Raw genomic sequence first — 144,179 nt, 5'->3', positions numbered from 1 at the left:
TAATTGATTTTGATGAAACTTTGGCTTAGTCTTCGTTGTACAAGGCTGATCACATGGATTTGACTATTGTGATTCAAAGTCATAGCGCCACCAACTGGAAGCAGAAAATGTGTCACTTTCAGCATACATTGAGATCACCCTCTTATTTTTACCTGATTTGCTTCAAAATTCATCAGAATAATGTTAAAACTTGGCACATGTAATCCTTTGAAAATGGGCAGGGAGGAAGGGGTCTATAGCGGCACCTTGTAGTGCAGTAAATGTGGAGTGAATTTGACATAGTCCTTTGATGTTTAACCGTTTTAAGTGCCTATTGCCCGCTGTGCACAGTTGCCCTGAAGCCACCGGGGTGGCGGTGCCACCGGGCTTGGGCCCGCCATCGCTGCTCGCAGCTATATTTATTATTATTTTTTTTATTTTTTTTTTTTTCCGTCTTCCGGGGCTTTTTGGGGGCCTTAACATGCTCAAAAACTCTTGAAAATTGGCACACACATTGGAATCCGCGGCCATTAGGACGCCGGAGAGGCTGGTACCCGGGCGTGGCAGGGGGGCTCGACAGCGCCCCCTTGAAAAAAGTCTGAAAATTTGGTCCATATATTAAACATGCTTGCACGTATTAGTATGAAACTCGGTACACATATAGACCTCATCGGGCCGAACAACTTTCGCGCTCTAAGTTAATCGCCACGCCAACAGGAAGTCAGCTATTAAGGGTTGTTTGAAAAACGCATGCTCTGGAATTTGATATACTCCTCCTAGACGATTAATCCGATCGCCACCAAACTCGGTCAGCATGAAGTCAAGACACTGATGATTAAAAATTGCCAGGGGATTTTTGATATCTCGAACGGTTTGGCCGTGGCGAGGCAACGAATTTATGGCGAGAAAAAGGAAACAGGAAATGTGTTATAACGTCTTAATACATATATTGATCTTTATGAAACTTCACGAGTGTGTTCGTTATAGGAGTCTGATCACATGGATGTGACTATTGTGAGTCAAAGTTATAGCGCCACCAACTGGCAGCAGGAAGTGTATCACTTTTTGAAATGTTTTGAGATCACCCTCTTATTTTTACCTGATTTGCTTCAAACTTCATCAGTGTAATGTCAATACACAGCAGATGTAGACCTATGACAGGATTTTTGATATTTGAAATATTGTTGCCATGGCACCAGGTCAAACTGTAATAATATTCTTGAGTGTTTTTGAGGATCTTAACATGCTTCAAATTGCATGAAACTCGACACACACATCAATATTGTCAACCAGTAGACATGGACAAAGCCATAGAAATGGGCGTGGTGGAGGGGCTCAGTAGCGCCACCTTTTGACAAAAGTGGGGGGGTTAGTTTTTCCTACAGTCACCAAACTCGGTACACATATTATTCTCATCAAGCCGGACAATTTTCTAATTTACATTCATTAGCTCCGACCAACAGGAAGTCAGCTATTTTGGTTTGAATGTTAATTTTTTGAAAAAACAGGCTATGAATTTTATACTACTACTCCTACAGGGTTTATCCAATTTACACCAAGCTTTTTTTAACTTGTTGCGAACACATTGAAGTTGTTTAATTGCAAACGGATTTTGGATATCTCAAACGGTTTGGCCGTGGCGAGGCAACGAATTTATGCCGAGAAAAGGGAAACAGGAAATGTGTTATAACTTCTGCATACATTGATTGATGTTTATGAAACTTCAGGAGTGTGTTGGTTGTAGTAGTCTGATCACATGGATGTAACTATTGTGAGTCAAAGTTATAGCGCCACCAAATGGCAGCAAGAAGTGTATCACTTTTAAAATGCTTTGAGATCACCCTCTTATTTTTACCTGATTTGCTTCAAACTTCATCAGTGTAATGTCAATACACAGCAGATGTAGACCTATGACAGGATTTTTGATATTTGAAATATTGTTGCTATGGCAACAGGTCAAACTGTAATAATATTCTTGAGTGTTTTTGAGGCTCTTAACATGCTTCAAATTGCATGAAACTCGACACACACATCAATATTGTCAACCAGTAGACATGGACAAAGCCATAGAAATGGGCGTGGTGGAGGGGCTCAGTAGCGCCACCTTTTGACAAAAGTGGGGGGGTTAGTTTTTCCTACAGTCACCAAACTCGGTACACATATTATTCTCATCAAGCCGGACAATTTTCTAATTTACATTCATTAGCTCCGACCAACAGGAAGTCAGCTATTTTGGTTTGAATGTTAATTTTTTGAAAAAACAGGCTATGAATTTTATACTACTACTCCTACAGGGTTTATCCAATTTACACCAAGCTTTTTTTAACTTGTTGCTAACACATTGAAGTTGTTTAATTGCAAACGGATTTTGGATATCTCAAACGGTTTGGCCGTGGCGAGGCAACGAATTTATGGCAAGAAAAGGGAAACAAAGTGTTATAACTTCTGCATACATTAATTGATTTTGATGAAACTTTGGCTTAGTCTTCGTTGTACAAGGCTGATCACATGGATTTGACTATTGTGATTCAAAGTCATAGCGCCACCAACTGGAAGCAGAAAATGTGTCACTTTCAGCATACATTGAGATCACCCTCTTATTTTTACCTGATTTGCTTCAAAATTCATCAGAATAATGTTAAAACTTGGCACATGTAATCCTTTGAAAATGGGCAGGGAGGAGGGGCTCTATAACGGCACCTTGTAGTGCAGTAAATGTGGAGTGAATTTGACATAGTCCTTTGATGTTTAACCGTTTTAAGTGCCTATTGCCCGCTGTGCACAGTTGCCCTGAAGCCACCGGGGTGGCGGTGCCACCGGGCTTGGGCCCGCCATCGCTGCTCGCAGCTATATTTGTTATTTATATTATTATATATTAACAAACATATTTACCCCATCGCCAGCTCTGCTAATGGTCAGCTACAGGAATGTCTGAAGTTCTTTTCCAAATGTAGCCTAGCCAATAAGTCTAGTTATTTCTTTATTCTTTTACTGTAACTACATGAATTATACATCATTTGATGCACCGATCGAAATTACTGAAAATTTGCGGCCGAAACAGCAATTTAGCTAACTTCAGCAATTGTCTAACTTAGAATTTAGACCAAAAATATCCTATCAATTAATTAAGTAATAAAGACATGTAATAAAGTAATAAAGAAATTATTATAAAATAAAAACAGAAAGACGTCTATTGCTTCAGCCTTATTCAAAGGCAGAGGAAACATGGATTCGTTACGCACTTCAATCCATTCCACAACCGTCGTTCTTGGTTTTATTCCTATTTATTAAATATAGGCAATTGGTGGATGAAACACTGATTAACATTAAGATACAATTTCTACAAAACGAAATTCACTTTAAAGAAAGACTTACTATAAAACAAAACTTAATGAACTGGTCAAATTCATGTCTGACCCGCTGCATATCTCCCAACATTGCGCATCCGTCATGCTATTCACTTTTCATAATCAACATAGGTGACATTTATAAAAAAATAAATAAAAATAAAAAAAAAAATTAGGCTATAGCCCAATATTTAAATATAAATATGAAACTAAATTGGCTACATTTTTATCCCTCTGGTCGGCGAATGCGCCGGCGTGTTCTGATGGATTTTCTCCTCATGACAGCTGAAACAACTTAACAGGCCTTCCGTCATTTTTGGCGATAGCCTACAGATTAGTGCAAGACTACAAATGGTCTACGTTTTTAAAATTTCATTTTATATTTACGCTCACAATAACAACAACACCTTGTAGGCTACTTTTGTAAAATAGAATAAATAAAAAACAGGGTGCGCTTTTCAGCTCTGCGAGAATCTTTCTGAAACGTCTCAAAAATTAATTTAAACTCTGCGAATAACTGTACCTAAAAGAAAGAAACATCTCAATTTGATAAGAAATTTGTAGGTCTGTGTTAAATAAGAGGCGATCTATCCACTGGAATGTGTTGTTTCTGAAATCATGGCCAGTGCTCGTTGCAGCTCAAAAACTTGTTAAAGCACCAAGAAGGCATTATAGACATAACATTATGACTTTATGTAAAGCTGCTTGGAAACTATGGGTATTGTGTGCACTAATAAATTTGACTTGACACTTGATCGTACTTCAAGATGGGATAAAAGTGACAAGGACATGAACCGGCTTAACACAGCCAGTTATGTCTCAAGTGAAAGGAAACAGTTGGGTGTAAACTGGATGTGTATCAGTATAATGAATCTGTGCATTTGGTCTTAAAGTGACAGCAACCTAATAAACCTGCTTCTCTGTGTCATTAATGTGAATCAAACAAAAGAGAAAATAACTTACTGCTCTTGAATGAATACATTTTTTAGCTTCAATAAGAATAAATTTATATTTAAAGGATTAGTTTACTTCAGAATTAAAATTTCCTGATAATTTACTCACCCCCATGTCATCTAAGATGTTTGTCTTGCTTTCTTCAGTCGAAAAGAAATTAAAGTTTTTCTCCATATAGTGGACTTCAGTGGGGTTCAACGGGTTGAAGTTCCAAATTACAGTTTCAGTAGCTTCAAAGGGCTCTACACGATAACAGACGAGGAATAAGGGTCTTATGTAGAGAAACTATCGTCATTTTCTAAAAAAAATTCAATAATAATAATAATTTATATTCTTTTTAACCACAAATGCTCGTCTTGCACTGCTCTGCAATGCACCACGCATTATGTAAACACATTGGAAAGGTCACGCGTGATGTAGGCGGAAGTACCGATCCAGTGTTTACAAAGTGAATGTGCAAAGACTAAGCCAAACGAAAAAAGGTAAAACTGATGTTGGGGATTTTAAAGTTGTAGGAGAAAATGAGATGGAGTTTTTCACCCTACCACGGTACTTCTGCCTATGTCACACGTGACCTTTCCAACGTGATTACTTAATGCGTGGCGCAGAGCAGTGCAAGACGAGCATTTGTGGTAAAAAACTTTTATTCTGTTTAGAAAATGACTGACCGTTTCGCTAGATAAGACTCTTATTCCTCGTCTGGTATCGTTTAAAGCCCTTTGAAGCTGCACTGAAACTGACATTTGGACCTTCAACCGTTAAACCTCAGTGAAGTCCACTATATGGAGAAAAATTCTGGAATGTTTTCATCAAAAACCTTAATTTCTTTTCGACTGAAGAAAGAAAGACATGAACATCTTGGATGACATGGGGGTGAGTAAATTATCAGGAAATTTTAATTCTGAAGTCAACTAATCCTTTAATTCATACAGTAAAGACTATGCAATATATAATTTTTACATTTGATTTTTAAATTCCAGTACTCTAACTACATGTTAAATAAACCTATTGTACCTGAAAATCTTAATTTGTTTAATTCATATTTTTGTTATATTGTATTTGTTTGTAATTTGCTTCTTTTTTTCTTATTTTTAATAACAGAAATGAAATAAAATAACAAAAATAACTTTATCGTGATATATATTGTTATTGTGAAATAAGAATTTAGTCATATCACCCACCCCTATTCCATATTATGAGTAGTACGCTAGTATGTCTGTCTTTGATTGTCTATGTGATCTTTCTGTCACTTTTCTTTTCCAGGCCAGAGACGTTGCCTGAAGTGTCATGAGAACTGTTTGAGATGCTTGAGAGATGCAGACAGATGCACTGCCTGTAAGGATGGCTTCAGGTAATAGAAAAAAAAAATCAGAGCTATTCTTGTTTACAATGTTCACTAAAAAAAAAATCTTAATCAACATTTGCACAAAACAACCTGATTAGAAAGAAATGTACAGTCCAGTACTGAACTGCTGCTCTCAGATTGTGGTCTTTTAAAATGCGTCCCAAGAACATTTGATTACTGCTGCATTTGGTGCTGGATTGTTGCTTAATTGCAATGTAAATAAAAGCAAATATTTGGGTTACACTTTATTTTACATTAGTTACATTGTAATTACTCAAATAAGTACTGAGTACTATTAATTAACTACATGTAATTTACATTTGAAAGTCTCTTGTAACCTATAAACTTTCACTCGCAGAGGTGTGACCCCTCTTTGCACTCATTGCAAAATATATTGAGTTATGAATTCTCATGGCATACTGGTGCAGATGAAATAGCGTAAGAAGTGAGGCTTTGGTGTTTTACGTCAGTTTAGGACATCTAGGGTGCATTTGGTCATCTTTATGTATGCTGTCTTTGCTGTGGTTTAGGCGAGCCATACTGAGACAGACTGGGCTTTAGTTCTTGAAAGGCAGTCTGGTCTTGTGAAGGGTAAAACGCTGCATGCGTTACGCCATGACCTCTCTGCAGCATTTAATCTGTCAGGGTTATATATCGTGATGTGCTGTGTTTTGAAGTGCGGATAGAGACCAAATGCCTGGAGTCTTTTAGATTCACATTCTCTGCGTCACACTTGCTCGAATGATTATTGAAACGGTTCTCTTCCCCTGTCATTTTCAACCACTGACCCACAGTTCCCTTGCAAAACAGTTCTTTGAGCCAAGTCAAAATCAACCCACTGTGAAGAAGATTGTAGAGTTGTTTTCTCTGACACACATTAAGTCTTGTCTTGAATTCAGACTCACTGGTTACTCTGATTTGTTTGAAAATATAATTTACTTCAACACTAGTTTAAGTCTGTGCCACATTTAGAGCACTTTAAAATTTAAAGGGGCCACATCTACACGTTTGTCACAATTACTTTTTATCGGGAGATACAGCAGTTGACAATTGAATTGACTATTTTTGTTTGTTTCAGTGTGAACTTGGAAATAATGTAATATTCTTTAAGGGTTAGTAAAATAATGCACATGTTGTAAGTAAAAATACTGTTCTTAATATATATATATATATATATATATATATATATATATATATATATAAAATGGAAATTCCACTGATGTTGTAATAATAATAATAATTATTACGGTTAAGGTAAGCAGTATTTTTGTGCAAGTTGGTTACAATGTCAACTTGGAAATAATTTATTATATACATAAATATACTATTCTAAATATTAAAATACTTAATTATTTATTTCTGTAATATACAGTCATGTGAAAAAGAAAGTACACCCCTTATGAATTCTATGGTTTTACATATCGAGACATAATAAAACATCATCGGGTCTTTAGCAGGTCTTACAAACTCTTATGAACAACAACACATGACATATTACACTGTGTCATGGTTTATTTAACAGAAAACAAAGTCAGGTGCTGATAATCAAATGTCAGCAAGTGTGATCACCTCTATAAAAGCAGAAGTTTTGTCAGTTTGCTGGTCTGGAGCCTTCAGGTGTGTGTTAACACAGTGCCAAGGAGGAACGACTTCAGCAATTATCTTAGAGAAGCAGTTGTTGCTGCCATTAATCTAGGAAGGGTTACAAGGTAATTTTCAAACAATTTGAAGTCCATCATACTACAGTAAGGAAGACTATTTACAAGTGGAAAACATTTAAGACAGTTGCCAATCTTCCCAGGAGTGGACGTCCCAGCAAATTCACCCCAAAGACTGTCTGTGCAATGCTCAGAGAAACTGCAAAACACCCAAGAGCTACATCTCAGACTCTACAGGCCTCAGTTAGCATGTTAAATGTTGAAGTTCATGGTAGTATGATTTGAAAAAGACTGAATAAGTATGACATGTTTGGAAGGAGAAAGCCTCTTCTCTCTAAAAAGAACATGGCAACATGGCTTAGGTTTGCAAAATTGCATCTGAACAAACCATAAGACTTCTGGAATAAAGTTCTTTGGACAGACAAGACCAAAGTGGAGATGTTTGTCTATAATGCAGAGCGCCACGTTTGGGGAAAACTAAAGACAGGATATCAGAATAAACACCTCATACCAACTGTCCATCATGCTTGTGGAGCGGTGATGATTTTTGGCATTGTTTTGTAGCAACAGTCATTGAGTCGACCATGAACTCCTCTGTACACCAAACTATTCTAGAGTCAAATGTGAGGCGATCTGTCCGACAGCTAAAGCTTGGCCAATTTTGGTAATGCAACAGGACAATGATCACAAGAACACCAGCAAATCTACACCAGAATGGCTGAAAAAGAAAATAATCAAGTGTTTCAATGGCCCAGTCAAAGTCCAGACCTCAACCCAGTTGAAATGCTGTGGCAGGACCTTAAGAGAGCTGTGCATAAACAAATGCCCACAAACCTCAATGAACTGGAGCAACGTTGTAAAGAACAGTGGGCCAAGATTCACTCACAATGATGTGAGAGACTGATAAAGTCATACAGAAAACGATTACTTCAGCTTATTACTAAAGTTGATTCTACAAGCAACTGAATTATAGAGTGTACTTAGTTTTTCACACATGGCTGTAATATGTGTAATATGTGAGGTTGTAATTACCTAATTTTAAGACCTGCTAAAGACCAGATGATTTTTTGATTATGTCCCGATAAGTGAAACCATAGAATTCAAAGAGGGTGTACTTTCTTTTTCACATGACTGTTATAACAATAGTAATAATAATAAATATAGCTGCAAGCAGTAATTACGGGGCCAAGCACAAAAACGGCACAAGAAGCCAGCCAACACGGCTGGGAGCATCAGACCAACTGCAACAGTGAGCCATTAAAGACCTATTAAGATCATTTTAGGCAAAAGAGCTGAAAAATGATAAAAATGAGGATTTACTGGTTCATCACTTTCGCCCAATAGGTGGCACTGTGTCCAAATTGTTGTGGTGTGGTCAGAGTGAGGTGACAATGACACTTGCAAAGTTTGGTGTCAATATGTCAAAGCATTGCAGAGATACAGCTTCAAAAGTTGTTTTTGCATCATGCCTCAAATTCGTTGCTCCGGTATACGAAAACGGTTTGACGTATCGACTTGAAATCCATAACTGTTTGTTGGCATGGTCTGAAGATGATATGGTTACATTTTGGTGAAAATTGGAGCAACTGTCTAGGAGGAGTTCGAAAAAGTAGGTTTTTAAAGAAAAACAATATGGCGGACAGGAAGTTCAGCCGACTATGGCAAATTTGATATCTATGTTCTCAGCATGACCCAAGGAACCAGTAGGTGGCGCTTCGCCGAAACACTGCATGTTGCCTCAGGTCATGCTTGTGATGACATGTACCAAGTTTGGTCTGAATACGATAAAGCGTTGCCTTAAGTCTATTTTTGCAAGCAATGCGTACAATTCATTCACATGTTTTTCGAAAACGGTTTGAGGAATCGACTTGAATTCCATAAATTTTTGTCGGCATGGTCTGACGATGACCTGGTTCAATTTTCTTGAAAATCTGAGTAACGGCCTAGGAGGAGTTCGAAAAAGTAGGTTTTTCAGAAAATTCAAAACAATGGATACATTTTCATGACGTAAAATTACGTCATAGGGTGCAATCGATTCGTCTTGACCCAAGGAATCAGGGAATTTTGAAAAAGGAATTTTGTTACTTACCCTTACGGTTCAAAAGTTGTTAACATAAACATAAGTGCAACTTTGGACAGCTGGTGGCGCTAGAGGGATTGAGTTAGAGACTCCAAATTTGCTATGGACATAGCTTAGACTGTCCTCTAACTGAGTGCCAAATTTCACAACTTTTTACCATACGGTTCTATGGGCTTCCATAGACTTCCAGAGCGGAAGAAGAAGAAGAATAATTAAAAAAAAAAAAAAAGAACTCCATCAGATACAGTAGGTGCCTCTGCACCTTCGGTGCTTGGCCCCTAATAATTATTATGTAATTGTATAAAATTACAATCATACATTTTGTTTTGCTCTTGGTATGAATAGTCTTCATTTGCATAAAAAGTTTTGATATGTAAATGTTGCCGTCACATGTTAATGTTCTGATCATTTTGATATAACTGTTGTTTATGCTTTCCATGATGAAAGACTTATGATTTTTGCTTTCCATGATAAAACTGTGGAAACATTGCAGTGAATTGTGATATGAGTTTAATTTTTCTCTCTTCTTCTTATATTTTCCTGATTAAAGTCTGGCAGGAATGACCTGCGTTCCACAGTGTGCCAATGGAACTTATTTTAACTTGGAAGAAATGAAGTGCAGCCCTTGCCACATCTCCTGCTCCACATGCACAGGTCAATTCTTTTCTTTTCTTTTCTTTTCTTTTCTTTTCTTTTCTTTTCTTTTCTTTTCTTTTCTTTTCTATTTTATTTGCTGTACTTACTGTAAATATCACAGCCACAAGTAATTTGTCAGCCATTATATTCAGAACAAATGCAATTTTATACAACAAACGATAAACAAAAATTCCTAGTAGCATCATAAATGTCAATACAGATGAATTGATCGTGGCCCATTTTTTTTACGTCAGCATTTATCAACTCTGGTCTTCAAGGTCCACCGTCCTACCCTGAACAAAAATACACCTGAACAAACAAACTAATGTCTTCGAAAATTCTAAAAAATCAACACTTACAGACAGGTAAACTGCCACAAACCTTGAGGCATCAGTATACTGTATCATCATGTGTCTCATTCAGAATCAGCGCAGTTCACTCAGAGGACATTGCAGATGCAAAGCTGACTCAAATATTGCTCTCTGAATATGAAATGAACTCAATGCAAAAGTAGAGGAATGAGATCAGATGTCTTCCCTAACTTGTTTACCACAGGAGCAGAATCAATTCGCAGTGAGAGACGCAAGAGTAAAGAGTTTGTCTTGTTTTCAGGACAGCAGGAGTGAAAGAGCCCCTGCCAGTCCTCTTTCACTATTGCTGCTGAGCCTTAGAACTTAATTAACTTAGTTCATTATACCAACTCACCAGAGACGACTGATAAGCCGTGAGTTGTTTGCTTTCCAAGTTCGCTGAAATGTGGAGAGCTAATGTTATAGACACAGCGTGGCGGAGGGAAGTAAATTGACAGATTAGCCCGAGTGTGTGTCATGGACTCCATTCCAAACCCTATAGTGAGCTATAGGGCATTTTAAGCCATTAAAGGGATAGTTCACCCAAAAATGAAAATTTGATGTTTATCTGCTTACCCCCAGTGCATCCAAGATGTAGGTGTCTTTGTTTCTTCAGTAGAACAAAAATGATGATTTTTAACTCCAACCGTTGTGGTCTGTCAGTCGTATAATGCATGTCAATGGGAACTCCATCTATAAGAGTAAAAAAAAACATGACAGACAAATCCAAAATAAACCCTGCGGCTCGTGAAGACACATTGATGTCCTAAGACACGAAACGATCAGTTTGTGTGAGAAATCGAACAGTATTTATATCATTTTTTACCTCTAATAAAGGTGTGAATGCACTCTGATGCCAGAAGTGATCTCTCGTGCTTATACTTCAATGAGTGTGAGAGATCACTTCCGGCTGGTGTACATCTTGAGACAAAACAACGGCGCTGACATATTTAGAGATATATTTTAAGCTGCTGTCAGTTAAAACAGCTCAAACATGCATTTTAGTCTTGGACTAGGCTTAAGCCTTGTCTGTGAAATAGGGGGAAAGTAGGAAATATTATTATCTAAAAGCAGCATGACATGCATCATTCGTGGAGATGACAATCCACTGCAACATACTCCATCTAAATTAGTAGACTAAGAAGGAGTCTTGTTTATTTCATTCAATGCTGATTGTTTTTTTGTTTTTTTTGCTTCAGAACATTTCAGATTAAGATTTTTTTAATGTTTTTGAAAGAAGTCTCTTCTGCTCATCAAGACTGCATTTATTTGATCAAAAATAAAAACAGTAATATTGTGAAATATTATTACAATTTAAAATCACTGTTTTCTATTTGAATATACACTACCAGTCAAAAGTTTGGCAACATTAATATTTTTAATGTTTTTGAACGAAGTCTCTTCTGCTCATCAAGGCTGCATTTATTTCATAATAAATACAAAAATAATATTTCACAATAATATTGTGAAATATTATTGCAATTTAAAATTATGGTTTTCTATTTTAATATACTTTAAACTATAATTTATTCCTGTGATCATAGCTGAATTTTCAGCATCATTACTCCAGTCTTCAATGTCACATGATCCTTCAGAAATCATTGTAATATGCTGATTTATTATCAATGTTGGAAACAGTTGTGATGCTTAATATTATTTTATAACCTGTGATACTTTTTCAGGATTCTTTGATGAATAAAATGTTTAAAAATATCAGCATGTTTTTAAAATAGAAATCTTTTATAACAATATACACTACTTTTCAAAAGTTTGGGGTCAGGATTTTTTTTTTTCTTTCTTTTTTTTGAAAGAAATTAATACTTTTATTCAGCACAGTTGTGTTAAATTGATAAAAAGTGATAGTAAAGATTTATATTGTTAGAACAGATTTATATTTTGAATAAATGCTGTTCTTTTTAACCTTTTATTCATCAATGAATCCTGAAAAACGTATCACAGGTTCCAAAAAAAAAATATATATTAAGCAACACAACTGTTTTCAACATTGATAATAAGTATAGAGTATCAAATCATCATATTAGAATGATTTCTGAAGGATCATGTGACACTGAAGACTGGAGTAATGATGCTGAAAATTCAGCTTTGATCACAGAAATAAATTATATGTTAAAGTATATTAAAATAGAAAACCATAATTTTAAATTGTAATAATATTTCACAATATTATTGTTTTTTCTGTATTTATTATGAAATAAATGCAGCCTTAATGAGCATAAGAGACTTTGTTCAAAAACATTAAAACTAGTAATGTTTCCAAACTTTTGACCGGTAATATATTTTACAATGTATTTATTCCTGTGATTTAAAGCTGAATTTTCAGCATCATTACTCCAGTCTTCAGTGTCACATGATCCTTCAGAAGTCATAATAACATGCTGATTTGCTGCTCAAGAAACATTTTTATAAAATGATTATTATAATTGTTGAAAACAGTTGTGCTGCTTCATATTTTTGTAGAAACCATTTTTTCCCAGAATTTTTTGATAAGTTTAATGCATCCTTCGTGAATTAAAATTAATTTCTTTCAAATCTTACTGACCCCAAACTTTTAAAATGATAGCATATGTTTTTGCTATGTTTATGCTTTTGATGATTATGTGCAAGCACCTTTGAAAGAGATCACATGGTTGACCTATAGAAGAGAGTCTTTCGTAATCTTGCTTTAACCTTAGAGATGAGCTGATCAGCTGGAAGCAGGCAAGAAAATCACTTTTGTGGTCTTCAGCTGAACCTGATACATTGTATACGGCCACTGATTAATGATAACACTGCATTGTTAACGTCAGCCTCTGTCACCAGCCGTCAAAACACGCCTCAAGCGAAGACCCCAATGAAACGCACATATAAATAACGGAAAACCGATTCCAGACCACCAGCGTTGAGCTGATAGTGTGGTTGTGTTTGCAGGGCCGGGACTGGAGGAGTGCATTCAGTGTGCGCCTGACTTCTTACAGCAGGAGTGGCGGTGCGTTCGGACATGCGCTCCCGGGTACTACAGGAGCGAGGCTGCGGGATTCTCACAGAGGATGTGCCGCAAGTGAGTCATGCAAACGTCTCAGATGATGACTAAACATTTGAGTACAGTTATGCATAAAGTTATAAAGTTATGCATTCAGACAGAAACCAAAGCTGTCTTTCTACTGCACACAACAATCGGACACAACTGCCGGAATTCACCCTTTAGTGGCAGACGTAATAAACTTTCAAGCTCATTCTTGCTGTCTCTGCATTTCTAGCCTAGTATTTCCATGCAGTTTTTCCACATTTTAGAGTGACATTTGTTAACACAGTGGTTGACTTAAACTTACAACGAACAAAAGTAATGCCTTTATCTTCCAAAAATTCACCATGGTGGAATGAATGAATGCAAACAATAAACAGTGATGCATATAGGACAAATGACCACCAATAATTTTATGGAGACAGTATTAAAAAAATACTAGAATATACATATTAAATTAATAATTTATTACTTATTTGTCTATCAATAACCATGCATTTTTAAAAGTATTGAGTGTTTTTGATAAATTTAAGGTATTAACTTTTGCTTTTTTAAATATTCATCTATCTTTAGTGTGTAATGTTGCTGTTTGAGCATGAAAAAGGTCTGCAAAGTGACAAAGTCCCTCCAGTAGGAGTTATTCTCTATATCAGTGTCACTGTTTTTGAACTCCCTGAAACACCTCCATTGTAATCTTGAGTTTTCTTCCGGGAATGAACACACTACAATATTCCTCATTTAAATAATTCCTGCACACGGCATACATTAAATAAAGAGGCAAGGCTAGGGTTTGGATCGAAAATCAATTCCAGTTCTGGAATCGGATACTTATGGTCAGGAATTGGATACTTTTTATAAAATTAAAAATTCGATTCCTCTTATTGATTCCTTTTTGTGCATTTTAACATGACTTTAAACCATTCAAGCGCAAGAAGACTCTCACGTTGTTTTTTGTGCTGAGCACACATCCAAAGCGACATGCACACAGAAAGTCGCCTCTCATACATTTTGAATAGTGTGCGATACTGAACTGAGTATGCGATACTGAACTCTGTCTTTTTGCACTTGAACAGACAAATACACACAAAAATATCCTCATAAACACAGTTGGTTATGTCTTAAGTCAATGTAAACAGTTGACAAAGAAAACTCATAACAGTATTGTTACATATTCACTGTTATCTTCCTTTAGTTTGACCTAGTTTTCCTCATTCTGTTTAATTAGTCATTTCTTTCACCTGTGTCCAGATCATTATCTTGTTAAAGGGATAGTTCACCCAAAAATGAAAATTTGATGTTTATCTGCTTACCCCCAGGGCATCCAAGATGTAGGAGACTCTGTTTCTTCAGTAGAACACAAATGATGATTTTTAACTCCAACCGTTGCCATCTGTGAGTCGCATAATGTGGGCCAATGGGAACTTCTTTTATAAGAGTAAATAAAACTTGCTTAGACAAATCCAAATTAAACCCTGCGGCTCGTGATGACACATTGATGTCCTAAAACACGAAATGATCGGTTTGTGCGAGAAACCGAAAAATATTTATATCATTTTTACCTCTAAAACATCACTATATCCAACTGCGTTCAGCATTCACTTAGTAAGGTTTGATCGCGCTCTGACAACGGAAGTGATGTCTCGCGCTTATACTTCAATGAGTGCGAGACATCACTTCTGTTAAGTATATTGTATCCGTGCAGCTCTTAAAGTGACAGCAGCAGGAATATTAGGCTCTATAATAACGTTAATCAAACATGTATACGATTACGTCATAGAAGATGCAACTTTTTGAATGGAAGAAAAAAGGAAGAAATTCACTTTCGCTAAGATACTGGCTCTTTATAATTTATGCCACGTAGCGATTTTCACTTGCACATGTTACAGATCCCTTGTTTCCCTGGACTCCTTTTCCCAGAATCCTCCTGTTCTCCTCACCTGCACTCACTTCCCTCGTCAGCTCCTCATCGTCACTCATCACCTGCACCTGGACTCTATTGTCAGCACTCCCTATATAATGCACTCACTCCCTGCACTCCTGGTCCGTTCTCTGTTTTGTTAAGGTGTCTGCCTGTTGTTCATTGCCATTGTTTGAAGTAAAGTCTCTATTATCGTGGAAATCCGTATCTGCCTCATCTCTCTACCAGCCACCCGTAACAGAAGAACGGACCCAAACCGACCGGATTTTCCACGAAAAAAAAAAATGGAGACTTTCCCCAGCTCCCTGGATCCAGCTCCTCCATCGCCTCTCACCCTAACAGCCAGCGAACGCATTATCGGGCTCCTGCAGGTAGGACGTTCGCTGGAGAGGTATGTGGAGGAGTTCGTTGAGCTTGCTTACTTGTCTAACTGGCCCGACGCTCAGTTGATCTCCCTGTTTTTGGATGGATTGGATGACGACACTATCCGTTTTGATGAACCTGTTTTTTGTTTCTCCTTAAGCGAAACTATCAATTTAATTTTGTGGTTGAATGGCTCCAAATTCTTAGTGAAAGAGGTTCAGGATCAGTGTTGTCGTCCGGTCCATCCAGAAACACGGTTGGCCGGGCCAGTTAGTCAACCTCCGGCTCCCTCCGCATACCGCTCCAGCGAACTCCCTGCCTGCCCCAGGCTGGACCCATATTCCGCTACTGGGCCCAGTAAGCGGAGGAGGAGGAAGAAAGCGGCTCCAGTATCTCCAGAGCCCGCTCCAGTATCTCCAGAGCCCGCTCCAGTATCTCCAGAGCCCGCTCCAGTATCTCCAGAGCCCGCTCCAGTGTCTCCAGAGCCCGCTCCAGTGTCTCCAGAGCCCGCTCCAGTATCTCCAGAGCCCGCTCCAGTATCTCCAGAGCCAGCTCCAGTATCTCCAGAGCCAGCTCCAGTATCTCCAGAGCCAGCTCCAGTATCTCCAGAGCCAGCTCCAGTCCCCACAGAGCCAGCTCCAGTGCCTGTGGGGATTTTAATTGTATTTGAGGGGATGAAATGGCCCTCAACCCCAGTCTCCGCCGCCGAGCAAAGTTCTCCAGTCTCCGCCGCCGAGCAAAGTTCTCCAGTCTCCGCCGCCGAGCAAAGTTCTCCAGTCTCCGCCGCCGAGCAAAGTTCTCCAGTCTCCGCCGCCGAGCAAAGTTCTCCAGTCTCCGCCGCCGAGCCAAGTTCTCCAGTCTCCGCCGAGCCAAGTTCTCCAGTCTCCTCCGAGCCAAGTTCTCCAGTCTCCTCCGAGCCAAGTTCTCCAGTCTCCTCCGAGCCAAGTTCTCCAGTCTCCGCCGCCGAGCAAAGTTCTCCAGTCTCCGCCGCCGAGCAAAGTTCTCCAGTCTCCGCCGCCGAGCAAAGTTCTCCAGTCTCCGCCGCCGAGCAAAGTTCTCCAGTCTCCGCCGCCGAGCAAAGTTCTCCAGTCTCCGCCGCCGAGCAAAGTTCTCCAGTCTCCGCCGCCGAGCAAGTTCTCCAGTCTCCGACGCCGAGCAAGGGGTTCTCCAGTCTCCGACGCCGAGCAAAAATTCTCCGGTCTCCGACGCCTACGAGCCCTCAGCTCCAGCCGCCGCCGCCGAGCCCTCAGCTCCAGCCGCCGCCGCCGAGCCAGCCGCTCCAGCCGCCGCCGCCGAGCCAGCCGCTCCAGCCGCCGCCGCCGAGCCAGCCGCTCCAGCCGCCGCCGCCGAGCCAGCCGCTCCTAGTATGGTCTCTGTGATTGAACTCTCCAGCCCAAAGACTGTTTTCCCTCCCTGCCTCCCTCTCCCGCCTCCTCCAAGTCATGTCTATACTGCACCTCCACCTCAAGCCCCCTCGCCCAGATCTCCACCTCGGACCTCTGGGCGATTACCTTCACCCCGGCTCCAACCTCCCTCTGCTCCACCGTTGCCCATCAGTCCTCCAGCTTCACCAGTCTCCATCCTGCCTCCACTCACACCTTGGTCATTCATCAGCCTGCCCTCCCCTCTGGACTTCACTCCTCCGTCTCCGCTCCGTCACTCCGTCCCTCGGATTCAGTTGGCCTCCTCACTCCCCCCCGGTGTTCGTTTTGTTGGCTGTCCTTCTGCTTTCACTGCGGCCTTCTGGAGCCCCGGCTGCGCTTCGGTCGGCGGAGCCTTCGGTTCCGCCATCACCCGCCAGTCCTTCAGCGACGCCTGGGCTCAACGCCTCGAAGGCTTCGGCTCCTGACCCGCCATGGCTGCCCGCTGCACCTGACCCGCCATGGCTGCCCGCTGCACCTGACCCGCCATGTATGCCCGCTGCATGTCTGCCCGCTGCACCTGACCCGCCATGGCTGCCCGCTGCACCTGACCCGCCATGGCTGCCTTCGGCTCCTGACCCGCCATGGCTGCCTTCAACCCCTGACCCGCCATGGCTGCCCACGGCTCCTGACCCGCCATGGCTGCCTTCAACCCCTGACCCCCCCATGGCTGCCCACGGCTCCTGACCCGCCATGGTTTTTGGACCTGCCCTGGAGACCTCCACTCCAGTTTACTCCTTCCCCTGCTCCGGTTTGAGGTCTCCAGGGCGCCCGCCCCCCTCCCGGTTGTTACATCTACGGCGCGAGGACGCGCCTACCGGGAGGGGGAGGTACTGTTACAGATCCCTTGTTTCCCTGGACTCCTTTTCCCAGAATCCTCCTGTTCTCCTCACCTGCACTCACTTCCCTCGTCAGCTCCTCATCGTCACTCATCACCTGCACCTGGACTCTATTGTCAGCACTCCCTATATAATGCACTCACTCCCTGCACTCCTGGTCCGTTCTCTGTTTTGTTAAGGTGTCTGCCTGTTGTTCATTGCCATTGTTTGAAGTAAAGTCTCTATTATCGTGGAAATCCGTATCTGCCTCATCTCTCTACCAGCCACCCGTAACAGCACATATAAGAAGATTATTACCAAGGCAGCTGACGTTAATGGAGGAATTTTCAGCTTTACTCTTTAACTACAATTCCTGTTCATCAATGAAGTGAGAATCAGACCCGTTATAAATCCAAATACACTTGAATTAATTACATAAATTGATAAGTGTACTATCAAAATAGGAATAAAGATGTTTGCCGTCGTAATGATGACAGTAGCGCACACAAAAGTAGCAACTGTTCCATGCTCTGGCTCAGTTAGTGCTCACACTGCATGCAAACCATGCTCGAGCCCAACCAAACAGTGCTCTGACCCACCTCTTCCAAGCGGGCCAGGGCCGGCTAAACGAACGGGCACGAAACGGAGCGATCACATTTATCAAACGAACCGGGCTTTGGGGATAGAATACACCCTTAGAATAAATGTGAGTGATATCTTAAGTTTTTTTTTTACCTTATTGGAATCGAAATTGAAAATCAATAAGAATTGGAATTGATAAGCAGAATCGGAATCGGAACCGGAATCATTAAAATTCAAACGATACCCAACCCTACAGTCCCTGACAAAAGTCTTGTCGCTTATCTATTTTGTAGAAACACCTGCTATTAACCTGACTTTTAATTAATCAATTGGTGTTAGAAATAGCTCATATGAAAAGCTAAAACCCTCCCAAATGATGCACTGAAATAAATTAGTTTCACTGAAAAAAGATTTATCATTTAATCAAGAGAGAAAGGTAAAATTTTGGCAAGACAAAAGTTTTGTCGCTTATAAAGAAATTTAACAAATTTACTGCAAATGCAAAAATATGTCAGCAAATTAAGTAGTGGTGCTGTGAGATCCAAATTTAATATCTTGTATGACTTCCATGAGCTTGAAGGACTGCATCCATGCGGTTTGGCAAGGATTCATACAATTTATTGATGAAGTCATCAGGAATAGCAAAGAAAGCAGTTTTGCATGCCTCCCAGTTCATCAATATTCTTTGGTTTCGTCTTCCATGCTTCCTCTTTCATCCCACCCCACATATGCTCAATGATGTTCATGTCTGGTGACTGGGCTGGCCAATCCTGGAGCATCTTGATCTTCTTCGCCTTGAGGAACTTTGATGTGGAGATGGAAGTATGCGATGGAGCACCATCCTGCTGCAGAATTTGGCCTCTTTTATGGTTGGGAATATAAGAGGTAGCTAAGATTTCTTGGTATTTTAGACTACTGATGTTGCCTTCCACCCTGCAGATCTCTCGCACACCCGCATACTGGATGTAACCCCAGACCATGATTTTTCCGCCACCAAACTTCAGTTTTCTGGGTGAATCTCGGATCCATGCGGGCTCCAGTAGGTCTCCTGCAATATTTTCGGTGACTGTGGTGTAATTCAACAGAAGATTCATCTGAAAAATCCACTTTTTCCAGCGTCCATCCTTTTAGCAGGCTGTGGGCCTTGGCAAATGCCACACGGTTTTTCATTTGTCTTTTGTTTAGTGCTGGCTTCTGGGCACTGATTCGACCATGGAGGTCATTTTGAGACCGAATCCGACAAACTGTTCTGGTTCACTCTAAAAACTGCTGGGTTAAATATGGACAAAACCAGGGATTGGGTTGTTTTCACTTAGCCATTTTTTTCAACCAATTTTGGATTTATTTTTTTAGCCAGCAATATAGTAATATAGTAAAAGGCGTGTTTTGCTCACCCTCAAATAGGGGCAAATTTGTGGGGTATTTTAAGCTGAAACTTGACCAGACCAGAGACTTATATTACATCATGTGAAAGAGGGCATAATAGGTGCCTTTTAACCCAACCTGCTGGGTTTGTCCATATTTGACCCAGCTTGGGTTTTTTTAACCCAGCATTTTTTAGATTGTTGACACCGGGACTTCAGGTGACCAGGTCTCGTGGAGCTCTGTTGCAGTGGAAAATGGGCTGGCCTTGGATTTTCGAGCCAACAAACGGTCCTCTCGAGCAGTTGTCTTGTGGGGTCTGCCTGACCCGGGCTTGTCAAAAACGTCTCCAGTCTCTTCAAATCTTTTTTTTTATCCTCTGTACTTGACGCTGAGACACATTGAAGGTGTCTGCCACATCAGCAGTGGATCTGGTCTTCAGCCTCTTGATAATCAAAACTTTAGTCTCAGGGTGAATCTTAGGCATGTTTGCAGAAGTCTAGTTGCAGTTGATGTGAAGGTCTAGTGTACTGGGGTTCTTTGTATACACACCTGAGACCTAATTGATCCATTATTAGTCACAGGTGATGCTCATATGACAAGGCGACAACACTTATGTCTTTGCAAAAATTGACTCGCTATATGAAAAATTGGCTTTACCAAGTTGTGAATATTAGAATACTTTTTGACAGTTTCGTTTTGCACTGAAACATTATTACAAAAGCTGTTGGGATTAAAATGAGCCATTTCTTGTAAAAAAAAATCTTGATTAGAAATATATTTCAGCTGTCAATTTGTACACAAGTGACAAGACTTTTAGACGAGGCCTGGTTTAAATTGCATAGGTAGTGTGTTGACACTCGCGGTTATTGTAATATCTCAAACACTCTGGTGCTTGCTTTTTTTATCTCCATATCAATGATCAATAAGCAATCAGTTTTGCAGATAAAATCAGACAGAAGCAGCAGAGGAAGGTTCAGCACAGATCTTTCATGTATGGGTGAGATTTACAACTCCATCACTGCGTTTTAGATTCCTGTAATGTAGCATAAGGGCGGCAGGAGAGGATAGTCGCCTCTGCACCCCACAATTTATAAATCAACAGTCTTTTGCTTTATGAATGCTGTCTAAAGCAAATAGAGGCTTTTATGAAGGTCATGGATGGTGATTGGAGTAGAGATGGGTTCTTCTCTGAGTACGGTTGATGTTCACTGGAGGCAAATAGATCAGACAGCCATAAAACAGAGGTAAATTGTGGCCCTGAGGTAACCAATATACAGTGGAAGACATCTAGTTTGAGCTCATATACCAGCAAATGACAAAGTACATATAGTAAATACTATATAAGTGCCCAGAGGTCACATATGGAGTGCCAAGGACAGTTTTACAGCTGTTCTTCAACACTACAGCTGTTATGAATGGCCTTAGAGCTGTTGTCATTTTTTATATCAATCAGAGCTTGTATATTTTATAATGATAAATTATCCTGCTTCAAATCATAATGGGCCTGGGCCTTTATAAAATGTTTATTGTGTTTAACTGGTTTTGAGAGTGGCCCACCTGCTTTACTTGAAGATTCTTCATTGGAAAGAGGGGAAGAACTTGTTTTGTATGTACATGCTTGATATTCGTTTTGTGTGAAAACTTTCTCTGTAAACATTCACTACATTTCTAAAGTTTGAGGTCATTTTAATATTTGTTTAATAATGTTTTATTAATCAAAGATGGATTAAATTTATCAAAAGTGACAGCAAAGACATTTTCTAAGGTTACATAAGATTTCAAATAAATGCATCAATTAATCAAAAAATCCTGAAAAATATGTATTATGGTTTCCACAAAAACATAATCCGGCACAACTGTTTTCAACTTTGAGAATAATCATAGATGTTTTTTTAACAGCAAAACATCATATCAGAATGATTTCTGAAGGATCATGTGACACTGAAGACTGGAGTAATGATGTTGAAAATTCAGCTTTGATCACAGGAATAAATTGCATTTTAAAATATATATAAAACAGCTATTTTAAATTGTAACAGTATTTCTAAATATTACTTTTACTGTATCAAATAAATACAGCCTTGTTGAGCATAAGAGACTTGTTTAAAAAAAAAAAAAAATTAAAGTACCTGTGAAATTTCACTCTTTTTGATACCAAATTAAAGGATCAGTTAACCCAAAAATGAAAATTCAGACATCATTTATTCACTCACTCTCATGTTGTTTCAAACATCTATGAAAGAAATTCGTATCTGTTTGGAATAACATGATGGTGAGTAAAATGATTTTTATTTAAAGGGGAATAGTATTACGCATCTTTTCACAAGATGTAATAAAAGTCTCTGGTGTCCCCAGAATGTGTCTGTGAAGTTTCAGCTCAAAATACCCCACAGATCATTTATTATTGCTTGTCAAATTTGCCCCTATTTGGGTGTGAGCGAAAACACGCAATTTTGTGTGTGTCCCTTTAATGCAAATGAGCTGCTGCTCTTGGCTAGAGCTGCAACAAATGAATTTTTTTATTAATCTATCGATTATTGCACTGATTAATCAGTAAGCTTTGTTTGATAATTCCACTTTAGCAATTAGTTATAATACTGAGTTATACTGTACTTTAACTAGTAAATAAAACAAGGAAATCACTTCAGCTTTTGAAAGTGTATTTTTAATGATTTAACTGAATAGACCAATATCCTTCAGGTAACAGTCCAACTGTTACAATGACTGGTACTGTGTTTTTAAGTCTGGGAATTGTAATAACGTTTTAATAACAGTAAAAATATTAATGTATTTATGTAAAAATGTAATGTAATTATTTGTTTGTTTGTTTTTTTTTGAAAAAATGCCCCTCTCTAGATTTTTTTTATACACACACACACACACACACACACACACACACACACACACACACACACACACATATATATATATATATATATATATATATATATATATATATATATATATATATATATATATATATATATATATATATATATATATATAAACTAACTATCGAGTTTATGGTCATTGAATGGCTTTCCTGAGGTAAATGTTACATTTTGTGTGATATATTTGTTTGCAAGTTTTGTTGACTTCTTTCTGCGGTTAAAACTCCGATTAGGTGATTAGATTAGAGATGGATTCATTTCAGTAAGTTCAGTAAGTACTTTTTGATGTTCATTCATGTCTATTTCACGCTGTAATAGAGAGGAATAGGTTCACATGCCGCTTGAACAGAGGTGTTACAGCGATCTGCCGTTTCACGTTAAACAGCGTCACAACCGCAAGTATTGTTTGAATCCCGTAGTAAAATTGACAGAATTTAAAAGATGAGACTTTGTTTTATATCATAAGTAACCTGATCTGTCTTATCTGTCAGTGCGTTGTCTGTTTCCTCTTTGCTCTGCGATGCATCTTTCACTGTGTGGGACGTGTGGCGTGAGAACAGTGAGTTTGAATGAGAGTTGATGACAGTATTCTGTAGTTATGCTAAACGTTATGTTTATGTTTATGCTATGTTAATCTTCCACATTTCATGGGTTCGACTTCGTTTGCACTATGTACTCCAAACTAAGCACTGACTTCTTTTATTAGATTGGATCCGGGAGGGCTGCATTACAGTAATGCGCTACAGCGCCCCACTGGTTACACCGCGTTATTGCAGGCAAGAGAGTATTCGACAACAAAAATTTTTGTCGACAATTTTTTATTGTAGCCTTTGTCGATAATGTCGCCTAATCGTTCCAGCCCTACTCTCGGCCCACTTTCCAGAAGAGGGCAGAGCTTTAACAGCTCGCGCTTCGGTTGCTCATCAATAACAAAGCTGGAGAATCTCATGCAGCCAAAATGAGGATTGTCAGTAACGGTGTTCAGCCTTACATTGTTCAAACCGGAGTCAGACACTGATGGAGAGACTCAGGAAGAAGTATGAATGAAACTGGACGTTTCTGAATGGTTAGTGGATAAATTTATGTCGTTACTGTGGAGTTGATTCAACTCATCCACTAGCATGTGCCGTCATGTTAATCTTTTGTGCAAAACCCATATGAATGCCCACTATACATATCATATCTGTTTGCCAAACCGAGCCATTCACACCAGGCTAACGTTTATGATTGCTGTCAAATGCTGTAAATGCTTTAATATTTTTTCCAAAATATCGGACAGAAACGCTCCTTTTTTAGCAATCGAGCTTGCCAGGGTCAACTTGCAGTCTATCCAAGCTAACGAGACTCTAAATAGTTAGATAGATCTGGTACACTGTTTTTACTTGCGAAAACAAAATGGCGGCGCAATGGGTGGAATCATACAGATTAAGGGGCGGCAATATTATAATAAGATCCCCTTATACATCACAAGGCGAGCGAAATCTGCTTGCAGAGAAAGGCTTGCCAAAACAAAGTTATTGGGTTGGTAGATGCATCGTGGACCTGATTATAGCACTTAAACATGGAAAAAGTCAGATTTTCATGATATGTCCCCTTTAATGTGCATATAAATTTAAGCCAATAATGCCATAGAGATGAAGACAGAGATGTTTGTCAGATATCTAGCAGCATCATCAGTCTGACTCTCTGTTGCAGTGTGGCCCGGTGTGTGAATGAGACGGGCATCAATTCTCATTCACAGTAAACGTTCTGAGCTGTCAGAAGCACATCAGGGTATGTGATCTCTTTCAACTCGGAAAGTAATGACCTGGACTAGTAGATGTAGAGCACTGAAGTGTTTGAATTAACAAGCTCTAAACTATGTTCAGCCCCATAAACGTGAGCTCAATGTTCCTCCTCAAAGATCCAATATCACAGTTTGATTCATGTCAACTAAAGTAACCAATACTAAAAAGTACTAAAACGGCACTTTATAATTCAAGGCATTCGCTCTTTTTACGGCTGTCACTCACTGGCATTGATGCATCAGAGCTGGTCGGCCGCACACCTTCATACATATTCATGTGATGATGCTTCTGTTCTGGTCGCCTGGCTTCCCTCGTGTTTTCAGGAAATCTGTCATTTTTATTGATCTTTTTAGACATGAAAAGAGGAGACTCATGTGAAGTTTTTCTGTCCATCTTCAGGTGTGAGGAGAACTGTTTGAGTTGCCAGGGTCCTGGAACGAGCTGCACGCAATGCAAGGATGGATACAGCCTCGTCAGTCGGACGTGCATCATGAACGCCACCTGTAACAATGGTACGCTCCTTTGAATCGCCATCGATGTTAATGTTTTTGTACTCTAGTTGTCTCCACATGTGGACACAGACCCCGTCAGTAGATTAAGAGGGCTGCTGGAACGATTCACAGCTGATTCACGTCTCATTTCATCTCTCATTCTCAGCAGTGGGAGTCTTAATTGCAGTGTAGGAAACACTTTGTGTGTACGGAGGGGAATTTTATGAAATTTAATTATGTATTTATTTATTTTAATCTAATTAATTATCTATGTAATTAAATTATATGTAGATATATGTATCTGATAATCTAACATGAACTTAGAAAACCTATTTAGTTAATTTATCTTTCTCTGTTGTATGAACAACCAGTCAATAATTACACTGATTGGCTCTAATGAGCATTAGGTACACATACAGCAATGACTCATGAGTCAGGCTAATTATTAGTCATTTAATAATTTAAAAAATAATATTAATATTACACTCTAAAATATGCTGGGTTAAAAACAACCCAAGTTGGGTTGAAAATGAATAAACCCAGTGGTTGGGTTAAATGTTTGCCCAACCTGCTGGGTAGTTTTAATTAACTCAACTATTGATTAAAAAATACTGTATTGCTTGCTTAAAATGAGCCCAAAATAGGTTGGAAATTAACATTTATTAATGTTTAATAAATTAACATTTAACTAATTTAACTAATTAAACAATAAACATTTATCAAATTGCTTATTAAAGGTGCCCTAGAATTAAAATTTGAATTTACCTCGGCATAGTTGAATAACAAGAGTTCAGTACATGGAAATGACATACAGTGAGTTTCAAACTTCATTGTTTCCTCCTTCTTATGTAAATCTCATTTGTTTAAAAGACCTCCAAAGAACAGGCGAATCTCAACATAACACCGACTGTTACGTAACAGTCGGGATCATTAATATGTATGACCCCAATATTTGCATATGCCAGCTCATGTTCAAGCATTAGACAAGGGCAGGACGTCTGGATGTGCACAGCTGAATCATCAGACTAGGTAAGCAAGCAAGAACAATAGCGAAAAATGGCAGATGGAGCGATAATAACTGACATGATCCATGATATCATGATATTTTTAGTGATATTTGTAAATTGTCTTTCTAAATGTTTCATTAGCATGTTGCTATATTTAGTGTTAAATGTGGTTAAAGTTACCATCGTTTCTTACTATATTCACGGAGACAAGAGCAGTCGTTATTTTCATTTTTTAAACACTTGCAGTCTGTATAATTCATAAACACAACTTCATTCTTTATAAATCTCTCCAACAGTGTGTAATGTTAGCTTTAGCCACAGAGCACCATCAAACTCATTCAGAATCAAATGTAAACATCCAAATAAATTCCATACTTACACGATTAGACATGCTGCGTGACGAACACTTTGTAAAGATCCATTCTGAGGGTTATATTAGCTGTGTGAACTTTGTTTATGCTGTTTAAGGCAGTCGCGAGCTCCGGGGGCGGGGAGCACGAGAATTTAAAGGGGCCGCAGCCTGAATCGGTGCATATTTAATGATGCTCCAAAATAGGCAGTTAAAAAAATGAATGAAAAAAAAACTATGGTGTATTTTGAGCTGAAACTTCACAGACACATTCAGGGGACACCTTAGACTTATATTACATCTTTTTAAAAGACGTTCTACGGCACCTTTAATAAATATTCACCTTTTGATTATTATTGTTTTCTCTAGTAATTATCTGTCTGATTTCTAATTTTAAACCTATTTAGGGTTCATTTTAAGCCAGACATATAGTAATTATTAAACAATAGCTGGGTTAAATAAAACTGCCCAGCACGTTGGGCAAACATTTAACCCAACCACTGAGTTTGTCCATTTTCGACCCAACTTGGCTTGTTTTTAACCCAACATTTTTAGTGTAACATTTTAAACATATAACACCCCCAATTACACTGACTTAGCAATAAGTACACATACAGTGATGAGTCATGAGATTAAAACTGATTAAAGGGTTAGTTGATCCAAATATGAACACTATCCCATAATTTACTCACCCTCAAGCCATCCTAGGTGTATATGACTTTCTTCTTTCAGTCAAACACAGTCAGAGTTATATTAAAAAATATTCTTGCTCTTCCAAGCTTTATTATGGGAGTGAATGGTACCTTAGATTTTGAAGCCCAATAAAGCACATCCATCCATCATAAAAGTTAATAAAAGCCTTCTGAAGCGAAGCGATGGGTTTTTGTAAGAAAAATATCCATATTTATAAATTTTTAAACTAGAATCACTGGCTTCCATATGTGAGTCGATTCGGACAAGTGAACCTTGACCTAACGCATGATGTATTGATGAACGCGGAAATGCATAGGATAGAACAAAACAAAACAAAGGTCATGAATTAGAAGTCTAAAACGAGAATTTTTCAAGAGAAATGTCAGAGCTTGAGTTTGTTGCCCAGCCCTATTAGTTTGAACCACGAGAGGCGTTTACTCTCACCTAAGCTTACACTACTCCTACATCCTGCATCGGACGCCAGAACTCGACTCTCTCGTGAACGCGCAGAACAATTTTATATTTTTCTTAAAAAAAAACATCACTTCACTTCAGAAGGCCTTTATTAACACCCTGAAGCCGTATGGATTACTTTTATGATGGATGAATGTGCAATTTTGGGCTTTAAAATCTCAATTCACTACTATAAAGTTTGAATATTTTTTAATATAACTCCGATTGTGTTTGGCTGAAAGAAGAAAGTCATATACACCTAGAATGGCTTGAGGGTGAGTAAATTATGGGATCATTTCCTTTGTTGGGTGAACTATCCCTTTAATAAGTCATTGTGATTGATTCACTAAATAAAACCGGTTCATAAGACTCATTTGTTTTTTGAATCAGGCTACACTGTTTACTGCACTGTGTGACAATGCAACAGAAAATATTTATTTTATTTCGCAGCTCCCAGTCTTTCTCTTATCGCATTCAATCAATTCCCTACCCAACCTGGTGTTGTTGAGGAGGGTGACAGCAGCAAACGCAGTTAATCGTGCTCTATCGAGCTCTTGTGATTGATTTAGAGTGAAAGAGTGAGTTATCTGTGGAGTTTAGTGTACGTGTGTGTGCTGTTGCAAACATTAACGTAAGAGAGTGTGTTTGTGCATAAGTATTTGCCCTTCATTCTTCTGTATTTTTGCAGAGGAGAGCGTCAAAGGCAGCGCTCTTCAACTACGTAATCTGTGAAAACATTCTACAAATTGTCATCATTTACTTCCCTCATATTCCATAGTGCTTGACATTTAAAATTCACTTTTTGTTGCAAAAGAGTCACTGGGACATTGTCAAACATCTCATTTTGTGTTTGATTAAGTGAATAAAATCTTGATAATCTAATTATTAAAATAAATGTAGATTATCTATTTAATTATATTTTATCTTTCTCCATCATATGACCAACTAGTCTATAATTAAAAGTATTAGCATATACATACAGTGATGACTCATGAGTTTAAAACTGATTCATGAGTTATTGTGACTGATTCATTGAATAGAATAGTGAATCAGGCTACTAAATATTAATTCGCTATGTAATTCAATTTAAATATTTATTATTTAAATTAAAACCTTCAACTGAAACCTTAAGCCTTCATATATTTTCACTGGCTTTCACTTTTTTTCACTAGGTTTTTTTTTTTTTTTTTTTGAGGAGCTGTTATAGTCACATGAAGTTATTGAGAAGAATGATGTCATGTCAGATTGACCTGAGTTTTTACGGGGCTTTCAGACTTCAAATCTTCTCAAACACAGTTTGTTGCACAACTATAAAAGCTGCCGGTTAGAGAGCGAAGAAAAGAGGGACACAATGAGGAGAAAGATTTCAGAAGAGAGTGACGTACGGAGAAAACATAAAAGGGAAGTGAGTCGTGCGTGATTGAAAGGCTGGATAAAACGGGGATTTGTTGTAAACGGCGGTTGTGTGAGTGGAGGCAGAGCTTTGGCAGGGCAGCAACAATGCTTTCACCAGGAGCCTCTCATTCCTCTGGAACTTTCTTTCTGTACAAACTTACATAACATGACCATCAGCTCACTCAGAGAGGAGAGAGATGACAGCAGACGGTCTGCTGGTGTCAGACAATGGTGATCGAGTGTGCGGCATATGGGCTGCATCGTATTTGAGGAAAATAAGAGACACACTTTGAGGAAAATAGAAGAAAGTCTACATTTCTTTATACCACAGTTGACATTTGAGATTGAAGTTAGTGACACGGTTAAAAGTGGACCGGGCTGAGCACCAAAACACACTAGTAGCCAATCAGCAGTAGAGGGCGTATACTTTCATTAGGGGGGAGGTGCCTGTGTTGCATAGCGTGTTTGTGAATTTGGGGGCGGAGCTATCAAGATAGGGGTGTGATCCGTTTGGGTAGGGCATGTTTGTTTTGGTGATTTCAAATATCAACAGCATTTCTCAGAAATCGTTTACTGCACCTCTAAATGCTGCTGTAGTTTTTTTTTTTATATGCATTTTCATTTTGTGTCTGAAGTGTAAGTAGTCAAAATTAACTTATTGAAGCTACATAAAATAAATCTAAAAATCTCAATTTTCTAAACATTTGAAGACTTGACTTCTACACAAACATAGTTGTCCTTATGAGTTTACATACCATTAGAAATAAAGATGTTTAGCATTTTTCAAACAAATAATATTATAATGTCATTGCTTTTATTAAGTATTTGTCTGAAGAAGCTGCGCAACAAATATTTATATATTTAATTTACACTACCTTGAAAATATACTCACCAAGACTGCATTTATTTGATCAAAAATACAGTAATATTATGAAATATTATTACAATTTAAAATATCTGCTTTCTATTTGAATATATTGTAAATTGTAATTTATTCTTGTAATTAAAGCTGAATTTTCAACATGTGACATGTACTCCAGTCTTCAGTGTCACATGATCCTTCAGAAATCACTCTAAATTTTTCAGGATTCTTTGAATAGAATGCATTTTTTACTTTTAATGTGTATTTATTTAAAAAACAAACAAACTAACAAAACATACTGTCAGGCATTTCATATCCATATTCATGAATTTAGTTTTCATTAATTCATTTTGGTTTAATTAATGCTTTATTTTGATTACATTTTATGCAATAACCTTGTCTGGCTATCACCAGACCAAGCTCAATTTAATATTGAACATTGGTCTGGGGAGTTTATGTATTTCCTACTGCACAAGAGGCGTGATCAACGAGCATTATTCACTCAATTGGATAGTCCTTCAACCAATCAGATCAATGATCTGGGTGACGTACTTTTGCAGAACGATGCGAAAACTCCAGACAGGCTTAGTTTGTATTGGTTTGTAGCATTGATCAGCGGTTTGCAGAAGCAGTAATGGCATCGAGCGATTTTTGCAGGCTGTGCAAAAAAACATGAAAGTGAGTGGTATTTACACCCAGTCCAGCGATTTGTTTGCTAAACTAAAGAAGTCATTTAGCATTGTTAAGAGGTTAAAAGGAATTGGATTGATGGTCGTGCGAGAGACATCATTGTGTTATACCCGTCAATAGCCATAGAAAGAGCTCTGTACCTGCCAATAGCGAACAAGGTGGATAAGCCAGTCTGTGATTGGTTCCCGCAAAAGTGTAACAGATGCAGCAGAAATGAATGTACGGGTTTCCAGGCTGAGTTGCTGGGCGGAATCAAATCGCCGGCAGATCAGGTTATCTAGCAATAACCAGCATATAAACATACTTTATCATTGGAAAAAAAGTAGAAATAACCTGTTGAACATAAAAGTATTATGCAATCATTAAAGACTTGTGCTGTCAAATCGATTAATCACAATTAGTTGTATCTAACATAAAAGTTTGTTTATATAACATATATGTGTGTGTGTGTGTATGTATGTATGTATATATATATATATATATATATATATATATATATATATATATATATATATAATATTATAATATTATATATGAGTGTATATATATATATATATATATATATATATATATATATATATATATATATATATATACACACACGCACATATATATGTATAAATATGTGTGTATACACACACATATATTACGTAAACACAAACTTTTATGTTAGACGCAATTGATCGAAATTGATTTGACAGCCCTAAAGACATTTCTCATTATATATAACCTTTTTTGACATAAGGGGCTTTCACACTGGAGTAACCTTTTCATAATTTTTCCATGTTCACACCGCAGGAACTAGGAACGATTTTAGTTCTAGGAACTCCTTTTGGAGGAACTAAATTAGCACCTACTTCAGAGTAGGGTCTAAACCAGCTCTACAGGAACTAAGTATACGTAAACATAAGTATACGTTGATTGGTCAAACGCATGTCAAACACAGGCACCTGGCATTTTAAAAAAGCCATGTAAACATTTACTTCTTGAACATGGAAAACAGCGATAACAGCATTTACCTGTTGTCTGCAGGGTTGTGTTCTTTTCTGACAATGCAATACTGAAAGTTGCCATAGGAGATTTCATCTTAGCCCCACTTTTTTGCTCTTTCAGTCGCGTAAGTTATGCATTTACATTCCTTCTCCATTATCACGAAACCACAAACACAGCTCTGATCACGGGTTTTAAGCGTTTGTAAACGCCGCACTTAAAGGAACACTGCTGCCATTCCATGGCTGCAGCAGTGCAATGATATTACGCAGCGTCTCTCACAAACGTCTCCATGGTTGCAAGGCACGTTCCCTGTGCAAGCAGGGGCTCACAGGCGCTGCGTAATATCATTGCACTGCTGCAGCCATGGAACGGCAGCAAAGTTCCTTGATTATTATGCCGGAATGAGAGTATAGTTTCTAGCCATATCAGCCTAGAAAATCACAACTTTTCATTTTCTGTCGGTCTTAGTACACGATTTAACTACAGACGTGTCAAGTTTTAAATAGGAAAAATATCAAAACTCTTTGGTCATTTTTAAGCGCGATGCTAACGGTCTAATCAGATTCAATGAACTATGCTAAGCTATGCTAAAAGTGGTACCGCCAGAACCGGAGATCGGCTGAATGGATTCGAAAACGGTAAAACTCAACTGTTTAACTCTAGGGGAGCTGGAAAATGAGCCTATTTTCAAAAAAAGTGGAGTGTTCCTTTAAAGACGCCACTGTCGGCTGCTTCAGAGTTCCTAATGCAACCGGGAACATGGACCGGGGGAGAAATTAGTTCTCTGGGAACTATCCTAGTGGCTAAAAATAGTTCCTAGAACTCTTCGGTGTGAAAGCCCCTTTAAAGGTTCTTTAATATTGAATCAAGAACAATAGGGTTCTAAATAGAACCCCACTGAAACTTTTTTTAAACACCTTGTCTACACTGGATGGGAGCAAACTCTAAACGGACATCAATGAGTGAAGTCTTCACGATCCAGAGGTCTAAACTTTCTCTTTCCCTTTCCCAGCGGATGAAGTGTTCTGCGAGATGGTCAAGTCCAACCGATTATGTGAGAAGAAGCTCTTCCGTCAGTTCTGCTGCCGGACGTGTTTGATGACTGCTGGATGACAGCAAGAAAAGAGGCCATTGGACTGACCTCCTCTCTCTTTGGTTGTATTATCTAATGTACATTTTAACCTAGCTATACTGTGATTATTAATGACAGAAGTAATACTCCTCATTTCAAGAAGCCCCGTTAGGGTGCTGTTTGATTTAATCGAGATATATTTTTAAGATTGTCTGTTTTTTAAACATGCAGTACGTGTATAAATTGCTTCTTTTTTATTCAAAGACATTGCTCTGAATCATGTAATAACTGTATATGAGAGAAGCCATCTGGAGCCGGCGTTCTCAGAACTGATCATGTGATTTCCAGGGAGAATGATTGCGTTGGTGTATGTCAGATAACGTTTCGAGTGATACTGCAATGTAAAGAGAGACATTAAAGGGATAGTTCACCCACAAATGAAAATTTTGTCATTTACTCACCCTCAAGTTGTTCCAAATCTGTATAAACTTCTTTGTTCTGCTGTACACAAAGGAAGATATTTGGAAGAATGTTTGTAACCAAGCAGATCTCGCTCCCCATTGACAATGGCACTATGGTAGTCAGTGAGGGAGATCTGCTTGGTTACAAACATTCTTCCAAATATATGTGTTTGAAACAACTTGAATTTTCATTTTTGGGTGAACTAACCCTTACAAGGATCATCAAGCATAATGACACTGTACATTTTAAACTATGTATCTAATGATATTTGAAATATTTGAAGGTGATATACGTCCATCAGTGCTCTGAAATATAAACCATTCCCTGATGAAAATGTGTGGCCGAGTTTCTCTTTTCCCACAGTGAGATTCGTGTACTGGTGGTCAGTGTTTAAACTCTAATGATCATTTGTTTGTTTAGGTTTTCCGGTGTTTTTCCATGTTCTGATATCAGACCTTGTAAATATTTAGATTGGACGCAACTCTTCATGAACTGTCCGAGTCTGACCTGCAGTGACGTTTTGACTGCAGCGTCCTGAAGGGCAATTGATGAGCAAACACACAGTGATCACTGAAATGAAGGTTCACAGCTGCTCTTAATAATGTCAGCACACAGACACTGATGCATGTTCCTCATGTTCGTGATGTTACTGAACTCTACAAGCTTCACTGAGTCTCTTTAATGATTCTGGAGTCAGTTTGTGTGAAAACACCACAGGACTGATAACCAGTAACATGGTGAACTACATGCTGCTTTATTAATAAGCCCTGAACTATGTGCAATTTGCTCATTATTGTTCCTCATTGCATTATTACATAATTTAAAGGTGAAATGCGTGCTTTCAGTTGAATTTTGGTAACACTTTACAATAGGGTTACATTAATTCACTACATGAATTAACACTTCAAAAGTTTTAGTAATCTTAATTACAACATTTACTAATACATTACTAAAATCAAAAGTTGTATCTGTTCATATTATTTAATGGACCTGAGCTAACATGAACTAACAACTAACCTTAAAGTCCCCCTGTGGTGAAAATCAATTTTTTAATGTTGTTTATATGTCTGTGTGTTGTTTTTAATGTGCTTTAAGACAAACCGTGTGCAAATTCAACACCATTGCTGAGTATTTTGTCTTTAAAACTGCAGTGTTTCAAAAACGATTTGAAATCGCTGGTGTTTCTGACATCACAAACTACCTTGTAACCAATCACGTCACAGCTTTAGCATATCATTAACTATGACTGCTCTGAAGCAGCTGTTTGATAACATAGTCAAGCAAAAGGCTAATCTTATTAATTACTGTTGTGTCCGACGTTGTAAAGAGCGATACCACTGTGCAGCGTTTACCACAGTAAGTTGACCGAGTGGATCTCTGAGCTGGAGTGAGCGAGTGGAGGCAGGGCTAATTTGCATATTCATAGATCCACGTGTACTAAATGAAGCAAGGGTGTAGAGTAACATTCAATCTATTTTAGGGCATGAAGAAAGAATTTTTTTCACAAGGAAAAATCTCTAAATATATTTAATTTTGATGATCAAAGATGAGTTTTAAGGGATAAAATTATTGACTACAGGGGGACTTTAACAAATATGGTAACACTTTACAGTAAGGTTTCAATTGTTAATAGTTAACTACATTAGTTAACATGAAGTAATGATAAACAATACTTTTACATCATTTATTAATCTTAGGTAATGTAAATTTTTTACAGTTATACATTATTAAAAATCTAAAGTTGTATCTGTTAACATTAGTTAATGCACTGTGAAATAACATGAATAAACAAGGAACAAACGTATTTTTATTAACTAACATCAACAAAGGTTTATAGATGCTGTAAAAATATATTGTAATATATCATAGTTCATGTTAACTAATGCAATGTTAAAGGTGCAATATGTAAGAATTTTGCAGTAAAATATCCAAAAACCACTAGGCCAGTGCTATATATTTTGTTCTCTTGAGTACTTACAACATCCCAAATGTTTCCAACTATTTGTAAATCGTTAGAAAATTGCTATTTTGACCAAGGCTCCGGGACGTGTGAGGAGTCGCCTGTCAATTGCGTCATACCCACGTTACCCTCGGTTTCTGGTTTTATTTTGTAGAAACCATGGAAACACCAAAGACGCTTTAATATATTACATGTTTTAATAGACAAGGGAACAAGTGTTTGGTTACGTTTATAGACAGAAAACTGTTGTTATATAGCTCAACACGTTTAGTCTTATTGTTTAAATCTTATTTTCTTGATTTTTTTGCGAGTACCATAGGCCTACTTTACCACGCCTCAGAGAAAAAAACTATTTTGTAAAGTAGCTAACATAGCATAATCAGATGCAGCTTTATTTTTATTAACAGTAATACATAATTTTCTCCATAATACAATATGTTTTAAAATGAACTGCATGCCATTTATCAACACAAGCCATCCAGCATTTAATATATTGTAAAATCGATCTATCTTACTGCAGTGTGTAACAGAGTCTCACAGCAGCCGCCGAGCGAACGTACAGAGTAACGTTATAACATCATTTTCAACACACTCAAATGTATCTAATATGATAAACAGAGCTGCGTTACCTCATACTCATGACCGGAAAAACGGAAGTGGCGCCGACGACTGCGTCATAATAAAAGTCCCGCTGTTCGCGGCGTGTGTTACGCAATCGCTCCAGCTCCTCGTTCAGCTCCACAACACTCGCTCCTGCTCTGCTTCATACTACAGTAACGTTAATAATCACATCCATGAACATGATTTCTTCCTGAGTCCTATCCTGATTTTTTTCCACTGTCATGAAGCTACGCCTTTGTTTTGAATAGGCCTCTAGCAACCTCTAGCGGACAGAAATTATGTTTTAATGTATGATTATCAACTTTGTCTCAGTTGTTTCCTAAAATTCTTCAGGAGAAATAAAAATCGACACAAATGAGTAAATTTTGTAGAGCTATAAAAACGATTTGGTAACATTTTATTTCGATAGTCCACTTTAGACCATTAGACCTAACTATAAGTAACTTTGCAACTACATGTTTCATTAGAGTATTAGTAGACAGTGCTTAATATCTGCTAACGCTTTATTTTGATGCTCCCAACAGATATCCTACTGACTATAAGTAACTGTCTATAACCTGAACCCTAACCTAACAGTCTACTAATACTCTAATGAGAGTTAGTTGACATAGAGTTGCAAAGTTATAATAAAATGTCTAAAACGGACCATCGAAATAAAGTGTAACCAAGGATTTTATTTTGAAACACTCAAATGTAGTCATAACTAATACTTCAATGTACTTCAGTGTTCAGTATCTATTGAATGTGTTTTGGAGTCTCTCAGACTTGGAAACTGGAATTTTGATGATATTTTTCTATAGATTCATCAGAAATGTTTATTGATCAGATGGTGTTTATGAATTCTCAGTAATTTTTCATGCATATCCTATGTGTCAACTTTATCTCAGGTGTTTCTCCTAAAATTCATCAAGACAAATTAGTTATATAATGAGCTATAGAGTTCTAAAATAAATATGTAGAGCTGCTCAGATCCTTTAGTAATGGAAGAATTTGATGAGAAATATTCTTACTGAGGTTTCTTAATTGGTATTTTGGCAAATTGAAGCACCATTTGAGACACTGAGATTGCTGAATCTCTATAGGAAACTTGTGAGATTTTCACTGAGAAACATCATTGTAACTAAACTGATTAAATGCAAATTGTGTAATTTGCTCAATCTTATGTTGCTCCAAACCTGTAAAGCAAAAAACAAGATATTTTGAAAAATGTGTTTTTTGTACATACAATGCAAGTCAATGGGGTCCAATGTTGATCACACACCAAAGTTATAAATATCTTCCTTTGTGTTCCATAGATAGAAACTTTCTCGGTTACTTTCTGTGACATTCATATCAGGGTTTATATATATATATATATATATATATATATATATATATATATATATATATATATATATATATATATATATATATATATATATATATATATTAAAACTAAAGATTTCAACGTCATAGTCACAGAACTGCATTTACCACATCTTCATTGGTTATTTTTTTTGCTACTGTACCTTTTTTGGTGTAAATTTTATTGGTTTTACTCTCTTCTGAGACTTTCCAGTCTTAAACTATGAAAATATATGATTCAAGTATGAATTACTTGTTTTAAAATTAAAATAAATGTATGCCTACAACTTAAATAATAACTAATCTACACAAAGAGTGAAATAAACTTTGAAACATCAAATATTTACTTCTGAGAAAAATGATTTTATCATCATTCAATTCCAATTAAAGTGTAATTTTGTCAAAAGTATGAAAATATTATTTAATTGTATTTAACAAGCCAAAAGTTTGTTTTGAATTTACAAAAATGTTCCAAAAGTTGTTAAAGGTTGGAATGGAACCAGAATCCAATAAACAACCTTTATTTTTAAGAGTGCTCTGAACCTGAAGATAGAAACACTCAGCATTTGCCCCTACATTTATTCATTTAGCCGAGGCTTTTATCCAATTTGTCCAATCCATCCAACCAATTTGTCATAAGAGCCAACACTATTTGTATGACACACTGCCACATTTAGTGTGCAAACTTGAGCACAGCCTGTCCAAGAAAAGAAATGCCTTGAGGTTAAAAAGCTTTACTTTAAAAGGTAAACAGAAAAGTTACAATGCTGTATTAAAGGTAAAGTTCAACCAAAAATGAAAATAATATAATTTATTACTCAACCTCATGCCGTTCCACACCCGTAAGACCTTCATTCATCTTCAGAACACAAATTATGATATTTTTGATGAAATCAGATGGCTCCGTGAGGCCTGCATAGCCAGCAATGACATTTCCTCTCTCAAGATCCATTAATGTACTAAAAACATATTTAAATCAGTTCATGTGAGTATAAAGCGACGAGAATATTTTTGGTGTGCCAAATAAAACAAAATAACGACTTCTATAGTGATGGCCGATTTCAAAACACTGCTTCATGAAGCTTCTCGGCAGAATATCATAACGCAGAGTATTTAGAAATTAAACGTGTTAAGATAACTGTTTCAGCAAGAGGAATGAACTAAATGTTCATTACGCCATCTGTGGTTTACTTGTATACCCTGACCATTTATTTTATACAACTTTAAAGGTCCCGTTCTTCGTGATCCCATGTTTCAGACTTTAGTTAGTGTGTAATGTTGTTGTTAGAGTATAAATAAAATCTGTAAAATTTTAAAGCTCAAAGTTCAATGCAAATATTTTATTTAACAGAAGTCGCCTACATCGAACGGCCAGTTTGGACTACATCCCTCTACTTCCTTCTTTAATGACGTCACTAAAACAGTTTTTTGACTAACCTCCGCCCACAGGAATACACAAAAAAGGGGGCGTGGTCTTATTGCGCTCCCACGGAGAAGAGCAAGAGTTGCGTTTGTAGAGTGTGTTTGTCGCCGAAACGGTGTTATTTTCATCCCGCAGACCAATCACCTTTGTTTGGCATTCCCAGGGACGCTGTACTTAGAGATCAATGGTTACAATTTATGTTTAACTCGGTTCCCGAAAATTATAATTGTGGTATCCTTACTGCAATAGTTAATGTTGGACTGCAGTGCACATACTGGCCACAAGAGGGGACTATGTTTATGTATATGGCTGTTTTCCGTATGAGGTACTCTTCTGAGTGAGTGCTAACGTTGTACATTTTCTGTCGCTGCTTGTGGAGATTAAAGAGTTCAGTCTCTCGGGAATTATTGTCTTTTGTGTTCATTCGGCACAACACCACAATAATCCACATGTAAAACTATGTGCAGCACACGTTATGGTAAGAGGCGTGACCTTTCCGGGCAAGGAGCGCTAAGCTGCTGTCGAATCACAACACAGGAACCGCTGGCACAATCAGAACTCGTAACGTATTTCTGAAGGAGGGACTTCATAGAACAAGGAAGTCATCAGCCCGTTTTTATGACAGTGGAAACAGCGGTATACAGATAAGTAAATTATGTGAAAAATACTGTTTTTTTACACGCGAAACATGAACACATGTTATATTGCACACTATAAACACAATCAAAGCTTCAAAAGCCACGAAAAACGGGACCTTTAACATGTTTCAGTGACTAACAAAAGAAAATGGCTTCGACTGGAAGGACTGTGCTGCACTCTGGTGGCCTTCGGTTGAAAGTGACTCTACAGTGTTTTCTTTTTTATATATATATATTATTGCATAAATTAAACATTTTAATACTTAATAATCATAATCAGCGATTGTAGTCTTGAGAGAAATACGATTATGATTATTTAAAATGGCTACTTTTTCTCTTTTTGTAACTTGTTTTGTATGTACGCAATAGCACATCGCTCCTCCAGCCCGCATGGTGGCGCTGTGGCTTTCTCCCAAACGCGGAGCTTGTTTCGAGAAGAACAGAACAGTCGCTTCCGTTTGGCGGCAGCGTGTGTAAATGTAATACGTACTTAAAAACTTTTAAACAAACACGTTTCTTAGTGATCAGACTCATTGTTCCTCTCAGCTGCTGACATGGTGAAGCTGACGGCGGAGTTAATCGAGCAGGCGGCGCAGTACACGAACCCTGTGCGGGACAGAGAGCTCGACCTGCGCGGTGAGTGAAGGAAGCATCTTCATTCCCATGTGAATCCTTGATTTATGCGCGTTAATCTCAAATTAACCCCGGTCCGTGTGTTTGTAGGCTATAAGATCCCTGTGCTGGAGAATCTGGGCGCCACACTCGATCAGTTTGATACCATTGATCTGTCCGATAATGAGGTCAGAAAACTGGACGGGTTCCCACTGCTGAAGAGACTCAAAACACTCCTGATAAACAACAACAGGATCTGGTGAGAATCAGATGAATATGTATTACGCACGGTTTGTCTTCATCTCTTTTGTTATCTTACAACGCTTGGTGTTTTTGTCTCTGTTATTGCAGTCGTATTGGAGAGAACATGGAGCAGGCTTTACCAAACCTGAAGGAGCTCATTCTCACAAGCAACAACATTCAAGAGCTGGTGAGTTCAACCATAGATGTGCCTTTATGCACTTTAATTCATCAGTGGCCATTGAATAGTGGAGTAATGGGTGTTTCTGGTGCTCAACAGGGGGATTTGGATCCTCTTGCGACTGTGAAATCATTGACCCTGCTCAGGTACTTGCTGAATAAACTGCTTTTATTAATGTTTTTACTTCAGATCATTTGAAGTGGTTTTTCTCTTCTGTAGTCTCCTCAGGAATCCAGTTACCAACAAGAAACATTACAGGTTATATGTCATCAATAAAATCCCACAGATCCGTGTTCTGGACTTCCAGAAGGTGAAACTGAAGGTATGATTAAACCATAATGCTTTGTCTTTTATTTGATCTACACTAACATTCAAAATAAGAAATTAATATTTTTAATCAGCAAGGATGCATTGAATTGATTAAAAGTGACAGTAAAGGCGTTTATAACATTACAAAAGATTTGTTTCAAAGAAATGCTGTTCTTTTGAACTTCCTGTTCATCAAAGAAACCTGAAAAACAATATCAGTTTCCACAAAAATATTAAGCATTACAACTGTTTTCAACATTGATAACAATCATAAATGTTTCTTGAGCATCAAATCAACACATTAGAATTATTTCTGAAGGATCATGTGACTGAAGATTGGAGTAATGATCAGCATTGCCAATTTAGTGATTTTGTCACTAGATTTAGCAACTCCCTCGACCCTTTTTTTCAAAAGCCTAGAGACAAATCTAGCAACTTATCTTGATTATTATCTCACTCACTGATCTATATTTATATAAATCAGTAAAATTGTCATTTAGTGTTTTAGCTACTTTCAATTGAAAGGAGTTGGCAATTTTAAAGCAGTTTACATTTTAAATTGTTCATGTAGAAAACAGTTATTTTAATTTGTAAAAATATTTCATTACTGTTTTTACTGTATTTTTGATTAAAAATGCAGCCTTGGTGAGCAGAAGAGACTTGTTTCCGAAACATTTAAAAATCTTTTCAAAACTTTTGAACGATAGTGTAGGTTTTTTTTTTGTGTGTGTGTGCAGTTCATGTTTGTTTGGTTTGTCAATGTCATGTTTAGTACCGGCAGATTTTTTTCTAGTGCTTATTATTTATAGAATAAATCATTTTGGATCAGTATTTAGGGTTGGGAATTGAAAAATTCATTGCAATTCTGGAATCACATATTTAAGGTTAGGAATCGGATACTTTTTATAAAATTAATTTCAACTCCGCTTATTTCTGTGTGCATTTTAATATGGCTTTAAACTATTTAAGCCTCTCATAGTGCACGAATACTGAAAGTTCTTTCACAGCTTCTTGCACTTGAATAGATAAATACACACAAAACATTGTCAAAATAGCCTCGCATAAGTCAGCCTTGTTTATTAGTTTAGGCTGATTTTTGTTCATGTTATTCAGCTGCAACAAAGTGTTTTGCAAAAAGACAGAATAAATATGCATAATTATTTAATTGTTTGCCTTAATTTTTTTTTTACCATATTTGAATCAAAACGGGTTATTAATAAGGCTGGTATTGAGACAATTTTCACGATTCGATTTGATTACTATTCACATGCTTTCGATTACGATTTCAATTCGATGTCGATTATTTTGGATGTAGTATTTCAGTTACAGTACATGGCAAATTTTCTAGAGGAAGAAAAATCTCAACTAATGCTGTAAACTACACATGCAAGTCAGTTGGTATTACTATAATATTATTGAAGGTTAAACTTATTTATATACAAACACTTAAATTACTGTGTTTTTATTATAAATAGAGTTTTGAATTACATAATCATATTTCTACTCCAATTTGCTTTTTTTTTAATATAAACATTTAAATGGCGGTTGTCATAACGGATTTATAATAATAAACAATAAATAAATATTGAAGAACATTAAAAATTATAATGAATATGTAACGGTGCATAGCTATATTTATCAGAATATTGCTTTCTAGAGTTCACTTTTCTAGCTGACTGAGTTGGTCACTGAATATGTTTTTCTGAGGTAAATGTGACGTTACATGACATTGTTTACAAGCTGTTTTATTGACGTATATCTGAGGTTGAAACACTGAGTGATTACACGAGACATGATACAGATTTCGATAAGTTGTACTGTATATTTTAACATACCTTCAGTTGTTTAGCCGTGTTTATTACACGCTGTACCTGGTATTAAAGCAGAGGAGAGGATGTTCACATGCGCTCGTACTGCCGCTTCTCTTTAACTGAGGCGCTACAGCGATCTGTCACGCCACATTAAACGGCGCGGGATTTATTATTTAAATCTCATAATAAGATGGACGTCATTTGAAATCTGAGACTGCTTCATATCAAAAGTAACAAAGCAAAAAGATTATTGCGATTATATATTGGATGGGAGGCGCTACATGTTCTGTTCATTCATCAACTGAAAACTGACTAATCGATTCTTGGGATTTAAGAATCGATATCGGTTTGTAAAAATAAGAATCGATTTAAAATCGAGAAATCCAGCCCTAGTAATTATTAAGAATCGGAATTGCTAAAATTCAAACAAGACCCAACCCTATGATTATTAGTGAGGGATATATTAATATTGTTAAATTATTATCTGTGATGCAAATACACCTTTAGTTTTACTTCTGAAATACAATTATAGATCTGTGTTTACTAATAATGGTTTTGTACAAATTGTTCAGAATATGTCATTGCTTTATGTTTTCTTGAAATGAACAAATTGATAAAATTCATACGGCTTCCTTTGGACAGATTATTTCTGGAAGATTTTTCACACAACATTTTGTTTTGTTTATTTATCATTGTCGTATCACTCTGGGCCCTGTTCTTCATACATCGCTTACTACATCCGACATTATTTTGTGATAATTCTCTTCTGCCTATTTTGTTTCTTTTAAATGTGTATACAGAATAAACTGGCTTGATTGAGTTGTCTGAGATCATTCAGTAATGCACGTATGAAGAACAGGGCTGTGGTCCATGTCATGGTCTGTTGTGAACGTTTGCTTGAACTTTCTGCTGTATCGCCGCAGGAACGTCAGGAGGCTGAAAAAATGTTCAAAGGCAAACGAGGTGCTCAGCTTGCAAAGGATATTGCCAAGCGAACCAAAACGTAAGATGAAACTCCTTGATCAAGCTCAGCTCTCCCGAATTACTGGACTGTGGAAGTTATGAACTCGGCATCTCGGAGAATGAAAATTCACCCTGATTGGCTGTACAAAGCTAAATTTCCATGTTAAACTTCAGCAGTGTTTCTCAGGGGAGCTGGCTCAAGGCTTTTCTGTCTTGTATCAGTTTATTCATATTGATAAGATACTCAAGATACTACACTCTTGATTGTGGGAACAGCGGTTGAGAGGCTGCAGAGGCAATCTTCAACATGTTCGCATAGTCTGATTCCCAAATTTACTCTGTTGCTCTCAGGTTTACTCCAGGAGCTGGACTTCAGACTGAGAAGAAAATGGGACCGTCTGCTGCAGATGTTGAAGCCATAAAGGTATGGAAGAACCAATTGTTGTGTGGGATGTGGCACTGCCTGCACACACAGCTTTCAGACACGACTTTCTTTTCTTCTTTATAGTCCGTGCAGTTTCTATGGTGTTATTTTAATGACAAATATGTCGAGATATGCATCCATGTAATGCGGTAGCACAAATATCTTTGATCAAAGGCGGATTTACTTCACTTCTTCATGCGCACACACAACAAAGCACTGCAAGTGTGATATATCACAGCTTGTTCATTATCAAAATTATACCGTCAAACATATGTCGTCATTTCTTTTTGAAACATTCTCGGTGTAATTCATAACTACACGTTTATAATGATCAATGCATTAAGGTGATTGTCTTATTACAAACTGTACATTTTATGTAAAGATAACATGGTAACACTACAATAAGGTTATCTTTGTAGAGACTAACAAGTCATTTTCAAATGTATTTTAATCGTTATTGAGCATTTATAACTGCATAAACAAGAGTGGTGAGTTCAATGCAGTACCTGCCAAATAGTGTTTACAGCCTGTACATGGAAAAATTGTGTTTTTTTTTTACACTACCATTAAGAAATTTGAATCAAAGTATGTTATGGACTTTTCATGAAGACTCTAAAGCAGTGGTCGGCAGGAGGCGCAGCCATGTTGTTTTGATAGCGGCTGGTTCTGAAATAGATCTTTGTCTCGTAGTGCCGTCTAATATTATCACTGTGTCTACACCAGACGTAACTTTTTTTCTGAATTGGCTAAAAGCTGTCTACACTGAATGCGACAAAACGACCGTTGCAAAGCACTTGGACTGTCTAAAAACAGATTGGGGAATCCGTTTACTGTCGGGAATGTGTTGTTGCATCCAGTGTAGTCAATATCACTGATTATAACGGGTCCTCCTATTATCTTTTGATGCATTGCATCGCTCGCGTCTGGTGTAGACACGGTGTTATATTCTTTGAAAACAGTGACACTTTACAAAACTAGGTTAGAATGCATAGTTGTCTTTCCATTCTTCTTTGTATGCCCTATTTTCGCTGACAACTTTCCTCTTTAGACTCTTTGATAGTACCATTTTCTCTCACTAGCTAGCTTAAATGTTAACATCACTCTGCACATGACGTAATAGAATAATTTCAGCATGCAAACAATTTAAAGGTGCCCTAGAATCAAAAATTGTTATATTAGCTGTGTGAACTTTGTTTATGCACTGTATAACTGCACTTATAGTCGAGAGCTCGGGAGCGCAGGGAGCGAGAGATTTAAAGGGGCCGGGCAGCCTGAATCGGCGCATAGTTAATGATGCCCCAAAATAGGCAGTTAAAAAAATGTATTAAAAAACATCTATGGGGTATTTTGAGCTGAAACTTCAGACACATTCAGGGGACACCTTTAGACTTATATTAAATCTTTTGAAAAGACGTTCTACGGCACCTTTAAATAAATGCAGATTAGTATGTGAGGATGCCAAGGAATAATTCTAAGTGTAAAAGTAGGCTACATCAAATAATTATTACAATAAGTTAAGCTCCATTGTGCAACAAGCAAATTAAAATGATACACATTTATTACTCACAATATGGAAAGAGGAAATAAAACATAGTTCATTAAGAGCATGACTTAAACATGCCATTAATGGCCTTATTCAAGTCCTCTTTTATTTTTTTAGTTATTTTTATCCATTCTGCATCTCCCACATATGTGTGTTTTAGCAAGGCGGTCTATGTTGCAAGTTGGTGAATGAAGATACTGGCCAGGTCACTACTCTACTTTATTAATTTATCCAGTGTAAAACCCAGACACCGCCACACAAATGTGGCTTTTTGTTAATGACTGTCCTACTACAGGATTTAACAGAGTAACAGCTCAATACCAGTTACAAAACACTGTAACAGTCTGTCACAGGCAATTCTAGTTGCATTTTTCAGTTAATTTCTTAAATTATCCTTTGACTATGTTCTGGTCCACCATCTAGTGGTGAGAATTTTTTTTGGCCCGATGCCAAACTTAATTACCAACCCCTACCCTAAAGAATCATAGTAACTTTGGAAAATTGGCATCCGATGTCTCCTTTAAAAGAAAATCTCCCTTTGCTTTTAACTTCAATCAGCATAACTTTGCAGATGTTATTTGTGCTCTAACAGCAACATTACACACTAACCAAAGTTAAAAAAGTGAAATCCTCATCTTCTCTCCTGGCTTTAATATTGGCAGAAGCATATATATGTGTGTTTATTGCCACTTTTCATTGGTTTGATGCATGTTTGCTGAATAAAAAAATGAATAAATACTCCTCAAATGTCAGTTTAATGTATTATCCATATAGGTGTGATGTCCTGATATAATGCATCTCTTTGTAAATGTTGTTTGCATGTAGAATGCGATTGCTAATGCCACGTCACTGGCTGAAGTTGAGCGGTTGAAGGGGCTTCTCCAGTCAGGACAGATCCCAGGACGAGAGCTGAGATCAGGTATTATTTTGTTATACACATTTATATGTAAACGTTACTCTGTAATCACAAATGATTGTGAAAACACTTTATTTCATATGTGAACGAGTGGGAGCCCTGTGTGTAGCTCATTTTTGGTGAAGTTTGTAATCAAACAACATTTAAATGAGTAACGGGACATACTCTCTGCTTTTAAGAGCTAAAAATGATCAAGCTTCTGTTTTCCCTTTTCAGGAGCAGCTAACATGGTAGAGGAGGAGGAGGAGGAGGAGATCCAGGAAGAGATGCAGGAGTCAGTCCCCATGTTTGAGGACATGCAGAGCATGAGAGACGAGGGAGAAAACGGAGATGATGTCATGCAGGAGGATATGCATGTTAACGGATCATAGTTGTGTTCGATCAGAATCATGAATGCTTTTGACGCTGTGTTTGACAGCACTTTTCTTTTGTAAATTTAAGTGCATTAAAAATTTGTTTTTTTTTAATGAACAGTGATGTGAAAGTTTTTCTTTATGTATATCTGAACGTGGTCAAGAATTTCCTGTTTATTTACTGTTCTAATATTTTCTGAATCATTCTCAAAGACTAGAAATTAAAAATATGAATCTGTACTGATTATTTACAGTTTGTTCAGTGTTAAACTTTTCTAACTCATGGCACATTTCTTGCCCATTATTGGCCACACATTTTGTAAACGCTTAGAAAAAATCATCAATATAATTTAGAACAGGGTTTCTTGATCTTTTAGTCTCCAGAAATGATAATCCTCGTGAGGGACCACTTCCTAAAATTTAAAAGGCATCTCTATAGTTTCTTGTATAAATACCCAATTTATATTGTAAAAATGTCTAAAATATTACTTGGGGAAAAAGAAATAGTACTATACACTACAGTTAAATGGGTAACAATTTACAATAAGGTTCATTTGTTAGCATTAGTTGATGTACTAACAACCATGAGCAATATATTTGATACAGTATTCGTTAATAAAAATATAACTTCATTGTTTATTCATGTTAGTTCACAGTGCATTTAACTAATGTTAACAAAACTCTTAATGGAAATATAAAAATGTACTAATACATTATTAAAATCAACTAAAATTAATAAATGCTGTAGACGTATTCTTAGTTTAACTAATGTAGATAACATAATAAATGAAACATTGTGAAGTGTTTCTTATGTACTTGTGTATCTTATGTATTATGTACTTGTTTTACTCTATCAATAAAGGTGATATTTCAATATTTACATTTCAGATAAGTCAAATAACCAATGCAATAATCGAAAAATAGAGTTTTTAGTTTGCCTTTGACTTGGTTTGTCTCAGTTGGGTTCCCGTAAAGGCCACGCCATCTTAAAGCTGATTGGCTGTCTTGTGGCTGCGGAAGTGAGTCAGTGTGTAGCAGGGAAGCTTGAGTGGAACTAAATGGACGGAGTAAACATGCGCTAATTATTATAATTATTTTCATAACATTATAAATCATCTTAAAAGCGTTTTAATATGGAGGCAGAAGGTGGTGCGCGTGTCCGAAATGAAGATGTTCCTCCCCAGAACCAGGATCTGAGTTTTCTGCTGCCATCTGGTATGTAAACATGAGCCTGAGCTTCAGTTCAGTGGCGTTTACTGACCTGTCATTATTCATCATAAGTGTAATATAGTGTAATCCGTTTGATTGATATCTAACTGTGACTGTGGGTTGTAAAAGGACTCTGAAGGAAACATTGATTTGACATTTTGATGCGGATCTTCTCAGAAAATGCCCAGAACACGCAGAACGTAGTCAATAATAGTTAGACTTTAATGGCCTGTTTTAATAAGCCATTAAGTTAACAAACTTAACAGATAAATAAAAGAACATTCCATCGTTTTGTGAAATGTTTTGCTTTGGAAAATGTAATTCTTTAAGTAATATAATATTTTATCTGATGCGATGATGCGGACATTTTAGTTATTTCTTTATTTACATGTCAGTACAAATTTAAATAAAGCCATGTTAAAATAAACTAATAAACCACATTTTATACTTTATATATTTATACTGTAAAATTTATTGTGTTATTATATTAAAACATATAATGCCATTTCATGCATTATGACTTATTTACACTGTTGAAGAGTTGGATTCTCACGCTAAACATGGCCAGAGTTTCAAAACACGAGTTGGACGTGTGACGGAGTATTTCTGTGCCAAACACACTACTTCGGATTCGGAGAGTTTTTTTCGAGTGTGTCCTGTATGACGTCAAAAGAGAGCGGAATTCCTTGTATGGGCACGTCTCCCTGATAATCGTGCGCACACACATCACCCAAAGCAAGATCAAGATCACGCCCATCAACACGCTTCGTTCGGGATACAGAAGCCGAGAGATTTTTCAACAATGGCTGTGTCCCAATTCAGGCGCTGCACCCTTTGAAGGCCGCATACCTCATCGAGGCAGTCTCATTTAAGAAAAATAAGCGTTAGATTGCAACGTAAGAAAGAAATGACAGTATTTTACACCTCACAATGAATTTCAGTCAATTTTATTACGGTTACTTTTCTTAAATATGACATCCTTGATGAAGTATTCAGCCTTCAAATGCGATTTCTGAAGGATGTAGCCTCCGAAATGAGACACAGCTCCTGTCACCAAAGGATCGTATTTTTAGTTGTGAGGGAAAGATTTCCTTATTCAGAACCCAGCGTTAAGGGAACAGAGGATGAAGTTTGTTTTTCCGGGACAGCAACGGTGTTGTGCACGTGTGTTTGTTTGTTCCTGGGAGTTGGTGACAAATACTTTGTAAACTAGAGTTGTCAAAAGTACTGACTTTGGTACCTATCGGTACTGAAATTTTAAAAATGTGATGCTTTGAGTGCTGTTTAGCAGATTCGTAAACACCTCTGATTGGCCATTGTGTTGATGCACTCATTGGATATGTCTGTGATTGGCTTCAATGATCAATGCATGGCAGTGATTGAAAGCACACGGAAGTGTTTGAATTTGAAAGCGTTTTTAAAAGCAGGAGCACTTCAAAGCAGGCGTCTATCAGTGGACTGGTATGCGATAATGGCCAATCAGAAGGGTTTATGAATCCACTCAACAGCACTCAAAGCATCACATTTTTAAAATTTAAATACCGACTAGGTACCGAAGTCGGTACTTTTGACAACTCTATTGTAAACAAGTCCCAAATCGGCGCTGGATTGGCAGATCGCAGGTGGTGAGTAAAGCAGGTGCATATAATGTAAACAACAGAAACGTTTTGTTCCCTTTTTATTTATAATGATGTCGCAGCTAGCAGATGATCTCTACACAAAAGCTGTGTGAGCTCGTGACTCTTTAGCTCCGCCCTTGGTACTGACGGCAGACACGCCTCCAGGAGCTCAAATGTTTCTGAAAAGACTCGGTTTAGCGTATCTATCTTTTATAAATATGATAAAACTAAAGACTTTTCGGAGATATGAAGGATGCATTGTTACTCTATATGTACTCAAGATTAACATGAGATTGGCAGAAACTTTGTGTGGTACCCCCCCCCCCCCCCCTTAACAGAAATGAAAAATAAGTAGATGATGATATTATTAATAATAAGTATATAAATAATATAAATAATTTATTATATTTCTATAAAAACAGATAAGTCAACTAATGAATTTGAACATTTGTAATTTTGCACATCCCTAAAAATAAGATGTATATTATTTATATATAAAGCTTCATGACATATGTTTGTCAATAATTACAGTTGTATAGATAATATTAACAACCATCAAATTCTGTTGATAGTTTTGAAAAGGTTTTTAATCAAGTGAGTGGTTTTAAGATTTTTAGAGGAAATAAATTTGAAATATCTTTTTTAGTCTTCTTTTGATTTAATTATACTTTATTCTCGCCATGAATATAGCCTTTGAAGCTGGTATGGCGTTAAAAAAGAAAGAAAGAAAGAAAGAGAAAGAAAGAAAGAAAGAAAGAAAGAAAGAGAAAGAAAGAAAGAAAGAAAGAAAGAAAGAAAGAAAGAAAGAAAGAAAGAAAGAGAAAGAAAGAACAACCATCAAATGATTAATTATATAGCAGACTATTTAAAGGGATAGTTTACCTAAAAATGAAAATTCTGTCATCATTTACTCACCCTCAAACATGTATGAGTTTCTTTCTTCTGTTGAACACAAAAGAATATATTTTGAGGAATGTTGGTAACCATTGACTTCCATAGTATTTTTTCCCCCTACTATGGAAGTCAGTAGCTTCAGTCAACTGTCTGTTTATCCATATTCTTCAAAATATATTTTGTGTTCAACAGCAGAAAGAAACTCATACAGGTTTGGAACAACTTGAGGGTGACAACATTTTAAATTTTAGGTGAACTATCCCTTTATCATACTTTTGAAAAGTGCTTATAGACTTTGCAGTGTCTGGAATGTAAAACATTATCTTTTTTTCAACAGTTGCTACGCTCCTGTCTGACTATGGCTGGTATCTGGTATTCGTGTGTGTGGGAGGATTTCTGCTCATCCAGCATCTCCGCAAGAACAGATCCACAAACAATCAGAGCTCTTCTGTGACAGCGGAGAGCCAAGGTCAGAACCCACACTGTCTGCTGTTTGAAATACCTCAAAAGTATTAGAGATATTAACAGGTTGTGTGTCGCATCTGCAGACCCCGTATCTGTGGTGCAGCGTCAGGAGGCTCTGGAGGCGTCACGCCGCAGAATGCAAGAGGAGCAGGATGCCAGAGCTGCAGAATTCAGAGAGAAGCAGCAGAGGGTGAGTCTCGTGCGGTGATGTGATCAGACAGGTCGGATGTTTGATTTGCACTATTCATGCTGGTTTATTTGTTCTCTTTAGCTGGAGGAGGAAAAGAGAAGACAGAAAATCGAGATGTGGGAAAGTATGAAGGAAGGAAAGAGTTACAAAGGAAATGCAAAAGTTGCACAAGTAAGACTTCTGAGATGAATCTCTCTAGGCCTCAGGTGTCAGGTGGTGCATTTACATATTGTTTCTTGTTTCCAGCAGAACACTGAAGAAGCCGCTTCCACCAGCTCACTCAGACCAAAGACAGACAAAAAGCCCCTTCGTAACAGTGGTATGCAGCATGTGCACAATTTTACATTTTCTCTTATGATTAAAAAGAAGAGTCTCTTTTTAAACATTTTGGGTCTTTATTTTTTTAACTGTTCAAAATACAAACTATGCAAAATTGAAGAAAATACAGTAAAAAAAAAAAAAAAAAAAACATATATATATATATATTTTTTTTTACATGTTGTACCTTGTAAAATACTATTATTATTTTATTATTATTATCTATTATAAGTATACTTTATTTCCTCAAAAATTGACCATTCAACTAATCTTGCTAATCTTGAACATTTGTATTTTAAATATATATATATATATATATATATATATATATATATATATATATATATATATATATATATATATATATATATATATAATTATATAATATACACACACACACAGTACAGTCCAAAAGTTTGGAACCACTGAGATTTTTAATGTTTTTAAAAGAAGTTTCGTCTGCTCACCAAGGCTACATTTATTTAATTAAAAATACAGTAAAAACAGTAATATTGTGAAATATTATTACAATTTAAAATAACTGTTTTCTATTTGAATATATTTCACAAAGTAATTTATTCATGTGATGGCAAAGCTGAATTTTCAGCATCGTTACTCCAGTCTTCAGTGTCACATGATCCTTCAGAAATCATTCTTATATGCCGATCTGCTAGTCAAGAAACATTTAATGTGTACAATTGTACAAAATATTTGTGTACAATATTTTTTTTGCAGGATTATTTGATGAATAGAAAATTCAAAAGAAAAGTGTTTATCTGAAATCTAATCTTTTGTAACATTATAAATGTCTTTACTGCCACTTTTGATTGATTTAATGCATCCTTGCTGAATAAAAGTATTCATTTCTTTAATTTCTTTTCAAAACAATAAAAATAAAAATTCTTACTGACCCCAAACTTTTGAACGGTAGTGTATAATGCTACAAAAGCTTTGTGTTTCAGATAAATGCTGTTCTTTTGAACTTTCTATTCATCAAGGAATTCTGAAAAAAAAAAGTACACAACTGTTTTCAACATTGAGAATAATCATAAATGTTTATTGAGCAGCAAATCAGCATATTAGAATGATTTCTGAAGGAACATGTGACACTGAAGACTGGAGTAATGATCCTGAAAATTCAGCTTTGATCACAGGAATAAATTACTTTGTGAAATATATTCAAATAGTACACAGTTATTTTAAATTGTAATAATATTTCACAATATTACTGTTTTTTTACTGTATTTTTAATTAAATAAATGTAGGCTTGGTGAGCAGACGAAACTTCTTTTAAAAACATTAAGAATCTTAGTGGTTCCAAACTTTTGGACTGTACTATAATATATATATATATATATATATATACATATACATATACATACAAATGTTCAAGATTAGCTGATTGGCTTCATTACATTTTTGACTTTTAGAGTGTTTCGAAACATAATGTTATTCATTTGAGTTGGCTTTTCACACCTAAAATGGTTAACCCTCGGTCATTCTAAACCCCTGGTAAATGAAATCCTGGGTTATCTTTATTCACATTTCACACTGCTCATACTATTCCCAGGATTGACAGTTAATCATCCTGGGTATTCATAGCTACTGTTTCACACTTCACATTCCTCAAGTCCTTATCTGCAGCGTTTCACACTGTACAAGTTTGGCACCGCAAAAGCGATGCTAACCCTGGGTTGCTAACCTGGGTAAAAAGCGGTGCTAACCCCAAATGCTCATTTACCTGGGGTTAAAAGGTTAGGACAAGGATAATCCGGGGTTAAGCGCAGTGTGAAAAGCCCTTGATACTAACAACATTTAATCGGATTATTTAACATACTTTCAGAAAGTGCATACAGAATGTTCTTTTTTTTCTTTTTTTGAGTCCACTAACCCAAAAAATTAACCCATTTTCAGAATAGCCCAAGATTTCACAGGGGAAAATGATCCAGGTTGTTAATCAATATTGCAGCGATATTCAGAGATTAAAGGGAGAGTTCGCCCTAAAATGAAAATTATGTTATCATTTACTCACCCTGGTGATGATAGACATTATTGTTTAAAAATATTTTGGGACTTTATTTTCTTCTTATTTATGTTGTTGTTTACATGATTTTGTGTCTGTTTTTACTACAGGATACAATCCTCTGACTGGAGATGGAGGAGGAACGTGCTCCTTTAGACCTGGCAGAAGAGGACCGTCCGCTGGTGGATGAGGTTAAAGGTCGTCAGAGTAACCTCTGACCCTTTGACACTCCCCCATAGGAACACATGAATATTAACTGAACAAGGCTGTCAGCACTCATCATAGGACAATAGCAAATATGGTTATTAAGGATCTTCATGAACACTTTCATTTTTGGCTTATACATTATCTAAATTTTCACTCACCCTCATGTCGTTCCAGCCCTGTATGCTGTTACATTTTTAATCAGTCAGTTCTATCTTATGAACTCAAATGATTTTGAATCTAGTGCACTGGTTGAATGGGCTTTTGTAGATCTTCTAAGGCTTATTTGTTCCCTTTCGAGCTGCATGAGTGTCCTTTTGTGTTTCACAGTAACATCATTTGCAGTCAGAATGACAGAGTGAGTCGATAAAGACAGGCTCTTCTTTTTTAACATTTTTTAAAGCAAATACTTTTTGTTTAATTGCACATTATGATTAAGAAACTATTGCCTATTTGTATGATTGACAGCTTCTAATGACGCCTCCTCGTCAAAGGTATTGATACTCCTGGGGCAGGCTGATGATGTTCAGTAATGAAACGTGTTCCTGTTTTTAGCTTTTGCACTTATAAAGGCTGTGCTAAATGAACACCTAGAGAGACTAAATAAAAATGCAAAGTGCTACATTTATATCATTTGAAGTGTTTGTATTCTGTTGTTAAAGTAGTGCTGTTTCATGACAGATCCATCAGTGCAGTTGTTAGTGATGTAAAATAGCAGCCTACGTGGTGTGAGGTCTTTGGTGTTTTCAAAAGCATTTGTTTAGAAATGATGTAGTTATTTTGAGTTTTTCAGAATTAAAATGCATAATTACTCAGTGTTTGTCCATGTCTTATTTATGAGAACAACAAATTTCACTGCTTTATCCTGTTTCAGGACATTCAAAGTAACAATTTACACTTTTTAACAGGATGGAAAGTTATTTTTAGGTCACAGGAAAGTCAAACACTCAGAGAATAATATATTTGACTAGAGAAAGGGAAAACATAATCTACTTAATAAATTGGAATCTTTCAAAACAAATTGTGAATTTCTAGTATTTAATGTTAGAGGTTAGTTTGTATATAGGGACCTGGCAAAAATAACATCATGTAATTAGATTATTCAAATTCACCCTTATGTTCAGTTAATTATGATTCTGTGATAAAAAAAAAAAAAACTAAATAATTTTGTCTTAGTCATATATGTTACGACAGGAAAATACACAGCAGAAGAATCTCGCGAGGTCACACTTTATCCACTAGGTGGCGAGATTAGCACGTGATTTGGTCATAGTTATAAACGAAGCGAATCCTGTTATAAAATTAGAGAATTAAGCTTAATTTTCATGGGAAACCATAATCAGAAATTTGACTATTAAATAAGAAATATAAATATATAATTAATATATTGAAAAAAAATAAATAAATAAATAAATAAAAAAAAAAATATATATATATATATATATATATATATATATATATATATATATATATATATATATATATATATAATTAGCACGTGATTTGGTCATAGTTATAAACGAAAGGAATCCTATTGTAAAATTAGAGAAATAACCTTAATTCTCATAATATGAAATTTGACCATTAAATAAGAAATATCAATACATAATTAATATATTTAAAAAAATATAAAATAAAGTGAACTTGACATAACGTTGTTTAAACATGCACTATCCAAAGAGTATTATGATATTAAAAATATTTTAAGCCTTACAAATTCCTCACGAAGTGAATCCTAGATTTGTCAATTTAAAAAAATAAATTTGTCACATTATTTTTTGAATAAAGACTGCACACCAAAATCATTACAATAGCTTTTCTTTCGTTCAGTTTTGTATGGAAAATATATTTTGTTCTCTTCAGAAGATATGTTTTTATTTTGAGACTTAAATCTATTTAAAGTACTTATATGATTTAAGGCGAAAACTGGCATTTAATAAATACATTATGAAATAAAATTCTATAGTAAAGCGTGTGCATCCATTACAATAAACAAAGTTTAATGATTAACCTCTCAAAGGAACAACTGAATTCACGCGACAAAGGACGCAACGCTTTTCCCATGCATGAAACGTCATCAGCTAGCTGTCCTCAGCCAATCAGGAACGAGCTACGGCGCCTGCAGCGTGTCAAAAACCCTTGACGGTTAAGCCGCGTCGTCGCAGACGCGTTTCAAGCACTCGCGCTCACTCACAATGGCGAGATAGTCTCGAGAACGAGGATGCAGCCGCACTTCTTTAGACAGCAGACCGTTAATTTCCCTTGACTTATCTCCGATTTAGGCTCCAAACGACGGAAATACCTTCACGAACCCGATCATGGCTCGTGTGGAGCGGATAGCTGGTGATTAGATGGCAGTGGCTGGTGATATATGGGGACTGGAGCGCTGCAACGTACACAGCGGCAGTGAACGGTGATCAGCGGCGATCATGCTCGGACCCAAACCCAGTGTTCTGGACGGGACTGCAGCAGCGGGTGGCGTTTAAAACGAACCGAAGGCACAAAGAAATAAAAGCCCTGACTGATCCGGAGCTTTGAGTATAAGCTGAAATGGCAGGCAGAAGTCGCAGATCGTGGTTCAGTGTGTTGCTGGGTCTGGTAGTTGGGTTCACACTGGCGTCCAGGCTCATCCTGCCCCGGGCCACTGAGCTGAAGAAAGCGGGTCACAAGCGGCGGGCGAGCGGTGGCACGGGTGGCTGCGGAGGTGGAGGAGGGATGATGATGATGAAGAAGGAGTACGGAGGGGTGCTGATGCCCGGCACCGAGAAGCCCGCGGTGCCCCAGTCCAACAGTTTCCTGTTCGTGGGCGTCATGACCGCGCAGAAGTACCTGAACAACCGCGCCGTGGCAGCATATAGGTAATTCATCGCGTCCACTTACGAAGAATCACCATGGTGACCGTAGTTTCGCCCAAACACAGCATAGTTACGAGCGTGAAGAAACGGTACTGCACATTTATTGTAGTAGTAACGATGGTATTTTGGCTGGTTACCAGAGTAAATCATGGTAAGGATAGAAAGAGGTCAGGTTATATGCTGGAGCAATTTTATTGTAGCTAAGTTACTAGTTAGTTTTTGGACGGCTGTTATTGGTAATTTAACGCGTTCACGTAACGTAACGTTACGTTAAATCACCTTGGTAACTGAGGTGTAACTTAAAGTCGTAAAAATGTATTTCTTCAAAAATACATTTGTCATATTTGGCAAATACCAGTTACAGGTAATTCAATGCTTTCACGTAAGTGTCATAATTAGCTAAATATTAACAATAATTCTGTTGTATTTTGTTGGAGAGAGGCCAGGGTTAACAGGGTTTAACATATTCCTGTAGAAAGAAACACCATGATGGTACCCATAATTTCTGCCGAATTGTCATAATTATGTATTTTTACTTCAATATAGTAATAATAATACTGTATCTTGTAAAAGCATTCAGATTTTTCTCATTGTATTTGATGACACTTCTGACAAATACAATTTTTACCACAGTTATACTGTAGTAAAGTAATTCTGTGGTATTTTGGTGGTGACCGAGGCCAAGGTTATGCTTTATTTCATCAACATTATAATAAAACACATTCCTGTACAAAGAATCACCATAATGGTACCCATAATTTCTGCCGAAATGTCATAATTATGTATTTTTACTTTAATATAGTAATAATAATACTGTATCTTGTAAAAGCATTCAGATTCTTTCCATTGTGTTTAATGACACTTCTGCCAAATACCATTTTTGCCACAGTTATACTGTAGTAAAGTAACTGTCATTACCATTAGTAAGGATGGGATGTGAGAGAACTGTGTTATGATGACTCATTTTATTTCAGCTGTTTAATTTCCTCTTTTGAGGTTTCACAGGTGATTAAATGCAGTCTTAAATGAAGAATCATTGTGGTCAGTATCTTCCTCTCATTTTTAAATTGCACTTTTGGCTAATACCCCGTTATTATTTTAGGAATAGTATTTGTATGGTGCTTTGGCGGAGACTATAGTGATTGCCGTGGTAATTTGTGTAAGGATGGAGAGGACAGAGTTGTGTTGAAGCAAACATTTATGTCATATTATTAGCAGTATTATAATTGCCTTGGTGGAAAAGCCAGAGCATCACAGAAGTATTTACAATGGCTGAAGCTCTTGTTGCTGTATTTCCTACGATTAAGTGCTTCTAGTTCTGCACAGGAGCGATTTGAAGATGCAAAGCATCTAGAGAATGTGTTCTCCAAGGATTGCTAAATCTTATTATTTCCTCTCTTATTGATTTGATTGCATTATTTGATTTGCATGAGTAAGCAAAATTACAAAATGCTTATTTCATGCAAGAAAATGAGGAAGGTAGTCTGTCAAAGCAGAGCTTGGTGTCGTCTTTGTAAATGTCAGAATGACACCATGTCTTCACTGCTGAAGTGTGCAAAAGGTTAACACGGGTATCTTTGGTTTCCCCTTTAGTTGCAGAGAACAGGAAGCAGGGTTTTGGTAAAATTAGATGTTGGCAAGAAGAGGGGATATTATCTGAACAAAAACAGTGCAGCCTTTCCACGCGCTGACATGCGGGACACAAATGTATTTTAGAGACTCATGCTTGAGTGTCTGGACAGGAATGTTGCAGTGTTAAATTATGTGTATCTCTGAAGCTCTGCTGAACTGATTTAGTTGCTGTAAGTGTCCTCCTACACGACAGGGTCATGGCAGAATGGAGCTTCTGGCATGCTGAGTACTCCATTTAGTTTAACTATAAACATGTGGAAAGAAAACCGATAATCAGCTTGGGACTTTTGTTTTAAAACCATCTGAATCATCCTAATGCTACTTCTTGCTCAATTTGTTCATCATCCTGATAATAACTTGAGGGAGTCTTTTTACTCAAGTCTTCAGTTCCTCATGGCAGTATATTCTGAACAGTGCTGCATACCCAAGGTTTTTGTCTCAATGCTGATACAGTACATAATCATAATATATATATTTTTTTTTCTCGTATTTCCCAACCTATGAAAGATACTAGGTATTTTCCTACCTTATATTACCCAAGTGAAGTGTTGAAGTCTCCATTCAGCCGATCTCCGGGTCTGGCTGTACCACTTTTAGCATAGCTTAGCATAGTTCATTGAATCGGATAAGACCAATAGCATCTCGCTCAAAATAAATGACCAAAGAGTTTCGATATTTGCGCCTGCTGCACTCATGGTACGGCAGCAAAGTTCTGTGATTATTATGCCGGAATGAGAGTATAGCTCCTAGCCATATCGGCCTAGAAAATCGCAACTTTTCATTTTCTATTGGTCTTAGTACACAATTTAACTACAGAAGAGTCAAGTTTTAAATAGGAAAAATATCGAAAGTCTTTGATCATTTTTTTTGAGCGAGATGCTATTGGTTTCATCAGATTCAATGAACTATGCTAAAAGTGGTACCGGAGATCGGCTGAATGGATTCGAAAACGGTAAAACTCAACTGTTTAACTTTAGGGGGGGTGGAAAATGAGCCTATTTTCAAAAAAAGTGGAGTGTTCCTTTTTAAAGGAGTAGTTCACTTTCAAATGAAAATCGTCCCAAGCTTTACTCACCCTCAAGCCATCCTAAATATATATGACTTTCTGATGAACACAATCAGAGATATATGAATAAATATCCTTATGCATCAGAGCTTTATAATGGCAGTGAACAGGGTTCACGAGTATGAGCTGAAGAAAGTGCTTCCATCCATCATAAACATACTCCACACGGCTCCGGAGGGTTAATAAAGGCCTTCTGAAGAGAAGCGATGCATTTGTGCAAAAAAAAAAATCCATATTTAACAAGTTATGAAGTAAAATATCTAGCTTCCGCCAGACCACCTTCCGTATTCAAGTTACGAAGAAAGTGTAAAACTCTCACAGTTCAAAAAGCTTATGCTTCGTCCTGCGCCTTCCTTATTTAACTTACGGAAAAAACGCAACACTGGCGCAACACCAGTTTACACTTTCTTCGTAACTTGAATACGAAAGGCGGACCATTGATATAATAATAATAAACGGTTGTTTTATTTTTCAGTACATTAATATTATTGCTACATTCTTATTGCTATGGTTTGTTTTAATTGTAAGTTTAAAATAATACAATTTTTAATAATTATTATTATTATTTTCGTTGTTGTTGTTTATCCATATTGAATAGGGAAATTTGGTTTGAAATTTTGAAAAAAAAAATGTCCTAATCACAATCCTGATAATTTAACGATGATGTGAGAATTTGTAAACAAAATAGCTGAAATAAACACAATATTTACTCAAAATTCACTTGAGTATTAAAAAACAATATTGTCAGCAGATTTTGCTTTTGATAGGAGAGATAACTTTTTATTATTATTACTACTATTCATTTGTTATTTTTAATAATAGATCCTTGAAATGCCTTTCGTTTGATATTATAGAAAAATAGACATAACTGTTTTGTTAGGGTACTACATAAAACATTTTGGGGTAAATTTGCAGCACAAATAACTATATTGTGATTTAATGTTAACATGATGTAGGGTTTTGGTCATACTGCTCACCCCAGGCCAATTTAGTGGTTGATCGGTCGCTAATTATGAACTGTTAGTGAAGTTTTTTTGTTTGTGTTATGATGCTCACACACATATTTCTCCTTTTTTGTGTTATGTAGGACCTGGGCCAAGACTATTCCTGGCAAAGTGGAATTTTTCTCCAGCGAGGGTTCTGACACGACAATCCCAATTCCCATTGTGGCTCTGCAGAACGTGGACGACTCATACCCTCCACAGAAGAAGTCCTTCATGATGCTCAAGTACATGCATGACCACTACCTGGACCAGTTCGAGTGGTTCATGCGAGCCGACGACGACGTCTACATCAAAAGCGAGAAGCTGGAGAGCTTTCTGAGGAGTCTCAACAGCAGCGAGGCCATCTTTCTTGGCCAGACGGGCATGGGCGCCCGTGACGAACTGGGCAAGCTGGCCTTGGAACCAGGGGAGAACTTCTGCATGGGCGGCCCTGGCGTCATCATGAGCCGTGAGGTGCTGCGCAGGATGGTGCCCCACATCCGCCAGTGCCTGCAGGAGATGTACACCACCCATGAGGACGTGGAGGTGGGCCGCTGCGTGCGCCGATTCGCCGGGGTACAGTGCGTCTGGTCCTATGAGGTAAGATGAGTTGAAGTTTGTGGGGCATAACGTGCAACACACCTGCATTTTTTTTTTTTTATTATTATTATTATTTATTTGTGTGTGTAGTTTGTATAATTACAGGGCCAAACCACAGTGATCACATGACCAAGATAAAGCAGAGTACCCTTTGCATAATTATTAGTGTCCTATATTTCCTGCAGCTCAAGGTTTATAATGCATATTGTTCGAAAATGCCTCTTCATTGAACTCTCAGAGCTGCAATTTTCATGCTACTGAAAATTATAGGTTAGAGTGAAGCAGAAAAGAGCTGCATTCTTTTTTCCTAGGTGGCTTTGATCCTTCAAAGGATTTCGGCGATACCTGACCAGGTATTACTGATAGAGCTGGACAATAGTGGAATGTGTTCAAACGGGAACATGGCCTATCTCTGCCAACCAGGGATGGCTGTTTTAGATCAGCTGTTTTATCAGAGCCGTGATGGGGTGACTCATAGGAAATGAATTGGAGATTGGACACTGACTTTTTGAAAGGGTGACCTCTGACCTTGGAGAGATGAGTCATCATCTCTCCAATGGATGAAGGTCACCATCTTATACTATTATGGCATCATCTTCCCCTTTTCTTTTTGTGAGCAGACTGAGTAGCTGAAAACTACTTTAAAAAAGACTGGCCATTTGCAGAGAACATGTTGGTCATATTTCACAAAAAAATCTAAAAATGTTCTTTTTTGCATCAAGAAAATTAATCCTCTTTTAGGACCATTCAATTTTTTGCATTGTTTTCATGTCATTTAAGTAGATTTTATCCATTTGTCATTACTGTAAAGTTTCTAGATGTTTTCATTTTGAGAGAATTTCTAATAATTCTCCATGATTCTTAATACTTTTAATCCATTTTTTTTTTTTTTTATTTCATTCCATTACAGGTAAACGCTTTACAATAAGATCCCATTAGTTAATATTAGTTACTGCATAAACTAACAATGAGCAATACAGTATTTATTGATCTAAGTATTTATTGTACAGTATTTATTGATCTTTTAAAAATCAAACAGATTAATGCTTACAATTAAAGTCACAAGTTATTCAGTCAAGAGCAGTGAGCGATTTTTCTCTTTGTTTTTTGTTCTTTGATTAACATGACAGACAGGTTTATTAGGCTGCTGTCACTTTAAGAGTTTATGCACGGATCCGATATACTGTTACACAACATCATGCGTTTTCTCTCAGCTATTTACGTTCCAAAACTGACTGTATTTATCTGAATACGTGGCAAGTTGATTATTTTGACATAATTATGTATGTATTTGACCATTTAAGTGCAATAAGCCAAGTCAATTTGGTGCTTGAGAGCTGTTTGAGAAGCAGCTTTATTTGCGCACCACTTATATAGATTACTTTTGGTGTGAGAGCGAAACCTGTGGAAATGACTACAATTATGCATAATACAAGCACTATTCATGTGTTACAGTAATTTGTGGAGGAAAATGTGCTTAATTTCCATAAATATTTTGGAATTTTTAAATATCGTGGTCCTAAAATAGTGTTTTTCAGACAGAAAATACTATTTGATTTTGGGGTGAAGTGTGACCTAGGCATGTTCCTCCATCTACAGCTTCAGGTGTTTGCTATGGGAAAAGAAACTAGAAGTTTTGTGTGGATCTTTCTGTGCTGTTAATGTTTATCTGGATTTCCTTCTTTTTTTTTTTTTCTTTTTTTTTCCTGTTTTCTGCTAGTTTTGAGTAAAGCACTTTGCATTTTTCTCCAACATCTCAAATAAGTCTTTGCGTATCGTTTAGTCTACCAAGACCATCCGTCAAGGCGAGATTACTTTTTTTCCATCTGCTCCAGATGAAGAAGCCACATGCACAATTCGTCACCGTAAATGTGACATCGCTTTTCACAAATTTGCAAAATGGAAAAATTAAAGGGTTGGAAAGTTATCAGAGGTGCTCCATGAATCTTTTTCGGCTTGTGGAATGGGGCGGAATTGGAACCTCCAAGTCTTAACGAGCCTCCCCTGTGACTGGGGCCACTGGGATTTTAATGCGCATTTGATGTGTGCTTTAATTACAGCCGTGCAGGATTAGTTAGAGACGGCACAGCTGGGCAACCTGCTATTAATGTCGGAGCATTCTGCCTCTGGTTCTTTATGGAAACGGCCGAGACCTACTGCACTGCAAGTCTCGACGGGCCCTGCGAGAGCTTCAGCCTCGTAAAGTGACCTCAAAGACCTCACAGCTCAAAATGGCAGCCTGTTACTCCCTTAAATACTGATATTAAGCGTCTTTGTCTGTTTGGAGCTCTTCAGATGTGTATCTGTCTGTGCTGCTGCTCAGCTTCTGTTTGTTTATGGCCAGAGCGCAAACAGTCTCATCTGACCTCTGCTTTGGGCTCGCGAATACTTGAGATGATTCTGTGCGCAATTTAAGCGGGTATAATGAAATGTCACATTTTCTCTGTCTGTTTTTCTCAGAATTGCCCAATTTGTCTTAATTTGCTAAGTCAAGCATCACTCTGACCTGTAAAGGCCTGTTCACACCAATAACTATGACAATAACCATAATTTTTCCAACTGATGAATAATAAGAACATTGACAGCCAATCAGAATCTAGCCAAGTGCTCGAGCATTAAAGCGGCCAATGATAAAACTTCAGCGCGTTTATAATAAACATTGCTGTGAAAACTAATATAGTTATTATCATTATAGTTAACGTTAACGAGGGACCCGAGCCAAATCTAGAGGTCAGATCATCATAGAGACGTGTGGGTGGACTTTTCTGACTTGGTCCAGTAAGCAACCACCCACCCACCTCAGGGCACTCTTTTATCTAATCTTTTTACACTTAACCAGTGATATCAAACCTTGGCACTGCTCAGCTGGACACTCGTGTTATATTAAACCTGTCGATCTGGGAACCTTCTCGCAGCTGCTGTCGTATCTCTCACTTGCTGACCTTGTCCTGTCCTGGTTGCTGCCTTCCGCATATTAGTGTCTAAACATTAGTAATGGTGCTCCGATCAGGATTTTTGGGGCCGATTGCCAATCACTGGCAGCAGTATTATCTGATACTGATCACCGAAATAAATAATAGGCCAATATTCTTAACAACAATGTATTAAAAAATGAAGAGATGAGAAAGTATTATGAATTGACAACTCTTTATTTATTGGCAAGCAGCGTGTGCAACATATTCCATTCCTTCTCACAGCTTAGACAAATATAGGCCTAGCATTCCTGTAAAATAAAAATAATAAAAATAAAAAAACAGAAACAGAAAGTTAATTGCATGTGAAACAACACTGCATGGTCTTCACTGTATAAATTAAATATAGATTAATCGTACTAAATCTGCTAAAGAGAAATGAGTGATTTTTCTCTGTCCTTTTGTTGTTTGATTCACATTAATGACACAGACAGCAGCAGGTAAATTAGGCTGCTGTCACTTTAAGACCGAATGCACGGATCCAATATACTATTACTAGGGTTGGGTACCTAACTCTGTACCGGGCACCGGCCGAATTACGTTGGTACTACAGAGTACTGATTATCATTAATCAATCGGTGCCAAATTCCGTTACCTGAGAACGCATCTGGGCGCGAGAGTAAGGTATGTTAGAGAGAGAGAGAGAGACCATGCAAAGTCACCCCAGCAACTTGTTCAAACACAACACAAAGGGCAATGGCTAAACGTTCTGAAGTGTGGTTACATGTCATAAAACTAGATGCAGACAGAGACAACTCTATTTGCAATATGTCAGTAAATACTTGAAACGCGCTTGTATATGATCTATGATCCACGTTGTTAATGAGAATTGTTATTCTCATATTAGTTCTGCGTTCTCAAACTGTTCTCACGCACACTCCATATGTTGTTACATACTAAATATTGTCACAGTCATATTTTCCACGTGATGTTAGTCAAACTCCAGCTCTGACAGCATTGTGGAGAAAAAGAAACGACACTTTTGTGCTACTGTGCTGAGGAATCACTCACGGCACATGTGTCTGAACGCAACACTGAAAAGCAGAGGTGAAGAACAGCGTGAGAAATGGTCTTTCGTGACGTTTGAATTCTCAGCTGTAATGTGATCTCGTCCATACTACAGCGCTCGCATATGTTTATTTTGTGTAGTGTGTAAAATTTCTAAATTAAAAAAAAAAAAATTGAAATTGAGAGGTTTGGAGATATATATATATATATTTTTTTTTTTTTTTTCACTGAAATAAATGTTTTTGTTATTACACAGAGTAAAATACCGAAAAAAGGTACCATTGGGTACTGGCACCAAATTTCAGGTACCGATATAAGTACCCAACCCCTAACTGTTACACAATCGACTTATTTCCCAACTGCCAGGCATTTTGTCATATTTCTGTGTGTTTTAATCTTTTCAGGCACAAACTCAAAGCTCAAAGTTCAGTTTGCTTCTCCGTTTTCCACAGAATACTTGGGGAACAGTATCTCAATGCAGTTTTAATCTGTTTTATCGAGCATGTCCTGCAGTTTAGCAACAGTAGACTTTATTTTATGACCATCTCTAATCTAGCTGGTTTGGATGATAAACTTGGGCTTGCAAATTTATTGTCCTTTTCAGACGTCTGGTAGAACTGCCGGATTGGTGAATGTAATAAAGCAATTTTAGCTGTGCATAGAAAAATTGTCTCGCGAATTTTGTGTCTTCGATTGGCCTTCATAGGGACCACTGATCAAACTACATAAAGCTATTATTGGCCGATAACGATTGGCGCCCGATCAATCAACCCTTAACCATAATGTGTTTGCCAGTCTCTCTGATGTGTCCGTTTGATGGTAAATATCTCAGACAGTAGAAATGCTTTAGCCGAAAGTGACAGATATATAAAATAACTTATGTGATATACTCCCTTTTCAAAGGTTTGGGATAAGTAAGATTTTTAGTGTTTTAGCAAATAAATAATAATGACTAGTATTTTTTTTTTTTCCTTTGTAAAGAATGAAACTCTGTAATATAGAGCTTCTATATATTGCAATCATTTTAATATGCTGATTTGGTGCTTAAGAAACATTTATCAATTATCAATGTTGAAAACAGTTATGCTGCTTTATATTTTTGTGAAAAGCCATCATACAGTGTCTTTCAGGATTCTTTGATCAATAATATTGTCAATTTATGCATCCTTGCTGAATTAAAGTATTATTTTCTTCATAATAGTGATCCCAAAAACGGTTATTGATAGTTTCTGATAGTGTCCATGCTTTCATGATAAATATGGAAGTTTGCTTTTTCGTTGTGCTTTTTAGTAAAACTGAGAAAGTTGCTGTGTAACGTACTCTTGGGGAAAGTCCTTAAAATCCCTTATTTTGAGCCTGTTATTAAATGTAGACACAATGAATGCAGAAGTTCTGCTAGAAGACAGTAGTGAACAAAGCGCAGTTTGGCTAATCTTTACACCAATTATGTTGTCACAGATGTTATATCTGAACGACGTGTGGGACTTCTACACACAAATTACAACTGAAAGAAGAGTTGTCTTAGTTATTCCAACAAATGTGCCAATTAAGAGCGTTGTAAAGTAGCAGTTTGTTCCATTGAAAATAGAGAAAAGCCCTCAAGCAAGAACAATGCAAGATGTAAATCGCATGTCATGTTGTACAGCGTTTTGTCTCCTGTCACGTGACTTTGAGTGATCATTCACATTCTGACTGATATTGACAGGCCATTCTTCAGCCATTATTTAGTTGTCAGCCCATCCGTTTGCTCGGAAAACAGCCGTAAATGACGAGACAAAGAATGGAAGCTGTAAGCCAATACTGGGTTCCACATTTTTTCCATCTGCGCCTTGATTTATGACTTTTGTGTCACTAAACTGTCAGTGCATTTATTTGGTCTGTTCATTGTCTTGGTAGAATAGACTTTCTCAATGTTAAATAAAATAAGGAATAATATTAGTAACTCATTTAATACTATGTCCTAACCTGGAAATTTTTTTTTTTTTTTTTAAGAAAAATGTGTTCTTTCATCCTAACCATTCAGCATTTTAGCTATCTAGTTAGGACACTGTTATTGCTACTTAAGGCTGGGCGATATGGCTGAAAACTGTATCACGATATCAGTGTTTCATATCGGTCGATATCGATAATTATTGACACTTTTTTTATGACCCATTTAAAATAAGGACCAGGAGAAAAATATATTACATTTAAACATTTTTATTTTAAGCTTAACCTTCCTCTGATCATAATCCCCTCAGTTATTAAGACAGAAATGTGGAAAACTCAAATAATTAAAATGTAAACATAAGTCTAAAGTCACAATGAACACTTAACAATTATCTCTTAACATTTAAGGTGCAAAATGAAAGAAAATGTAAGAAATGCTCAATAAAGTGTAATTAAATAGTGCAAAGTGTTAAATATAAACATAGAGAAACCTGAGAATTTAGTGCAAGTTTAGTGCTAGGAAGTTCACTAGCTGTTCACCTTATTACAGAAAGATCTTAACTACAGAATCCTATCTTATCTGTTTGAACCATGGTCATTTCTTAAGTGCATAATCGTATCTTAACTATGGATAGGAAACGCGTATTACAGAAGCATCCTAACTCGACAAAAACGGCTCTCACCGGCCCTGCTCGTCACATTAACGTTACCTTTTCAATGGAACTTTAAATCTCTATCGCTTTGTTGTTTCTGCATTTTGATTTTAGGTTTACCTTAGAAGCAGTTTGCGCGTCTTTATTTGCTTGGTAACAGACCCGACAGTTGATTACCAAACTCGATTGAGCAGTTTTAAGATTTCCTAACTATAGATAAGATAAGATATTGTAAGATAGGATAGGAATCCTAGAAATTATCTGTAATACGCCCCATAAAGGAATCCAGCTGACCAGCATGAGACAACGATATGGCGCAACCCAGAGCCATATAGAGAGTTAATGCAACCAAACTTGCTTCGCAACCTCTGTTTTCTTCCGACGAAGAATAAAAAATATCGAACGTTTTTTCAAACACATTTTTATTGATATCGATCACGCGTCTATCGCGATACATATCGTTTTATCGCCCAGCCCTATTGCTACTAAAGTAAAAACTTTTATTCGACAAAGATGCATTAATCATATCAGCAATGCATTAATCAAAACTGACAGTAAAGACATTTAAAATGTTACAAAAGATTTCTTTTTGAACTTTTTTTTTTGTTTATCAAAGAATCCTGAAAAAAATGTATTGTGGTTTCCACAAACAATATGAAGCAGAAATAAAAACCTTTTTCAACATTGATAATAATAAGATATGTTTTGAACAGCAATTCAGCATATTAGAATGATTTCTGAAGGATCATGTGACACTGAAGACTGGAGTAATGATGCTGAAAATTCAGCTTTGATCACAAGAATAAATTGTATTTTTAAAAATATACAAATAGAAAACCGTTATTTTAAATTGCAATATTTTTTTTTTTTTACTTTTTGATCAAATAGAGCTTTGGTTAGCATAAATGACTTCTTTCAAAAACATAAAAAAAAAAAATCTTACAGACCCCAAACTTTTTAACTATAGTGTACACTTGTCTTTCTTTTCCACAGTATAACCGGATGCTTTTTCTTTCTTTCTTTTTTTTTTTTTGATCAAATAAATTATAAATTTGGTGCATTTTGATTTCACATTATCATTTAGAATCGTGAGAGAACTGCGCGAGTGATAATGAGCGTCAGCTGCACGTTTCATCGGTCTTGCGCCGTTCTCTCACGGCTCTCGCCGGCCCTGCTCGTCACATTAACGTTACCTTTTCAACGGAACTTTGAGTCTCTGTCGCATTGGAATTAAAAGTGCGTCGTTGTTTCTGCATTTTGATTTTAGGTTTACCTCAGAAGCAGTTTGCCCGTCTTTAGTTGCTTGGTAACAGACCCGACAGTTGATTACCAAACTCGATTGAGCAGTTTAAGATTTCCTAACTATAGATAAGATATTGTAAGATAGGATAGGAATCCTAGAAATTATCTGTAATACGCCCCATAAAGGAATCCAGCTGACCAGCATGAGACAACGATATGGCGCAACCCAGAGCCATATAGAGAGTTAATGCAACCAAACTTGCTTCGCAACCTTTGTTTTCTTCCGACGAAGAATAAAAAATATCAAGTTTTTTCGAACACATTTTTATTGATATCGATCACGCGTCTATCGCGATACATATCGTTATCGTTTTATCGCCCAGCCCTATTGCTACTAAAGTAAAAACTTTTATTCAACAAAGATGCATTAATCATATCAGCAGTGCACTGATCAAAACTGACAGTAAAGACATTTAAAATGTTACAAAAGATTTCTATTTGAACTTTTTTTTTTTTTTTTTTTTGCTCATCAAAGAATGCTGAAAAAAATTATCATGGTTTCCACAAACAATATGAAGCAGCACAACTTTTTTCAACATTGATAATAATAAGAAATGTTTCTTGAACAGCAATTCAGCATTTTAGAATGATTTCTGAAGGATCATGTGACACTGAAGACTGGAGTAATGATGCTGAAAATTCAGCTTTGATCACAGGAATAAATTGTATTTTTAAAAATACACAAATAGAAAACAGTTATTTTAAATTGCAATATTTTTTTTTTTTTACTTTTTGATCAAATAAATAGAGCTTTGGTTAGCATAAGTGACTTCTTTCAAAAACATAAAAAAAAAATCTTACAGACCCCAAACTTTTGAACTATAGTGTACACTTGTCTGTCTTTTCCACAGTATAACCGGAGGCTTTTTCTTTCTTTCTTTGTTTTTGGATCAAAAAAATTTGGCGCATTTTGATTTCACGTTATCAAAAGAATCTTTTCTGTTTCTCACTGAGCTCCATGATGACATGCCACTTACAGAGTCTGAAACTGACATGACTTGCCTGGCCACCATTTAGAGATCCATCCCCATATTGGCATCGTGCCGTGACTTATCTGCTTCCTCTTCCAGTGTAATGATGATTGCATCTGTGAGTTTTCAAACCCAGAGGCTCTTGCGTATGGTTCAGCTCCCTGTGCAAGCTCAGCAGACCAGAAGTGAAACTTGTCAAAGCACGTATTTCCATGCATTACGTCTGTTGTGTCCGCGTCATTGTGACCGCAGATCTGTGTCATAAAGGTTAGCATATTAGTGTATGAACACTATTAAAAGTGATATTGAATAACCAATATGATTTTACTCATCATTTTTATCAATTTTTGGAGGAATGAATTGTTCTAGGAACACGTATTTAGGAAGTAGGTTTTGATTTCATGTTGACATGTTGTTTGAAATGATGGCTCCTATGATTGGGGCAGGGGGACTATTTTTTTAAAAAGCCGTTTCACAGCAGATACCCAATATTAAGCATATTTTATACATGGCTGAAAAAATAATATATACTTTAGTTTTCTCAGCCTCGCAGCCACTTCATGATCCAGGCCTTAATTCTCTCACCTTCTTCTATGTGTCACATAGTGTGTCAATAAGTCTTTAGTTTCTTTTTCTGCTCAGACATCCACAGGAAGTCAGCCTCCCACACGCATATTCTGTTCTTCGAGCTCTAACAAACAAACGCCTGTAGTCGCGTCTATTTCTTGCCACACGGCGAAGCCCGGAATTATACTGCCAGTGCAGTCCTGTATTTTGTGGCCATTTTCATGGAATCTTTTTTGGAGATCTATGCAAGATTGGTCATTATTGCACTCAGTTATAGTGTTTTGAGGATTGGCGGCAGTGCGCAGATATGTGAAGCTTTTCTCAAAAGCACAAATAGTTTGTGCCGGCTCGAAACTTCACCCGCAATGTTTGTCCACCATAATAATAAAACAATTCTTGGGTTCTTGTGCATTTTTATGCATCATTGTGGCATTATAACAATGGATGGAATTTTGTTTTCCATTTGAATTTGCATTATATCGTATCTGTTCCAAAATCTATGTAGATGGGATTACAAGACATCATAGGCAGCGTGAGCTCCCAACACATTCAATTCAATTCTAAGGCAGCATTATATCTTTCATATATAAGGCTATCCCAAAATTCGCTGTAAATACACACACAAAAAGTCTTACTAACTTACTAAACAAATTAATATTTATTTAGCAAGGATGCATTAAAGGGTTAATTTACCCCAAAATTCTGTCATTAATTACTCACCCTCATGTCGTTCCACACCTGTAAGAATTCCGTTTATTTTTTAATGAAATCCAAGAGGTTTATGACTCATCCTTAGGCAGCAATATAATCAACACTTTCAATGTCCAGAAAGGTACTAAAGACATCGTTAAAACCGTTTATGTAACTGCATTGGTTCAACTTTAATTTTATGAAGGGATGAGAATACTTTTTGTGCACGAAAAAACAAAAATCAAGACTTTATTCAACAATATCTTCTCATCAAGTTCTTTTGAACTTTCTATTCATCAAAGAATCCTAAAAAATGGAACAGTTTCCACAAAAATATTAAGCAGCGCAATGGTTTTCAATATTGAAATGTTTCTTGAGCAGCTAATCAGCATATTCGAATGATTTCTGAAGGATCATGTGACACTGAAGACTGGAGTAACGATGCAGAAAATTCAGCTTTGCCATCACAAGAATAAATTACACTTTAAAATATATTCAAACAGAAAACGTCTATTTTAAATTGCAATAATATTTCACAATTTTACAATATTTTTAATCAAATAAATTCTACCTTGGTGTGCAGAAGAGATTTCTTTCAAAAAAAACATCATACATCTTACCGACCTCAAACTTTTTAACTATACTTGTCTTTTGTCCTAAAAAAAAAAAAAAAAATTTAAATGATCTGTTTTACCCAATATTTATGTGTGCTGTAGAGGCCATATCAATGTATTGAAAAGTTGTTCCAAATTGACCACTTACGATGTTTCATTTCAGTTAGGGTTCTACCTAGACAGCAGTAGACAGCTGGGCAGCTCACTAGAGTTTGAAACGGTATCATTTGTACATGGTTGGGCTGAAGCCCAGTTGACCTTGACAGCACCCAGAATAAGTAGTCAATCATATTAAACATTCTCAATGATTTGATCCTCTGAGCTTAATTTGATTGGGCCTCTTAGCTTGTTAAAGTTACAATATTGGCTATTCATAGCTTTGCTCACCTGTTTCCACAGGGTTTATTAGTTTAGACGATGGACTAACCAGCCATAGTTTATTCTTTGGCTCTGTCAGAGCATTGAATAGGTTCACTGATGGTCTTTTTTCCCCCCCAAGTCGTGACCTTTATTATTTACCCTTCAATTAGGTTTTACCAGTTCTGATGGTATCTTTCCCCAGACGTGTGTTTTCACTGTCTCCAGCATTCTTTGCACATTTTTAATTTGTCTGTCTAACGAGGTCCAACTAAATGTGACGTGTAGATCTTCACGTTCAGAATGAAAAGATTGAGGTGTCTCTGTCTCTTTGGTTCACAACTCATTTCAGTTCTTCGCAGCAGACTGCCGTGTATGTGGCAAACCTCATGTATTTTCAGACATCCTGTGGCCGCTGGACTCATGTATGTGTTATTCTGTTGCTCCTCGGCGCTCCCGAGCAGGATGCTAAAATTATAGCTGCAATGAGCAAATAAATGTTTACTAGCTTCATTTAAAAATAAATACAAACAGAGGTTAAAGGGGGTTGCTTGAGCATGAAAGCCAGCAAGCTTGAAATGCTCCTTCTGTGGAGTAACAGCCATAAATATCTCTCCAGCTGTTTGTGTACTGATACGATTGCACAAGTAATTGGCAATTGTGTAGTGTGCTTTATCAGTCATATTGTTTTCTTTTCAATCATAAACCCATTGTTTTCCAAGTTTGTGTTGTCCTTTGAGTGGACAGACTCGCATTGTATTTCAATACTTGCACTTATAGTTTTGAAAACTTCAGTAGTTACTAGCTAGTATTTTTTTTCTTTTCAGTTTAGTTGTTTTTTTAGGGGTGTAACGATTCACTCGTTTTCTCGATGCATCGATTACAAATCCTGACGATGCATATGCATCGATCTTGAAACATCGTGAATCATTTATTTCGGTCTATAATCGATGTAAAATGCAAATAATCAGATTAATCGCGATTCTATAGTGATTCAGTGCTTTAAAATACATTGATAAAGCTATCAAGTCATTGTGCGGTCACTACTGTTGAAATAAAACGCTTTTATTTTGTGGAAAAGTCGGAAATGGTTCATCGACATTACCTGAGAAGTTTCAAGGCACGCATTTATTGCATGGACGGAGCAAACAAATAATGTAAGTGTCTAAATGCAGCATACGCACAGTTCAATGAATGATAAATGAAATTATAAACTTAATGTCGTTAAACTGAATGCACAAAGGAAACTGCCGAAATAACGACACTATCCTCCACTATAGTTAATATGAACTAGGCCTAACAATACTTTAAAGCCCTTTTAAAGTTTTGGCTTATGTACATTTCCACAAATGCCAATTTTTATAGGCTGTTAAAATAAAGTTATGTAGCATCATTGAGAACTAACATTAACAATGGACAAAAGGTTTTTTTTTTTTTTTTGCCCTTACTCTCTGACCCCCCGAAGGCCGCTGTGTAATTCACACCCTGCCTAAGACACGTTGAGGGAAGCATGTCAGCATGTTCCCTCTAAGCTGCGCGACCGCGCAGAAGAAATAATTGCCGTGCAGAGAACAGACATGAAAATGATTGTAGTAGTTTAAATGAGAAATAATTGCAGTGCTCTGGACAACCGCTATAGAGTTATTGTCGCTATAGAGTTGGAACCGGTGAATGCGGTTTACAGTTTTCGTAGAAAGAGAACGATTGAGCGCGTGTGAGCTGGCTGGCCCTGAGCCAAATCAGTCGCGGGAAGAATACTGTCATGTTTGCGGATTAAATGCATCAATACAAGAGGCAACGTGAAACGAAAATAATTGTGAAATAAAACGTCATGTTTTAATGAAAAGTGGTGGAAATAACGGATGATGGGCACAGAATGCTAACAAAACTCCTGAGACATTTACAATCACACACCCACCACAGGTGTAGCTTGCAAACTCAAAATACATCAGTGATATAACGTTACCTCAGTTTAAATAGATTTTGTGTGTGGTGGTATGGGTTTCAGGGATGTTTAGATAACTATAAACGAGTTAACGTTCGCTTTTCTTAAAAATATTTAGCTATCAGTTTAAATGCTTTTGTTTTCACTATATAATATATTAAAACAAATGGAAGCATTTAAACTGTTATAATACTGTATATCAGTTTAAATACTTAAATATGATATTATATTGTATTATATTATAAAGTAAGCCTAATAAAAAAAATATCTCACAAGGGGATTGTTTAGGGCTCCTTGCCATGAAAAATCTTAACGTCCTGGTATATAAAATCTGGGAGTTTCATAAGCAATAAACATATAATTTTGATGGTTTAACACTGTCTGTTGCTAATAATTGACTGTACAAAAACACATTATGGTTGTCCCAAACCATCATTGTAACTGCTCATTATATTATTTTAAAGAATTGAACTGCCCTGCAGGAGGACAGAAATTATTTTTTAATAGAATTTCTTGGTAGAGACTGGTACAGTTAATACAGCAATGTGAAAAAAAAATCTCAAGTAACCTGAAATGTGCTTAATTTAGTGACTGAACTGCTTGTTTTCAAACGTATTATTTAATATATCCTTAAGTTACATCAAGGGTCAAATAAAATAGAAACGGCACATTAATGTTACAGTTGCATGATAAAACCATTTTTTTGTGTGTTACCGTTCATTGTACAGGTCTGATATAAAGTATGTTTTTGCTCAGGTGGCCAAAATGTGAGCTCAACAGAGAAAAGTTTTGCTCAGCGAGAAAAAAAAATTAGAGGGAACACTGCATATCAGTCAGTATCCCTATAAATGCATATTAAAAGGCAGAATCGAATTGAATTAATTGAATCGCATCAAATTTTAATGTGAATCATCTCAAATCGAACCGTTCTGAATTTGCAAAAATCGTTCTTGAATTGAATTGAACACCTATGAATCGTGAATCGAATTAAATCGTTATAGATTCACAGCCCTAGTTTTTTTTTATTTTAGGACCCAATAAAGTTTGATTGAGCAACATTTAATGGATTAACTTCCTAATTGGTTATTTCTGACAACCTGTTAAAAACCAGTGGTCAAAAGATTTAGTCAGATGATTAAATGCAATGGAAATTTGACAACTTGGTTCATTTTCTCTGTAATTCTGTTTAGTTTTTGTTCATATTGCAGCATGCAATTGTAGTTTTAGTTTAGTTTTCTTTTGTTAATTAAATGTTTTCATTTGGTTTAGATTTTATAAATTAAATCCTTGATATTTGTGCAAATTCCTCAAGGGGTCTTTTTTTTTTTTTTTTTTTTTTTACATAACTTGCTCTGCTTCTGAAATGACTTATTGGTTAATGTCAACCTACAGGCAGTGAAGTATTATTCCAATTAAAAAAGAAACAAAAAACATTTTTCTATTTAAATATATATAGTGTAATTTATTCCTGTGATGCAAAGCTGAATTTTCAGCATCATTACTCCAGTCTTCATTGTCACATGATCCTTCAGAAATCAATCCAGTATGCTGATTTAAAATATTTCTAATTATTATCAATTTTGAAATCTGTTGTGCGGCTTCATATTTTTGTGGAAACCATGATACAATTTTTTTCAGAATTCTTTGACGAATACAAAGTAAAAAAGAACAAGAAGAAGAGAAAAATCTTTTGCTACAATTAATATTCATTTACACAATATTTATTTGAAGATTGAAAATTTCGCCTTTACCTTTTAAGATGTTTACATTTGTAGTAATTTCATTATACATGCCATAACCCTGTTTGTTGTAGTGAAGCAGGATTTGGATTTGAAGCGTGTACGGCCCTCTGTGTGGACTGAGGGGAGTTTTTGTGGTTTGGCATCATTTTCATGCCAACAGCCAAACATGCCAAAGTACAGCTAATGCAAATGAAAACCAACAGCATCTGTTTCCTACAGGTCTGACACGTGGCCCCTCCCTCTGAGAGATGCTGTCACACCCGCGCTATCTTTATAAGTCTGTCTCTGTCTCTCTCTCACTCTTTTGCCCTCTGTGTTTTCATCAAGAAACCCTCGAACAAGAACGTCTTTGTGGCACTGCTATTTTTACCTCTCCAATGTACTTTGCTTTCAACTGCTGCTCTTATTCAATTAGTTAAATCTGTGTGTTTTTTGTTCTTCAGTTGTTTTAAGGGTAAGATAAGGGAAATGCATGTAGACAGTCATCAGGTGATGCACTAAAAAAAAAAAAATTGAAAGGGCAGTGTGTGAAAAGGCAGTTTTTACACACAAGTTTGACGCATTGCACTGAAGAGGAAGTGTGATGTGACTCATATTTTGCTTTGATTGGATGCCTGGAGGAATGACTTCTGTGCCTCGTTTCTTTGCCACTGTTGTTGCGTTTAATATTTAGTAATATCTTTTCCTCTTTCTTTTTTTAGTTTTAATATTGAGTACTAGAGTTGACACAATTCTAAGTTCAGTAGTTGCTACCAATATCAGTAAAATGTATTAACCTTCCAAACCTGTAAGACTTTCATTCATCTTCGAAACACAAATGAAGATGTTAAATGAAATCAGATTTTTTTTAAAGTCGACATTTATGTGATTTTAAGTCGGGTTGACGTCGACTAGTCGATTATGACATCATTAATGAACAAATAAGGAGCCGTTGACACAGAACGCATTTTTCCGTCCCAATGCGCTACTTTTCCATTGTTTTTCGATGTAAATATGCACTAAACGTACGTGTATATGACCACTGTGCTCGCGTCTTGTATCTTTTGTAGCGTCTCGCGCATGACACGGTGTTCTAAAAACGCGGCGCTCAAATTCAAATCAGTTCAACAACTTTTAAAAATAAGCCTATTGCTCCTACATTATTTTATCAGTTCTTTTGTCTTTGAGTTGTTATATTTCTCACAGATTTCTGCTCATTCTAAATCAGATAAAGTAGCACAGTAAAGATTACTTACATTTATATGAATGCATTAGTGAGAGGGCGATTGCGTGTGAATTAATTCTACCTGGCAGCGTCTCTCTACTAATAGTGAAGCTGTGTGTTTTAGTTAAGAAATATATGCTAGAACTTTCCAGTTTATAAGCTGTTTTATTGATAAATCACAGAACAGTGTTGTCTGTTGCGCACAATCTATCCGCACATGATCTGTATGCTACTGTCTGTATGTGTGTGCGTATAATATAGCAGTGCAGTTTAGAATGGCGACTAAAGTACAATAACCTGTTTTAAAGCATTCATCCAATCAATATTGAGCGTGCAGATGGTATAATCAAACAAATCTTGTGGAGCGCTCTTGGAGTATGCATTTATTTGTCATTAACTGTTGAATACGGTGCATAAATGTGGACTTCAAAGATTTCTTATCCTGATGCTCCGTCTATAGGCCATGATCAGCGACTAGTCGACATCATGCTTAAAGCGTCATGGCAGAGCATTAAAGTCAACTAGTCGATTAGTCGGTGCAACCACTAGGACACACCAAGCCAACTTCACAGGACTAGTGGCAATGAAAACCTGTGGCGTTGTTGCCTTGTGTTGTCTGCCTCTATACCTAAAAACATGCACTCGTACACACAGCACAGACTACAGCCGACTGTAAACTAGCACCTGTGTTCTGCGTCTGTGTGTAGGAATTAACTGTCTATATCAACCGGTATCAATAGTCTATATTCATCATTCAAAAGGAGAAACCGAAACAAGAATATGAGATATATGCAGGTATACAAAACATAAACAAAGCAGCGCTTGCTTACCATTTTGAATATCAGTTATGTTGATAACATTCTTCATTTTAAGCGACTCATGATATGAAAATATTTGCATTTTGGAATGCTCAGGTAGGATAACATAACATTAGACCAGCCTTCTGTCTTTGCCGTCTTGACTGACTCTCTTTCATTACTTTCGCTTTAATTCTCGTGCACTGACTCTTTCGCTGAACTGAACATCCAATCAGAGTTCCCACTCTCACCGATGGCCCCGATGCCAATTCAACTCATTTCAGCAATGCTGAATAGGGCAAAAAACCACCAACACGAGAGCTGACATGTGGAACACACTAACCCGGCACTCGCTGACAGCCCGTCATTGGCCAACATAGGCTTGGTGTGTCCCGGTGTCATGAAAAATCGGGTCCGTCCTCGAAATCTGGTCTCCACAAACTGTCAGTTAATGATTATCCTAATAATATTAGCTAGTGGGCCATACTAGATCTTAAGACACTGTCTTAACGTAATGGCTATGTTTATGCTACTGTCCCCAGGTAAAAATGCATTTTAGGGCATTTACACAACGTTGCATGTTGAGTTATTAACTGATTAAAAATATATACCTTCAATGCACTTAAGTCACTTTGGATAAAAGCATCTGCCAAATGCATAAAAGTAAAAGTGATTGACTTGGCACTGATTGCAAGCTATGGCTGAGTGTGAAGGTTGTTAACTTGGATGACTTATACAGTAGCAAAAAAGAGTCAGCTTAATTGTAAGGATCAAAGAGGCTGAAAGTGGTCATGATATTGTGGCCCCTTTAAATACTCAAACTTCATGTCTCTTCTCCGTTTCTTTCCCACAGCGAGCTCAGTGTGTGCCTCTTCAGGAATGCTGAGGGAATGACTGGCTCGCTACAAGCTAACGGCTGATCGCCTCGTGCTTCAAAATCCTTAAACATTACACCCTCAGTTATACACTCAGATGTTTGTCGTTGAAGTTTGTCTACCTTGCAGGACACTGGCCTGTTATTGGCAACTTATGCAAAGTACGGGTCCTCAAACGGGTCCTCTGTAGACGTGGATATGGGTTGCATTAGTATAAAACAGAAGCTCCGTTCTTTTTCCGCCCTATAGTACATGATTATATAGTGATGGTTGATGTAGCTCCTGACATTTGGAAGTTCTTATGTAATAAAGCCGTTTTGAGTTTGTAAGAGAATTGGGTGACATATGTTGTGAAATAATATTGTACGTTTTAAACTGTTAGTAGTTGGCACATCCCTAAAGACCCTGTTTGAGAGGAAGTTGTCTGACACGACCGCAGTGAAGATCTTATTTAAACGTTGTAGTGTTTGCTGCTTTTGGCTTGTTCCTGTACAGATTTTTAATTTTTTTTTATCTTGTACTGCAGGGCTTTGGAAAACCTAAAATCTAAATATCTAATATATATATTTAAAATATTTGTGTGTAATATTTACTTGCTTATTCAAACATTTATTACAAATATCTATTAAAAATATTTTATTTATTAAAATGTAATTTTGATATTTATTAAATATTTATTGTTGGTTATTAAAATGGTTATTAATATTATTTATTAAACATTTAATTAACCTATATTTAATTGTTACATTTATTTTAATTCATTAAAATATTTATATATATTAAAATATTTATATTTAAAAATATATATACATGTATCTTTAAGCTGATGTTTCAGTGCAGTAAGCCTCATATCTAATTCTTTAATTACTTATCTTACTAAGCTTTTAACTGGAGTCTTTAAAGATCTGTGAAGTTTGTGTATAAAATCCTTGTCTTGCTCTTAGTGAGAGGAATTACAGTGTCGTTAGATATCAATAGCTGGAGATAACGCTTCATTGGCAGTCTCTTTGTGTTCCCTGGCTTCAGTGGGTGGTTTGTTGGCCATGTTCACAGCCGTTTGTTGCCGTTTGACACTTTCTTTTAGAGGAAGTCCATTAGCGTGCCATTTGAACCCCTCATTTCCACCAGCAGGCTTATTAAGAGCTTTGCTGCTCTCTCCAAAGGCAATCCAGGAGCTACCTTTTCCTGTTTGGGCTAGTTTTTTTCCCCTTTGGCACGATCTTTGTTTCTATTTTTTTTTTTTTTTCTTCTCTCTCTACCTCTCGTCCTAGTTTGTCCAGTCAGAGACAGACTAAACTCTACCTCAAAATGCACAATCTGTGATGCAGATTTGCTGAACTTTTATTTTGTGCCTTTTTGTTTTGTTCTCTCCCGCCTGAAGTGTGTTTGGCCAGCGACGTGAGTTACTACCAAAGCAATTAAATGAGACTCAGCATTCACTTGAAGAATTTCCTACTACTTAAAACTCACAATAGAGATTCTGGAGGGCCATTAATATTTGATTGCACTGAAAGCTGCTGTTTTTCTTTTCAAAACGGATCATTAAATAGGATAAAGGAGCCATTGATCAACATGTCGACAGTATTTTTGTGAAATTAAAAAGGATTCTGACTCAGTTTTTGGTTGGAAATTACCATTTCATCATAAAGCGGCAAGCACAACCACTTCTTTTCCCCATCAGTCTAAGGACAAATCATTTAGTTCTCTTAGGGTTTGCACAATGACTTGTTTTTACTAGTCGACTACTTGGTGGGTCGATGTTTACCTTATGTAAATGACTCACACTGTGCCTCATCGGCGGCCTTTGCAGTGTTTTGGCAGGTCGAATGCTGCGCTGAAGGAGATTGTGAGTGGAGAAAACGTCCTTGCAGCTGAGATGACGCTAGTTCGGAACGAAAGCACACACATCTCCAGATTCATGCTGCTTGCATTGTCCTAAATTGTGCAAGAAGATTCATGTCACACACAATTATGGTTTCTTTCAGCTTAGGGGTGATGTTTTGATTGGTTTCAGAGCAGTTTGCAAGATGTTTGGCAAAATGAACATCTTGTGTCCAAAACACCAGTGCATTTCACTTAGAATATAAGATAATATATGGCCGCATTACTTGGGTGTGCATTATTTTCTAATAATTCAATTCCTTGCATATAATAACAAATTATCTCAAAAAGGCTAATAATTGTTAGCATTTAAATGTCCTGGATATTGCAGTATATAGGCTTAGTTTTGGGCTTCTTACACAGCTTCAAGCTCTTTACGTTGTTTTTCATTTTTTGTTCCTATAGTGTCATTGATGTATTTCAAGCTCTCATCATATGTTTATATTCCCATCCTTTCTGTGCTATAAGTGAGCTTGTTTTATGGTGATGGTGGTAGTGTTTTTTTGAATGGGCTTCCTTGAGCAGTGAATTGTAAGTCCGGCATTTTCATCACGTCTGATCCGTTGAGGACCAGACAGGATCTGTCATTCCTGTCAGACGGAGGAATGTGAACAAAATAAGGAAGACTGAGGCAGTTTAGTGAAAATAAAGAGAAGCAAACAAGTGCTGGAAATCTAAGAGAAAAATTAGCATCAAAGAATAGTATCAAGGAGTTCAGAAACCGACAAAAAGCAAAGGATCTTAAGGAGAGGGAAAAGAAAAGGGCACATTGAAGGAGATGCTGATGTCAGCACATGCTGCTCTTTCAGTGTTTAGTGAGACCAAACAGCCCGAGAACTGTGTGCTCCCAGACACACCCTCTTCCTCTTTTAGAAGTCGTCTTTCTCCACCAAAATGCCAGCAGTTCTTTAATCTCGCCTTTCTGCCCGTGGCGGCGCGAGCAAATGGGAATTGTTAGAATGCACCATTTGTTTCCGGTTTGTTGGATTCAGCTGGTGAAAGCAGAAGCATTTCACCCAAAAATTAAATTATGTACTCATTTCCTCACACTCGTGTCATTCCAAACCCATGACTTCCTACCATGAAACACATGGAGAATTTTTGGAGATGGTATTATTAGGTGCTTTTTCTGTGCAATGAATGGGGACTGAAGCTTTTAAGCTTCACAAAGCATGCAAAAGAATAGCAACTGAAAGTTGCACAGAATTACTAAAATGAACATTTATTGGTCAATTTAGATAATTGCTAAAAAATGCCTAATAAAAATGCCTGTAACTAATAGCCTTTATGGTTTAAACAACATGCTCCATAGGAAATGGAAATGTTGTGTGCATGCCGTGTCTTGAGACAGTTGATCAGGATATTACCATTTGTCCAGCTGTGAAGTAGGTCTTTGCATTGACTTTCACATTCAACCTTCTCAACTTCTGAGTGTTGGTAGCTATTAAGTTTGTGGCAATGGCTCTTTGTGGCCCATGTGTGTTTAAAGGATGCATGGGTGTCATCTTGCCTGGAACTGTTTAAGCTGGAGAGGGGATTAGGGAAAGCTTGGATTAGTTGTAAAGGGCAGAAAGGAAGCTCACTGATGGTTTAGATTCGTGCTGTATCTCTGACGAACCTGATCTGTAAGGTAGTAATTCTCTCATGGCTCCCTATGGTAGAAGACACACTGCCCTATGAAATCATTACATTTTCCCCAAATTCTGTGTTTTCTGTTTTCATTTTTCTGAATTCCATTTGCATAGTATTTTAATTGTTTTTAGAATCAGAAAGCATGACTAATCAATTTAATTCATAAAACTTAAAAAATTGGCATATAAACTGCTGCACACCCAAATAGGGGCAAATTGGAAAAACATGCTATAATAATAATAATAATTAGTGATCTGTGGGGTATTTTGAGCTGAAACTTCACAGACACATTCTGAGGATACATTACTTCTTGTAAAAAGGGGCATAATAGTTTCCCTTTTAAATTGCAGGTTTTTTGGACTTTAATATTCAGACACTAGTCAATATCACGATTTGTTGTTTTATTCATCCAAAATTTGCCAAATTCTATGACGATCTGCGTTATAAAATAAATTCCATTATTATGATTTGAATTCTGTGATTCCGTCCCTGTGCAAGGGAGCAAAGCCTCAGGAAACAGGAGCCCAACTCGGATTACCGCTAAATCTAATGTGCCTCTTGGCTCACAGCACCATTACAGAACTATAATACAGCTATACTAATCGCCCTCTGAGCCGCCCACTTTACTGGTTCGCTCTCCCGTCGAGGTCACTGCCATTCCAGGGTGAAAGCTGACTTTGTTTTTCAGTCTTTTTTTCCCCCCTCATGCACAACAAACAGTTGGAACAAAGAGGCCTGAGAGAGTTCCACTGCCTGCTTCATTCTCATCGCAGCTGGAGGTGGCCTGCAAAAATCTGCACATTGCAGTTAAAATTAATTCAGACCAGGTGAAAACATCCATTTGTTAGGGATTAAAACTTCATGTGCCTTGGAGCCCGGTCTCTACCAGCGCTGGCTGGCTGACTGAGCAAACAGCTTAAAGTATTACTTGTATTTTTCTAGCATGGAGATAAATATGTTCAGCGTTTACTTTGGGTTCTCCGCTTAATTTTTCGCAAAACCTCACGTCTCAGATGTGCCGCACTGTCAGACGGCCATGCATGATTTCAGAACCGTCTCATCGAGGACATACCGTCCCATATCTCTGAAAGATTCACTGGCAAAGGCTCTGATTCTTAAGTTCCCTCATTACCTAATTTTGGTTGTCTCCCTTTATCTATAGTCTTCTTGGTAAAAGTATGTTTTGCAGATGCAGAAATAAGCCAGAGTTAGGCCTGACTGGTTGGCGAAGACGGCGTGTCCTGGCACCTCTGTGGGCATATTCCTGACACATCCCAGCCATGGCCTCATTTCTCCTGTCCGCTATTGCGTACGCCCTTTTTCCGTGTCTAGCTGGCAATTTTGGGCTTATTATACATAGGAAAGTGAAAGCTGAGGAAGAAATTCCCTCCAGCCTTCAAGAAATGCCCTGCTTCCCCATATATAACATTTTCATGTGATTTAATTAGCTTTGTGTTATTCTGAAGAGAACTTTTATTTATTTTTTTACACAACTGTGATTTCAGCATCAAGATAACACTGAGGCTGGCGGCCATTTCTGACGGGTAGACCATGTTAAGTAGGGCCATTTGAGTTTTGGCTCAGTTCCCCTTGGTGCACCAGCTGCTTGAGCATCTATAGTAGTGACCTTGACTTACCTGCGACATAGCGCAAATATTGTGCTGATTCAATTACTGATGTTGGCACTGCTGTGGTTGTTTTGTGATGGAATGTTTTTGAGCATGTTATTGATAACATATCCATTTACTGAATGTATTGCTAGTTAGCAGGTCCAACCTGATTCTGCATCCACAAAAAGCTCCAAAGATTCCCACTGAATTTGGAATGCCATTCACCCCCATCCCTTGTTTAAGTATAACATGCTTCAATATTAGGACATTTTATAATGTATGTAATTGATTAGTCATCCAACTTATCAGTTGATTGTGTAGGGATGCATATTTTCCAATATGATTTATTTATTTATTTATTTTATTGGTATCTGTCGATGCTGCATTTTTAAAGGTGCCATAGAATTGAAAATTGAATAATTGAAAAAATTAATAAAAAAAAAATCTATGGGGTATTTAGAGCTGAAACTTCACAGACACATTCAGGGGACACCTTGGACTTATATACCATCTTGTGAAAAAACATTCTAGGGTACCTTTAACTGTGCATTCTCGTTTTCCCAATTTTTACATTTTTACAGTTAGTCTTTAAAATAAAATCACTTTCACGCATGTGAAAGTGATCTCACTTTCAGGCTCGCGCTGTCTGTGTGTGTTGACTCGGCGTTTGAGTTCGCCTCCGTGTTGCTTCCATGCCGCTGACTGGATGGGGTGGAGTTACATGACTACACACTCAGTAGTATGTTTGATTATTTTGTATAGTTTGCATAATTCATATAGTTCTCTGTTTAGTTAGGTTTTTGCCAAATGCCAGCATTCATAATGCCGCCTGTTATGGCGACTGACTGCCAATGACTCACTCACTGAGAACATCAATAGCGAGAGCTCTGAAATGCAAATGCGGTCCATTCTCCAGCGCTTCCCTGCGGGAGCTTTATGCGGCTGCATCCACCTGCTTCGTGAGCGAATATGCAGAGATGGTTCTGTTTAAATCGGTTGATGACGGCTCGAGTGTGATGGAAGGGGCTGCTGCTCTGTCAATCTGTACATCTGTGGGAAGATACCGAGGCAACATCTGGTGCCTGGTGGCAGCAGACGACCATACTGATGAGGGGATGTGTCGTCAGTCGTGGTGTGTGTGCGTGTGTGTGTGCCATCTGTGTTACCCTTCATCTGTGGAACGTCAGTTCTTGGACTCAAACTAACGCTCGGAGGGGATTGAATTAGAGAGTGGTGACATCCTGCGTGGTTTCTTTCAGCCTCGAGGTTCTGTTTGTAGGTGTGAGACCACAATGCTCCATCTCCAACTAGGCAGGAAGCCTGCGGAGAGTCGGGATGTTGGGGAAAGTGAGCTTGCGCTGCGCCAGCGCAGCCCTGAGAGCCTTTGTTCTTCTAAATCTCATTTCTTTCTCTCTTCCCACCGCTCCACTTGTGTGTGTTACTGTTGGACAAACAAGAAAGAGATCAATTCTTGTGGAAAGACGCCGGATGCTCATTAGAATAAAACCAAGGAAGCTCTGTATGCTGCCTGCTTTGATGTATTTTTATCTGTACATTTTTTTTTCCCCAGTCATGTTATTCACATCAATTCAATTGAAGATTCATTTCAGAAAGATATTTTGTCATTTTGACAGATAAAAAAAAATATCTTTTCTATTGCTTTTTGCTCCTCCAGGAATATTCCCACAGTGTAGGATACTATTAGGGATTTAAAGGGAAGTGAAACGGGAGGAATTATAGACCAAGAGCAAGACATAAGTGCATATTTAAACTGAGAAATGAGATTTTGGGTGTAGTCTGGTGGGATATTGTTCATAAATCCACTGTCTTTTGGGGCAGAAAGAAAGAAAAGGCCCAAGAACTCGCAACTCTGTGCTTTTTTTCACCCGTTTCATTGTCTGCCAATTAAACATCCTAAGCCCAGTCTCTTTAAAAAGTAATAACTCACCTCTTCTCACTCATTCTGTAGCACAGACAGTGCAGGACGAGTTACATGCTTTAGTTTAATAGTTTAGCCCAAAGTATACTTTTGTTTTGATGCAAATACTTAATGTATGTGCACCACTGAATGCATAGCCTTTCAAAATATACTTAATTTGATAGTGTGTAAACGCAGGTGGCCTACACATGTGTACTTATATTTCATCTATTAGAACGTGTTTGTTAATTAGGGCTGTACGATTAATCGTAATTAAACCGAACGCGATTTGGCAAAGGCAGCAGGGTTTTTTTGTTGTTGTTTTTTTTTTTTTTTTCAGTGAAGTACGGCTAAATGCTGCTCCATCTGAAAGTCAGAGGGCGCTCTCACGCAGAATCTCCAAATATGCCCTACAGAAGTAAGATAACGCACGTCGTTCCAGGAAATCCCTATGGGCATCAAACTATCGCTGTAGCTGAATAAAGAGAAGATAGATCATGACTAATAAACATACAACTACGACAATATATCGTTTATATGAGTTCTTCAAGCCTTTTCAGATATTGTCATGAAAATAAAGTATATTTATAATGCAATGCTAATCAACATAGCCTTTATCACTGTACTATGAAATAAAATAATGTGTGCCTTATTCTGTGTAAGAAGCCACATCATCTCACTGAAGGATGTTTTCAAACACTCAACTGATGTTTTGAAGTGAGTTCAGAGTAAAAACATGTTATTAAATGTTGTCTTTTGTTGGACAAGAGGTTCATAAATGCTTCGCATGTTTGGAAAGATGTTTGGCGCATGTTGCTTTTTCAAATGCACGTTATAACCGACTCAAACTCGCAGTGATTTTAGATGGAGCAGCATTTACTACTGATCACAGAGCCGTGCTTCACTGACAAGCCGCGCATAAATCGCAGCCTTTGCAATTTCATAATTGCACTAAACCAGATCTGTTTAAGCTCGAGTTCGGGTTAATTTCGATTAATTGTGCAGCCTTATTGTTAATTGAAATAAAGCTGAAATAAAATAAAATATAAATATTAGATGAAACTTATTTCAGTTAGTTTTCAAGGTAGCATTTCTAATGTTCAGTTTTAAGTTGAAGCACTGAAATAAAAATTAAACTATATCTTAATATAAAAAACATAAGTGAATAAAAATCTAAATAAATAAATATATAATGAAAAAATATAAAACCTAATTTAATCACTAGCCTGTAGTATGAGAGATGGTAGTAGTGATGCTTGCCTTTGTGAATGCTAACAAGTTCGGTTTTGTGGTTTTTCACACCTTTAGAGATAGCTGTGTACTAAAGCTTTTGTTTTGTATGTTTCTGTCAGTTCTTAGCTGTCGTAATGGTTTGCTGAATGCACTGCTCAAGGTGAACAACAACGCTTTGATTTTGTTTTGAATGTTTGCAGACTCTCTTACAGAAACGCCTTGTGCATTAGGAGATTTAGTCAACCAACAGGTACGGTAAGATTGAGACTGGCTCCTCAAAATCCTGAAATGAACATGTTTTTTTTCCCACTTTGTGGAACTGGGTTGAGACTCCAGCATTTTCTTTCAATAATAAACAGTTTTAGCTTCCGCCACCAGCCAGCATTTGTACCATCACTCACATCATCCCAAGAGGCTTTACAGCAACTATAAAGGCAGGCCTGTCTGCAACCTCTGTGGGAGAGTGTAATTCATTTATGTAAAGGAAGAACATGAAACACAGCGTGATTGTTGGTGAATCCTTCTTCTTAGGCCTTTGTGTTCTTTGAAATGCTGTAATCCTTGGAATATCTTCCTTTCAGGAACATTTATTGAAGTAAGCAAAGGTAGGATGTCTGATAGTTTTGGGAAAATGTAACCAGGTTTTATAGACCACAGGTTTTAGAGACGTCACAGTCACGTGCACAGTGGTGGCAGAAAAATAGCGGTAAAAAGTGGATGAAAATGGGCAAAATCCACAGAATAAGAGAGCAAATGTTTTGTGTCTTTGGATGTCAGAATCGGAATGCAAAACATATAATTTTTATAGAATACCGTCGTTGAAAATGCCTTTGGAAGCTCAACGCAGACATTTATGTTGCAAGTCACAGACTGGACTGGTGAAACCTGCAATGATTAGTCTACTACACTCTAAAAAAAATGCTGGGTTAAAAACTACCCAAGTTGGGTTGAAAATGGACAAACCCAGCAGTTGGGTTAAATGTTTGCCCAACCTGCTGGGTAGTTTTATTTAACTCAACTATTGTTTAAAAATTACTTTATTGCTTGCTTAAAATGAATCAAAAATATTTGGGAAATTAACATTTATTTATATGTCTAATAAATGAACATTTATTCATAAGTTTAATAAATAATAATTAAACAAACATTTATTGAATGGCTTATTAATAAATGTTCACCTTTTGATTGTTATTGCTGCCTCTAGTAATTATGAGTCCAAATTTTAATTTCCAACCTATTTTGGGTTCATTTTAAGCCAGCCATATAGTCATTTTTCAACAATAGTTGAGTTAAATAAAACTGCCTAGCAGGTTGGTCAAACATTTAACCCAACCGCTGGGTTTGTCCATATTCAACTCAACTTGGGTTGTTTTTAACCCAACATTTTTATACATTTCATTGTATTAAAGCATGAATGTAAACAGTGAGTCTACATAATATTCATATGCAGTTCATAGGGGACATACATACAAAGTCATACAGTTACAGCATGAAATTTTAAAACCTACAATATTTTACATAGACATAGAACATATAACATTTTTATCTCACAGTTCTGACTTTTTCTTGCATTTGCATTTGTTTATATCTCCCAGTTCAGACTTTATAACTTGCAATTGTGAGTTTGTCACAATTCTGAGGAAAAAAGACAGAATAAAGAGTATATCTAACAATTCTGTTTTTCCTTCGAAGAATTCTGAGATATAAACTTTGATTTGGGAGAAAAAAGGGCGCTGTTTGCAAACACAAAATAGGTCTATTATCTGTCACTAATATATTCTAAGGAAACTATTTGGCTTTGAAGTTTGTTTGTTTTTTAAAAGCAATTATGTTCCACAGAAACTTATTTAGGAGTCCCACAAAGATAGTTTAGGGGAGTGTAGAGTGGATTCGGAAGACTGGACCAGTAAATGGATCCCCACAGAGCCGTCTGAAGATGCTGAGATTCAAACAGAAGTTTAGCAGATGGTTCAGGTAGTTTATTCCAGTTCAGCCATAAAAATGATATGTGGTTTGGTTCTAGAGCGTGTTCTAGGGTTTTATCCGACAGATAGGCAGCTGAATGTGGGAGATGGACTCAAGGTCAGAAATGAGACTTGTCTTTATGGTGGTTGAAGGACAGCCTGTGAGAATGATGTGGTGTCTCTGGTGGTGATTGCAACTGGACTCCCTTGAAATGTGTGGCATGTGAGAAATATTTGTTCCCCAATGATGTGTTTCAGTGGAATCTTGATGAACAGGAATTGGAGCATTCATGTGCTGCATTCCTTTATAAATTGATATTTGTCTACTCTCCTTCATGCCATTCCAAACCCATGATATGCTGTTATTTGAAATGTTATAATTTTCAAGCAGCTATTCTCCATACAGCAACATGCAAGCTGTGAGACATATTCAAAGCTATCTGAAGTCATATGATAGTTTTGCTTGAAGGAGAAATTGAAATTTAAGAGTCTTTGCCTGTAATACATAACTCTCGATCACACTGACATGTCGCAGCAGTTTGAATGGACTGCAGGAGAAGAAATGATTTTCCATGTATAATGACTTCATTTAATTCTGTTCCTCACACTAATCTATTATATTACTTCAGAAGACACAAAATATGGTGCAAAAGTCATTAAGTTCTTCTATGATGCTTTTATATTCTTTTTTTTTTGGTTCTTGTAGCAGTGGTATTTTAGTATCATTGATATAATATTATAGTTTCTGTTATAGTGAATTAGATTTTATTAGTTTTGACTTTCTGTTTTCAATTTTAGTTCAAGTTTTAGTATTTTTCATTATTTTTTATTAGTTTTTGTTTTTTAAATACATCAAGTTTTTTTAAGTTTGTTATTTTAGTACTTTAAACGAAAATAAAAAAGTCTTGCTTTGGAAACTTACTGAAATGAAATAGGTTTAAGGTTTTGACTTGTACTCACTGTGAACTGCTGTTGTATGGAAAAAAGCTGTGTAAATATTCTTAAAATATTCTACATTTAACTCCCACAGAAGAAATAGAAGCATTGGCATGAGGGTGTAAATAATGACAGCTTAATCCTTTTAAGAATCACGTTCACAAAATAACAACTTTCTTTTTTCTACCCAAGAGCCGTGAGACATTTTTAGCACGTTGACCACTTCAAAATCTTTGCGTAGGGTTAAATTACGGTTCGTTTGCAGTGCATTCTAATTACGCTAATGGAGAATTGAATGTAATTCCTTTTTGATGGATTTCTAGTCTGTAATGAGTCTCATGTGGTTAAGGTTGCGTCCTTGTGTTTCTCTCCCAATAAAACATCCTCCGGAAATTCCCCAGTATTTCGCCCCCTGCGCTCGTCAGCTCATCCCCTCACGGCCGCCTGTTTACAGGTTTGGCGAACAAGACGAGGTCGAGTCGGCGGGTCAGACCGCCCTCAGATGAAGTTCGTCTGCAGGGCTCTCCTTTGACGTCAGACGGGCTCGCTGCTTAATCGCACAGCCTTGTACAGATGAGTCCGTCTGCCTGTATTTCATCTCCGCCTGTCACTGCCATGTGAATATCAGCAGTGTAATTGCCCCTTCGGCAGAACAAACACAAGCCTGCGACAGCATTGTTCCACCTTTCTGCCGAAAACCCACGTCCTGCAGCAGTGTACATCTATCCTGTTTTGGCACTGGGACAGATGGCCACTTCAGTTTCTTACTGCAAAATATGCTTCTCATTGCCAGTCTTTTTGTTGATGTGGAACGTCCCACAATGCCAGTTTACTCCCTTTTTTTTTTTTTTCTTTTTTTTTTTTTATTGTAGATGAAATGGTCATTTAGCACTGAATTTAAATGAACAATTTTAATTAAATTAATATTTAATGCAATTACATTCTAATGCAAATTTCTGCATTAGAATTCCATTTGAATTGTAGTAGCAAAAAAAAGATGCAACTTTGCAATTTGAATAAGGAACAATAATCACAATTTAATAGTGGTTTATTGTCCTTTCGGAAATTCTTTCTGTATCTGTGGTAACCCCTCAGTCATCAACAACAACAACAATTGACAAATTCAAACAAACATTAACAGATTACAACACATTACAAATACGACCAATATCAAAAAACAACAAAATCACTACCATAGATGTAAAATGACAACTGAGATATCACAAGAATTTATTTAACAGAGCTATAATGGAGGATATAAAAGATCTTTGTGAACAGGCAGTCTGTAATAACGGTACCCTATACCTTTGACTAGATGGTAACAACTCATATTCACCATAAAGAGGATGTGATACATCCCGGAGAATTACATGGCTTTTTCTCACACTTCGAGAATCACATAGTGTTGTCATACTGTGTTGCTGTTTACCTGCAGTCTTACTAGCCTCATTATCTTATTTACTACAGAGAGTGAGAAATACCAAGCAAGCAATAAAGCTGAAAGTCCAAATACTCTCCACAAATGAGTGATAGAAAAAAAAAAAAACATGTTTCCACACCAAACTGCAAAAGTTTATGCATGAAATACAATCGTTGGAGCCCTTTCCTGTAAATGGCTCCTGTATTTATGTCTCATGTCAGTTTTACATCAGTGACTGTCCCTGGATATTTATATTTATTTACTGCTTCAGTGCGCTCACCATTGACAGTTGTTGGTTTGTATCTTTTCTTGTTCTGAAATCAAAAAACGTATTAGTTTTCCTGGTGTTTAAATGAAGGAAACTAGATTGACACCAGTCAACAAACTCATCCACACTTCTATGATACTCCACTTCATCTTCAGTGATCAAACCAACAATTCACCCTTCTCTGGGAGTTTGATTGACAGGCAATCTGACCAATCATAATGCGGATTAATCTGCCGTTTTGTCCGATAAAACGGACCAGACAGGAGAGTTAGTCGATTAACATTGGTGGACTTGAACTTGAAAAATGGTGTATTGATGTCTTTCCACAGTTAAAACAACATACCTTCTGATTCTGATGTTCATTCATGTTTATTTTGTGCAATAACTAGGAGGAGATGATCGGTTTACATGTCGCTCGAACTAAGGCGCTACAGTGATCTGTCACAACACATTCAAGAGGCACAAAACAGTATTAATTGTTTGGATTTCTTTTAAAAAATGACAATTTGAAAGCCAAGACTTTGTTTCATACAAAAAAGTAACCTCCTAAGTTTTGTCTGTCAGCACGTTTTTGGTGTCCTCTTTGCTCTGTGATGTATTTTTCACTGCGTGAGAACTTGAAGTGTGGCATGAGAGCACCTTGTCAGACGTAGCAACAATGACTAAGGGGGGTGGAGGATGGGGCATATTTAACATTGAAAACATCAGATGAGGAACCTCTACTTTCATTTGTATAGAGAGTGAATAAAACTGGGGAGATGGTACTTCCCTGTGGGGCACCTGTGTTGGTAACAATAGGGCAAGACAAAGCAGAGTTTGCATTAACACGCTGTAATCTATCAGTCAAGAAGGACTCAACCCAACCCAAATTTACTGAGATTCAAGATAATTGGAATGTTGTCTTGACAAAGTCTTGTTTGAAAGCTTTGAAAAGATTTTTAACAATACCTGGAAGTTTGAAGATTTATAGATATAGGATAGATATAGAATATAGAAACAAGGGTGTAGGTAGATATAGAATAAAGAGGTGTAACAAAACAATACATCAATATGGATTGATGCATTGATAAATTGACTAACATTAAAAAGCAATCCTTTATTTTGACACACTCCACATCCTCACACAATGTGCGTCTATGCATTACCGCAACCGTGTGCATTTTCGCTTACTCACCTGTCAGGGCTCAACAATAAGGACTGCCTGATGGCCCAAGGCCAGCGTGAAAGACACTCGGGACAATTAACAGAACTGTCAGTATCCTGATCGGGCCATTGCTGAAACGTCACAAAACACGTGCAACTGTAAAACTTTAAAATTCCTCTTTGTCATTCTAATTCAAATTTCAATTCACATTCCAGTTGGTGAATTGACTATTCTTCAATTCTGATTCAGATTTTTGCACAGCCCTGAAATGCACACTACAGCTTAACTGCCGACATCTTAATCTTTTTAGGGTCAGAGACAAAGAATGTCAGCTTGTCTGTAGGCCTGCACGATAAATCGTTATAAAATCGCGATCTCGATTCACCCTGTTCACGATTTAATTTTTAAATGACTTCGATTTTTAAAAAAAAATAAAAAATCAGCCTTTATTTTGAAAGGACCGCTCTCACAGGGCTTCACCCTCAGCCAACGACAAAGCGCCTGTTCACACCAAACGCGAATAGAGCGTCTGGCGCGAATGATTTCAATGTTAAGTCAATGTAAAGACGCGTTTACGCGCGTCTGGAGGTCTCACGGCGCGGAAGACGCGAATTCGCCTCATTCGCGCGTCAGCCAGAGATTTATGACACAAGTTCATACTTCAGACAGGAATAAAAAGGAGCTCGCTTGGAAGAGTGTCGGTGAGGAGATTGGGCTACCTGGTAAGTTGTAAATACACATTTCACTTTTGAGTCACGTACAAGTTTATCGACCCGCAGCCTTCCCGCGACGCTGACCCCTACGCCGCTGTTCTGCTCTCCAGAGCAAATACAAAGCGGTGGCTCTCTCGATGAACGCACGATCAACATCAGCCATCTTGCAAACAGACAACCGCCTAGCAGTTGCCCCTCACACAAGAAGCGGATTTCGCCTCGGACGCGTGTCAATTTCGCTTCAAACGCTTGTTTTTTACGCGCGTCTATTTCGCTCTAGACGCGCGAATGCATTCAAAATGTTCAAGCGGCAAACTAGACGCGGTAGACGCGAATTTGACTCTCTATTCGCGTTTGGTGTGAACGCTAGTCTCGTGTTTCACTCGTCGAGCGAGCGCGGTAGTTCTATTCATTGAAGCCTCTATGTTTACAGCTGTAGGCTTGTGGTGATGTGCAATGTTCTATAGGTGCCAAAACAAATATTTTTGGTACGTTACTTCCAATTTGTTTTGTTTTGTCATGGTTCATGTGTGCTATAAACATTACATTTCATGAGAAAAAAAATCGTTGTAGAGAATCGTGATATCAATTCTAAGCTAAAAAATCGTGATTAATATTTTTCCCAGAATCGTGCAGGCCTACTTGTCTGGTAGGAGAACGTCAGCATGTCACCAGTGAATGACCTCTGTGCTGTGTTAAAGTCAAATCCTTACGTCACCAGTCATTTTAGCTCATGACCTCGTTCTTGTAGAAGGAACGACCCAGTGACCCCCTGGACCGCCATCTGTTGTCATTGCCTTGCGTTTTCACCCGTTCTCAAACATGGTCATTTGTACACACCTTGCACGAGGTCCTTTGCCACCATACAACCAATTGTTGGGACTTTTAATTCAGTGAGACTAGTTTAAATGTTGCTCAGCTGGGACATTCATCGGTGGCGATCACAGTCGAGCAGCTAAACCCTCTATCCTATTAAACTGGATTACGCTGTAAGAGTCTTACAGCATGAGGGCCTGTTGACCAGGTGTCTCTGCCATACAGATTGCCGAATCCACGATGCTGAACCAGCCTAAACAATCTCATTAGCCTCAGAGCGGTGCAGTGCACAGCTCTCCAAAGGTCTCTATGCTTTTATCGACCAGTGGTTTCAGCTGTCCATTGAACACCCGTGCAAGTGTGAACGATCGAGACTGTGTTTTCAGACATACACTCAAGCGTGTAAAAGCAAACATGGCCTTGTCTGTTCTTTAGGATTCAATTCAGTTACTGTGCAGATTAATCACAATCTGTTCATGTACATTTTTTTAGGTTATAGTTTTTGTCTTTTGGCTCAAATATATATATAATTTTTATTAAAAATATTTTATTTAAACAAAATATTTTTCCATTTGTTTTATATTTTTGTTCGCAGTTTGTGTATTAGAATAATTTTTCACTTTCTTCGTAATTTTGTTAACATTACATTCAGATTTGTAGCACCAGATCACAACATCCATCCCTGAAAAGCCCACTCCTCTAAATATTGAGCAAGGTGATTCTTAAGATGTGACTGTGTTCGGATGTGGTAGGTCTGCTGTCATTGTGGGTGGTTTGCTCGGATGGCTGAAATGAAAGGCCTTACTGCTCTTTGTGTACCTTCCCAGGGTTTGCTTTGTTTTCCTAACTTTTGACCCCACAGTTCCATCTGTAACTTCACACTCCTGACTTGAAAGACAATGCCCGCCTGAGTTTCCTCAATAGGTCTGCGCGCACAACTCAAACACAAAAAGGCCTGACTGTAGTCGGCTTGTATCAAAAAGATGGATGAAGAAAAACTGCAGCCCTAAGGAATACAGAAACCATCTAATCAATCAGTCGTCGATCTAACGTTCGGGTCCAAAAAACAAACCTAAAGCCTGTAATTCCTTGTCATTAATCAACTCGTGTTTACATGGGCCTTCAATGTCTCTAGATATTTTGCATCAGTAAACTAAAGTTATGAGAGCTTAACATTGTAGTTGTAGATGTAAATAAATGCATTCTAGAAATTTCAGGAGTAATTATCATTCTATGACTCTCACTTAAGTTAAACCCCTTGAACAGAGATGGCCTTTATTCTGTTTGCCTTTCCTTAATTTTACCCTAAAGAATAATCACTTGTGCAGCTGTTTTATTGTTTGTGGGTCATTTTATTGACTTACCTTCTAAATATTATGATTACATTTCACTAGAATGACTTGGAATTATTGCTTCCCGAGCTAAGGTACAGTGATTTTGTTAGTTGCACAGACCATAGCCGTCCCTGCTGTGAAGCTGCTTCCCAGAGTCCCTGTTTATCCTCAAGTTCCTGTTTTAGATTAGCAGAGCTGACGCGGGATAGCCTTGTCTGGGTAGAGAGAAGAGTGTGTTTTTGGCAGGGAGATACTGACGGCATGATAGCACAGCATGGTGTCACTTACTCTCGCCACAGACCTTCTTAATTGCAATTGGTGCTAATGGGCCTGATGATGGAGCGATCATTTATCTGCATGAACCAACTGCATGCTTGTTATTTATTGATCTAAAACAAATGTCTTTGAAATTCGGTTGGAGAACATTTAATTTTTAAAACATATGCCATACATTAGCCATTTTTAAGGGCAGTGTTCAGCTACAACATTTTTTTTTTTTTTTTTTTTCACAAAAATGCACTTTGCCCTCATCATATATACATTAAAATTAAATTAAATTAAATTAAATTAAATTAAATTAAATTAAATTAAATTAAATTAAATTAAATTAAATTAAATTAAATTAAATTAAATTAAATTAAATTAAATTAAAAAGAAAATCTAAAATAATACACACAGTATGTCCCATACATTAACTAGACTGTGGCGGCCCGTAAATCTCAGTATTACGGAAATTAGGCCTGTCATGGTAAATAACCGTCTGATAATTGCGCTCTTTTATACGGCAAAAGTGAGAGTCATAGAGCAAAAGAAATAGACTAGCACCAATTAAGTTTTCGTGCACTATATTCAAAGTCATCTGAAGCCATTCCATAGCTTCATTTGAGGGACAGAAGACACATCGTTAAATTTAAGTTCACTCAAACTCGTCTTCCCTCCGCTGCAGCTGTCAATCGTTATCTGTTCAGCACTCAAACAGCGTGTCGCATTCGGTAACAGCACGGTAAAACTCTCCAATATGATACATTCCTTTTATAATACTTGATATGTAGATAAAGGGCTGTGGATTTGCATAAAATGACTTTATCTTGCTGGAGTTTATTACTGTTTCTGAACTATGTCATCATACTGGCTACAGTGCGTCTGTTAGATCGCACAACACAAGGACTATGAATTGGCGTCACATGCAGAATAACTGGAATTTAAAACTGAGAAGAAACTTATAATTAATATACTGTTAGAGAATCCCTGTGCATATCTACATCTATGTGCCGTGAACTTTTCAATGCGCAGCGGAGCGTAACTGCGCGCTGTGACTCCATATTGCTTTAAGCACATCCTTCTGCACCCGGGACAGCCATAAGTGGTTTGTGCTGCGGTTTTATTCTAGAAATAAATTAATTCAACAAAAGTAACCTCTTTTGCTACATATTTTTAATGGTTTAAATGTATACTCTACATGTTTGACTACTTAAGAACTATCATTTAGCCTACTATATGTTGTGTACGTGACTTATGTGCCCTACCATCACCAATATATAAATTACTATTAGAGCACAAAATTGTTTACAAGAGAACAAATTTCTTCATTGATCTATTCACTTAATTTTGCTCTCAGAATGCACCTGATTTATGCATTTAAATTAAAAAATGTACAAAATTTTCCTCAGGGGGGCATGCCCCCGGACCCCCCTAGAGGAACCGATGTTCACCCACCAGAGTCTCACACAATCCTGTGGGAAACAGAGATATATATTGTAGGGGAATTTTACAGTTAAAGACCCAAAAGACCAGATATGATGAATAAAGACCCGGAGTAAGAGTTTTAAAAAAAATAATAAATTGAAGAACATTTTACTGAAGAATAGTTTGCAGTTTCATCAGCAGAAGCCAGCTTCAAGTCTCCCAAGGAGTTCGTAGGCCGCTCTGCATACATTCACATTTCCACTACAATTATACTCTAACAGAGTCCACTAACTTCGTTATTACTTCAGGTTGAATGATTCTGATTGGCTGAGAGAAGAAAAATCACATGGACAGATAGTCAGAAGCATATCTCCATTCGTCACGATGCTGACGAGGGGACTCTGGATTTAGGTACTGGATGTCCTTTTGGGGTCATGACATTGTCTGCTGGTCTCAGTCAGAGTTCCAGATGACCACCAGTACAAAGGACCTGCACAGAACACTTAGCGCACATACACACGTTTCACAGCTTCTTCAAGGCTGAAGTTGATCTGAGCTCTGCTCTGAGCAGGAAACTTTCCCCAAAACATACTGATAACATGTTCTTATCACTCAGTGAGAGGTACAGTCAATATTCAAAATTATTTTCTAGTGTTTGAAAAGGAAAAGAAATGCTTTAACATACGTTGAAGAAGCCATTCAAATAATTTAACAGAAAGATACATTTTGATTTAATAACTTAAAAGATATATATTGAAGCGGCAGTGGATTCCAGAATCCATTCCTTTAAAATATATAATAAATATTAATAAATATATATATATATATATATGAATAAATACACGCACAACAGAAGCATAGTGGCTTCCCCAGTGGCTGCAGTTTTCTATTTTAATTTTTGTGTTTTGTGCCAAATTCCCTGGAAGAGATGATTTTTATTTTTTATTTTTTTTCTCTTGAACACATGGGATGGAAACATTTTATTTATTTATTCATTAATTTATTTCACCATATTTTGCAATATTCACTGAAACATTGCAAATTGAAATATGCTATTTACTTTACTCACAGAATGAAAATGACCCAGTGTCTCTTTTATAACGCAAATGATTAAAGGCAGCCTGAGTGACTGACTGCTTTGGATTCTCGACTGTGTGCTTTATTGCTAACCAAACTGTAGGACACATGAAAGCTGGTGGTTCTGCTTGTGACTGACCGCTGCTTATTGATAGAACGAGAGACAGACAACATAATAAACATCCCTAGTCCCTTCAATGACACTGGGAAGTTTCATCATACTTCCTCACTGTCACTCTTGACAAAAGACTCTTTGCTGTAGAATGTGACTCCAGACTAAAAAACAGTCTTTGTCTGCCGAGCCTTTCTAACATGTCACATGCTGCTGGCTACAGCAGAAGTCATCCTTGAATGCAATAAATGCCATTATTATCCATCCAGACTGCAAAATGCTCACGCTCATAGTTCAGCGAGGTTAATAAATTGGTGTCTAGCCACTTCAGACGCACTGAAATATTAACATCATCAAAGTGGCTGTGTATTTAAATAATTAAAGGATTTTGAGCTGGTGGAAGCGGTGTGTCATGATGTCTGGCCTGCCAGCATGGCACCTGCCGAATGCTGGATGTGCCTCTAGGAATAACAGCGCAGCTCGAGGCCAGTAAGGAAAGCCTCATCTGTCCTCACCAGTCCCTCTCTCACTTTTTCCAGACTTTTTTTCATCCGCCTCTTTGGAAAGTGCCGTCTCACCAAATCCCACTGGATGTAATGAAGCAGCGCTCGACACTCGAAACGGTCTAAGAATTTAGGACATCCCATAGTATAATTTCCCTATACTATACATGTGTGAGGGCTGCCGAGTCTGGGAAGGAGGTTGCACAGCTACAAATGATGGAAAGATGGTGTGGATAATTCAAGTTTTCCTTAAAGTGGTAGTTCATACAAAAATGAAATTGTACTCGCCCTAAAACCTTGAAAAAGTTGGACTTCTTTGACTTTCATTGCATGGGGGAAAAAAGAGCACTAAGAAATTTCTCAGAATACCTTTTTACAGGTTTACAACAAGATGAAGGTGAGGAGATAATGAGTTTTGAGTGAACAGTTTAAGTCCGAAGATTTGATTCATAATCAAATAAGCAAACACTGACAAGAATAACACAAAATAGGTATCATTTTAAAGCTTAGAAACAGCTCAGCTTTTTAATATCTATTCTGATCAACCTGGATCAACTAAACTGGAGTGTACCATCCGCGGGTGCCACCTAGCTATAAAAAAATTAATAATCATATTTTTCAAAACTACTGCCTTGATCAACACAAAATAGGTGTCAATTGAAAGCTTAGAGTCTGAACTTTACAATGAAACTCCTAAGTAGTGCTGAGTTATTTGCTGATAAATAGGGGGAAACATTTTTCATAATTTTGAAATACTTTTTTGTACTATGTATGTACTGCAATGTGTCAAAAACATCATACAGCTCAGATAGTCATGTGTCATATGTCATTTGAAAGGTCTCATGGAGTAGAGTACAAGCATAATTGTTTTGGGCTTTGACTAAACTTTCATGTGGCATTTTCACTTATAACTTCATGAAACATGCATAGATCGTAGAAAACGCCACATCATTACTTACAGTGGATGCTCCCGATTGAATGAGTCCAAAATCCGCATAATCCATTGCGTCGATCACAAGATTTTTCTCATGGAGAAACTATTTTAAAAATGCCCATTAGGATGGTGTCAGGGGTTAAACAAAACCCCTGGTTGCATTCGCACCGCCAGTAGGAACTCTGAAGTTACGTAACCCACGCTTGTTGTTGTGACTTTTATTTTGATGGCGCTGAGAACACCAGAGCATAAGCACACAGCGCTACTATTCTCCATTTGTTTATGATCTGAATACAGTACGAATACAGTACATTATTAGAACTGTTATACAAAGAAAGTAGACAGTATATGAAAAAAGTATTTGTGTTTGCGTGTGGTTGATGCCCAATTTTGCTAGCTGAGCAGAAGTACATAATCATGTTTTGCTAAGTCCAAAGATGCGTTGGATTTTCTCATTAACATAATGGTTGAGAGGTCCATCTGTCACTTTTTTCAGTGTTTGTAGAGTTCGTTTGTGGAGTAAACATATAGGCTATAATCTGTGTGTGCTTTTTTTCTAAAAAAAAAAAATGGCGGGTGCTAGTGTTTTGCTTGTGTTGAGCCAATCAGCATGCACTTACGTCACTGGTAGTTCCTGTTGTGCTTGGTTAGACCCTACTCTGAAGTAGGAGCTAATTTATTTCCCCCAAAAGGAGTTCCTAACTAAAATCGTTCCTAGTTCCGGTGCGAACACACCAAAATCCGGGCACTTGCGCCAATAGTTCTAGGAACTATGAAGAGGTTCCTCCGGTGCGAATGCCCCTATTGTTATCATCCTTGACTTTTAGACTAATGAACTACGTGATGAAACGTTACTACTTTAAACATTAGTGTCTTTTATCAAATCGCTGTTGTTGATTTTTATAAAAGCAGTGATTTTTATTTTTATTCCGCTTCATGGCACCTAAAAACATTAGACATGCACTAAATATGATTAAACCTGGACCTAAAATTTCAGTGTAAGCACTGTTTGGTGATGATAAATTGCTGGTAAAACATGTGCATCATATATGATGAGACGCACATGGAGAAATCCAAATGGACAATTTTCAAAAACAACATTTCATGTAAAACAGTACAGGGCTATTTTGTGATGTACATGACTGTACTTAAGTTGTTCTGAAGGTTATTTGAATCTAATTTTGGGTGGTTTTGTTATTTTAACTCTTATATTTAGGCAATTTTAAGATGTGACTCTCCAGGAAGCCTGTTTTTAAGTCTGTATCACAGGCGCTCCTGATTGCATCCTTTCAGTTTCCCTGTATCCTACCAAAGAGCAATGACTCGTTACAGGCTAAATTCAGCCCTCTCCTATATGAGAGAAAGTTTCCAATGAGGCTTTTTCAGAGTTCTTTATCAAAGCATTTTGAATAAAAAGGGAAAAACATAAATACATCGTAGTGCACATCTGCTTGTACATCAAAAGCAGCAACTTTTTCATGTTCCCTGTAATCTTGTTCACCAACAGAATGTTTACTGTGGTATTTTGATAGTCTAACATTTTGCGATTTTAGAAACTTTGTGATTTGTTCGTCTTTTACTGCCAGCTTTAAGTTTAACTGATAATGACTCAAATATTATCTCTTCAGCCTGCACTGCTTTCTTTCTAGAAGTGTAATTCAATTTTGCTGCTGTGTCTTTCCTGCTATGCAATTTTAATAAGAAACATTCCAAATCCTTTTATTAATTTATTCCTTTTTTATATAATTTTCTCTAATGGAAATGAAACGGTCATGTTTTCTTAGGGATTTTGCCAAGGAAGTATTTAATAGAAAGTACTACACAAGCATACTGAGTTTGTAAAAGTTACTGAGTTCAAAAGGTGCTGAAGAACAGGAAGGAGCTTTCAGCAGTTCTGCTGCTGGTGTATGTTTTTTTTCTCGAGTGTCCAGTCTGTGATTGTTTTCTCATAGTGTCTGATGGCCAATGATATTTTCATCTCTTTTGAACCATGAAGACTTTGGTTTCCTTGTTCTGTTTCTGATTCATTGTTGAAATTACTTGGCCAAAATGTAAAAGTAGGTTAAAATGACTGATTTATGGCACTTCTGAGACACTTCTTTTTTTTAGAGGTTCAATCTAATAATAATTTAGGACAGCATTTTAGGATAATATTTGCTTAAATATAATGTGGACTAAGTATCATAGTAATTTTCACTGTGCCCACATTAAGAAATGTTACCTTTTTTTTCATTCAAGGTTAGCTTGTGTTGGTGATAGTTTACATGTGTTTTGTGGCACTGTTTACGCCCATATTATTTTTGTGGCACTGTTTAAGCCCCCAAAGTATCCAAATTTGTTTTTCTTCTTCTTTTCTCCCCCCACGACTGGTATCCAATATCATCTCTTTACTATGTGACATGGTTAGCTCTCTGGTTTTGAATGGTCGGTCGTACTAAAATTATTCATTTAATTCCTGTCGGGTGGCCTTGATTATTTGCCAGCATGGATGAGTTAAAAGCTGTCAAGGATGTTTGACTGAACAGAATTAGACCGTAAAATAACTGTAATTTTCATTTGTTATTTTTATCTACGGCTTGTTAGATCTAGAATTCTGAAGTGAAAGATGAAGCGTGGTTCATTTTTTTTTTTTTTTTTTTTTTTTATGAATTTGAATGAATTGAGAGAGATTATGACTGAATTACAGTGTGCGTCTGTATGTAATAGTGAAGCTTGTTCGTTATTTACAGAAATAGTGAAGTTATCACCTAATTTATTTCACAAAATATATGAAAATATAATGTAGCTTTATATTCAGAGGTGGAAAATCAGTTTCTATACTCTTGAATGTTTCTGTGTGTGTGCAATTTCTTAACTAAAGTTTCCACCCCAGTAAAAATGAGCTGTTAGTTTTACTGTAAGCACACTCAGGCACATCTGCTTCATAATATAACATTGAAAAGCTGTCTTTGTGGCATGTGTCGTCCTCGCCTTGTGGTGGCTTGGAATTCAAAGGGGGATCAGATATGCACGTTTAGACGTAGATATCGGATTTATATCTGATGCAAAAAAATCAGATCTCGTGTGGATTTTTGTTTAGACGTGTTATACAAATTCTGGTCTCTGTCAGATGCGAGTAAAAAAAAAATCAGATATTTTGTTCCAGTGTGAACAGCCTTAGACTTCTAATCTTTTGCTACTGCTAGTTAATGTTTTCCTTTATGCGTTTTCAACCTTTTTTTTTTTTTTTTTTTCCTTAATGAATTTGTCAGTGTAATTTCTTCTAATTATGTTTTTGTTGTATTTGGTGGTTTGTGAAGCCTATAGTTTAAGTTTATCAGTGTAAATGCCTTTATCTCTGATAGACGTGTACAGATTTGGTTTTATCTCTGTCCTGGCATAGATCTGTGACGGTGTGGAATGTTCTGGGCTCATCCTGCTGGGCTCCTGCAGAGCTAATTGAAGTAACGTGATGAGAGAGAGCAGACAGGAAAGAGTCCAACAGAGCGAATGACCTCTGCAGATTCACTCTTAAAGCCAAAGAGTGTCATTTTGTATAATAATACAATACTTACTCTTACTTGAGTTTATCATGCAGCCATTTGTAGTGTGCCTGAAGAATTTTAACACTGTTGTTCTGTTGCACTTTCAAAACATTGCTCTGAAAACGTTTGTTCGAACTTTTGGTTCAGGAATTATGTGTGTTTGTTTGCTACCAATTTTCCTTTCATATCTGATATAATTGACATTTGAAACAGGATATTCAATGAGAAAAAAAAATGCAGAACGGGACTTGATTTATTCAGTTAGGAATTAAGTGGGATGTGAAAGAAGTGGGTGTTACATAAGAGTCAGATGGTTAAAAATGGAGGGATTCATGACAAATGTAAGTAAGTAGGGCCACATGATATTTAAGAAAAATGTGATTTGTAATAACTCATTAAACAATTCGATATGCGGTAATGCTTTAAGCATGTAAAATAAAATGTAAATTATATAAATATATTTAAAAACTGAAAATGATGTAACCAACATACATGTTTCACCCCTGCAACTTCTCGAAGTTGAGATCCAGGCAGTACAGCAATGATTATGTCAGAGATCAAATTTGAATAAGGAATAGCAAATTTATTAATTAAAAAGAGTATTGTATATAATAGATGAAGATGAAGATCAGAATATAGAGAAAGAAGGAACAAAATGAAAACATTCGCAGAATGAAATGAGAGGTAAAAGAGAAGCAAAAAGAGCAAAGGAAAAGCCTAAACTATCAAAGACCTAGTCCGTTTTATACCATAAGCATAGGAAAGCGTACATCCCACTCAAACTTATGTTTTGGTCTAATAAGAAAAGGTCAAACAGACTTATCCATTATGTCATTGTTGGTGCAACGGCTAGGTCAGAGTGACTGGTCAAATGTTAATGATAGATGAAAATAGCTACAAAAGGTGTTGTTTTGATACCCTCAAGGGAATTTTGCAAATCATGCATTATCACATGTCAGAAGAAATGGAAGCAGACACATTTTGATACAAAGGTACATTAAGTTCAATTGAGCAGCTAATTCCGAAAACATCATCGCGTCTGCAGTACTTAGCAGGCGTCCAATATCTAACCACAAACAACAACATGACCGGTCACATTGGAACACCTTGAAGAACAATTCAATATACCAAGCATACATCTCTTAAAGATAAAAGGAGGATAACCATAAAGAAGTACACTAACGAGTAAATACTTGAAAATATGATGAGGCTTAATATATGGAGTAGGAGTACATGAATATATGAAATCAAATGTAATATTGATAAATGATAAGCCATAAGCCATTAACATGAAATATAAAATGCATGAATATGAATCTTGACCAAACACCAAACTGTTTTACTGTAGCATTAGCTACATAAGTGTCATTCAGGGGTTTTAGGGTTTAAGCCGTAACTGACTGTATTTACATGAATACTCACCAAGATGGGCATTTTGACAGAATTTTGTGAGTAGTTAGCCATGTAAGTTGCGAAAGAGAACTGAAATTGGGATTACGTGCTGTCCAAGAAGCGGCTTCCTGTGCGTGTGAGTAGGCCCTACTTCGCTTATTGCGCCTAATAACTTTTTGAAATCTTTTGAAGTAATGTTGTCAAAAGTACCGACTTCAGTACCTAGTCGGTACTGAAATTTTAAAAATGTGACTCTTTGTTGAGCGGATTCGTAAACTCCTCTGATTGGCCATTGTGTTGACGTGGTCATCAGATATGTCTGTGATTGGCTTCAATGATCAACGCTGTTAAATCATTGTCAATAGTCATCAGTGAAGCTCTTCACCAAGTGCTTACACACATAAACATGGGAGCGTTTGAAAGCAGGCGTCTATCACGGACCAGTCCGCTGATAGACGCATGCTTTCAAACGCTCACGCTTTCAAAACGTTTTCAGATTCACGCTTCCTTATGTTTTTAAACGCTGCCATGCAATTATCATTGTAGCCAATCACAGACATATCCGATGATCAACCTAATGGCCGTTTGAGCGCTGTTGAGCGGATTCGTAAACACCTCTAAAGCGTCACATTTTTAAAATTTCAGTAACTCTATTTTGAAGTATTAAAATCATTCAGTTATCTTAAGCCATTGCGATATGCATATCGCAATATTTCGATAATTTCGATACATTGTGCAGCTATCTGCATATTACAATTGATATACTATAGCAAACCTCAATTGCTTGATTGTTTATATTATATTATTGCCCAGCTCTAATCTGCTAAATATGGCATGAATGTTAGCATCATAATTTTTTGTAAAGCTGCTTTGAAACCATGTGTATGTGTTTTGACAGCTGAAAAGGAAAGTCGTTAGAGAGGCAAAGCAATGACTAACTAAATATTGATTGACTTACATAGATTTCCGATAGATTAATAGATTCGTTTTATATAAAAATAAATGTAGAGCCTGTCTGACCCTTGGTCTACTGTTTAGATCATGTGCATGGTCATGTAGGTTTCTTGTCATTTCTCCTGTCTGTGTTGTTTCTCGGATCCTCGCGGTCCCTGTTCAGTGTGGCAAAAGGCAAAATTTAAAAGCGATGAGGCCCCAGAGTCTTCTGAAGACAAATAGGGGTTTTATCTGAGGGTTTAGCAGACAATGTTTATATTTAAAATCTTTTCAACAGAAGTGATGTCAAATAACATTACGCCATGAGTTGGTAAAGGTAAGCATAGTGTGCCCGTTATGGGCACATTATTCGATTTCTGCGTGCAGAGAGACTGCTGTGTCTGTGTCCTGACAGCAAGATGGATGTCTGATGCCCGTCCACCTCCCATGGGCCGCATCCAAATGGGTTTCTGCGCCATTCGAGAGTGCCGGCCCAGACAGATTGAAAGAAGCTCGGCGTGTCTCTCAGCTAATTCATGGCACATGCCGAGAGAAGCAGCGCTGCTTTTTGGATCGCACTTATTGGCTTATCGTCTTATTGGCAAACCATTTTACTAAAATAAGTGAGAGCCAAGCAGATCTCGCTACTGTATCTCTCTCTGGACACATGAGAATATTTGGGAGAGTTTTAAAAGCTAATAACTGCTCTGGTTCTGAAATGCTGTTCGTAGTGACCGAATCCAGTTACTTATCGGTCATCCAACCTCGTAATGTGTGCTATTTCTTAATCCACTGCCAGCTGACATCTCAAGTAAGACAAATGTCTTGGAGTTATCCAAGGGCAGCAACTCTTCCATTGGGAATGGATCAGGATGAACTGGACGCACATTAATAAAGTTGGGTAGGATCTACAGTTTTTTTTTGTTTTGTGGTATTTAGAGAAACTTCTCATGGAGAGTTTGGCATGCTAATACAGTACAAATCATCTCTGAGAAGCTGCATCTCTTTATTCATCATCTTTAAAGCATTGCCACTGCAGCCATCAAAGCACCGCATGTGTAACGGATCCGTTGCCTTCAACAAGGCAATTACTGGTGGATTTCAAATCGCCTGCTGTAAACAATTTTCACATTATTATACTAGGTCTCTGTTTTTTTGTGTGGACTAATTAATGGATAGTGAGCCAATTTATCTGTTGAATATTTGTCATATAAAGGCTGCACAGTCTGTGTTTTTTGTAACCGTCCTCATAGATCGTTTTTCGCTGTTGAGAGTTGCGTTTTTAAGACTGTGATTATACATTACTGTTCAAAAGTTTAGAGTCATTAATGTTTTTTTCTTTTTTAAGAAATGAATACTTTTAATGCATTAAATGTATCAACATTGATGGTAAAGAAATGTATAATGTTACAAACATCTTTATTTCAAATAAACGCTGTTCTTTTGACCTTTCTATTCATCAAAGAATCCTGCAAAATGTAACAGTTTACACAAAAATGTTAAGCAACATAAATGTTTCTTGAGTATCAAATCAGTATATTAGAATGATTTCTGAAGGATCATGTGACACTGAAGACTGATGCTGAAAATTCAGCTTTGATCACAGAAATTATATTTTACAGTGTATTCAAATAGAAAAGTTAATTTAAACAGAAAAACTATTTCACTATGTTGCTGTTTTTACTTTATTTCTGATCAAATAAATGCAGCCTTGGTGAGCATTAGAGGCTTCTTTCAAAAACATAAACCGACCCCAGACTTTGAACCGCAATGTGGATCACAGTGCATATTAGGGATGCAGCCAAAGCCGCTATTGAAATCGCTTTTGAATGCAGTGCACGCTTTTCACTTTTACTTTCTAATTCGCGGTCAGCGCTGGTCACGCACACTCTGTGAAATGGGGAGTGGCGGTACTGACCACATATTTTACAAGATAAGATATGTCAATGACGGCTCAGTTGTGCACCAAATCCTCCGACATTGTCTTGTCAGTCATCTCTCCTTACTATCTTCACATGATAAGTGAAATCTATGTAACTGACTACTTCAGCAAGCCTAACCACGTCCCTTAGGGGCTCCATAGAATGCGTTACTCATTTTCCGTGCCTTTCCGAATTCAGAAAGGGGGGGACTCTTGAGACCCTTGAGTTTCGTACCATGTTTTTTGCTCTCTAGCTGTTTTTGATCAAAAGCATGTATGGAATAGTTCACTCCTTTTAAAAATAGGACACAATGTAGGGTATTAGTTTAACAGAATTTTCCCTATTTATTTTTTACAGGTGTTATACCTGCATGTCAGGTGACAATTAACCAACATCAGAGAACCATGAACATGCAAACATGTTATTAAATAATTAAAAAATCACAGGAGGTACTTCAAGTAAACATTTAAGTCTAAATGACTTGAGAAAAAGGTTTGGGAATCCCTGTACTAGTAAATAATATGTAGTTTTGCACATCTCTACCTGTTAAATCTGTCAAAATATCAGCACCTCATTTTTCTGTGTAATAGTTAATGGTGATTTAATGGCAGATAGGAAGCCCGTAGGAAGCCGTGAGGTCATTCTAGCATGTTTCCATTGTTACAGTCGGTTACTTCAGCGTGCCTGACTTCCCAGTCGTTAACGATTGCTTTCCTTTCTCGTGGTCTGGGACTCTGAGTTCACTCATTGGAAATGGTTTCAAACACACAGCTGTCCCCGAAACTCCCGGCGTACCACCGGCCAACTATTCGCCTGCTGCTGCTCTCTGCCCCTTAAAATTTACCAGCCTCTGCTACAATGAATTAAATTTGCAATTAACCTTCCCGGGAGGTCAGAGGAAGGCACGAGGAGAGGAAAGAAGCTTATCTCACATTGTGCAAAGGCCTTTGCCTTTCCTTCGTCAGGCACAGCGAGGGTCTCATTGTTGCATAAGGTGGAGGCTCATATGAACGTCAATAAACACAATTAATTAGGCTTTGCTTTTGAACCAGAAGGATCCAGTGGAGCACAGTCAGTCGCTCATCCTTATTAATTTCCCTTTTTATGTTCATGTTGAGTAAACTTGGTTCTCCTTGTTTTTTTTTATTTGTTTTTTTTATATGAAGCCAAGTGTGTGTTTGTACATATACATACACACACAAACAGAACCAATTTCTGTGTAAATGGCTCTGAAATTTATTCTTGCATAAACAGTTGCATTGGATTTAATGTGACAGTTTACTTAAGAATGGGTTTGTAAACAATTTACACAATTGATTCAAGCTGATGACTCCTCTGTTTGATTGACAGATTCACTAATTGAAGCGACAGCTTTATGATAAAGAACCATACTAGTTGAGTGATTCATTCATTTTGGAGAGTATGTTGTTGTACAACGTAAGTGAAAGTGAAAATTACTGTTAACGTATGATTTTGATGATTCCCGGTCCATCACATACAATTCACAAGCTCACAGATTAAATAAACATATATAGTCCTGTATAAATAACTGCTTCTGAATAGTAGTGCAGGTTGTCTTGCTGTTTTTTCAGGTTCTGATGTTGCTGTTCATGCACAGTGGTTTTGCATATGGCATGTATTGTTTTTTGGAAGGGGGAGGCAATGACAGAATGTTTGTGTGAGATGGGCGGTCATTTAAATCCATCGCTGGCAGTCAGACCTCCATGTCCTCATCTTCCACTATTACCATCAGCATTTTTAACAGCTGCCACCATCTGCAGCCTTTCCCAGGAACTCCTCCTCAATTTCTGAAGAACCTGTCAGCATGCATTGTTTATTTTCCCCACATGCTGCTTTTAAACATATTTAAGTATATTTCTAAGACCATTTTAAGGCCATCTTGTAGCTATGGATGATAATTGTAACAAATGTAATAAATAAAGTTCTGATTCTAATGATACAGTTCTGCTTCCTTAAAGGAGTCATATAATGCCCCTTTTCACAAGATGTAAGATACGTTTCTGGTGCCCCAAGAATGTGTCTGCGAAGTTTCAGCTCAAAATACACCACAGATCATTTATTATAGCTTGTCAAGTTTGCCCCTATTTGGGTGTGAGCAAAAACACGCCATTTTTATGCGTGTCCCTTTAAATGCAAATGAGCTGCTGCTCCAGAAGAGGGCGGAGCTTTAACAGCTCGTGTTTCGGTTGCTCAACAACAACAAAGCTGGAGAATCTCACGCAGCCAAAATGAGGATTGTCAGTAACAGTGTTCAGCCTTACATTATTCAAACCGGAGTCAGACACTGATGGAGAGACAATTCTCTGCATATGTTGAGTTGGCCATGGTGAAAGTAGTGACTGGTGTTTCACTGAATAAGTCAAGAACTGCTCCGGCTGAGTCTGTACAAATTCTACTTGTATCAGAGCTTTCTTTGTCCTGAACCCTGCATTGATGAATCGAGAACTGACTCATCAGGCTGCAGACAGAGACTAAACTTTCCCTGCAGCAATGTCAGCGACACCTGCACATCTGTTGAGTTGTGCTGCAGCTGTTTTACAGCGAGTTGTCATTAAGACGTTCCCAGCCAAAACAGTCTTGTTTGAAAAGGAAAACCTTTGAGGTCCCATCAGCCACTTGTCAGTCTAGCTGCCCTCTTGCCTGTACAGTAAGTTACCGTTCAGCTGTATGACATAAGGTTACTGCTTTAAAATGAAACTCTCAGGCCTCGATCATTTATCTTGCATATCCAAGTATTGACTTTTCCCAAAATAATGGGAAATAATTCTGCTGCATTTTCCTAGATGACCTCAGCGAAATGCAAAATGCACCGTGAATCCATTTATCAATGCAATCTTTCGCCTTTTTTGATCAACATTATTAAAAAAAAAAAAAAAAAACAAAGTATTTTGAGGTTTGGAATCCATGTAGAATAATTGTTATTTGGACGTAAATGTAATACTTTGTATGCAAACTAGATTTCAAAATGATAAAGTTTGTACTAGATCTCATTATCTCATGTCCAAAGACTATTGTATAATTTATGGCTGTTATTAATAAAAATAGTTTGTTTTCTGTATGGAGCCTGTTATGAAAAGCAGAAACGCTGTCAATGTTACACATTACAGATGCAGGATGTGTGAAACAGGCTGCACTGACATGTGGGTTTGGTGAGAGGAATCAACTCAGCACATATCCATGGTTTCAATCAAGCCTCTGTGTTCATTTTAATATACAACCAGCCTGTAAGTATGCAGTGGTTGTAATATGTATCAATAGCATAAATGATTTATGTTTCATTAAACATATAACTTCACCAAATTAATTCTGTAGTGGGTTTAGGATTTTTTTAAAATGCTTTTTTTGTAGCATTTAAGCAACCCCTACAAGTCCAACACAGTAACTTTGATTTAGCTAATGCCACGAGTTTTGCTGTCTGCTTGTTCAATCAAGCAGTTGTCGAGGTAGTTGTGGCCTAATGGTTAGAGAGTCGGACTTGTAACCCAAAGGTTGCAGGTTTGAGTCTCAGTACTGGCAGGAAATGTAGGTTGGGGGAGTGAATGAACAGCGCTCTCTTCCCCATATCTGAGGAGCCCTTGAGCAAGGCACCTAACCCCCAATCACTCCCGGGCACCGCAGAAAAAAAAGGCTACCCAGTGCTCTGTGTGTGTGTGTGTGTGTGTGTATTAAATACTCAATTCTTTGTTTACTTGGATTTGTAAAATGCAGAGCACAAGTACTTGGCCACATGTCACATCACTTTCAATGGCAGATGGGGATTTTTGGGAAGCGATACAATATTTTTGTGGCACAGAAATTCAAATCAGATTTCTATTTCTGCAGCATCACAGCTGACAGCTTAATCATTTTCTCAGGTACTGATTATGTGTTTTCTATAATATTAAAGTGCTTTAGTTTGGTCCATTTTTCATTCTTTAATTGTGATAATGAAGCAATAATCTGAGGCCCTGTTTACACCTGGTATTAAGATGCATTTTGGTCAATCAGATCACAAGTAGACAAGGAATTGTCCACTTTCAACCACTTTTGTCCTGATTTCTTTGAGGGGAGGGTCTATGGGCGGTTAAATGTATGGTTTTTATCAGATCTTTCAATCTAATAGACAAAATAAGCTAGAGCCATTTACATATGAATGTGCCTGGAGACAATGGAAAAACATATGGAGAGCATCAGCTTTCGTTTCTGCTCTGACAGCCGCAAGACCACGATGAATGCTGCGAGTGCATGTTAGGAAATCAGGAATGGTGAGAGAACATTGTACTTGGTACGTTTTTCATCTTCAAACCAAACTTGGGTCTTCAACCGACAAAGTTTTAAATCCTGTCTGGCTAGCACACTTCCCATAATGTTTCCGCATTAGGTCAGTAGGCGGAGAGTAGGCGATCTTTTATGGCTGTTCGAACACATTCAACCACATGAGTGTTTCCACTACGAAAACAATCTGGTCAAATGTGTTTTCGACTACCTCTGGAAGTGGCCGAAACTAGACAAGCTCAAAACGTTTTACACCCCGTTTACGCCTGTATTTAGAGTCGTCCACTTGTGATCCGATCGAAAAAAGAGCATCTTAATACCAGGTGGAAACAGGGCCCTAAATTTCAGGGAACAAGAACAAATAAACTGGTTATCATAGGGCCTGTTTACACCTGGTATCTTCATGTAATTTCTCTGATAGTGAAAAGACCAGGTGTAAATGCCCTCTGGAACACTTTTGAGAGGGATTTAAATCTCTCTCAACACTTTAAAACACCTTTACTGAGATGCATTTCAGATGAAACTGGACAAGTGTAAATGCATCTGGTTGTTGAAACCCAATTTTTACCAAATTTGACTCCCAAAATGTTAAAAATTAAACGTGTTATAAGGTTATATGACATAATATAGCCAGATATGACTGCACAACCTGCATCGCCGCAGATGAGTAGTTGAGCTGACGCGCAAACTGCCACAAGTGAAACAGATTTGAATGTTCCAGTATGATTTTTGTCAAAGGTTAGCCGAAGCGTTGTGATTTAGGAATAAGATTGTGTGGGTGTTTGAATCGAGATTGTGATCTTTTAACGATTGATCATGCAGCTCTACCATCGGTTTAATGGTTAAGCTGTTTGTTGTAGGGCACACATACAGAATCTGTTGCTGAAAGCGAGGCAGTATTTGTGACATGATTTTACCACCCCTTCACACTTGAGTATGTGTGCTGGGAAGTGACCGCTATAATCTCCCAGCTTTGTCCAGCTTGCAGCTTTATATAAACACAGCTTCCATTTGTGGTGGTCCTCCCATGGTTTACACTTCGATCCTATAAACTTAGCACTGGGCTTTCCAAAACAACGCTTTCTGATTGTGGGAGTTTGGGAGTTGTTTAGGACAGAGACGCACTTAAACAGATTATATGTAATTGGGTATCTTTTTTAACTCCATTTCCCTCCTTTGTTTCACTTTAATCATTTCAGTTCTCCCAGCAACTTCTGTCTAAACACCCACAATCCAGTTCCTGTCCCCACTTCTCTCTACTTTCCATGGGCGGCACCTCTCGAGCAAGGCTAACAGAGCGCCAGTGTGCCACAGGCTTGCCGCAACTTTCCCGGAGACTGTAATTACTACCCTCAATAAAAAAAAAAGGACAGACAATATCAGCAAACTTGAATGCATTGTTTGAGGGTGGCTTTTGAATCCTGGTCTTCGTTGGATGGTTTGAATGGGGTTATATTTGTGTGTGCCACCCAGCTATAAAAGGAAAAGCAATACAAATTCACTCAGCTGTATCTGAATTATACAACGGGTAGTTCCGGTTCTGGATACTGATAAGTCAAAATAGCTATGAGACCAAAACACCTGTTCATAACACCAATGGAGAGCGATTATTAACTTTAGTTAATACTTCATTGAGGTTTTAATGAATAATTGTGTCTGAAAGCAACAAAGCTCTTGAGGTTGCTTCATCACAGCAAAACTTTACCAGAATCTCAATAGGAAGAGATAAAGAGACTGCATGTGTACCACAAAATAATGCCAAGAAAATGCATTCTTCTGAGTTGATCCCATGAGCAAATGACTCTTAAGAGCCGGTTCTTTTCATTGAATTAGAGCCGTACAGTGCAAACAGATTAGTCTGATACAAATGATTCTTATGAGCTGATTCTTTTCATTGAATCAAAACCATACAACTTAACCAATTTATTTTGATTCGTAAACAAATGTTTCTTATGAGCTGGTTCTGAATGCGTTCTTTGTTTGTTTGCTATCTCCAACATCTATTTGAACATGAACATGAGTTTGTTGTTCATATTCTGGTCCTGAAGGGAAGATCTGCTGACCAGTGTGAAACTACACAGCACAACCAGTTTAGTTTGCTTGTTTGTTTTTTTTAGCCGGTTCTTTTTAGCGAGACATTGGGACCAGATTAGTCTGGTTCACAAGCAAATGACACTTATGAGCAGATTAATTTCAGTGAATTAGAACCATACAGCTTAACCAATTTAGTTTGATTTACAAACAAATGACTCCTATGAGCCAGTTGTTTTAATGAATCACACCAAAGGCTCACAAGTTGCCAATTGACTCACTGAATCAACATCTGACTCACTTTTTGAACTGCAGGTTATTGTTACTTTCAGTGATGTCAGTCTTGAAATTAAACTTGTTTTGTGTACTTGAGGTTTGTGCAAATTAAATTACTATCATTACTGACTGGTTGTTCAAATGACAAGATGTTAAAAATACTAATTTGTGAACTAACTTTTTTATGTATTATTATATTAACAAAATACGTTGTTTATACTGTACTGTATTTACATAATATATTCACAATATATCGCAGCCTCTTTATCTTATTACTTTGGTGAACTTGAGTGATTTACAGTTAGTTGCATTTTAAACTGAGAGATATTTTTTTTTTTTTTTTTTTTTTTTTTTGTGAATTATTACTAAAGAGACAAACCCTGATATTTGTTCCTGATTTAAAGAGTTCCTCACCCAACACTGTTCATTTGGCCAATTTATGGTATGCTGTGTATCTTGTGCAAACACTTCAGAGGAGCAGCAACTAAAGGCTAATGTGTCATATATCGCACACAGAGGTGTTCCTGCGGGTTTATGGGTATGTCTTCTCTCTCTCTGTTTGTCTAAAGCATTTTGGCTTCATCAGACCTGTGAGGAACAAAAGGGATTTCAGGTTATTGAATAACGTGTCTTTATGCAGTGGGCGTGTGGGTTTGAAGTTCTCGGACAGATATTCATTGGACTGTAATGCAGCTTAGAGCTGATGCCTCTTAAGACAGTTGTGTGGTTGGCTTTATTGCATGGTTCACTCACTGTAATCCACAGTTCATGGAGGAATAGTCCTGTCTGTATGTCAGCAGCACTCTTCATAAGCACCCATTCACCCTGTCTACTCAGATGGGAATGAGAATGTGACTTACCTCTTCCTCTACCAGGCTGATTTTGTCTGCAGTCAGACATTGTATATTTATGTTGTTGTGTTGCAGAAGCAGAAGCTGTAAGCGATGCAACGAAGTTCGGCTTTTTGCAAATAAACAATGTGAGCTTGGAGTTGGATAAATCAGTTTTGTATTTAATGATTTTACATTCCATCAGTTAGAGCAGAGTGTGAAGGTTGAATTAGCAAAGTAATAACACAGCTGTACATAAAATATTGCAATCAACACAACATAATGGGAGACATATCAGAGTACAAAAGAGAGATGTTATTTTCATCAAGAGGTGCATCCATTTTTGGTCAAGGTCTTGTATTGAATTGTATTGACAATGCAAGAGGTGAGCACTCTGTAAAGTGTCCTCCAGCACATCCCAAAGACTTTCAATGAATTTGAGGTCTGAACTCAGAGGTACCGATTCATGTGTGAAAATGATTCTTCATTCTCCATCCAACCATTTTTTCTCACAATTTGAACCTGATATTGAGCCTAATGTAATATAATGTAATATAATGTAATATAATGTAATATAATGTAATATAATATAATATAATATAATATAATATAATATAATTAATATAATATAATATAATATAATATAATATAATATAATATAATATAATATAATATAATATAATATAATATAATATAATATAATATAATATAGGAAATTAAGGAGTTCAGGTGCAAAAAGTCCACCTCTTTGGACAACAAGACATAGTAACTTAGGGCTAGGTATTGAGACAATTTTCAGGATTCGATTCGATTGCTATTCAGATGCTTTCAATTCGATTAGATATCGATTATTTTGGATGTAGTGTTTCAGTTACAGCACATGGCAAATTTTCTAGAGGAAAAAAATCTCTCAACTAATGCAGTAAACTACACATTTAAGTCAGTTGGCACTACTGTAATAATATTGAAGGTTAAATTAACTTATTTATATACAAACACTTAAATTACACTCGGTGTTTTTATTATAAATAAAGTTTAGAATGACATAATCATATTTCTACTCCAATATATATATCAATATATCATTCGCTCAATATCTTCATCTTATTTTTAACGAGGTGGCATTTGGCGGCTTTTGCATTTGAACTCTTCAAACATGTATTTACTTGTTTATTTATTTGAAGCTCATGACCAGGTTTTTGGGGGTTTTCCGCCCCTTCCTCATCACACATGTTGAGTAAACTGGCCTATAAACCCAGACACCACCTAGCCAGATTTCATTAATTCTGCTGTTCGTCATGAACAAGCCTCCATGACGAACAGGCCAGGAATGAACTGACGGCTGTGGGATGCTCCAACTTGCGGTCAGTAAAAGAATTTCCTCAACATTATCGTGCTCTCTGGAGCGGAGGTGTCAGACCGTGAGTTAAACATGCTGCAGGCTAAAAGAGAAACACAGATACAGCAGGAAGTTCATCTGTAAAGGGGAAAAAAAGAGGGAGTCGTTGCTGAATGGTCTCATAAATCTAGTTTGATCTGTTGAGTTTATTGCGTAGTGCCTTGGCCCACCATGAAATGTAGATGTAATGCACCATTGTACTGTGTTATCTCATTTCCTGCATCGGTTCTCTGTGGTTTAATGTGTCCATATTACACTGAATCATAAATGATAGGCCATTTATGTTTGAATTATTCTTGCCAAGAAGACTGAACGTGATCATCTCTGTTTGAATAGAAATGTCACCATCATTTCTTTACGTTTCACCTTTAATTTGCTCTTTCACTCTTTTCACTTTCATCATGGACAGTTTCATTTCAAGGTAGGGCTGGGCAATAGAAATGTGCATTAATATACTGTACATTTAATAACAGCTCTTAAAAGCATAAAATTCTTTTTTTTTAATACAATAATTAGCTATAAAGTAACATTTTTGGGTTGAATATCCAGCAAAAATGACTATATTGTGATGTACACCATTATTCTGCTGTGAAATATCCTTTCTGTGAAAAGATTTTGTTCTTTGAATTATTTATTTATTTTAAACACCATTGCCAATAATATACATTTTTATTTTCTGCAAATTATTAAATGAAGCATTTTCCCCAAAACTGTAGATGTAGTCTGATGCTAAATAGATGTTTTCTTCCAATAATAATAATAAATAGGTGTCAATATGAAATACAATTAGCTGTTTTTGTTTTACCTTTACCTAATTTGTCCTTTACTAGAGGACAGCTGAAGTAAAAGAGGTCTAGTTTGCCCTCTCTCCCCTGTGCTTGGCTGCGGACATCGACTATTCAGTGTTTTATGACTTATTATAAGGCTCCTCTTGTTTGTAATTTTTCACACAGAGCTTGGCAGCTGGTTTATTGGCTTTGCTGTTAGGTGTGACCGTGCAGAACCGAATGACTTCAGATAGTGTCTGATGAAAGCATAAACAGAGCTGTGTTCAAGCTCTTATACATGAGCCACTTATATTTATTAAACAAGAAGCTGCAGGAGGTGAAGCGTTACAGCAGTTTTACCACGGCTGAGGGCGAGTTAGGCAGTAAAACCGCTGTAACGCATCACCTTCTGTGGCTTATTGCTTTTATTAAACAGCAGCAACAGCAAAGTCCCTTTCAAGAAAAGTCTGTTCATTCAGTGGCTATATTTGCAATGCTTCATCTACTTGAATGGGGGAATCCTGAAATCTCAAAATCTGACATGAAATGTTCCGTAAATGTTGTATTTTGGGCTCAAATAGCATTAAAAAAGCTTATGTTGGTCCAGCCAATGCACATGTCCAGTCCTCCTAAGCACGCATCTCACTGACTTTTCTGGGAGCTTCTAACAGCAGCTGCAGTGATGCAATGACTTTACCAATTCGTTTTTTTTTTTTTTATTATTTAGAAGGTGGGACTTCTTCCACCATATTGCTTGTTGCTCATTGTCCCACTCATAAAGAATTTGAGTGCACCGTGTTTGTATTTCTACAGTCTTTGGTATATGACATCATTTTGTGCAGTACAGTCGTGTTGTTTTAAAACACATTTTAGAGCTGTGACAATTTGATTATTCATATTACATGGCTTTCTGAAATACCACTTAACCGCATAATTGACTGTTGCCAATGTTTTAATTTCAACTCAAATCAATATTCCATGTCCATTTATTTATTTATTTATTAAATTGCCATATAATAAGCTTAAAAATATACAATCATCCGCTTGTTGTCGCAAAATAAACCACTTTGGGGTGATACATGAACCTTTTTCTTCAGGTCACGGTTGTTTTGATGGGTGACTGCACATTATCTCTGCATATTTATGGTTATCTTTATGCATATTGGGTACCTTTGGTTTTTTTGAGCTACTGTGGCTGAGTTGCTTTGTGTTGCACAGCCGTCACTAGCATGTGCTTCTTAACGTCGTCATATGCTTTGAATGGAAGCCACTTCAAATAGAGATATCAAAGATGAGCCCGTCTGATGTGCGTTCGCCTTGCAGCAGCACGTCTCCAGAGCGCTTTTCTTGAGCCCTTTGGGGTTTCGGATGTGCTGTGATTTCTGAAGATCTGCTGCTTTATGCTTTCAGATTGACCGGTTCTTTCAAAGAGCTCCTCAATCAAGATTTGGGCTTCAGGGTTCCTCAGCACTTCAACCTGTCTGCGGCAAAATTTGCATGCTGAAATTTTATAGCCCATTTAAAATCAAAATGAAATAAATAATAATAAAAAAGTGCTATACTGTATTTTCTTAATGCATGTTTCTGGTCTTTTCATGCACGAGATAAAATGCATTTTTTTTTTTTTTTTCTAGTTGAATATGGTATTTTGTAGGGTCGCACGATTTATCGCACAATAAAAAAAATAACATTGAACTTCTTCAATGTTCTTCAGATTCTTAGAAATCGCTAAGGCTGCAGTTATTATTTTTTTTTATGCGCAGCTTGTCAATGAAGTATGACTAATTGCTAATCCATCTGAAAGCACTGTGAGTTTGAATCGCTTATAATGTACATTTGAAAAAGCAACAAACATCTTTCCAGACATGAGAAGCATCTGTGGCTTCTTACATACATATATATATATATTGTTATATCTTGCATAAAGAATATTTTATTTGTGTGTATATATATATATATATATATATATATATATATATATATATATATATATATATATATATATATATATATATATAATATAATATTCTTTATGCAAAATATAACGCTATTTAACATTTTATATTATTTAAATGTTTTATTCCCCTTTTAGTAGGCATTATAAACCATTGAAATCTGCTGCTTTTCTTTGTTTTGGTTTTAATCTGGCCTGGTGTCTGTGCTGCTGCTTTGAAATCCACACCAGGCACAAGTTTATTTTCTTTATTCATTTTCTAATTACTGTTTTTTTGACTGTGTTGGCCGCCGCAAAGCAGGTAGCTATACTGTTCTCCCTCTACTTCCTGTCCTACTTTGCGGTTCAATCCTAGCCTTGTGTTGATATGGAATTTCCTCTATTCATAAGTCAGACTTTCCAAAGTTGTGCTTTTTCATGTTTTTTTTTTTTTATGTCATCTCCCTTTACTCCCGCAGTCTTTTAGATTTAGTGTTCCCTCTTCAGCAGCTGCGACTGCCAGGGATGGAAATCTGACCTTGTAGGAGTACGGCTTATTGCACCATCCCACCAAGGAACAGGGCTGGTTATTGCAAATTGAAGAGCTTTGTAACTCAATTACCCAAAGACAAAAGTGCCAGCCTAAGTATACATTCTGTCAGCGGACAAGATGGCAGTTTTCTTTGTATTATAGTCATTTGGAAATGGATTGGAATAGTACAGTTGCTGCAGACATAATTTCACTGAGCGCAGAATGAAAAGCTTCCATAATAAAGTAATGCAGAGGAAAATTGAAAAAAGAGACGAATGGGTCTGCGATTGAATAGATGAGGTCTTGAGTTTAAGTGGCCGGATGTGAATAGATGTGAGGCAAGCCCTTGCCAATAATGCGGTTTTAACATCACCACTTTATAAGGCGATATTTAGGATGCTTTAACTCTAGATGCAGACCTGAGTATGTTTGACGTCAGAGTTTGATTTGGCATGAAAGCAGTTTTTCATACTTTTTGTGGTAATGATAATGAAGGAATGTGTACTTAATTCATATAAAACTAAGCACAATTCAAAAAAAAAAAATTGATTTTATTTTAAGAAATTAATACTTTTGCATTAAATTGATCAAAATTGACAGTAAAGACATTTATAATGTTACAAACGATTATTTCAAATAAACGCTGTTCTTTTGAACTATATTCTTCAAAGGATTCTGAAAATGTGTCATGGTTTACACAAAAAATATGAAGCAGCACAACTGTTTTCAACATTAATAATAATAATAAATGTTTTTGAGCTGCAAATCAGCTTATCAGAATGATTTATGAAGGATCATGTGACACTGAAGACTGGAGTAATGATGCTGAAAATTCAGCTTTGATCACAGGAATAAATTACATTTTAAAATATATTCAAATAGAAAACAGTTATTTGAAATTGTAATAATATTTCATGATATTACGGTTTTCTTTTTTTACTCCATTTACTGCATAAATGAGCCTTTGTGAGCAAAAGTGACTTTTTAAAACATATCTTACCAACTCTGAACAATACTATTCACAAAAAAAAAATGAAAGCAGAAAATACTTTTTTACTAATACTAATTTTTTTTTTTACTAGTATATTTTACCTGTCAGTAGATCAGTACTTTTTGGAATAGGCATTATATGGGAAACAACGTTAATTTACAAATTGGCCATAGGTCTCTTAATCAGTCTCCCGTTAGTTCTAAAAAAGGGTTTAATTTCTTAAATGAAGAATATCTTGCTGTACTAGGCACTCAAGTCCATTTGTGAGACACATTTCTCTCCATATGTCAATATGTACAGTACAAAACAGCTGCATAATTCTCACAGTGGTGCTTACAATGATGCCGCATAAAAGGAGGTGTCTAGTTTAGACCAAAGCAATCGTGGTTATCAGTGCATTTAACTGAAGTCTCAGGCCGAATGGTCTGAATCGCCACGGGCTGCACTTTGGCCAAGCAGCATTAATAGTTTCCGTGTGTGTGTGTGTGTGTGTGTGATGGCTATTGAGACACCAGTTTGCAGCAAGGCATCTGTTGCCTGAGCTCTTCAGGAGGCTCATTTCAGAGCTCTTATCTCCACTGATAGCTACCGTATTGTTATTTACTGTATACTCTTGATAAGCCCCGTGGAACAAGATAAGGGCTTGATTGATTTGTTTCCCTATCCGTCGAACACCAATCTGGCCGGTTTTATTGTCAGAACTGTTTCACAAAGCCATTGCCTTTTTGTCGGGTCTCTAGCATCTTCAAATCTAGATTTAAACATTAATTCTGTTTGTGATTAAATAGTGGCAAGAAATACTGAATACAATCGATGTAGGCAGTATGAATGCAATCTTCCATCACAGTATGAGTAGTTTAGGGGGTATATATTAAGTAATCATGTTGCAATGCTTATATGAATTAAATAGAAATTAAAGATGCTTCATCTTATTTTTCTCATTTTTTGTAACTGGATATGCAAACCAAATAATTATTCATAATGAATGATAAATTTGGCATCAGTGCAAAAATAGCTTCTAGCTTCACTAAAAATAGCAATCGTATCTTTGCGATTTTTGGTTTAAATGGAAAGAAATTGCTTTGATCAACATACAATGTTGTAAGCTATAAAATGCAACTGCAATTACTTTATGATTATTTACTGAGCTATTGTATGTTGTACATGTCTGTCATCCATACGCTGACCTACAGTAAAAGTCTGGTTCCTTACGATCATTGATTAGTCATGCATAGTTCTGGGAAGAGAAGGGCCTTTTATTGTAGCTTTTCAATAGAAATCAGAGGGGGAAAACCACCCATTTCTGTCATCACAACACTTATGACTGTAACAGGAGCAGATTTCATATGACCGGTGATGACTGACTCGATCCTTATCCATTCCTCACATGCGCTTTTGCATCTAGATGGTCTGTTTTGTTACACTAGAATAAATCCGTATTAAAGAAATATGATTCTGACGAAAGACGTTTGGATGCAGGTAGTTTCTCTCTGTTTTAAAACCTCATTCAAGTCTTATATCTTCACCACTGAGTGTCAACCACACCATACAGTCTTACAAAAAATATCTCTGAATAACGTCCCATGATGCTTTCCGGAGTTTAGCTCCAGCATCCATGTTTGTCTTAAGCTTAAGGCCGGTTTCCCCCGCTTAACCACAGCAGTCAAGAGAGGTCAGAGAGCGCACCAGTATGGTCACCTGACATCGCTGAAGTCTCAGCGGTAGCCGGATTTGATTAGTCTCAGAGTAGCTCAGCAGATGTTAATGAGAAGACCTTGACAGGGTTCCTGCGCTCGCAGAATCCATACCTATTAACGTCCCACTCTGCTGCTCTTTCTTCTCCGTGCGGAGCCGTTCAGCTGACAGGTGTTGGATGAGGCCATCAATTATCAGAGCTGAATATCTGTGTCAAGCTCTATGAATCGATCCAATAAGGAGGGCAGTGACAGAAGCGTCCACCTCTGCTCACCCTTCATTATCTTCTGAGACCGTCCTTTGTGACGGACTCCCGCGGCCCGTCAATGGGGCCGATTATTGGCCGTAATGATCAAATCCACAGGCATTGATGGACAAATCGTTGGCTTTTTATTAGAACTCAAAGGTTTGGATACTGAGGGACTTTTGAGGTGAACAAATTTCGTACAGTTTCTCCTGTAGGTCCTTTATGGCTGACTTTGATGTTACAATGTAAAAAGTATCAGTTGACTTAATTTTAAAAGGCAACGGGTTTCCTCACTTTTTTTTTTTTTAAGTTAAGTAATAAACGTAACACGCAATTGAAAAAATTAAGTTTTGTGAACTAAACAATTCCACATTAACCTAAATTTTTTTTTTTTTCAGTTACAAATGAAGTTTATTTACTTAATAATTTTAAGGCAACTGGTTTCCTTACTTTTAAGTTAAATTAACTAATCATTTAAGATTTTTTTTAATAATATAAATTTAGTTTATTTAGTATTTCATAGGTACGATTGTTTTGTTTTTTTTATTAATTAATTATTTTAAGAGTTTTAACATGTTACAATTTATTTTTCTATTTATTATTTTAATAATATTAATTTAGTATGTTTAGTGTTACATTTTTGTTAATATTTCAATAGAAAAGTACTATTTATTATTTATTAATTTATTTTGTTTTAATAATAGAAATGTAGTATCTTATTTAGTATTTCAGAGGTACGATAATATTTGTTTGTTTGCATGGTAAAAATTTATTTTTTTCATTTAGTTAAATATACTTATTAAATGTAAGTATATAGTCATTTATTAGATTTAACTTGACATTATTTTCTGTGTAAACACTAGACAGATTGGGACTTATTTATGAAAGCCAGTGCTATTTACTTGGTGAAATTGGTGTTTTCCTGCAGGAAACATTTCGTACACAGAATTTTATTTAAAAGAAATGTTTTTACATGTTTTCTATTAATCACAGCAGCAGTAATTAAATTTTTAAAAGGTTTTGCATCATGCAAATTGTGTACAGCACTAATTTTGTGGGTGTGTTTGTACCGTTAACCAATTTGCATAATTATTTTCTGTGACCACTTCACTTTCTTGCCAAATGCATGGCATCTTTTCTGCTGATGAGACCCAATGACCGCCAAAACCAGACGGGCGATACTTTGGCATGTCCTTTGGCTGGGTTTCATTCCACACTCCCTCTCTCTTTCTTGTTCTCAGTCAACAAGCCTTTTTCACAGTGATGCAGAGGAAGCTGCTTCATCTGCGTCATTGTGAGTGTTGCATAATGATGATTTTGAATGTGGCATGCTGAAATGTTTTCATGCAGCGTTCCAGAACGCAAGAGAAAGCGTGCCAGTTCAGGCCCAGACCAAAGACGTCGATCATACAGTGACAGGAGTGGTGAAATCTCCATTATTCACGTCCTCTTACAAGCAGCCTGCAACCCGACCTGCAGAATTGAGATGAGAATGTCAAGAGAAAAGTGCTGGAAGAAGGAGTTAACAATTGAGCTACTTAAGAGTTAATATTGTTAGATTAATTTTTAATTTGAGACATTTAACTTCAATTACATCTTCACCCTTCGTGTAAATATACATGTTAGTAATGTATTTTAAATGTATTATTATTTTAATAATGTAAATAAATAGCATGTCAATTAGTGTTTCATGATTACATTTTATTTTTATTTTAATAGAAATGTGTTATTTCATATGCATGATAACATATTATTAATTTTATTTTGCATAGTAAAAATGTCTTTTGGCTAACATTTATCATTTTTAAAAAAAAAAATTATTTTTGTACTTTTCGGTAAATGGAGAGTTGCACTACAAGTTTGTTTTGTTCGCCCTAAATTTCTTACGACATTCTTTTTGAAAATGACAGAAAGAGACTGTCTATTTATATATGTTTACATAATGCAAAAATTTATTCTGTTCAAAGCTAATGGAAAAAGTCATTTAATTATTGATTAGCTAAGTAAATAATTAATTTTGTTTTTATAATTGGGTGGCATTGGGAAAACAGTCCTACTTAGTATTACCCTCCCATTAAAGACCTTACGTTCATCCACAGTCTTGCTCATATCTGAACATTATATAGATTTTTCAAACCCGAAATACTTTGTATCTGCAGTATCTTCCCTGACATGTGCTGTTTTGTCTGTTCTGTCCTTGTATTTAATGTAATGCATTTGTAAACAAATAGTTTTTCCATCCAGTGCATCATGCATCAGATATTTTCGACAATCCATCTGTTTTTGATGCTCACCAGCAGTGTAAAGTTCTCGGCCATCAGATCAGCCTTGACACGTGTTTAACATCAGGAGTAATGGCTTCCCATTAAATAGTGGAAAGAATTACCGTTGTTTTACTTCACAGCGCTTTGAGTTAACAACTCTGGCAAATGTTCCAGCTCAATTGGATGTTTTTAATTCTTTGTCTGGGATCTGTATAAGGGACGAGCTCTTCGTTGTTGCATCACACACATACATGACTTTGATTCTGCTGAGCTGTGCGGTTGCTTATTCATCAGCAGATAAATCCTAGTGTAGTCCAACTCGCTCTGGCATGTTTAAGACCCTCTCCGGTCAGACGCGCTCATAGGCTGATAAATTGCATCACAGGTCCAACATTGCCATGGCCTGTTACTTTACTTTACTTAAATGATATTAACACGCAAAAAAAGAGAGATACAGAGATAAAAAAGGAGAGATTCCTGAGGGCCTTAAAGAAGGAAAATAAGGCACAGTTTGCAACTAGGTAAAATAAAATAAGTTTTTTGAAGATATATTATTTTATTATGTTTATTTTATTTCAAGTAACAAAAATATTTTAGTTTTTTATATATATATATAGTTTTTAGTTAACTATAATAACCCTGTTACTGGTAAACAAGCTAAAAATTCAGTGTTTTAATACACTGTAATCTAATTGTAATTAGGGCTGCACGATTAATCGCATGTTATTCTCACGCGCATTTCGTCAGTAAAGCCGGTTCCCTGATTACCGCTAAATCGCCATCACCTGTTTTTAAACGGAGCGCCTTTTAATAGACAGAGCCGTAGTTCACAGACAAGCCACGCAATATCGCGTTCATTATCGCAGGCGATTCATCTGCGATATGAACGCGATATTGCGTGGCTTTTCAGTGATCTACGGCTCTGTCTATTAAATGCCGCTTCATTTGAAAGCAGGTGATGGCGATTTAGCGGTAATCAGGGAACCGGCTTTACTGACGAAATGCGCGTGAGAATAGCATGCGATTAATCGTGCAGCCCTAATTGTAATACAGTGCACATTCTTGAATGTCTAAATGAAAAAACGTAATTGTGCATGAATTAGGCCTTATATGATTTTAAATGATGAAATCAGCCTTTGCAAAAGCGGAGAAACAAGTCTCATTATCTGTACAGCTGCAATTTAAAACCAGCAAGCATAGCGTATTATATTACTCTGTTATCGGAGCTGTAGTCAGTTCAGACGGACTGAATCTGAGCTGTAATCTTGCATCACATGCTCCACTGGCAGGATGTGCTTCTCCATGTCAGATTTCACTCGCCGTACATTCCCACACTAATTACCATTCCGGAACAAATCCTTGAGTCACCCAGCACTCGGGAGCGGTGGTCTGTCATAACAGATCTGCCATGGAGCCTGTGGAGAAAACAGTACCACGCTGAGGCGAAGTCATGGGAATTAGCTGTACATCAAAATCAATCAATGTTTTGAAAGAATACAAAATGGATAATGCATGAAAATCCTTTCACAACATTTTACTTCCATAACCTGATGTCTTTCAAATGGGATATTCAACTAAATGATTTATTAAGAATGTAAATAGTGTAAATTTTGACTTCATGTTGACTTTACCATTGGCTCCCATTCCAAACAAATCTCCCCAACCCTCTACAGACACACTGACGCTCGAGTCGCCATTGGCTAGTCGTTTTTTTTTATTTTACTCGCCAGACTTTTTACATGGAATGCAAGAACAAATCAAGTGAAAAAATTGTGCATAAATAATATATAAATTATTTATTTTATAATATAAACACTATTTAAGTCAAGTAAACAGTCTGTAATAAAATATGGTCAAATAATCAAACAAGCAATAGCAAAAATAAACACAATAGAAAATATGCCATCTAAATAAACAGTGCTTTTCAAGGTTTTTCATGTAGATCTAACAGTAGTTAGATGTGGATTAGGTACAGAAATTGAACAAATTAATCAAATGTAAAATAGCACTGCATAGTTGTCACTGTATTAAATATAGATTAATCCTTAAAAAGCGGCAGCACTGGTCCAGTCGAGACAGTGACTGTTCTGTCAACGAGCCCTGCTTTCTTACGTTGAGTGCACGTATGTGAAAGAAAAGTGACAGAAGGCACTCTCAGCCAATCGACGCTGCGTAAAGCTCAGCAGGCAATGAAATTAAATCTGCTAAACGTATTGCCTCTAACTCAATTACAGGCGACTGAAATCATACAGTTTACTAGCCATTGGCTAATTTAGTCGCCTCTCATGAAATTTGGTCGCATATGTGAGTGATTTACTCTCATTGTAGAGGGTTGCTACCAATGTGTTTAAAGGGGAAACTGAGTACACTGACCTTTTGCAGGGTAAGTCAAACATTTGTCTGTTTAGATGCAGCATCTCTGAGCTGCTTTACACTGATCCTGTCATTTTCATGTCACCAGTACACATCACTGCAGACTCATAGTTTTTATGCGCTGCTAATGCTTTTTCCCCCTCTCTTGCTGCTTGTCAAAAATCCATGCTTTTGCTGGTTTGAAATCAGTTTAAAGGCATAGTTAAACCCAAAATTTAAAATTTTGTCATCATTTACTCATCCTCAAGTAGTGTGAATTTCTTTGTTCTGCTGAACACCAGGGAAGATATTTGGAAGAATGTCAGTAAACATGCCTGCAAACTAGTCGCTTTCCGTCGAAATTCACCGTTTTGAATCAAAATGTAATTTATGTGAATTGTATAGATCCGGTGAGGTTTTTTGGGGGGGGTGTCAGGGTGATTTTGCAGGCACAATAAATCGAAAATGGGCTACCTTCCCATAGACTGGAGTGAGCCCATAAACGTCTCTCTCGCTCTGTGTTGTGACTGACGCATCGCTTTAGCGCTTCAGTTCAAACAGAGGCAGAGTGCACGTGAACCGATTTTCTCTTCCGCTTTACAACACGAAATAAACATGAATGGATGTAGGATGAATGAATACCGAAGGTATGTTGAAAGATCCAGTACAACTTACTGAAATCCGTATCATGTCATATGTAACGTTAATCGATCAGTCATTGTTTCAACTGCGGAAAAGCGCCAATAAAATAGCTTGTAAAAATGTCACATTTACTGTAACATTTACCTCAGAAAAGCCATTCAATGTCAAAAAAACTTGTTAGTCAGATATAAAAATGAACTTAGAGAGGATATATATATCCACTCTGATCTGTTTGGTTACTGACATTCTTCCAAATATCTTCCTTTGTGTTCAGCAGAACGAAGAAATTCACACAGGTTTGGAACAACTTGAGGGTGAGTAAATGATGACAGAATTTGTGGGTGAACTATCCCTTGACAGACTCTGTATATATCGAAAATCATTGGTTACATTTACCAAACAAACACACTCACAATGGGAGAAAGTGCAACAATCAATGTGGCGGAATAAGTCCCACCTTCTAAATAAAAAAGCCAATTGCCAATTGGTAAAGAGATAGGAGCTGTACTTGCATGACTGAAGTAGCTGCCTGAGAGGCGATTCAAAGATGGCCGCCAAGTGGAATGGCTCGTCTAAAAGGGACTTTGATGCAATTCAGTAATTTGGGTCATGATAGCTCAATATATAGGATGTTATTTGGCCCTTGTGAGATTATTGCCATCAGCAGATGGATGGATGGATGGACAGAAATTGTTTATTCATTTATTTACTGTTTTTATTTATTTATTGGCTCTTTGTATTCCTCAAATGATTATTATTGTTGTCATATGCAAAGTATTTCCCTTGGTTTAAAGGAATAATTCACATAAGAGCAAGTAAATGATGACAGAATTTCAGTTGTTTGGATGAGCTGTATCTTTTTTAAGGTTTTTGTTGGTTTTTTGTTTTGTTTTTTCATACAGACTTTCTCGCTTTAGCTCCCTGTTAAGACAGTAATGGAAACCCTTCGTGCTCTGACAAAAAACAGGCTGATGCTGTCATATGCCTGTTTGGATTTATCTGTGGGAATGAAGTGATTGTGTCTTGTTGTAATGTATTTGTTTAGGCTCGAGGACGCCGTATGACCGTCCTATCACTGCAATGGCACATTTGCTCTGTGGCACGCTGCGATTGCAGCTTGAGTTCATTTCTCTGGCATCCTCAATCGCAGGGACATGTCTGTTATCTGAATGTCAGCGCAGTCTGAATGTTTTCATTTGTGTCAACTGCCATTCGTTGAGCTGCAGATGGGGAAAACTTTCTGGAGTATTGTGGGGGGAAAAAGTAAATCCATCTCATGACCTAATTGGTGGTGTGCTATTAGTAGTTAAAAAGTATTGTGCTACCTAGCAACCATTCAGAACACCCTAGCAACCACACACATATGTGTGTGTGTATATATATATATATATATGTGAGTGTGTGTGTGTGTGTGTAACCCACAGTCATGAAAAACCTGGAATGTGTAAAGAGAGTTTTAAATTTGTGTTTTTTCTAAGTCTGGAAAAGTCATTTCCATGAGTGAAATTTTTAGTCATGGAAATTTCTGTAGTGAATATACATACTTCTTGGCTATAAATTGCTCTTTGTGAGTGAAATCTTATCCAGTAATCCATGTGGAAGAGTTATGGAAATTCGTTGGTCAAAACGTTTGTGAAGCCTCTATAATAAAGATGCACTGTGAGTGGTTTTGGATGAGAGCATCTGCTAAAAGACTAAATGTAAGAAAGTGGTTGCTTTGGAGCAAAGAGATGCTCTTGTAATTTTGTTAATAACACTGATTTGCCTTGTCTTGGCATGTGAGGTCTAATTTTGAGTTTTAACTGACCTTTACTTCCTCTTCAAGTTTTACTTCAATGCACATTTTAATTCTGCTTCTATTCCTAAATGCCACACAATGCTATTTAACTCCAAACGATGATGAATGGCCTCATCACATCAATGGCTGTCATGGAATTTTTATAATGAGTCATAAAGTGCTTTAAGAATAAATGTGACCCAAAGTTGGGATAATTATGGGGTGGCTAATGATGAAGTGTTCCAACAATTCTAACTACTGCTGAGTACCGTCCTCAGGCTCTCAGATGGAGCAAAGCTTTCTCAGGCCAATCTAACCTGCTTATTGACATCATGTTCCTCTCACACCCTTATTACCCTTTCAACCAGAGCCAGCAGAGCAGGCGTTAGGAGCGCCTGGTTTTGCCTTTAATGATTACAGGTTATTACTAGGTCTACAACTGATTAGACAGACTTGTAGGATATTGTAGAGGATAACGTAACTGGTTTTGGGTTGTTGTTGTTGTTGTCTTTGTCGTTTCAGCTTTATGACAAAATACACGCAATATAATGGCAGCATTTGATGAAATGAAAGTAGCACTTACAAAATTGTTATTTATCTCAAAACGGACAATTATCAACTGCTCTATCAATACTTACAGTATGACTTGATAACATAGTCTAGTCATAACATATCGGACATTGGCCACCCAGTACTCTATCAGTAATGGATGTGGTGTCCAAAATCCGGTCTGCGGGCCAATTACATTGAATTTCAAAAGGGCCCCAGCTTGTCTACTAAAATATATTATATGTGGCCCACCACGCATAATTTACAAATCATGTAATTTCACAATGTCAACACTTTTTCCCTTGTATGTGTACAAACCGCTTTACAGGACTGGCATAAAAATGGTTTAGTTGGGTCTTGTGACTCTCTGCTAGTGATGGTATCACCTTCCACAATCCTCAGACAACCCTTGTTCTGTAATCTTACCCATATCACCGTATCGCTTTGGATGCCATTATTGGTCTGGTGGCCACTTTCCATCTTTCTCCTGTGTCTTAAGGTGGACTTGCTTGTTTGCATTTCACTTTGGCCCTTTAATTGGAAAATAAGATACAATATGCCTTACTAAAGACACATTGTGCCCTTTCTTGTTTTTATTTGTTCAAGTTTTTAATGATATATCTTTTGCATATCATTGAGCTTCACAGTTGAGCTATTATGACGCTGAGACATCTCTAAACCAATAACTAATACCCATTTTCTTTTTTTCAGATGCAGCAGCTGTTCTATGAGAACTACGAGCCAAACAAGAAGGGCTACATCCGTGATCTCCACAACAGCAAGATTCACCGGGCCATAACCCTTCACCCCAACAAGAACCCTCCGTACCAGTATCGCCTGCACAGCTACATGTTGAGCCGAAAGATCGCTGAGCTGCGCCACCGCACCATCCAGCTTCACCGTGAGATTGTGCAGATGAGCCGCTACAGCAACACTGAGGTGCACAAGGAAGACCTCCAACTGGGCATGCCTCCTTCGTTCATGCGCTTTCATCCCCACCTACGTGAGGAGGTGCTAGAATGGGAGTTCCTCACGGGCAAGTACATTTTCTCGTCCTCAGACGGTCAGCCTCCACGTCGAGGCATTGACTCCTCACAGAAGATGGCGCTGGACGACATCATCATGCAGGTAATGGAGATGATTAACGCCAATGCCAAGACACGAGGTAGAGTCATCGACTTCAAAGAGATCCAGTACGGATACCGAAGGGTCAACCCCATGTACGGGGCGGAGTATGTACTGGATTTGCTGCTGCTCTACAAGAAGCACAAGGGGAAGACTATGACGGTGCCCGTGAGGAGGCACGCTTATCTTCAGCAGACATTCAGCAAGATCCAATTCCTGGAAGATGAGGAAATGGACGCCCGAGTGCTAGCTGCCAGGATCAACCAGGACTCAGACTCACTGTCCTTCTTGTCCAACTCTCTCAAGATGCTTGTCCCATTCAAGCTGAGCGGCCCAGGCGTCGAACAGCATGAACCCAAAGAGAAGAAGATCAACATCCTTGTGCCGCTGGCGGGACGCTATGAAATCTTTGTGCGCTTCATGGCCAACTTCGAGAAGATCTGCCTCATTCCCAACCAGAACGTCAAGTTGCTGATTCTGCTTTTCAGCACGGACAACAACACGGAGCGCATTAAGCAGATCGAGCTCATGAGGGAGTATCACATGAAGTATCCAAAAGCCGATATGGAGATCAAGCCGGTTTCTGGCCCTTTCTCCCGTGCTCTGGCCCTGGAGGTCGGCTCGGCCCACTTTACCAATGATTCCTTACTCTTCTACTGTGACGTGGACTTACTGTTTACCCCCGACTTCTTGACCAGATGTCGCGGGAACACCATACTTGGGGAACAGACGTACTTTCCCATCATCTTTAGCCAGTACGACCCAAAGGTTGTCTACGCGGGCAAGGTGCCCAGCGACAACCACTATGTGTTCACATCCAAAACGGGCTTGTGGAGACACTACGGTTTCGGGATTGTCTGTGTCTACAAAGGAGACTTGGTCAAAGCGGGTGGCTTTGACGTCTCAATCCAAGGTTGGGGACTGGAGGACGTGGACCTCTTTAACAAATTCGTCCAGTCCGGGATCAAGCTGTTCCGCAGCACGGACACTGGCATCGTGCACGTCCACCACCCCGTGATTTGCGATCCCAACCTAGATCCCAAGCAGTACAAAATGTGCCTGGGTTCCAAAGCATCCTCGCACGGCTCCACGCAGCAACTTGCCGAGCTGTGGTTGGAGAAGAACAACCATGGCTTCCAAAAGATCTCGAACTCTAATAACGAATCAATGAGGACAGAATAGACCCCACAAGCGCACAGCCATCTGTCTTCCTCTTTATGGTGTTTTTTAACTACCTTATTTATTTTTTACAAAAAAGACTTCTGTGGATATATTTTGAAATAACTTGTTTTGTAAACTGTAAAGGAGCAGCACGACACCTTCAGACTTTTTTTTTGCAGCGTTACCGATTGTTAAAATAAGGAACATTGACGTAAGAGGAGCAACAACGAGAGATCTATTTTACAAATTTAATACTGAGCATTATATTTATGGCACCTCACGTACAGACTTGTTGTGTACCTCACCGGAAAATGTCGCAATAGAGTTGAAGAAGGATTTTGGACACGGACATGTGGTGTCTGGCAAATAGTAAATGTTTATTTGTGAATGTTTACAGAGAGCTTTGAACAAGTGATTGATACTTGGGAAAGGGGATCTATAAAATAACAATCTTAATTGTGACAATTAAGGGCCATTGATCAAAAGTTTTTTTTGTTTTGTTTTTTTTCCTTTTTGGTTTAATTTTTTCAGTTTATTTGTCTGGGGGATCCATAATAACACTGTTTTGTTTCCATTGATTTTGATTTATTTGTTATTGACTTCTGTGAATGAAACTGCTGGATGTAGATCTTTCCATCTCATTCCCACTGTCTAATTTATTGAACGTTCAGTCTCGTATGATATCAGACTGAGGTTGTGTATGTTAGAGATTGCGTAACCGTCTCAGTCATGGATAGTGTTTTCGTTCCTGTACGTTTTCCTCTCTCCATCTCGAATTACTTTGATTACCAAAGACTTTTTTGCACAGTTGCTGTAGGTGATACTTGTTTTGAGCGTGCTTGTGTATGTATGTGTGCGTGTGTGTGTCTGTCTGAACACATGGCGGTGGAGCAGGAAAAACACATGAATTGTACTGTAGGATAGAGGTACCAATGACCAGATTTCTATTCTACACAGCTCTATGAAAGTATGTCAACAACAAGCCACTTAACAAAAATGATGAAAACTATTTTCTCATTTTGTTTGATCAGAGTTTGTTTGCTCCTGTTCGTTATTTAATTTTTTTATACGGTTGCATACAGGCCTTTCTCCTGTGATCGAGCCATGCACTCCATGGGGAAATTGGCCTAAACCGCCGCCTCGCCTTCTGATGTGAGGACCAATCTCCCACAGTAGTCTGTTTCTATTTTTTTCTTCTTCTTCTTTGGGGAGTTTTCATACTTCAGTTCTCTGTTAGCCCCCATACAACTGGGACAAATGTTTTATATTTAATAAAATGGAAAATGTTTATCAAAAGTGTTGCATTATGTTTTGATTTCTACATCTAAAATGAACCATGCCTTTTAGGTTTTATCCCAGTTTGTTTGCCTTTTAGCTGCTTATTACAGCATCCAAATGCAGTGATACGCAACTTTTAAAGGCATGTTCCAGATTCAAAACAAGCTGAGATCAAGCATCTGTGATGTGCTGTCAATAACTCGAAAACAAACAGATGCCCTATGAAAGGTTTCAAAGTGCTTTTATTTTTCTATTTTATGTAAACTACTCACATGAATTATTCCATACAGAAATGTGTTATTTCATATGAAAAGTTATCGCAATCATCCTTTTAGCAGTGAAACGACTCTTCAAGGACTATGAACATTTTATGCATTTAGCAGATGCTTTTATCCGAAGCGACAAGGACAAAAATGTAATCAGTAGGGGAGAGTGGGGTGATTTGTGCCGGGGGGGGGAAGTAGTTCCACCCGTTGTTTCTGGAAAACCATAGAAGAAATTGGTCATGTGACCACAATTTTGAAAAGCCATCCATTTTACTCATCCTCCAAAGAAGAGAGACACATGGCATGAGAGGAAAGCACATTTTAGCTTTTTTCCCTTTCAAAGTAAAATTTCTATGATCAAGGTTTTTTTTTTTCAAGATTGTAGTGTCTGAACAATTATAGACAAGTTTGTAAACATTTCACACATGTTTTAGTGCTTTAGCAGGCTACACAATGAGTCTATACAGTTAGCGTGATGTTAGCTCTTAACTGCTGGATCATGCTAGTTTTTCAAACTTGTGGGTCCGGGGTGATTTGTGCCAGAGGGCCTGGGTTAAGTTGTGCCAGTGGCACAATTCACCCCCACGTATGATTATTTTCAACATATTATTAATTTGTAATTGTACATTGTACTCTTACATTTTAGCAGTTAAACTATGTGACATTCTTGATTTTAGACCAAAACCCATCATGCCACACACTTATAAAATGCACTTTCTGAAGATGAAAAGCATGAAATGGTGCAATGTTGTGCAAAAGGCATGAAAACAACTAATATTATGTGAAAACTGAATGGAGATTATCGAATTATCATAAGATTTGTGAGTGATTTAGAGCACAGCAGAACTCGGTCAGATAAAGGCTTATTAATGAAAGTTCCTGTCAAAAAAATGTATTGTATTGTATTAAAAGGGCAGCTATAAAAAAGCCAGTGTTGAGCAGCAAACAGGTATTTTCATCTTCAGAAAGATCTTTCTTCCTCCCCATTTTGTATGAAAACTGTGACTAAGTAGGGTTCCCATAGACCTGGCAAATGATTTCGTCTGAGACTGATACCAGTTATAAGACATTGATAATAATTGCATAATATAATGCAATTATTATTGCATAATAATTTGGAACGTGGCATATTCTTATGTTATTCTTACAATTGAGAGACAGCATTCTATGTATGTCAACAGGCATCTATTGCCAAAGCCTTTTTGCCTGAAATGATTCACAAATATCATATATTGTGTATTTAAGTTTTTTGTGTTTTCCCAAAAACTACAAAATATGACTTAGCTTATTCCAACAGTTTAATAGGGTGACAATATCTAAATAAACCATAAATTAGTCATTTTGGATTGAATTTGTCTTGCTTTCATATAGCATTACAGTTCATAACATTAAAATGTTCTGTTTTACTTCAGAAATGACTGGCACAAATTACCCCTACGTATTCTCCCTAAAGGCACAACTTACCCCGCACCAGGGGCAAGTTGTGCCACGAGACCACTTTTTTTCCAAAAGCTATATTTCTGAAACAATTTATTTCAGATCCAAAGTTATTGTTCTCAGGCATGCACCACATCCTGAAATACAGCTATGGAAAAAATTAAGAGACCACTTAACATTGATTTCTAAACTTGGAGTGGTCTCTTAATTTTTTCCATAGCTGTATATGTACATTCTTAAGTTGAAGGCATTACTGCCATGGCCTCACTTTAAAGTCACTTTGAGTAAAAACTGGCACAACTCACCCCACTTTCCCCTATGCATTTTCACTGAGAATCAAACTTCTGACCTCAGTTGAGCACATTTGTGTAATTCCTGTGTATTTTTCTCCATATAAACTCCCTTAATGGTATCATTGCTAATATCTTGCAAAACTTACCAGGTTTACTGGTTTTACATTGTCATGGAAGGAAAGAATGACTGAATTTAACTTTGCACAGAGAAGGTTAGTAAACAGACTCACACTACCTAAGATTGTTAATGAAACAATGTGTTCAATATCTTAAAGGGATAGTTCACCCAAAAATGAAAATTTGATGTTTATCAGCTTACCCCCAGTGCATCCAAGATGTAGGTGACTTTTTTTCTTCAGTCGACGCAAATTATGATTTTTAACTGCAACCGCTGCCGTCTGTCAGTTAAATAATAGCAGTAGATGGGAACTTCAACTATAACAGTAAATAAAACTTGCACAGACAAATCCAAATTAAACCCTGCGGCTCGTGACGACACATTAATGTCCTAAGAGACGAAACGATCGGTTTGTGCGAGAAACCGAACAGTATTTATATCATTTTTTACCTCTAATACACCACTATGTCCAACTTCGTTCAGCTTCCTGTTAGTGAGGTCAAAACTTCCGGTTTTGCCATGTAGTGGAGAGACGCGTGGTGTAAGAGCTCCGACTTAAAATTCACAATTATTTTTCATAACACTATATTGGGGGCTGGTTCGTTTTCTTCGCGCTACTTTTGGTCTTGGTTACTTGTTCCTAATGAGTAAAGGCACTCGAGCTGGCGGTAAAAACAACCCTCAAAGCAAAGTGCCTCATTCTGGGTAAGAAAGCGGCAAGATGACGGACGACGCTTCAAACTCGTTAACAACTGACACACTTGTGAGCGAACTTGACAAACTGAGGAGAAACATGACTGGCGAACTCACCGCGCTGCTGAATTCGTCGCTTGAGTCCATTCATTCGTCCATTGCCTCTATTGGGTCTACCTTGGCGACTCAAGCGACTACCATCACTGATATGGAAACTAGTTTATCCGATCACAGTGACAGGATTACTCATCTCGAACAGGAGGTCTCTACACTTCAGTCGAAGTTGGTGTTGGCAACGGAGGAGAATGTCGCTTTAAGAGCTAATGTGGAAGATCTCGTCTCGCGGTCCAAGCGGCAGAATATTCGGGTAGTTGGTCTTCCGGAGGATATCGAGGGAAAGGATGTCAGGCAGTTTATGACAGATTTATTCGCCGAGGTTGTCGGCGATGCCCTTCCCGCCCCTCCAGAGCTTGACAGAGCCCATCGGAGCCTGAGACCCAAACCCCGCCATGGTCAAAATTCCCGTCCGATCATAGTGAGATTTCATCGGTACAGTGAGAAGGAGGCCGTGCTCAAATGGGCAAAATCGTCCAAAGAAATTACATTCAAGGGTCACAGGATCAAATTCTACGAGGACTTCTGTGCTTCTGTGATTAATAGGAGAGCTTCGTTTAACAACGTCAAGGGCCTGTTGTACAAACGCGGTGTTCGTTTTGGCATGCTCTACCCGGCCAGACTTCGTGTGTTAGTGAGGTCAAAAAACGCGTTCTGGTGACGGAAGTGATGTCTCGCCCATATACTTCAATGAGTGTCAGACATCACTTCCATTGTCAGAGCGCGATCAGACCTCACTAGCCGGAAGCTGAACGGAGTTGGACATAGTGGTGTATTAGAGGTAAAAAATGATATAAATACTGTTCGGTATCTCGCACAAGCCGATCGTTTCGTGTCTTAGGACATTAATGTGTCGTCACGAGCCGCAGGGTTTAATTTAGATTTGTCTATGGACGTTTTTTCGACTCTTATTGTGCTATTATTTGACTGACAGACGGCAGCGGTTGCAGTTAAAAATCATAATTTGCGTTCGACTGAAGAAAAAAAGTCATCTACATCTTGGATGCACTGGGGGTAAGCAGATAAACATCAAATTTTCATTTTTGGGTGAACTATCCCTTTAAAGTGGCCATGTTAAGCTCTTTCACAAAGTGTTGATTTTGTTTTTGAGGTCTACTAGAATAGGTTTTCTTGCTTGAATGTTCAAAAAAACATTTTGTATTTTCCCAGTCTGTCCATTTTACATTTTCCCAGTCTGTCAGTAACTCTCTGTTTAGTTCCGTTCTCTATAAAGCCCCGAAAAGCACAATGTGCTCTGATTGGTCATCTGAAACTGTGTGGTGTTATTGGTCAACCGCTTTGATCATGTTTCAGAAATGTCAAGCCCCTTACCCCTTATTTACACTGCACACGTCTGTGGCGCATTACGGCTCCGGCTAGATTTTGTTCTGTCCTCGACGTGGTGTCAACTCACACCAGAAGCATTTCAGAAGTGAAGCGGCTGGATTCGCAGGACCACGAGATTTGCCTGTCCGATGTTGTTCTTGATTTTTCGTGTTTTTTAATGGCTAAATGGTTATATTTTGCTGTAGTCTACAGGCAAAGTTAATACACTTAAAAGTCCAGTTATGGACAACAAGGATAAAAGATTTTCAGGTTTTTCAATTTCACATCTCTTGTCAATTTCTGGCTTCCTATTGATGTGAAATATGAGCAGGAGCTTTCACAGGGTGATTATTTTGACTTTATTTTGTATTTGAACTGCTCGGCCTGGACGTGGCATCCGTCAAAAATAGACTTGGCGCCTATCTTTAGTGAAGCGACGTGGTGAGCCGTTTCTGGGACGCTTCTGAAATGTGCCGTGGCAAGGCTGGTGTAAACACAAGCATTGACTAGAGAGGCCACGATCGATTCCTTTGGCCGTAACCTGCCACAGACGTGCAGTGTAAATAAGGGGTTACCATGAGATTCAACACAATACTAACACATGCCTTGGGTGGGAATTATTTAAATGAGGGATATTGTGATGTGTTCGTTCCGGGAGAAAACTCAAGTCTACAATGGATGCATTTCAGGGAGTTCAGAAACAGAGACACTGATCTAGAGAATAACTCCCGCTGAAGGGACTTTGTCACTTTGCAGACCTTTTCATGCTCAAACAGCAACAACTACAAGAAAATGACTACAGTATTTTATAATTAACCAGAGTGAAATTACATAAATAAAAAATATATATATATTAATCTCATGGTTAAATGAACTTGCCAAGTTGTGACCAGGTAACAGAGAAAGACATGGACATCTTGGATGACATGGGGGTGAGTAAATTATCAGGAAAATTTTATTTGAAAGTGAACTAATCCTTTAACAATTTTCCCATCACAAAAAGGTTGATGGAAAAAAATCAGTGCAAGATTGCAGATAAACCGAGAAAAATGTTGTTTATGAATATGATAAATATATTTTAATGCTTTTAATGGTTGATACTCTTCATATATCTCTCATTGGTGAGTTCGTGACATACTAACTTTGAACTCTGTTGGAACTGTTTGGTCTTTAGTTTTTTAGTAGAGTTCAGAAAAGAGGAATGGATGGTGGCCGGGAAACATTCCAGGTAATTAAATGAGGCCCCAAAACTGCAGTGGGCAACAAGCATCACCTTCATGAAACTCCTGGATCGATTTACCTTTTCTGCTGTTGACCGTTACTCAATTTAAAACAAATAAGCTATACCTTCTTTTTCTCCGCACCACAAAATCAATGCTATCAAGAGATCTCATTCTGTTCTGTATGGGTTCGGTTTCAAAATCTTGAGCGCTGCCTATGTAGACTGCATTTTAATGCATCATGGTTGCTCTGACTTGAAAACTTGTTCCAAAACAATGGCTGTATTATAAGATCACTTCTTCTAGTCAAAATGTATCCTTAAAGGATTAGTTCACTTTCAAATAAACTTCCTGATGATTTCCTCACCCCCATGTCATCCAAGATGTTCATGTTTTTCTTTCTTCAGTCGAAAAGAAATTAAGGTTTTTGATGAAAACATTCCAGGATTATTCTCCTTATAGTGGACTTTGATGGCCTCCAAATGGTGCAGCTCCAGTGCAGCTTCAAAGGGCTTTAAACAATACCAGACGAGGAATAAGGGTCTTATCTAGCGAAATGATCGCTCATTTTTTTTTTTTTTTTTTAAATGTGTATGCTTTATATAAACAAATAATCGCCTTCCAAGTGGTTCCGCCAAAACCGCACTTTTGTATTCTACAAAAAGCTTACGCTGCATGTCCTACGCCTTCCCTATTCTACTTACAGAACGAACGCAACGCCAATTCCATTTTTAGGGAAGGCGTAGGACATACAGCGTAAACTTTTTGAAGAATACAAAAGTGCGGTTTTGGCGGAACCACTTGGAAGGCAATCATTTGTTTTTATAAAGCATATACATTTTTATTCGAAAATAGCCGATCGTTTCGCTAGATAAGACCCTTATTCCTCGTCTGGTATCGTTTAAAGCTCTTTGAAGCTGCACTGAAACTGTGATTTTGACCTTCAACCATTTGGAGACCACTGAAGTCCACTATAAGGAGAATAATCCTGGAATGTTTTTGGAGTTAAAAACCTTAATTTCTTTTCGACTGAAGAAAGAAAGACATGAACATCTTGGATGACATGGGGGTGAGGAAATTATCAGGAAAATCTTATTTGAAAGTGAACTAATCCTTTAACAGGAACATTTTTTCCCATCACAAAAAGGTTAATGGAAAAAATCAGTGCAAGGTGGCAGATGAACCGAGAGAAATGTTGATTATGAATATGATAAATATATTTTAATGGTTGATACACTTCATATATCTCTCACTGGTGAGTTCATGAGTCGTGACATACTAACTTTGAACTCTGTTGGAACTGTTTGGTCTTTAGTTTGAGGACCAAAATGGTCTCTTATGTCATTTTCAGTTCAGGGTTATGGAGCCTCAGTGGGCAGCAAGAAGCTCACCAGGCCTTGGAACAGAGCCCATATCTGAGAGTGGATTCTAATCTACTTTGTGGTTTTCTTTTCTTTTTCTTATGAAGTTTGAATCACAGCACCTTTTCACAACAGTCCTATGCGATTGCGCAATTATAGTCGACTATGATTCAGCAGATATTCCAGTGAGCGGCCTGTTTCATTTGACCCACTGCTCTTGAAGTTCCTTCTCCCATGGCTCGTTTCACACACGAGGAATGTTATTTTAAAGGTGTGTGTGTGTGTGGACTGAGCAGGTTTAGTGGTTTTGCTTGAGAAACTGAGAGGAGTTCTTGTCTGTACTTGAATATCTGTGGTTTTTAAACCAAGTAAATCGTGCTCATTTAAATACATTTATTTTCTTTCTCAACATTTAGCTAAAACTAACACAGTAATGCCATACTGAGGATAAAATGTCTTTTTTTCCATTTATTTGGTTAATAAAGTGCTGATTACTGATATTAAAAATCAGTTTTGTTATTATTTATTGTTAGACTTTTGTTTTGATAGAGAAATATACCAAAATTGAGCTCCATATTTATTATTTTATTTATGTTTTATATATTATAACGCAAATATCTAATCAGCCAATCACATTGCAGCAACTAAACGCATGTAGACCTGGTCAAGACGATCTTCTGAAGATCAAACTGAACATCAGAACGGGGAAGAAAGGTGATTTAAGTGACTTTGAACGTGGCATGGTTGATGGTGCGAGATGGGCTGGTCTTCAGAGATTGGCAGTTCTATGGGCGAAAATGAGGAGAATGGCCAGACTGGTTCAGCTGATAGAAAGGCAACAGTAACTCAAATAAGCACTCGTTACAACCAAGCTCTGCAGAAGAGCATCTCTGAATTTGCATTTATACCTTAAACCAGGCCCATAACCACAACAGACAGAGGGAGGAACTGTTAACAGATATTCATTAGTGGTCTGTCAACATTTTATACACCCCTAGTATTCGATGTTTGGTTGTTTTTGATAATAACCACAGAGGTTTTAAGTTGTAAACAACTATTCAATAAGTTCATCTTCAACCACAGCCAGCAAAACATCCTGGTGTTTAAAGAGCTGATAAACTTCAGATTTCATGGAACAAACTCTTGCTTTGTAGACAAGTTTGTGTTTTGCATAGCAGTCCATGTGTTTATTGATATGCAAGATGGAAACAAACATGCCAGGACTAAAACTGAATGCCTTCTTTGTTAGATTGCTATCTCCAACATTTTTTTTTTTTTTTTTTTTTTGTGTGTGAATGAACATGAATTTGTTCTGAAGGGAAGATCTGCTGACCAGCTGAAGATCTGCTGATCTGCTGTGAAACTGAAACTTCTGGTTTAATGTGCTTTAGATCTGATGATCTCACAAGCTAAAGGAGCTGAAACCAGATTAATAATCGTGGCTGGATCTTGTTAATTCTTGGTTGAACAGCATGCAATTGGTTTTTAATGTGAAACAGTGCTGTGTCATCACCTGGCTTTCAAAACGACCAAATATTAACCAGCCTTGATTTTTCCTGGCATGTTGCTGCCAGTCTTTGGCAAGAATCTCTCTGGCTTGACTGACTGTACAGCTCTCTGCTATGAGATGGATGTGTTCAGAAGAACAACTTAACAGTAAAATTACTAGTCTCTAAAGTCCTTTACTGACACAACTGGTTCTGATCTCTGTAAAACTAAGACTTTTATTTCTTTGGTGGTTTTTAAGGATGATGTGGCCAAATGGTTAAACACAAGCTGGTAACTAGACAAATTCAGTGACAAATGTTCCTCACAAAAACTTTCATGTCTTCACTCTTAAAAATATAGGTTCCTAAAGGGGATTTTTACAGTGATTCCATAGAAGACTTCTTGGAACAATAAAGAACCTTCATTTTTTAGAGCGTTCATAAAATTTGAGATTCTATATATGGACTGTGTAATAAGTGAAATTTACAAACCTTTAGATAGTATAATCAGATAAATTGGTGTTCATTCACAGGCTTTCAGTTCAACATTACGAAGACATTCACATAATGTTTTCGGACCCTAAATCAACAAATCCTCAGTAAACAGCACAGCTGAGATAACGATGGACGATAAAATCTGCTCACTCACAAATCATCATTTGAGTTTATTTAGATGCAAAATGACCTAAAGCTGATTACTCCATAATTATTAGTTCAGTTTGGCCATTTGCAAACATAGGAAGCAGATTTTTATCACATTGAAAGGATAATCAGCCATCACAACACAAAGGAGGCACTCATGTGACTCTTGCTTTTGTCTCACGTTCCTCTCTTAAGTTTAAGTGTAGGTCTCTGCAGGTTCATAGTAATGGGTGTGCCGAAAGGTCTTTACAATTGGTTTGGAAAGCTGCCTGTTAGGGTGTGGTTAGGGTTAGGGGTTTGGCACGAACCTACCTTTCAGACCTGCAGCTATCCCTGTCTCCTTGCATTCACTGCATATGAGATAAAATGATGTGATAAAACTGAGATAAAAAATAGTTATAACATACTAAGTCATAATTATGATATTTAAAAGTCGAAATTTTGACTTTAAATTGACCATACTTGTCAATTTCGACTTAGTATAATTGACTTTAATTCAGAATTTTCTCATAATTTTGACTTTTTATGACAATTGAAAAAAAAAATGGTATAAAAGGTCACAATTATGACATACTAAGTTATAACTATGAAATAAATCAAAATGTCATAATTATGAGATTTAAAAGTCGAAATTGTGAGAAAAGTCAAAATTATGAGACAAAAGTTGAAATTATGACCTTCTATGCCATAGTTATGACAGAAAGTAATAATTTCATACAGTACTTGTGAATTTCGACTTATAATTGAGAGTTTTGAGTATAATTGACTTTAATTCAGAATTTTGAGTAATCTCATAATTTTGACTTTTTTTTCAATAATGTCAATTGACAAAAAAATTATGGCATAAAACGCAATATACGTTTATAAATGTAATAATAATTATGATATAAAAGTCACAATTATAACATACTACTAAGTCATAAACTTTGAGATCAATCAAAATTGTCATAATTATGAGATTTAAAAGTGAAATTATGAGACAAAAGTCAAAATTTTGACTTTCTATGCTACAATTATGACAGTCATAATTTCATACTTGTCAATTACGACAGTATTAACTTTAATTCAGAATTTTAAGTTATTTCATAATTTTGACTTCGTTTTTTATGTCAACTGACAAAAAAAATATGGAATAAAAGGTCATAATTATTGGTATACAAAGTAATAATTGTGATATAGAAGTCACAATTATGACATACTAAGTTATAACTATGAGATAAATCAAAATTGTCATAATTATGAGATTTAAAAGTCGACATTATGAGAAAAGTCAAAATTATGAGACAAAAGTTGAAATTATGACCTTCTATGCCATAGTTATGACAGAAAGTAATAATTTCATACAGTACTTGTGAATTTCGACTTATAATTGAGAGTTTTGAGTATAATTGACTTTAATTCAGAATTTTGAGTAATCTCATAATTTTGACTTTTTTTTCAATTATGTCAATTGACAAAAAAATTATGGCATAAAACGTAATAATTATGATATAAAAGTCACAATTATAACATACTACTTAGTCATAAACTTTGAGATCAATCAAAATTGTCATAATTATGAGATTTAAAAGTGGAAATTATGAGACAAAAGTCAAAATTTTGACTTTCTATGCTACAATTATGACAGTCATAATTTCATACTTGTCAATTTCGACATTATTAACTTTAATTCAGAATTTTAAGTTATTTCATAATTTTGACTTTTCGTTTTTTATGTCAACTGACAAAAAAATTATGGAATAAAAGGTCATAATTATTGGCATACAAAGTAATAATTGTGATATAAAAGTCACAATTATGACATACTAAGTTATAACTATGAGATAAATCAAAATTGTCATAATTATGAGATTTAAAAGTCGACATTATGACAAAAGTCGAAATTTTGACTTTTTAAGTCATAATTTGGTTTTAGTATGTTTAGTATGACTTTTTATCATAGTTTTGACTTAAGTCATAATTTTGTCTTTTTATGCCAGTTAGCCTTTTAATTTACAAAAGCACAATTTGTGTGTGTGTGTGTGTGTGTGGGAAATGGGTTAGGAATAGGCTTTTTTAAAGTGTTCATTCTCCCACAAATGAAAATTCTGTCATTAATTACTCACCATGAGAATCTGTTCATCATATTAAAGCGATCGAGT

The 144,179-nt window shown here is 37.2% G+C and overlaps 4 protein-coding genes across 6 annotated transcripts in view; all 4 read left to right on the top strand.

Moving 5' to 3' along the window:
- Window positions 1-34,463, top strand: part of pcsk6 (proprotein convertase subtilisin/kexin type 6) — a 164,463-nt gene extending 130,000 nt beyond the window's left edge. Inside the window, exons 16-20 of one of the 2 annotated variants that reach the window (XM_067401398.1) lie at window positions 5,544-5,631; window positions 9,914-10,017; window positions 13,278-13,407; window positions 24,916-25,028; window positions 32,462-34,463. In XM_067401398.1, coding sequence (XP_067257499.1) covers window positions 5,544-5,631; window positions 9,914-10,017; window positions 13,278-13,407; window positions 24,916-25,028; window positions 32,462-32,562 — 536 coding nt within the window. In that variant the 3' untranslated portion in view covers window positions 32,563-34,463. The remainder of the gene's footprint in view (window positions 1-5,543; window positions 5,632-9,913; window positions 10,018-13,277; window positions 13,408-24,915; window positions 25,029-32,461) is intronic. The other variant, XM_067401397.1, reaches the window with a different exon arrangement.
- A 4,077-nt stretch (window positions 34,464-38,540) lies between these two features.
- On the top strand, window positions 38,541-47,181 carry snrpa1 (small nuclear ribonucleoprotein polypeptide A'). The gene is made up of 9 exons (XM_067401392.1): window positions 38,541-39,605; window positions 39,693-39,840; window positions 39,933-40,011; window positions 40,102-40,148; window positions 40,222-40,324; window positions 43,046-43,125; window positions 43,437-43,509; window positions 45,878-45,971; window positions 46,185-47,181. The coding sequence occupies exons 1-9, from the start codon at window positions 39,524-39,526 to the stop codon at window positions 46,337-46,339; spliced, it is 861 nt and encodes a 286-aa protein (XP_067257493.1). The 5' UTR covers window positions 38,541-39,523; the 3' UTR covers window positions 46,340-47,181.
- Window positions 47,182-47,313: 132 nt separating this feature from the next.
- Window positions 47,314-54,065, top strand: selenos (selenoprotein S). 2 transcript variants are annotated; one of them, XM_067401393.1, is made up of 6 exons: window positions 47,314-47,536; window positions 50,381-50,512; window positions 50,592-50,698; window positions 50,780-50,869; window positions 50,945-51,017; window positions 53,150-54,065. In XM_067401393.1, exons 1-6 carry the CDS (start codon window positions 47,455-47,457, stop codon window positions 53,227-53,229), a joined length of 564 nt encoding a protein of 187 aa, XP_067257494.1. In that variant the 5' UTR covers window positions 47,314-47,454; the 3' UTR covers window positions 53,230-54,065. The 2 variants fall into 2 exon arrangements, with proteins under 2 accessions (XP_067257494.1, XP_067257495.1); XM_067401394.1 differs by having other exon boundaries at window positions 47,315-47,536; window positions 50,948-51,017.
- A 1,340-nt stretch (window positions 54,066-55,405) lies between these two features.
- On the top strand, window positions 55,406-133,052 carry chsy1 (chondroitin sulfate synthase 1). Its single transcript, XM_067400382.1, has 3 exons — window positions 55,406-56,101; window positions 59,884-60,379; window positions 130,229-133,052. Exons 1-3 carry the CDS (start codon window positions 55,794-55,796, stop codon window positions 131,822-131,824), a joined length of 2,400 nt encoding a protein of 799 aa, XP_067256483.1. The 5' UTR covers window positions 55,406-55,793; the 3' UTR covers window positions 131,825-133,052.
- Window positions 133,053-144,179: the final 11,127 nt, after the last annotated feature.

This window comes from Chanodichthys erythropterus, chromosome 11, assembly GCF_024489055.1.
Source record: "Chanodichthys erythropterus isolate Z2021 chromosome 11, ASM2448905v1, whole genome shotgun sequence".
NCBI lineage: Eukaryota > Metazoa > Chordata > Actinopteri > Cypriniformes > Xenocyprididae > Chanodichthys > Chanodichthys erythropterus.
The sequence above is the reverse complement of the archived record's forward strand: the minus strand, read 5'-3'. Positions and strand labels throughout refer to the sequence as shown.

Coding starts and splice junctions, on each gene's coding strand:
- snrpa1 (XM_067401392.1), top strand. CDS start 39,524: ATGGTGAAGCTGACGGCGGAGTTAATCGAGCAGGCGGCGCAGTACACG. Junction 40,325..43,045: donor TCCAGAAGGTGAAACTGAAG/GTATGATTAAAC, acceptor GTATCGCCGCAG/GAACGTCAGGAGGCTGAAAA. Junction 43,510..45,877: donor CAGATGTTGAAGCCATAAAG/GTATGGAAGAAC, acceptor GTTTGCATGTAG/AATGCGATTGCTAATGCCAC.
- selenos (XM_067401393.1), top strand. CDS start 47,455: ATGGAGGCAGAAGGTGGTGCGCGTGTCCGAAATGAAGATGTTCCTCCC. Junction 50,513..50,591: donor TGTGACAGCGGAGAGCCAAG/GTCAGAACCCAC, acceptor TCGCATCTGCAG/ACCCCGTATCTGTGGTGCAG. Junction 51,018..53,149: donor AAAGCCCCTTCGTAACAGTG/GTATGCAGCATG, acceptor TTTTTACTACAG/GATACAATCCTCTGACTGGA.
- chsy1 (XM_067400382.1), top strand. CDS start 55,794: ATGGCAGGCAGAAGTCGCAGATCGTGGTTCAGTGTGTTGCTGGGTCTG. Junction 56,102..59,883: donor CGCGCCGTGGCAGCATATAG/GTAATTCATCGC, acceptor TGTGTTATGTAG/GACCTGGGCCAAGACTATTC. Junction 60,380..130,228: donor AGTGCGTCTGGTCCTATGAG/GTAAGATGAGTT, acceptor TCTTTTTTTCAG/ATGCAGCAGCTGTTCTATGA.